The sequence below is a fragment of the Ixodes scapularis genome, unplaced genomic scaffold (genome assembly GCF_016920785.2).
Source record: "Ixodes scapularis isolate PalLabHiFi unplaced genomic scaffold, ASM1692078v2 PGA_scaffold8__174_contigs__length_109621045, whole genome shotgun sequence".
Lineage (NCBI taxonomy): Eukaryota > Metazoa > Arthropoda > Arachnida > Ixodida > Ixodidae > Ixodes > Ixodes scapularis.
In genome coordinates, this window is record NW_024609883.1 from 94,645,258 (window position 1) to 94,789,436 (window position 144,179).

At 46.8% G+C, this 144,179-nt stretch overlaps 2 protein-coding genes and 1 pseudogene across 2 annotated transcripts in view; 1 reads left to right on the plus strand and 2 right to left on the minus strand.

Annotated features, from left to right (window-relative positions):
• The window catches only part of LOC121833632, an 11,563-nt gene extending 10,452 nt beyond the window's left edge, over positions 1-1,111 (plus strand). The window contains exon 5 of the mRNA XM_042287065.1: positions 984-1,111. Coding sequence (XP_042142999.1) covers positions 984-1,111 — 128 coding nt within the window. The remainder of the gene's footprint in view (positions 1-983) is intronic.
• An 11,061-nt stretch (positions 1,112-12,172) lies between these two features.
• Positions 12,173-50,640, minus strand: LOC8026386 (annotated as a pseudogene).
• Positions 50,641-50,643: 3 nt separating this feature from the next.
• On the minus strand, positions 50,644-68,328 carry LOC115310094 (calcium-activated chloride channel regulator 2-like). The gene is made up of 7 exons (XM_042287066.1): positions 68,281-68,328; positions 67,219-67,395; positions 66,431-66,546; positions 64,548-64,662; positions 60,584-60,814; positions 53,167-53,466; positions 50,644-51,058 (listed from the first exon to the last, which is right to left on the minus strand). Exons 1-7 carry the CDS (start codon positions 68,326-68,328, stop codon positions 50,789-50,791), a joined length of 1,257 nt encoding a protein of 418 aa, XP_042143000.1. The 3' UTR covers positions 50,644-50,788.
• Between the last annotated feature and the right edge of the window lie 75,851 nt (positions 68,329-144,179).

Here is a 144,179-nt window from a genome sequence, read left to right on the forward strand (position 1 = left end):
GGCGTGCGGTCGTGTATCACTACTGCGTGGTGGACGTTAAAGACCCCAGGCTAGCGGTTGTACTGCACTGGCTGAATTGATCATCTGCGGCTAAGACAGCAGACGCCCGCTGAGGCAGGCTTCCGGCTGTGTAAACATACACACAACTTTGTTGTTGTTGCTGAAGCATCCTCATGTCAGAGACTTGGTTCAATGATTTTTGGTAGAAAAACAAAGGACTCCATGAGAAAGGGGAAGAAAATATAGTAACTGCTACGAGCATTGCTAGTAGTTCCAAAAGTAATCAGATTCCTCTTGTGATTACACCCTAATAAACGGATTCAAGGGATATAACACGATTGTTTAAAAAAAAGTAATGGATTATAAGTAATTTTAATACTTAAGAATTGCAATGAGTATAGTACAAGTTTGGTTACAAACAATTAAAGGATTGACCATAGCTTATATTAATAACTTTAGTTAGTTGCTCGCATAGTTGTGCACTAGGTTTGGCTCTTCTACCTACTGTTTTCCAGCACTGTTTCTTTTTCCCTCAGTGCGGCTTCAAATTAAACCACAGGACCCAGAAAATGCTGATCCGTTTAAGAAAATTTGTCACCTGTTTATTTCGCCGTGTCTTGTCAAACGTAAGAATCGAAAACCTGATATCCGAGGGCTGACGTCTTTCTCGACGAAGGAGTTATGTGGGTGGTATACAGCTACGTATGGTAGTCGGAAATGCCCGCGTCATGCTGCGGTCTTGGTTATTGACCAATATTGGCACCGGATGATATACCGAACTCTTCCAACTGTGTTCTGAGCCTGAATTCTATATCTTACCCTCGTGTCCGATAATGAGCGTTATGAACAATAAATAGCACGTAGGACAGATAAGAACAATCTTCCTGTCCTCTTTTGTCCTTCGCGCTAATAATTGTTTAAAAGTTCTAATACAAATAGCTCACCCTAATAATTTTGATTACGCGGTCTCCCTTGTGTTGCAGCAACCCTCACCGATCTCAGAGCGAGCCTGAACACTCGTGAGCTGATTTACAGGTTCGACAACGCGACGCCGATCTTAGGAGCGCACATCCTAGAGGGGTCCTTGACTCCTCTGAGCCCTTACGAGTAAGAAATCACTGAGGCAATTGTGTTCAGAATTAACGGATTTACGAGATCCTATTGAACCTTGACAGCTCATTTCACGCTCAAACGGATTTTTGTTGTTGTTCTTGTTGTAACGTGGCCGGGCAAAACATATTCAGCTTGAAAACCGCTGAGACACGTTCTTTAGAAAAGAATTTTCCGCTCATTTGGACAAGGATGGGAGCGATTACACGCAGTATTGTTTTTATATTAAATACTGATTTTTTTGGTTTCTTGTTAATAAAAGAGTGGTCTAGCAGCGAGTCCCCGATATACATAGCCACCGAAGGAGTGAGAACGGGAGGACGTGTCCTTGAAACGCCCGTCCTCCAGCACGCCCTCCATGCCTTCCGTCATAGCCATCTATATACTGACAAAGCCTGGCAGATCGGCACGAAAAGCGGCCGCCGAAATGGAAAAGGTGGAGCGGCAGACAACGGTTGTGAGAAGAGCCACGTGACTGGCGCCACGCTGCGGCGAGACGCCGAAACACACTTCTCCTGAGCGAACAAGTGTGTTTCGGGTCCTCGCCGTTAAAAATACTGTTCGCTGACGTCCAGATTCCCCGAGAAATGGCTCTTTGGTGCTCTGTCTTATCAGATCCTCACGCTCCAAATCTGCAACCGGGCGCTCTTTCGTCGTCGAAATGTCGGGCTTTGTGAGTATAGAGGAGGCAATGACTCCTAGTACGAGCGCTCAATCTCCGGAAGAACGCTTCGAAGCAGCGACTTCCAGCTCTCGTGCTGAAGTTGGCTACTGTTCTCACGTTGTAAAAGCGCTTTTTGTTGGCCTAGTTGGTGTTGACAGTATTAAACCATGGTTAAAAGCGGCCGTGTTTGTCTTCTATCTTGTGTTTGTCTTTTTAGCGCTTTTAACCATTAGTTAAACACGTTCTCACATTGTCAGGGACAATTAGCGGCGAGATGTTTTGGTGGCGCGCTCGCATAGGTTTCCTCTCGTGACGTCATTACCTTGCGAACAACAAGTTCGATATTGTTTGTAATTAGCAAGGTATAGCGAGTATTCACTGGACGCCATATTTGTGGGTGCAGTGTAGAGCGCACGCTGAGAACGAGCCCACATTAATAGGCTGCTAAGACCGGAAATCCTGATGGTGTGGAATGCACGTTGCAAAAGAACCGTGGAAGCTCGCTATCAGCAGGCGCTCAGCAGTCGCGCACACAACTATGGCCGCCAGTGAATACTTCCTATAGAAGCTTGAAATCGTTACACTCAGAAACCAACACTGCCAACACCGTCAAAAATAAAGTTCTTACATTACTCTTATTTAAGTTCATAAGAAAACCTTTGCTGACGTCATAGTCAGCATTCCGCCAATCGTGGTAGGCCGACCACAGCGACGCTTTCGATCGCGCATGTCGTCAATAGTTTGAGTTATTCGAGTGTAATGTTATGGGCCGAGAAAGTGAAGGGGGAGGAGGAGATCAGAACGCGCGGGGAAGTCCTAACATCGAGCTCTGGTTTAATTGAATAGTGGGAAGACCTAAAGCCAGATGCCTTTGTTTCCACTGCACTCCTGAAACGCGTTAGAACGCGGAGCGGCGGCTTCCGGCGTTTGGATTTCGCACCTGAACCCGTTCGACGAGTACAGTTGAGAAAAAGGTTTTAGGTCTACCCACTATTCATTCCAAGTACAGCTCGATGTCCTCAAGTCGCCGGGAACTCTTCGTCTGCCCCTATTCCTCACCTTGTCGGCCCGTAACCACTCTCAGTACCTGTAATTGTAACTCAACATTTCAGTTGCTGCTCTCCGCTGTGAGGAAATGAATTAAATTGCTTTACACAGGCAAGCTTTCGCCATGTTGCGTGCCGGAGCATCGGTGTAGTATCAATTAAAGCGGCTAAGTGTTTGTAGAGTACCGAAGCCCGCAAGCTTTGTTGTAAAACCGCATCGAGGCACTACAATCGGTAGCATAAAAAATGGCGGCTGCGTGTAATTCAGTCGAATCAAGGTGGCATAAGCTCGCTGAATCTGCTCGTCTGTGTGAAAATAAGTCGGCATTACTATTGCGCGCTATGTTCCGGATACATAATACAACATATCGTAGCAAACTTTAACAGAGCTATGACCTTCAGACAGATTGTAACTACGCAGGGGCTCTCGAGGAAACGTTGCACATACTTTTTTCTGTTTATAAAATCTGTCTGCATCCTAATGGTTGACATCAGTCAGTCAGAAAAGATAATCAGCACGAGCGGAAGTGAGCGCCAGTGAATGTGACACTATGGACGCATTCATTCGCGTTAGGGGCAGTATAAATTCATAAATATTTCCAGGTTATCGTATTGCCACATTATTCCCTAAGAATAAAAATAAACCTAGCTTTCTTTTTTTGCCATATAACACTCGACGCAGCATTTTCAGTTTGAGACTCGTGGAGATGTAAAACGAATGTCACCTCTTCTGTGAATGAAAGCAGCTGCATTATGTTAGCAAAAAACTAAGGTCAGGGAGTGGGCGAAGACACAGCGGAGTAGAAATCTTCGTGTTTCGCTAATAAAATTCAAGGTTTCGCATTCCCAGATGAAACAAGTAGCGTAACAAAAGCCCGTAACGAAGTCACTTCTCCCTTCATTACCAAATTGACGTTCTTTCTTGCATTGCGTCGCCTTCACCGAAAGGGTTCAAGCGGTCAGGATCCAGCTTCCCCAGGACTTGGTGTCCACGTCGGGCGGCAAGCAAGGCAGCATCCGACTCGGAATGCGCACTCAGAATGAGCGAGGTGTCTTTTCGCCCGTGTCCAACATTGTTCCGGTGGTTCGGAGCACCAGACTCAAGCCCTCACCTGTGACATCGACCACCGGCACCAACAGCCCACACACAATCCCCAGTAAAGGATCACCGGCAGGAAACATATCCGCTACGGTCTCCGGTGCAGGACCACAGACAGCCAGTAGAGCATCTGAAAACACCAGTGAAGGACTAACAGCTGTCAGTGAAGCAACTCCGATAGCCGATAGCACTGTCCCTACCGCGTCCGCAACGACGCCGTCCACGGAAACTACGTGGGTCGTACCCACGGATGACGATGACCCGGAGGTTGTTTACACGAAGTCGAAGAACCGAACGTCCTACGTGACGCTCTTGGCAGCCTCAGCGGCCGCAGCTGTAATAACAGCAATGGTCGTGATCGGCCTTTATGCGGTCCTGTGTCGAGAGGGAGGGAAGAGGAGTGAGTAGACCGACCGACAGAGACGACGACGACGAGCGCGTGAAGTGCGACAGGAAAGCGCGTAGTTATGTTGCGCTAACGGCTTTTTGGAGCGAATAAAGTTAGGCTCCAAAGGATAAAACCTTCGTGCAGTCTCTTGTTGTAATGTACACGTGAGAGTGTGTTAATAAGTGGTATCGAAGCTTCGCTTCTCTGCTTCAGGTCTCGTGTTGGTGGCGTCGCCACGTGTGGATTTGCGAGTAGCAAAAAGGAGCAAGCCGTAAGCTTATCTTATTCCATTCAAACAAAACTTTTACATGTACTCGTTTTATTAAATAACGTTTGAATCGAAAAGTGCGCGAATATTAGGAAACATAATTCAGAGTTCAAATATTCGGAGGGCGTTGGGCGAAATAGCCGAAGGACTTTGTTGATAGACCGATCTCATTAAGCGTTCGGTACATGCGTGACGCCACCATAGCGTTAGTTTACGGGAGGCAAATGGCCGTACATGTGAGGGCTGGCTGGTGAGATCGGTCTGTTCCCGGACGCCCTGATACAAAACGGGCATGCTCTAATCATTCGTTGCGATGTTGATTATGCAAGTAGGAAGGATCAATGCGTTGAACGGGGTTGAGGAATACTTATATGTATAGTTGTAGGAAATTATTTGTCGTAAAGTCGACGAAGCGCCCCTCCCTCCCCCCTTTACCCCACATACGCACGTCTAGGGAGGAGGGGAGCAATTACCCCCTCTGCCCCCTTCGAATCGAAAAGCAAAAGGCATATGTTAAAAAAAAAAATGAAAAAACGTTCAGCCTTTCCACTCTCGTGAAGAAGGAAGACCAGCGGAGCGTTACTCGACACACTGCCGCAACGCGCACGCGCCCGATTCCCGCTGCTGCTCGTCCGACGAACCAGAATCGGTCGCGCTAGAGCCACTGAATGAGCTGCGCTTAGAGTATCGTCACTCCGTTCCCCGGCATTCTTGTGGGCGCCGCCATTTTGGCTCGTATGCAGAGCAGACGCCACTGCCGATCGTCATGATTCAAAAGTGCGACTTTCTCAGCTTTAGATTCGGTGTTAGGAACCTCATGCAATATTGCTTTGCTCTGTCACGAACTGTTGAAACATTTGTAGACAGCGGAAAAGTGTTTCCTGTGATTTCAGATAAAGCTTCAGATAACTGGCAACCATGATTTTACGACACAAAATGGCCAAGTGTCGTTACTCTGAAGTGTAGCTTATTTAGTGACACTAGGTCGCGCTAGAGTAACTGCTTCATATAGAGTTATATATAGTCTAGTTCGCACCAGAGTCACTAAATAAGCTACGCTTTCAGAGTACCGCATTCCTTTTCTTTGGCATTTTGCCGACAATAGAGTCGCTCTATTCAATAATATTCAGGTTCGCTGCGGTATCATTGGACAGCGGCAGCCACGTGAGTCGTTATCATCATCATCGCGTTTTTTCAACGCCACCATCTTGGGTCCAGCGATCCTCTGCCTGCTGGTGTTTGTTTACTTCGTGCGCACGCTGAAGTTCGTCGCACAGCTGGCGCGTTTTCGGTGTTGCGTCGAGATACGAACAACGCGACTTTGATTCGCTGCCACAGTTGCGACCGCGGCAGCTGCAGCAGTCGACGGCTACAGCTCGGCTCGGCTCAGCTACAGTCACTCCTCCATCTGCGCGCGGACCCAAGATGGCGGCTCCTGTCGTGCTTCAGACGCATAGTTTGGGAGTTTCGGAACTCTGAAAGCGTAGCTTTATTTAGTGACTCTAGGTCGCACACGGCGCACGTGACGCCAAACGGGTTCTCCACGAACTCCCTCCGCAACCTCTCCGTCGCACCCGGGAACTGTTCAGCCAGCATGGAGTGCAGTCGTCGCCTGGCCTCGCGCTTGCGCTTGGCCTCCGTAGCACGATCGTCGTCCTTGGCGTTTGCCCGCCGGCGCCCTTTACATCGCTGGTTCTGTTCTCGGTGGCGCTTTTCCAGGCGAGCGATGTGCTTTCTGGCAAGGGAATCTGAAGCCCTGGATTCAGTGGAAGTCGAGGCGACAGCGGTTTCGCGGCGGTTGCGGACACATTCGCGCTGCTGCGTACGTCGCCGCTCCTTCCCCAACCGCGCGCGGCCGACCCATCGTGAGTCCAAACCGAAGCTGATAAGAGCGCAGGAGCGTAGGAAACAGCGCGCAAAACAGACGAGGACGAAGAAACAAACGTGACGAGCGCTGCGCTCGTTACCTGTGCTTCTTCATCGTCGTCGTCTGCTTTTCGCGCTGTTTCCTACGATGAATTCCCACCAACGAGCCCAACCATCAATTCTTCTATGATAGGTGGAAAGGTTTCCAACATCTATGAGCGACGGTGGAAACCAGACTGGTCGTGTGCATGTCGCCGTCGCCTATACACTCTAAGAAAAAGTGAGCACCCCCACTCGTCATCGTGCGTTTTGACGGCTGTAACTAACCCACAGGCTTACTTAACTACCCACTGGGCTCGAGCCATTGAGAGTTAGCACCCTGTTGGCAGGTGACAAGCATGGGGTAGTCACGTTTTATAAACTCTTGAATTGAACATTCATGTGCATGCAGTCGTTCAATAGTAAAAGTCACTTCAAAAATCTCAAAAAGTATACTTGAAACTTGTTTTCTTTGTGCGTTGGTTATCATTTATTCAAATTTGAACCGGTCGAAACAAGCGCGTGGCTCAGTTCGCCTAAACTGGCAGAAAACAAACAAGTACAGGCAACCTTGGTAGGCACCTGCTAAAACCCGAGGCAGATAAAAAGTATCGCCGTTGTCCTTTTTGGTTCCGTCGCGGGTTTTACCATGTACAGCAGTAAACAGCTGGCAGCTGGAGTCGTGCTCGAGGAACTTAACCAAATCTCTAGAAAAGCACAGGAAGCTACGCACAGGCATGAGTTGACTTGAATGTTCGCCGGACGAGATACTCTCGTCGTCTTTTATTGTGCGGTTCAGTAAAGAGCGTGCTTTCAATAAAGGTGTGATCGGTCAGTTCTGCGTGCAGATTAGTTGCAACTGGCCTCCTCGGTGCCGCCGAACTTGCGCGCCTGTCGTACCCAATTTTTTCGCTTTCAAGTGCAGTGAAGTATGAAGCATTCAACACCACGACTGAGGCCGGACAGGACGAACGTACACAGATATCTGGGATCATGTCCGTGTATTTCACTATTTCTCTGTCTCGAGGTACATGATTCGCCTTCTCTGTTTCATTTGGCACATTTCATCGAGCATACTCGATAAAAAAATGCTTTAAACAAGGCCGGTTCAGACACTAGCGTTTGACAGCGTTGCGTCGAGAACCGAAAGCCACTCACCGGTACGTCTGTGCCTCGTATCAAGCGTGGAATCCAATTCAAGGAATCATCTTGGCGCGCGATATAAGCAGCAGGGATGTCCCGATTTCTTGCTGCCGCAACACAGTCAGACGCACGCAGTCAAACACTACTGTCTCAACCAGGATTTAGATAATTTAGCATACGTATTTCGCGTTCGTTACAGGTGAAGGCACGGGCCCGAAAGCAGCAATTCTGCACTGTCCTCTTGGCGCGAGCGCGAGCGCATAGAACGGATATTTAGCGAAAACAAGAAAACTGAAATAACGCTTCGGGGAGGACCGGCAGACGGGCTTCGCTAAAGTCACCTGCGCGTGCTCAGTGTATTCAACGTGTACCCAACCGCCGCTAAAGTCAGTCTGGATATGTAAAAAGAGAAAAGAAAATGCATCAGTGTGTTCAGAAAGTTGTGATTGCAGAAATTGGTTTCGATAATTAATACAATTAATTAAATAGGCTTCTGTATACTTGAAGTGTAGGCAAGCGAGAAAACGAAACTGTTCAAAATGTGACGTGTAGCAACTATTCAAATTTATTTATAACCTGCAGTTCACTTTTGCAATGGCCCTACATTAGAGATACGAGCGCTTTCCTAAACCCTATAGACCGCCCTATTGGAAAAACCAGCATGAAAATCAAACTGGTCAAGCTGGTAATTAAGGTGGTCAAGCTGGTAATCAAGGTGGTCAAACTGGTCAATGTGGTAATTAAACTGGTTTAGCTGGCAATCAAGCTGGTTTAAGCTGGGCAAGCTGGAATTTAAGCTGGTCAGTCTGGTCTAAGTAAAAACCAGCATGGTCTCACTCGAATCTGGTTTTAGATTCAATCTGGTGTAGCTGGGAGCCAGTCTGGTCTTAACTGGTCAAACTGGTTTTCCATGGAGCCAATGTGGTCAAGCTGGGAGACGAGCTGGTCATGCTGGGAGACAAGCTGGTGAATCTGGTCGAAATAATAATCGTGGTGGTCAAGCTGGTCATGCTGGGAGCGCGCACGCCAAGGTCGGCTAGAGATAGCCGAACTGGCATTGCTGGGAGCGCGCGCGACAAGGTCGGCTGCTGGAACGAGGCCACGTCCTGTTCTTTGTCCTCTCGTTTTTGGTAGACCACCGGGCGCGTCAGGCGCGCTGCAAGCTACCTTTGTGTGCGAGAAAAGAGAGAGAGAGAGAGAGAGTGGTAGAAACGGAGAATCGAAGACGCGTTTGGATAGCTTGGGCAGAGGGCAGATCGAAGGGACGGCTGTGTGCGCGTTGTTTGGAGACTAGTTGAACGACGGTGCAAGCGAAGCGGGTTTTGAGAAGACAGCGAGCGGCAGTCCGTTCAGTGCGGGAAGATGTCAGACGTCCCGACTGCGGCGTCGCTTCGTGTCTTCGAACGTGTGTGTGCCCAAGAATGACGGCGGTGCCGAGGAGTATCGCCAATGCCATCCAAGCCACACGGATTTCCTCGCCTCTGCCGACCACGCAAGTTGCCGCTTCGCCCCCATCGCTGGCGGGACCCAGGTTCGCTTCTCTCGTCCGTGTAGTATTTTCGTCTGCTATTGCCTGTTTTTGGCCTGTGTCTAGTATTTTTTTCGTGTTGAGAGATAAGCAATCTGGTTTTATTAACATTGTAGACAATTTGCACCGAGAATCTGTGCGTCGGTTAGTACTGTGTCAGCGCCGAGGATGTGTAGCATTTGAGTTCATGTGAGGCTGCCGCAAGTACGAAAATAATAAATTGGATGCCGAGTTGGCTTTTCTGACGAGCTTGGCTTTTTTATTCTGTGTATTAATTTAAACAGGTTAAACTGGTTGGGAAGTTCACCAGCATGACCAGTTTAACAGCATGACCAGCATGCCAAACTGGGCATGCTGGGGCAATAACCCAGCTTGAAGCTGGGACCAGATCAACCATCATGACCAGTATGACCAGATCAACCAGCATGACCAGCATGCCAAGCTGGGCATGCTGGGGCAATAACCCAGCTTGAAGCTGGGACCAGCTTAAGCTGGTTTTTTCAATAGGGCGACACTCTGTTTACAAACAAGCCCGCGTTTGCCCACACCCGGTGTGGGCACTGCGCGTGCGCACAAACCGAACTCGGGAGGAGTGAAGCGTCTGCGCACGCGCAGTGCCGTCGACAGCGCCACCGCAGCTGCGTGACGTCAGGGCCGCGTGTTGGTCTATAGGAAAAACCAGCATGAAAATCAAACTGGCCAAGCTGGTAACTAAGCTGGTCAATCTGGTCAGTGTGGTAGTCAAACTGGTTTAACTCGCAATCAAGCTGGTTTAAGCTGGGCAAGCTAGAATTTAAGCTGGTCAGTCTGGTTTAAGTAAAAACCATCATGGTCTCACTAGAATCTGGTTTTAGATTCAATCTGGTGTAGCTGGGGGCCAGTCTGTTCTTAACTGGTCAAACTGGTTTTCCATGGAGCCAATGTGGTCAAGCTGGGAGGCAAGCTGGTCATGCTGGGAGACAAGCTGGTGAATCTGGTCGAACTAATAATCGCGGTGGTCAAGCTGGTCATGCCGGGAGCGCGGACGCCCAGGTCGGCTAGAGATAGCCTAACTGGCATTGCTGGGAGCGCGCGCGCCAAGTTCGGCTTAGGCTGGAACGAGTCCACGTCCTGTTCTTTGTCCTCTCGTTTTTGGTAGACGACCGGGCGCGTCAGGCGCGCTGCAAGCTACATTTGTGTGCGAAAAAAGAGAGAGAGAGTGGCAGGAACGGAGAATTTGCGACGCGTTTGGCTATCTTGAACAGATTTTCGAAGGGACGGCTGTGTACGCGTTGTTTGGAGACTAGTTGAACGACGGTGCAAGCGAAGCGGGTTTTGAGTAGACAGCGAGCGGGAGTCCGTTCAGTGCGGGAAGAGGTCGCACGTCCCGACTGAGGCGTCGCTTCGTGTCTTCGAACGTGTGTGTGCTCGTGAATGACGATGGTGCCAAGGAGTATTGCCAATGCCATCCAAGCCACACGGATTTCCTCGCCTCTGCCGACTACGCAAGTTGCCGCTTCGTCCCCATCACTGGCGGGACGCAGGTTCGCTTCTCTCATCCGAGTAGTATTTTCGTTGGCTATTGCCTGTTTTTGGTGTGTGTCTAGTATCTTTCGTGTTGAAAGATAAGCAATCGGGTTTTATTAACATTGTAGGCTTTGCACCGAGAACCACTGTCTGTGCGTCAATTAGTACTGTGTCAGCGCCGAGGATGTGTAGCATCTGAGTTCATGTGAGGCGGCCGCAAGTACGAAAATAATAAATTGGATGCCGAGTTGGCTTTTCTGAAGAGCTTGGCTTGTTTATCCTGTGTATTAATTTAAACAGGTTAAACTGGTTTGGAAGTTCACTAGCATGACCAGTATAACCATCATGACCAGCATGTCAAACTGGGCATGCTGGGACAATAACCCAGCTTGAAGCTGGGACCAGATCAACCATCATGACCAGTATGACCAGATCAACCACCATGACCAGCATGCCAAGCTGGGCATGCTGGGGCAATAACCCAGCTTGAAGCTGGGACCAGCTTAAGCTGGTTTTTTCAATAGGGCTAGGGCAGTAGAGGAAAAGAATATATACGGCTAAATCTTGCACAGCCTTTCCGTATTTATGCAAAACATGACAGTGGTCACCATCCAAATCAGTCACATAAAATACAGCAGTATATAAGCTGGTGTGTCGACTAGACGTGTGTATAGGAATGTAGAGTGTCAATATGTGATGTTGTATCTTGTGCTGTTTCTGAATGCGTTGATGTATAAAATGCTGTGATGTCTGTATGTCGCGTATGAGTGAAGTGTGGCGCGGGATATGTACAGGTCCCAACAAAGTAAAACGGAGCGCCGGAGCGGCGAGCGAACTGCATCGCCGCGCTGTCTAGCAGCGCCGGCTGCAACTGATAGGTGCCGTCTGCGCATGCGCGCGTGCCGTTCGCGGCGTTCGCGGTGTCCTCCGTCTTTCTTCTTTGATCCTCGCATTATTGGCGTCTCGAGCTCCCAAACGGTGTTCCGATAAACACCGCTAGGTGTTCGGCTCGGGTTCGCACGGGGAGATAACACTGAAGGCACGTGTGAGAGAGGGGCGACGCACTTGAGAATCGTATTTTAGCAAAAAGCAGTCCAGCTCGCTAGGCCTTACTCGTATTGCTCCACTGTCGCTTGCCAGCCGCCATGTTGCTTTTGGGAGTGCTCGCTGTGATTACCTGCTGATTGCGTGCCGTGTGACTGCCCATGGGGTTGTTACTATAACGAAGGGGGGGGGGGGGGGGAGGGGGGGGGAGGGGGGTAGCGATATCTGCGACGGCTTCTGACCACCCCAAGTGTAGTACCCTACGACATCCCTTTTGTTGAGAGTGTAGATGGCGGTAGCTATCCAGGCAGGTTTGTGTCGACATACCGGACACGATCCCGGGGAACCTAGCACTAACAGCTCCGCTGTAAAAGTAAACGTCCTCCCTTGATATATTTTAGATTGCATAGGCTACAGCGTTTCCGTCAACTCCCTTTCCGGTGTACGCATGGCAGGTATGCGAGGAAGGTTTTAATTTTTGATGGTAAGGTAAAGCTTACCGTTGACGATGAATCCAGCATTCTCAAGGCTTTCAGCGGTTTCGTCATTCAAAAAATAATGGATATTCGGAGCATGCACGGGCCTTTCAAAATATTTTTCGTGTGACCGCCTATCTGTATGTTTTGTTTTTGTAACTCTCTTCCAGCGATCTTTTGGGTGAACAACATGAAAATTGAGCACACCCCTGAAGGACAATTCATGTTTGTAATCGATAGGGCGAGAGTGCATCGTGACGAACAAAGTGAACCGTAGGACGTACGAAGCGTCGACCGCTATTTCTACAACCTGTGACACCGAGTAGCCTTGCACGCTTTGCAGAGGGCTTTCAGTTTCTGCAAGGGGACCCCGAAGCGCGCAAATAGTCGTGTTCCGTCAGCCCTCAAAAACCCAAGTATGGCTCCTAGAGTTGGACGTACCGCGGGAGCTTCTCTGTCACTAGGGGCAAACTCCCATTTAGCTCCGACACCTCCCTGCTCACGTGGGCTTTGCAGCTCACGATGCCTGCCTCAAGATCGCTCTTTAGACCGGTTTCAACTTCGCGAATCAGATCGACAACCCTGGCCACACTTGTCTCGTAGCTTTCGTGCTGCCGGGCGCTAACGATATTTGCCTGCTTTGAAGGTCGGTCGAAACTGGTCCGTAGGTGAAGGTGGTCGTCCCTGCTCTTCTCCAGCAGCTGCTTCGTTTCGAGGTAGGCTCGCTGGTCACTTCCGGTCGTGCTTGCGTATGTTGCTGCCTTCACCACCCGAATGACTCCAGCAGTGCATACGGACCTGAGGTGCTCGACAACGTCGTCTCTGAGGACTAGGGCGTCGCAGTTGGGGCACGAGGTGGTGTGCAACCCGCAGTCCTGCTCGAAGTGCTGCAGAACGTCCATGCAGGACCCGGAGAAGGCACAGCCGCTATGTGCATTCCAACAGGACACCTGTACGGCGTGAATCGTACACTCACGAATAGACTACTTCCAAAGATCCTGGCATGTAACACTGCACGCGTTGGAGTTTGGGACATCTTCGGCCATGGAGAGTGGCATGGTTTCGATTTCGATTGCCCCGTCGGCGAGGTACTGCACCTCAGGACTGCATGAAAATAGGGCGCTGAATCGATGTAACAGGATTACCGGCGCAGCACACTTCTTCCTGTGTTTAATTACGCACGAATTGCAATACATCAAGAGCTTAAAAAAAAGCGTGCCACAGCATTTTATTCATGTTGGTAGGCAACACATTCGGTATTCTAAGTTTAAGGAAAGTCCCATATTCGAAAATGCAAGCGCTGTATTTGGTTGCGACAGTATGTAGTGAAATTGAAACCGAAACCGTGACCAAAGGGCTCCCAAGATGCACTGCGCGGCACTACGCCGCTAGGATCACTTCGATCTTGCAAAATGTCTATTTTGGAGAGATCGGGTGCTAAAAAACTAAAAACCTTTGACTACCAAAAGAGGGAAAACGAAAACTCAAGTTGGAACTGTCGAAATCAGCTTGGTAAAACGATTGCTGTCTCGACAAAGTCAAACTGCAAGTAGCGCCCGCCCCCCCCCCCCCCCCCCCCCGCCCCCAACGTTACCTCCCCCCCCCCCCTCCCCCTATTCCGCATTTCTCTTTTCAACAACCCTCTGAGAGGCCCCGTCCCAGACTGAGTATGACACCTTCTTAAATTCCCTAGGAAAGTTTTGTATTGTCGTAGGCTCCGATTTCTTGGTATTCTTGGTAAAGGACTGTTATAACCGAACACAGTAACATGTCTTCATTTTGGAGTAAATCGGCTCGGATTGACCAAAAACAATGACAAGGCTTTGCACCAACCTAGAAACACATGTCTGATTCATAGAAGTGTAAATCCAACTTTACAAAAGTTTAACGTTTGTTTAATGTTTTGATAAAAAAAAAAGATGCGAACGTTCGCCTAAGTTGATGGCGGCCTGCTTTTGCATGTGGCGCATGGTATACCGTCGCTGGTGCCAAAGTTCCACAACGCCCCCCCCCCCCCCCCCCCCTAGCTTTCGCTTCACATTCCAATTTCCCTTTGCTTTGTTGAGTAGATAGTGTCAGAAAATAGGGTGGTTGCTCCCCCCCCCCCCCCCCCCGGGGCCTTCCTGGATGTTTGTGTGTGTTAGTGTGTGTGTGTGTGTGTGGGGGGGGGGGGGGAAGGGTGCGCATCGTCGACTTTACGGCAAAGTCTTTGACACCTTTCCAAGAAACACTCGACCCCAGGGGCAGCAAACCGTTTTCGAGCATAGTCACCGGGTTTGAGGCAAGACTCTCACTGGCGTCTCTTCTAACCCTAACCTACTGGAGTGTGATTTCAATAGGCGTAGCCTCCGTAGCCGCAGTTTCAAACGCTACTTCCGGCTAAATACTCGCCTTTTCCCGCTGTATTTTGCGCTTCATGGTGAGTGTATTTTTCAGAGGACATTGAAAAAGCATTGTATCAGTTTAAAAAAAATTCTAAAATATTTGTTAAGTACGCGCGCGACAGAACCAATGCGACAGGGATGTTGACTTGTTTCTACGATAAGTTTTGACGGCGCCACCCGATTAGCCGCGTGTCAAACGAGAAAGCGCTTAGCTGTCGAAAATAATTCACAACAGAAGATAGCCAAAAGGCATGCATTTTTCACGCTAACAAATAACGCGTTTAACGGTGGAGAGGACACGGACATACAATTTAGCGAGTGTTAACATTTGAACAATATATTATAACTACCAAACAATGCAGCGTTATCTAGAGAGAATTTATTTGAGAAAGATCTCGAATAACACAGTCACAGTCGGCGACAGTCAGATCTCGACGATCCGACGGAATGTAAGATGGCTTCGTTTTGGGGCACGTTTTGGGGAGAGCTTCCTTTTCTTACAACAGCACCAAGGCAAAGGAACGAACGCGACTGACCCGTGTCCCACCCCGACCCGGACAACAATTTTTGGAGATGACTGAGTGTTTTACGCGGATCATCCCTGGAAGAGGGGAGAACAATGTTTGGAAAATCGCTTCGAGGGTCGTTTGACGTCTTTCCGCTCTTTCGTTTCCCGTGAATGTCGAGCAGAAACGCTTGGATGGCAGGCACTTACCAGCCCTATTTCTCACAGTGGAAGATAACACAAAATGGGTATGCAGCACGCATAAAAAGAATAAAGCGGAAACGTTCAAGAGGGGCCAGAAAACGTTGAAAGCGAAACCGCAAAAACTTAGGTAGAAAATCGCGCTGAGCGGGTTTTCAGTCCAAGAGAGTATCCCAAACTTTCTAGCTTATAGAGGGCACGAGAGTCGCACCGGCCGCATCAGCATCAGCAACATGGCGACGGCCTAGGAGTTTTTTTTAGAAAGGTGTATACATACATATTTCTCAACCCTGCTGATCGCATTGATCCTTCTTCCTTGTATAATCGATATCGCAACGAAACAATTGAGCATGCCCGTTTCGTATTAGGACGTCGTGAACTAGACCGACCTCACCAGCCAGCCTTCCCATGTACGGCCATTTGCCTCCCGTGAACTAAAGCTATGGCGGCTTCACGCATGCTCCGAACGTTTCATGAGATCGGTCTATCAACAGTCCTTCAGCTATACACCTTTGCAAGTAGGATCCCGGCTTAACCACGAACCGCGCGCCAAGGTGAGGTGGACCTACTCTCCAGCCAGGACGTTTGCTGGTTGTCGTACAATGTTGTTAAGCGTCTCTCGCCGAAACGTACAATACTGAGCGCAGAAAAAAAAAATAATTATAAAACGTACACCTGTCGTCTTCGACCGCGAAAGAGCAAGGACAGTTAAAAAGAATGCCTAAACCGGTAACAAATAAAAAAAATTTCAAAAATATCTAAAGTCTCAAGGCGCTCTTCAGAATGCGCCACAAGTCGCATGGCCTTTGCATCAACGATGGCTGCGCTCGCGGCAGCTTTGTCTTTCACAACATGCAGGAACAGAGGCTGCGATCGTTATAAAGTCAGCTCCAACCCTTAAAGATGTCCCGTCCTACAATATGTGATGCTACGATACTGTGTAGATACCTCCTCCTGCGTTCCGAGACAGTAAGTGTGCCGCTAACTTTAGCCATCGGCGATGCAGCAAAGGGAACCATCTTGTCATCGCGCACCCCACTGACGTGCCCCTGGCGCACCCCAGCATAGCGGAAACGGTACGGGGCGATAATTATAATGCAATTAAATGCAAAGATGAGGCTAAAAATGGCAGCGCACAGGAGCCTTTCTTGCAAACGTGTATACCGTCCAACGCCCTCCGAATATTTGTACTCTGAATTTTTTTTATTTTCAATAATCTTCGCGCACTTTTTGATTCATACATGAATGAAACGAGTAGATGTGAAAATTTTGTTTGAATGGAATAGTACAAACTTACGCTTGCTCCTTTTTGCTACTCCCACCTCCACAAAAGGCGACGCCATCAACCCCGAGACCTGAAGCAAGGAGATGAAGCTTCGATACTACTTACTAACACACACTCACGTGTCCCTTAAAACAACAAACTGCACGAACGCTTCAGACTTCGGAGCCTAACTTTATTCGCTCCAAAAAGCCGTTAGCGCAACTTAACAGCGCGCTTTCCTGTCGCATTTCACGCGCTCGTCGTCGTCGTGTCAATCCACTCACTCTTCCCTCCACATTTACGCATGACCGCATAAAGGCCGATCACGGCCGCTGCCATTATTACAGCCACGACCGTTAAGACGACCAAGAGAGTCACGTTGGACGTTCGACTCTTCGACTTCGTGTGAACATCCTCCGGGTCATAGTCATCCATGGGTACGACCCGCGTAGTTTCTGGTGACGTAGTCGTTGCGGACGCGGAAAGGGCAGTGCTATCGGCTGTCGGAATCGCTTCATCGATTGCTGTTAGTTCTTTATTAGTGCCTTCATGTGTTTTACTGGCTGTTTGTGGTACTTTACTGGAGAGAGTAGTTGATATGTTTCCTGCCGGTGGTATTTTGCTGGGGATTGTGTGAGGTTTGTTGGTGGCGGTGGTCGATGTCACAGGAGAGGGCTTGGGCCTGGTGTTCCAAACCATCGGAACCACATTGGACACGGGAGAAAAGACACCCCGCTCGTTCTGAGTGCGCAATCCGAGTCGGATGCTTCCTGGCTTGCCGCCCGACGTGGACACCAAGTCCTGGGGAAGCTGGATCCTGACCGTTTGAACCCTTTCGGTGAGGACGACGCAATGCAAGAAAGAACATCGATTTGGTAATCAAGACAGAACGAACTTCGTTACGGGCGTTTGTTGAGCTAGTTATTTCTTCTGGGAATGTGGACAACTGATATTTTTTTCTTTTTTAACGACACACGAAGACTGCTAGTCAGCGGCGTCTTCGACCACTCCCTGACCTTAGTTTTTCGTTAAAATAGTGCAGCTGTTTCCCTTCACAGAAGACGTGACATTCCTTTTACATCTCCACGAGAATCAAACTGAATATACTGGGGCGAGTGTGGATATGGCGAAAAAAAAAAGTTGGGTCTATTTTTATTTTTAACGAATAATGTGCAATACGATAATCCCAAAAAATTAATAAATTTATACTGACCTAACGAAAATGAATGCGTCTATAGTGTCATATTCACTACATTCTAAGAAATGTCTGCACGTCGAGTTGCCCACAAAACACTCGAACAGCCAATCTCTGCGATCTACGAAATCATCTCAGCGAACGGTGAGGGGGAACATATGTTTAGACCTCAATATTAAGTTTGCGCTGTGGCATTACAAAATGCAGAGCGTCACGCTTGCATTGCGTAATCCTACATCACAGATCGCAGAGATTGGCTCTCTAAGCATTTTGTGGCTAAGTAGACGAAGACATTTTTGAGAGTGTAGCGCTCACTTCCGCTGGATCTAATTATCTTTTATGACTGATTCATGTCAACTATTATGATGCAGACAGAATATATAAACAGAAAAACGAATGCACAACGTTTCCTCGAGAGCGCCTACGCAGCTACGGTCTGTGTGAAGGGGATAGGCCTGTTGAATTTTGCTACGATATGTTTATACGTAACCTTGCGCGCAATAGTAGTGCCGACTCATTCTCACAGAGACGAGCAGGTTCAGCGAGCTTATGCCGCCTTGATTCTACTCGATTCCACGGAGCCGACATTTTTTATTGCACCGTTTGTAGCGCCCGGATGCGGTTTTTAAACAAAGCTTGGGGGCTTCGGGACTCTACAAACACACAGCCGGTTTAGTTGATACTACACCGATGCTCCGGCACGCTACTAGGCGAAAGCTTCCCTGTGTAAGGCAATTTCATTTATTTCCTCACAAGCGGAGTGCAGCAACTGAAAGGTTGAGTTACATTTGCAGGTACTGAGAGTGGTTACGCGCCGACAAGGTGAGGAACAGGTGGAGACGAGAGCGCCCGGTGACTTCAGAACGCCGAGTTCTAGTGGGAATGTACAGTGGGTAGACCTAAAGCTCCTTTCTTACCTGCATTCGTCGAATGCGTTCGAGAGCGAAATCCCACCGCCTGAAGCCGCCACTCCACGTTCTGACGCGTTTCAGGAGTGCAGGGGAAACAAAGGCAGCTGGCTTTAGGTCTACCCACTATTCATTCGAACCAGAGCTCGACCTTATGACTTCCCCGCGCCTTCTGGTCTCTTCCTCCCCCTCACTTTCTCAGTGCATGACATTACACTCGAATAACTCACACTATTGGCGCCGTACGCGATCGAAAGCGTCGCTGTGATTGGCCTTACACGATTGGCGGAATGTTGACTATGACGTCAGCAAAGATTTTCTTACCGACATAAAAATGAGTAATGTAAGAACTTCAGTTTTGACGGTTTTGGCAGTGTTGGTTTCTGAGCCGAATGATTTCAAGCTTCTACCTTGCTAATTACAAACACCATCGAACTCGTTGTTCGCAAGGTATTGACGTCACAAGAGGGAACCGTTCGTGGGTGCCACCAGAACATCTCGCCGCTAATAGACCCTGACAATGTGAGAACGGTATAGTCCATTCACCCTTAAGCTGAGACTGCAGCCAATGCTACTAGCACGAGAGATTGAAGTCGCTGCTTCGAAGCGTTCTTCAGGAGATCAAGCGCTCGAGCTAGAAATCATAGCCTGGCAGTTCGACGACGAGAGCCATAGACTGCCCGGTCGCAGATTTGGAGCGCGAAGATCTCGTAGGACAGAGCATCAAAGAGCCATTTTTCGGGGAACCTGAATGTCAGTGCATAGCTTTTGCCGCGGCGAAGACCCGAAAGACACTCGTTCTCTCGGGAGAAGCGTTCTTCGGCGTCTCGCCGCAGCGTGGCGCCAGTCACGTGGCTCCCCTCTCATCCGTTGTCTGCCGCTGCACCCTTTCCATTTCGGCGTGCCGATCTGCCAGGCTTTGTCAATATAGACGAGGCTATGGTACGGCGGAAGGCATGAAGTGCATGCTGGAGGACGGGAGTTTGAAGTACACGTCCTGCCGTTCTCACTCTGCCGGTGGATATATATCTCGGGGACTCGCTGCTAGACCATCCTTTTAATGACAAGAAACCAGAAAAATCCGTATTTAATATAAACAACAATACTGCGTGTAACTCGCTCTCATGCTTGTCCAAATGGGCGTAAAATCCCTTTCTAAAGAACGTATCTTGGCGGTTTTCAAGCTAAATATGTTTTGCCCGGCCACGTTACAAAAAAAAAAAAAAATCCATTTCAGCGTGAAATGATCTGTCAACGTTCAATAGGATCTCATCAATTCGTTTGTTTTGAATGCTAGTGTCTCAGTGATTTCTTACTCGTAAGGGCTCAGAGGAGTCAAGGACCCCTCTAGGATGTGCGCTGCTAAGATCGGCGTCGCGTTGTCGAACCTGTAAATCAGCTCACGAGTGTTCAGGCTCGCTCTGAGATCGGTGAGGGTTGCTGCAATACAAGGGAGACCGCGTTATTAAAATTAGTATGGTGGGTTAGTTGGTTAAGAAGTTTTGAACAATTATTAGCGCGGAGGACAGAAGAGGACACGAACATTGTTCTTTGTCTGTCCTTCGTGCTATTTATTTTTCATAACGCTCATTATCGGTCACGAGGGTAAGATATACAATTGAGGCTCAGAACACATTAGGCAGAGTTCAGTGCATGATCCCTTAAAAGCAAACATTAGACAGAAGTCTGTCTGGTTGGGGGAATAGTTCTTAAAATATGTCGACCAACCAATCCCCAAATAAGGGGCCCAACGTTTTGAAACCTGTTCGGCTTCTTGTTCAGGGGCGACTATGGAGGAGATGAGCCGCAATCTTCGTTTTCCTCTATGGCGGAGGCAAAGGCGCACGATCCATTCTTCCTCCCTGTCCCTTTTTTGATGACACATGGTGGAGCCCGTTCACATACACGAATGGCAGTGCGCCAAGAGACATATTAGTGTTTGTTGGCGTGGTGTGAATGTGCCAAGATTCATGGAAGAGCCTCCGGCGCGGGTTGGTTTCAATGTCTAGGATGCGCGTGTTTAAAAACTCAATGCGATGGTCATCGAGCCTGACATCCAATTCACCGTGGAACGGGGAAGAAAAAAAACGGTACCTTACCGTTTCTCGATCTGCTTGTAAAAAGGCAGGGAGATCATCTGCAGTTCCAGTTCACCGGAGGCACACCGAAATATACTTACAATTGGACTCCAAACACCCAACGACAACACCGCCAGTCGCAGGTTGATGCGAAAAGCCGGCCAACCACGCGCATCAGCGTCCCCTACTTCAAGGGAACAAGCGAAGCGCTGGCATGGGTGCTAGCGAAGAAGGGCATTCAGATGGCCCACAAGCCAATTTCAACCATTAGACGCTTTATGCCACAACCAAAAAATCGGCCCCCTAAAGAGAAAGCGCAAACTGCGGTATACGAGATTTCCTGCGCAGAGTGCCCGTCCTTGTACATCGGCGAAACAAAAAAGTATCACGAACGGATTCGTGCACAAGGCTGATGTGCGCAACTTCGATCAAGAGCGCAGCGCGGTTGCTGAACACTGTGAAAAAAATGACCACCGCATTGACTTTCTAAACACGCGCATCCTGGACATCGAAACTGAACCTCGCCGGAGGCTCTTCCTTGAATTTCGGCACATTCAGACCACGCCGACAAACATTAATGGGTCTTTTGGCGCACTGCCATCCGTGTATGTGAACGGGCTCCACCACGTGTCATCAATAAACGGACCGGGAGGAAAAAGGGATCGTGCGCCTTTACCTCCGCCATAGAAGAAAACGAAGATTGCGGCTCATCTCCTCCATAGTCGCCATTGAAAAAGAAGCCGAACGGGTTTTGAAACGTTGGGCCCCTGATTTGGTGATTGGTGTGTCGTCGTATTTTATTAATAAGTGTATGATTCCACGCCATTTCTGGTCAATAACCAAGACCGCCGCATGACGCGGGCATTTCAGACTTCAATGTGTAGCTGTATACCACCCACATAACTCCTTCGTCGAGAAAGACGTAAGGTCTCGGATATCTGGTTTTTGCTTCTAACTTTTGACAAGACATGGCGTAATAAAAAGGTGCCTTTTCTTAAACGGATCAGCATTTTTGGGGGCCGATGGCTTACTTTGCAGCGGCACAAAGGAGAAAAAAAAACGGGGCTGGAAAACAAGAGGTCGAAGAGTCAACCCTAGTGCACAAATATGCGAGCAAATCACAAAAGTTATGAATATAAGCTATGTTCCATCGTTTAGTTGTTTGTAACCAAACTTGTACTATACTCATTGCAATTTTCAAGAAAGTAAATGCTTATAATCGATTCTTTTTTCCAAACAATCGTGTTATCACTTGAATTAATTTATTAGGAAGTAATAACAAGGGGAATATGATTACTTTTGGAAATACTAGCAATACTCGTAGCTGTTACTATTTTCCCTCCCCTTTCTCGTAAAGTAATTTGTTTTCCTACCAAGAAATCATTGAACCAAGTCTCTGACAGGAGGATGCTTCACCACCAACAGCAAGGTTGTTGTGTGAATGTTTATACAGCCGGTGGTTAGTCTGCCTCAGTGGGCGTCTGGTGTCTCAGCTGTAGATGAGCAATTTAGCCAGTGCGGTACAACCGCTAGCCTAGGGTCTTTAACGTGCATCCGGCAGTAGTGATACCCGACCGCGCGCCGGTACGATGCTCATCCAGATTGAAACGGGCACGGGTAAGGATTGAGTCAAGGATCCCTCGGTTCTGCAGCGCGAGCCTTCGCACCATTTGCTCCGAGCTGGTGTGCGCTAGCCCACTCGGCCACCGCTCTCCCCACTTCACTAAAATTGGTGAATTAAGAAGAAAAGTACCTTATGATTCGCTGATTCCGATTCAATAATGGAGAGCACAAAATTCAAATTATTAAACTGACAAAAACAAATTTGTCTTTACTGAAAATTTGAAGTAATCGAAAGGTAGAGCTTATTTTTCAAGTAACGTCCGATTCCTTCTCATTTAAAGTAATCGAGTGATCTAAGTGAGCACTTGTAATTTACAGCACGCAAGAACCATTCACACTCGAAGCACGCACACCAGTAAAGAAATGAATGCCTCATTCAGCGCTATCAACTCAGTGTTTTATTTCGTCTTCTCTACACCTTCGCCCCATATCTACCACACTTCGTTATTTTCTTTTAGGGGCGAAGCTCCTTAGGGTCTAGCCTTGTCCGTCCGGCGTCCGTGCTCACATCGATTTTGCTGGTGCTCGTGCTAGTGCTCGTGAACGTACTCGTGAGCTCACGTGCTCATGTAGGGCAAAAAATTAAAAAAAAAAAATAAATAAAAAAAATAATGAAAATAAACGGAAAAACATGTTTGCGCAGTCGCAGGATTTAAAGCTGTGCGGGGAGACCCCAATGGATTTCTAGTCTATCGCCTTAACCACTCGGCCACGACTGCGAGACGAGTAGGGGGCTCTGAGATGTGGTAGTACCTCAAGAGCTAGGGATGTCATGGATGAAACGTTGCATGTAGTGGCTCAACGTCTATACAGGAGAGGGCGCTGAATGCTCAAATGCGTATATAATTACGTTCCATACCATACATTCTCTTTCTGACATGGATGAAAACGAACAAAAAGCTCGGCATGCTGCGGCTCAGCGTCGCAGACAAGCACCACCAGAGCTTCGCCCCAATCAACATCATTCACCACGTGGAGATGCGGTCAATTTTTTGTTGCTTGTTTAACCAAGAGTAATTGTAATGGATTACGTTTTTCGAGTAACATGTCCAAGACCAGCTGTGTATAGCGTTTTAAATGCGTATTATCACAAATCCGATAGTACTACCGTCGGAGAGTTTTAGAAAACCGTGTTTGCATATCCGATACGATATGATCGTATCGTATCGGATGTGCAAAAACGGTTCACTAAAACTTTCTGTTAATGGGGTAGCGTTAATGTACGACATGGCAGAGGACAGTTGGCGTCGTCCGTCTGCGGACGAAGCACTGGAAAGGGAAGCGGGCTCAACGAACCCGCTTCACCGAAAAAAAAACAATTGAAAGTAAGATTTGTTGGTGGATTTTCAGAGAATGCGTTGGCATGACCTTCGGGAAACGCCACACAAGTCTCCTTTTTAGAACACTCTAATACTAAGGGTCATGCTAGCGCACTTCCTAAGGATCCATCAACGGAGCTTACCTTATTTTTTTTCTAAGATTCGGGGACAGTGAAGGTAAATAGCTCGCAACACTCCAGAAAACGAAATCATACAAATGTCTATAATAAACTAATGAGGGCACGTAAGATAATATAAGAACTTGTACATGCCTCATGCATTTATTGTAAGTTCCGACATGTTTATTGGGGAAATCATTTACTGCATTATTCTCTTTTCAAATGGGGATCAAAAGCATATTGCAATGTTTGTTCTTCTCCCCGAATCGACGCTCGCTTACCGTTCTGACTGTCAAGGTGGGCGCCCATGCACGTCCACGACAGCTTCACTGACAACTTGCCGTCCTTCTTCTTTACACCCAAAACCTTCAAATCACGGACAGGTGCCGGCGGCAGGTCCTCTTTGGTGGCGTTCTCTTTCACCTGGAAGACACCGCCGAAGGACACCAGCCGTATCTCCGAGTCTCCCTTTGGCCACTGGTACTGTTGCCACGGAGAGGCGGCAAACAGAGACCAGTGAATGAACCAGGAGAGGCCGGAAACACTAAGCAATAGACCATTTTCAAAGCTCCATCGAGCAACGTTAGCGATCGCCATTTCTTAGACACATGACCCAACGTATTGCCCGCGGTAGAAAGTGATTCTATTATGATTTTATAGAGGACAAAGTTGGTGAAAGAGTTTGCACAAAAAGGGCATCGTTCCAAAACGGTCCTTCCCCTTTGCGCGGGGTAGCGATGCCTCTGGCTCATGTGAAGCGGCTCATGTGAAGTTGGTCTCGGCATCCTGTTTTGACACTTTCGTCTCTTTCGTTCACTACCTGGCTAGAGACATTGATGACTGCTATCTGAATGGGTGGATAAGTAATATGTTTGATTCCGTTGATATGAGGCGGTAGATTGCGTCAACTAGTCTGCCGTGACTAACTAGATATTTGAATTTAGGTACTAATCGATCGCTTAAATTCACGCGTAAATTCTAAATTCCAGAGCAGACCGTGCACAATATGCAATATTATCTAATAATATGCTCAATATGCGATATTACGTATAACTACCTGATAAAGGTAATCAAATTACTACAAGACTACACCAAAAAGTTATTGAATACAAGCAAGTTTACTTGTTGTGACGAGTGCCGTAATAGTCTGGTCATGCCTCGACAACTTGGGACAAATGTTGTCTATCAGAACCAACGTTTTAGTTTCGGTTTCAGTTGTTGCCTAAAAACAGCTAACACAAAAGCATATTTTACTTTAACTGAAACAAATACCGTAGGGCCGTTTATCAGTACTTAGAATTTTAAATCACCCATTATCCTTGATGTCTCGAAAGTGCAAGAATCGAGTTCTACCTGGCGCTTGAGTGATTTAATTTAATCAGAAACATGTTTATCTTACGACGGTAAGTGACACAGAAACTTTGGAAAGTGCACAGAATGCAAATGTTGCCACGTTCACGAGCCCCGCATCTTGTTTTTGTTGTTTTGTGCAACTAGTTGATTACTGGGTGTCGGAATTACCTTGAAATGACTCACAATTAAGGCACCAGGTAAACCGCGCCTCGACTCCGATTCCACGTGGCTCGCACTTCTGCACTTTTGGGAAGAACTGGAGGCTTTACACGTCTCATCGCCCTCCATGTCTGTTTTACATGCATAAAGAATTAAAAGGCCATGTTACGCAACCATTATAACCTACAAGAAATGGTTATATTGAGAGATGCTGCAATAAGCCATGTTTTTAATTTACGTTCTCCAATGGCTTTGAGTTGGTGTGGCACCTGTTCTGATTAAGCCCGGTTTATCAAAAGAGATTATCTACTTTTACTTAAATGTGAGAGACTGGACAAAATAGTTGCATCAACAATTCGTTCTTTTGTCGCGGCTTATTCTATAGGGATTCATACTGCAGAGTATGCGTACTCATAACTCCCTCAAGAAGTTATTTTTTTTTTGCGATAGATAGCAGATGCAATAATATTACTGATTCAGACTTTGTAACTTGATAAACTTTTAATCAGTACAGTGATTTTCAGAAGTGTCATTGCATTTAATAAGGATAAAAACTAACGAACGTTCGAAATCCTTGAATCAGACAATATATATATCTTAAAGTTATAAAGAAACACAAATAGAGCGTTCTTTTTTTACGATTGGAGAAGATCTCAAGAAATCGGTTAACATTTTCAGAAGTTATACTACCCCATGGAAACTTCCCTTATCTTTAGCTGCGCTCAGCTCCAGCCACCCATATACTATACTATCAAAAATCAATCTTTATGAGTATCGCATTCTTTATCAAGTTAACAAAACACTTACTAAAATCAGTATGTTCCTCGTGCTCTAGATCTGACCTCTACTTAAATCTCGGTTGCTGTACAAGCGCCGCTGAAGATGTCGCAAATGACCTCACCTGATTTCAGCTCGCTCGAAAGAAATCTCTCAGGACCGACGGCAGAATGCTCAGCAAAGCTCGAGTGACCTTTAAGTGTGGAAACTCCCGATGATTCGAACGCTGCAGAAGGTTAATAAACGGCAGTATCATCCAAAAGTTTCTTATAAAAAAGTGTTAGAAGTTCTGTTAGGCAGCTGTACTTACACGAAGATCCAGGAGCTCTTCCACCGGCACCATAAGTTCCAGGAAGCGTCAAGTCAGCAGAGACTTCATTCTCTGTAAAGCTTAAATTTTCGGAGGCGCTGAAAGTTGAGAAAGTTCTGTTGAACCCAATTCTTTCCGAAGTACTGGGAGTTGAAGTTTCGGTAGACCGGCGTTCATGCCCTGCAAAGGTTTCATTTTCTGCAGAGATCTCAGTACTACTGGAGGTTTCAGTCCACCCAAATTGTCCGGAACTTGTAGTTGGTCCAGTGCCTAAAGCAAATATGTTCAACCCTATAGTTTCAGAAGCATTCAAAGATACACGAGTTCCGGGAGGTGTTAAGTCAACCGAGGCTTCATTCTCTGCAGGTGTTTTCTTTTCATGAGTGCTGGAAGAGGAGAACATTCTTCTGGATCGAACAGGTTCCCATGCATCAGAAGTTTCACGGTGTGTTATGCTTGAACTGGGCTCATATTCTGCATAGGTTTTATTTTCCTTTGAGTTTTCGGTGCTACCAGTGACTTCAGTCGTTTGGGATTGCCTACAACCTGTATGTGAACCGGTGCCTAAAAAGGACGTGCTCCATCCTATACCTTCAGAAGCATTGAAATCCGTTCCAGCAGTTGTGAAGTCAACCGAGGCTTTGTGCTTTGCAGAGCTTTCATTTTCAAAAGCCCTGAAAGATGCGAAGGCTCTGCTGAACCTAAATATTTCAGACGCGTTGGAAGGTCCCTTTTCTGCTGTGTTGGATCTGGGTTCATAATCCGTAGATGTTTCATTTTCCGCAGATGTTCCAGTTGTACTGGGTTGTCCGGTATATCTAACTGGTGCAGTGGCACAGTATGATGTGTTTAGCTCCTTGGTTTCAGAAGCATTTAGAGATATATTTGTCAAATCAACCGAAGCTCTATTTTCTGTAGAGATATCGTTTTCTGGGGTGATGAACGATGACAAAGTTCTGTTGAACCCGAATTTTTTAGATGTCTTGGAAGGTTCAAGACCAGCTGTGTTTGACCTGGGCTCGTAACCTGTAGAAGTTTCATTTTCATCAGTGGGCATTCTGGAGATATTGGTGCTACCGGAGGTTCCAATCGTCGCTGGGTGTTCGGAACTTGCGAATGATTCAGTGCCTAAAAATGACCTATTCAATTCTACGCTTTTTGAATATATGAAAAATACATGAGTTCCGGAAGGCGTCAAATCAACCGATGCTTCATTATCTGTAGAGCTTTTATTTTCGGGGGCGCTGAAAGATGAGGAAGTATTGTTGGATCCAATTTTTTCTGAGGTATTAAAGTGTTCAAGTTGGGCTGTGTTTGAAGTAATTTTATAACCTGAAAATTTTTCATTTTCTTCTATATCGTAGCTACCGGAGGTCTCAGTCGTACCGAAAAATCTTGAGCCTGTAGGTGGTTCAGTACTGAACAAGAATGAGTTCAACGCCATGTTTTCAGAAAGTATCCGAGTTTCCAGTTGCGTTATGCTTATCGATGCTTCGCTCCCTGTAGAACTTTCATTGATGGAAGTGCCGAGAATTGACAGCGTGCTGTTGAATTCGACTCTTTCCGATGTGTTGGAAGGCGCAGGCAGTGTTGTGTATGAACTGGCTCCATTACCTGAAGTGGTCTTATTTTTCGCAAGACTATCGTAGCCACCGAAGGCTCCAGTCGTTTCTGAAATTCTTGAAGCTGAAGATGGTTCTGTGCCAAACGTGGATATGTGTAACATCATGTTTTCGGAAAAATTGGAAGGTATCACAGTTCCAAGTTCCGAAATATTTATCGGGGCTTCACTCTCTGTAGTGCCCATATTTGCGGGCATGCCAAGAGGTGGCAGCATTGTGTTAAACCCGATTTTTTCCGATGTGTTTGAAGGTACAGGTAGTGTTGCGTTGGAAGAGGGCTTATACCCGGTAAAGGTTTGAGTGAACTCCAGTGTTTTCAAGCTCTCAGAAGTGACAGGTATCCTTGAAGGCATTGAACCCGCACTGGCTTCGGAGACTACAGGGCTTGGTAACGATTCGTTCAACTGGATGACGTCAGGTGCATTTAAGGGTACTGGTGCTCCTCCAAGTGATGTTGCGTTTGGTACAGCTTCATAAACTAAGGTAGTGCTTAGCTCGTAGTGTCCAGTTTTCGTTGGAAACGTGGATAACACTGTTTTTGCGTAGGATCCACTTGGTATTGCTGCATCATTCAAGTATGGCTCTTTGACAGGATCTGCTGTTCCAAATGTAGTAGGAAAATCCAATTGTTGTGACTGTCCAGCTGCCGGTGAGGCTTCACTTAATGGGTTTCCAATGACCTCAAAGACTTCAGGGGATTCAAAGTTTCTATATGTCTTGGGTGCTGGGGGAGATGGCGTGGTTAAGGGTTGTCTCGACGACTCTGCGGTTCTTAATGTTTTTGAACTCCCAGTAGCCATAAACATTTTAGGTTCTCTAGTCTGCCCCGGAAGGCCAGGTGTCATTGAGGCACCCGGGGCTGTTGAGCTCAGCCAGGTTTCTCGGGTGATTGTGACATCGGTCCTCACGCTGTACCTTCCTTTACCCTGAAGTTCAGTGAAAAAGGCCGAATATTCGCCGTCGTTTTTAATTAGGTCAGGCCCTGCGTAAGAGAGCACGAACAAGCTTAGCTTTTTTTTTTGTAATACATGCGAAGAAAACTCTACAGAAAAATGAAAAATTAGATATATATGCATATATACATACAGACAAAGAAACAAGAAAAACGACCCACAAAGTTCAAAACAAGGCAAACGGCAGCCTCTTAAAGCAGTCTAGTGGAAGAGGATTTTACTGGTCTGACAGGCCCAGCATTGTGCAAATACAAACAGGTAACTCTGAAACCTAAAGCATAGCATAAACCATTTAGGTTTATGCTACGAAACGCGGGATAAACGTCCTAGTTCTTAAACCTATATTCAGATTAATCCAGTTTTTGACTTCTTGGCGCACAATAGAAGCTTTTACCGTTTCAATTCCCTGCACCTTCATATAAACAAAGTGCAGGAGTTTTCGCAGTTTTCGTAGGTCGTTCCGATACCTCTGGTAACAGTAGGGAGTTTTAGCGAGTCGTTTCCACACGAACGGCTCGTCCTCAAACGCGACGCCCACGCCAGCACGCATGAGCGCGCTAGTCGTTGGGGCTTTTGCAGGCTGTTCTCATTCGTTTCTTCCACTCCGGCCGAGGGAGTCGTCTCCGCAACGCAACCAGCTGACTTGACTACTCGGGTAAAAAAAATATGAGGTTGGTTTAGCGACTAATCTAGCCTACCTAGATGAGTGTTAAGCTGAGGACTGCGGTAGGCAATTTGCCATCCTGTGATTCTGCTTCATTTGAGAGATTGAACCAAATCATTTCGACGACTGCTCACAATGGTAAGCGATCGTGAATGCCCTAAACTGCACATGCTAGTCAATCTTTTCAAATTGCGGGCTGACTAGCTGCCGTGGCGGCCGCGAGCAGACGAAAAGGTATTGTTCGATGGCAGCCAAAGTTACCGACCGTTCACGTTCAAGATGATGGATACACTCCACCGACCTTTGCGGTCGTTCAGACACTTTTTACTGTATCTAGCTTCGCAGGTCTTGAAATTCTGACCTGTAAATGTTGCGTCTGCCATCTTGTTAGCGCCAGTCGTATTCCAGCAACACGAGCCGCCACGGTGGCCACGGATTTGCACGCTGCAAAATGTCTCACAAGTGTACTAGAAGATGGCGCTGCCGACCAAACGCAGTCATCATCATCGTTTACAGGGTTGCGCCAGTTTTACTATTCGCTAAAATGCGTTAAATTTTACGTGCTCTCTCACGGAACGGACAAGCTGCACCGTTCATAATTTTTGAACTGTGTGCTCCAAAAACAACTCCCTAAAACTCCCTAATATCCGATAACGATACTATGCACGCGCAAAGTACGACGATGGAGATTGGGTATCGTTATCGCAGTTCTCGGAGCGGTCTACTAAAATCACTTCCGCTTCGTTTTAGCCAACGTTACTAAAGCACTCAGTTAGTAAACTCACCCTTGAAATCCGTATACCGCTCGCGTCCACCGAGACCAAACTAAATACGATAACACCGCCACCGTTTAGCGACGAGTCAAAACATGAAAGTTCGCTTATACTGCTACTGCGAAATGGCACGGCAAAACAGCGCCACCGGCTCCTGCGCGACTCGGCCTGAACAGTCCGAGTCGCGCAGACGTGCAGACGTGCAGACGTGCAGTTCCCGGAGTGGCCGCTGAGTGATAAAGGGTGGCGCTGTAATCGCCTTTAGTTCGGTTCTCGAGCACTGATCGAAGCCACTTTTTCAAAGCAGGCTCAATGGCAGCTTCCCAACTGAGTTGTTCTATTGACGTTGGTTTCAGCTTAAGTCCAGACGCATCTGACGCTACGAGCTAATGGGACCAATCAAGCAGTGTCAAAAGCGCAAGTCACTGGTTCAGCGATGATAGAACACAGACATAAACATGACAAACACCATGATGGTGCGCTTTTGACGCTGAATGATCCGTTCCATCAGCAGCGTCGTCTGCGTCTAGAAACAATGCAATGAAAACGAGAAGCAATAGACCGATCTCACCAGTCAGTTTGACTACGCCACCGCTGCCGCAATGCATCAAGGGAACTTTAGTCTTTCTGCACGTGGGACAACCTCGCTGGAGCTCTGCGCGTGCTTCGCACGCGCAGAGCTCTATCGTGTGCAAAGCGCTCGCTCGCTAAAGCTAAAGCTAAAGCTAACGCTCGCTCTATCGCGTGCGAAGCACGCGATAGAGCGAGCACTATCGTGCACTGCTTTTTGACTCCTGTGAACTAAAGTTACGGCATCGTCACGCATGCGCCGGTCGCCTGGTGAAATCGGTCTATTGTCGCAATATTTACGCCGTTAGATGCAATTTAGGTGGAAGTCGCGGCCCGCTCTAACCCCCGCCTATAAATCAGTTTCTCCGCCCATTACTTCTGGATTAGCTTGGCTCCTCGGCCGAACACGCTAACAAGCCTTATGTCTCCCTTTCACGACATCCGGTGCGTCTAGTCTGGCGTCTGGCAACGCCTGCTATACGTCTCACTAAACCGTGCAGTACAGCCAAAGCTTCAGGAGAGAGAGAGAGCGTATGCTAACTTGTTCAAGAGGAGGGAAAGAAGGAATTGAAGAGAAGGGCTGTAATTCCTTCGTTCCTCTCTTCCCTCCTCCAGAATAGGACGGGTTTCACTCTCTCCCCTTAGGCTTGGCTATACTGCATGATTTTAGTGAGACGAAGTATAGTTTTAATTATAATGCAATTAAATGCAAAGGTGCAAGCGAGCTGGACAAGAATGACGAAAATAATCCCTGGAGAAGGGGAACAAGGGGACAAAGGACACACATAAATCTCCGAACACAGCTAGGTGACTGGTGAGCGGCCGAAAAAGTATGGTTGTGAGAGCAGACGCAAGGTAGCCTCCGGCATCATCTGCCTACTTCACCATCATCGTCTGCGTCTTCCCGAAGGACGCTGACATGAACGCTGCCCGTCGGCGTCCGTTTTCGCCTTCGTCCGTCTGCTACTCCGCCCTCGTCTAAATACTCTTACGACGCTCGCAAGACTCGACCATGAAAGCGGCGTTCCAGGGCTCAATCATGCACAAGCCTCGGTTCAATACAAGCCTCTGTCATCTGTCAGCGTCTATCAATACGTGGCAATAAGCGACCGAAAAAACGGAAAATTCGACAAAAAAAAAAAACAAACAATCTCACGTAAAAAAAGAAAAAAAAAAGAACATGTTTCTTTTTTTTTTACGTGAGATTTGCGAGCAAGGTGTGCGACCGTCATGAAGCACAAGTAAAACTCGACGTAAAAGTATTCGCTTTTCTAGGCCAGCTGCGCTGCAAAACTTGTGAGCTACTTACCTTTCGAAGCAACTTACCCGCGTACGTATCTTACCCGTGTAGTTATCTTACCGGCGTATAGGTATCTTCTCGGTATTGAAACCATGGTCGCAATCACGACGGTTGCACAATTCATAGAGCAGCGGGGCCACTTTTACGGCAACCAACACCTTTCTTCGGCATCAACACGCGCAACGAAAGATATCAAGCCAGATCGATCAAAATAGTTGATGTGGCACGCTAGCCTTAGGCCCTTTCCGCTACGAAAACAAGCATCCGCACAGCCCTTCCAAAGACGCGTACTTCCGACAGTTGTTTGATACAAACTATGTGGGTTAATGAGATCTTTTTATAAACACATCTGTAATCTCAAAACGACCCGCGCTTATAAAATTTGACGAGCTCCACGAGCTACGCTCGTTCAGCACTCCACAGACGTCGGCATCCATGTTTGTTATCGTTTGAAATCGAAGCGGGGAGGCAATCTCGGTATATATTTTTAAACAATAATGACTTTACCTAGATTATTTGTTTCTCAGACATAAAAAAGTAGATCAGTATACAATGACGGCACGGAAATACAAATTTAAAACCAACCTTTCACCCGTGAATCATCTCTCCAGCCAATGATATATGTAAGCAAGCACGGAGCAGGGCTTAGCGGGCTGCGACCTCTGCATTCTGCACCTAAATTGCGTCTACCGCCAAAAATATTTCTCGAAAAGAATTTACGTTTTGTGGCATTTCTTTTCTCAATATATGTTACTTTGTAAGAAAAAAAAAACATTCCTTGCAGTGTTCCTTTAAGCTGAAACGAAATTAAGGAACAACTGAGGGAAACGCACCGACGGTCAAATGTACCTTTGTTTGTTTTACGTTTTTTTTTAAATTTTTTTATAGATATTTTTTACAGTTTAATTTGATGTTTTCCTTACCTTTGCCGTGGTCGTAAAGTGGCACTAAAACCCTTCCCATAGTGCCGTTGAAGTCGACAGTAGCGACAGCTTTGGCATTCAGAACAGCGTACCCGTCTTTGGTGACTCTAGTGTATATCAGTGCCTGGTTGGTGACAGGATCGTACTTGACACACGTCTCGGCTCTGATGGGGGCCTTCAAAGGGTCCCGCTGCGTCGAGAGAACTGCGACCGTGACATTAGAAGCTTGGCCTTTGGGGGCTTTCAAGACCAGCTTCCAGGATTCGGTCTGAAACGGTCATTGGTAATCGCTGTAATTACTCGAACCGCTTCACATTGTATGTAGAATGCAAACAACAGAATTTAATCCTGTAGTCACTTCATTTATTAGTCGTTTCCTGCGTGAAAACAACTTGCCTATAATGGCGTTCCCAGTTTCTATGGTTAGTTCCCGGAAGGGGTTATAGGAGAATGGTGCAATCGCATAGGCTTTTTGTTGCTAATTTTGTTTTAATAACCACGAAACTTTTGTTAGATCTGCTCAGATTTAGCAATAATGGTTGCACCAATATAGGAGGTATTCACTGGACGACATACTTGAGTGCGCTCTTCCCTGAGCATGTGGAAAACGAGTTCACGTTTATAGGCTGCTAAAACAGCCAGTCCTGATGGTGTTTAGTGCACATTTCGACATATTTGCGGAAGCTCGCCCTCAGCACGCGCTGAGCAGCCACGGACTCAGCTGCGAGCATCTATGCATACTACTCACTGTAGTAGAACCATCGCGGCGCTTTTTCCGATTTAAAATTTCGAGAAAGACGCTCCTTAATTACTTATTTTTATGCGAGAAAGAAGGAAACTCTCATTCCATTTTTTGTTAAGAGTGGCTCATAGACCTGCTATGTTTGTGAGGAGAGGAGAAAAGATTAATAAAGAAAACCAAATGGAATCTTTCTTCTTCTTTTTTTGCGATAAGATAGGCAATTATAAGGAGGGGGTGAAGAAATCTGAGATGCAGTTGGTGGGTAGTAACATTAATGAAACAAGGCTATACTCGCACGGACCAAAGTACATAAATGTACACAAGAATTCCCAATCAGACTAATCATCGTGACATGTAACTCAACCTATGCACGAATATATTGAGCTATACACATTGAAATCCACTATGACGTTATACCATACCATAGGGATGTCATAGAGCCAATGGTGCAACATTTCTTGAATTAGGTACGCCGTCTACAGAGAGTATGTCAATATTGCGAGAACAGAGTATTTGGGAGAGGCTGTAATGTGCACTTACATCGTTGGAGGTCAAAATTCATTCTTAAGTACTTGGCAAGGTAAGAACGGCGGGGCGTTCTTTTTGAACGCCCGACCTCCAGCACGTGATTGTGGCCTTTTGTCATGTTCCTGCTGCGCGTGAGCCCTCGAGGTCCACGAGTCGTACCTCCGTCATCGAAGGTAGAAAGGTCGCGAGGCGGGAGTTCCAAGATGGCGGAAGACAGATACTACAGTGGCTTAAAGCGGGTTGTGTAACGAACGAAACCGGAGAAGCGACACAGCGTTGGAAGACGGCCGCGGGTGTCGCTGGCGCTTGCAGCACCGTCATTCCGGCCATGGCTCCAGCTTGGCCGCTTGGCCAGCTTGGCTCCGGCGAGCTCCGGCCGCTTCGCAGCTGTCGACTGTGTTGCAAGTTGCATGGGCGCTTTGTGTGCATGTCTTTCAACGGTGGGAGGCGTCATCTCGATTGCCTATGATCATCAGGGTGAGCCATGGTCACGGACGCAAAAATCTGTTTCAATGTAATAGCCTACTCCGACAGACGCTGGACCAGGCGAAACAGATCGGCCTGGATGTGCGATGTAGGGTGCCTCCATCTGCATGCCGATGGAGGCACCCTAACGGAGCTATGGATCGAAGCGCCACCTACACCGTCTTCCAAGGAGCGGCCGTTCCCGACGCATGGTGGAGGCCACGCGGTAACTACGCTACTGTGCAGATACCCCAGGATTTCCCAAGCGCCTGCTCGCTGACGCTGGTGCGCTAAAAATAATTTCTCTACAAAGGCGAAGCGGTCAGGGCAGGAGCATATTGCAGGTGACAGCGGTGTTGATGTGCGTTAGAAGAACGAGCATGCTGACGTTTAAAAGCCGCAGAAACCTCAACCTTAAGAGCTTTGGAGGGCGAGCGCGTTTTGGGCACCGGCCACGTCTTTGTGTCAAAATGTTGTGGAGAGTGCTGAAGACATCCTGGTGTTTGTGCATTGCCTGGTCATTGTTGCTCTAAAAAGTGAGCCGCGCACGGTGACCGACAGGCTCCTGAAGAGCAGAGTACACAGTAATGTCGTCTTCGTGTCATACGCTCACAACTTGCCGCTCACGTTCACGGCTTTAGTGTACTGCGCTATGGTAATTAGGGAGTCCTCGTAAACCGCGTTTCCCCCTCCACCAAGCCTTCCATGACGAAGAAGCCGCTACTGCACCTGCGCGTCGATGGCCTTGGCTGTAGAGTTCCGGGCATCATAGTGGGTAGCGGAGAGCGTTGCGGGACGGTGAAAACGATCTACGAAAAGTCCGTATTGCTAGGAAGTTTTAGAATAGCTTGACCGCAGGCTACCGTACGGTGAACCATCGCAGCCGGAAGTTCGCGCTGCGCCTTTGAAGCCTGATTCTCACCGCCTGCGCCAGGAGTATTGCCGTGCTCACGGTAGCCTACGGTAACGCTATGCTAAAACTGCCTAGTAAGGGCCATCGGCGTGTTTACGTGTTTTATTTATTGCTCTATGAACACGAGATAGTTTAATGTACCGTACATTTGTGTACAGTGTTATCTGCAACGATGCAATCCGCCTCGCCAAAACTGCTCATCAAAAGCTCTCGTCACGAAAGGCTGGCTAGCACAGGCGCGTTTAAAATGTTTCAAGCATTTCTTTATGTGCCTTTGTAATCACCTAAAGGCAAGTACGCATATTCTTTCTTTTGAAAGGTCTTGAAGCAAATGTTTATGTTCCCTGTAATGGCTTGAAAACAAAGAACCCATTTCCGATGTCTATTGCTCGACATACCCGTGGCGCGACCAGTTTTCTCCTACTTAGAGCAAAGAATAAACTGATCGCAGACCGTATACGCTATAGAGTTCCACACTACTAGAGGGAGCGTTTGCCGACACGTTGAGCACAAATTGGGCTAGCGACCACAAGACCAGAAATCCGCAGCGCATGCTTTTAATGTGCTCACTTTTTTCGTTAAAACTCTCACGCACGAACACGTCAACCAGAACCATGCGGTAGTATAGTAGCACCAAGGCCGACAGTCCCTGTCATCGTGTCCGCGCCACCGCCGCTGTCTTCGCTCTTCTGGTCCTTCGTTCGTCCGCGAGAGGGCGAGCGGCGGGCTGGAGTTGCAAATAGCTAAATTTACAGGAACATTTCTCCACCAAATCTAGCGGGAAGTTTTTCCCGGCTATATTAGGCGGACAAACTGGATTTGTCAACAATTCACGCAGGGTCGAGTCATGTGACTATGCGTCACATAAGATGTGTTGTCGCTTGATGTTAAATTGTCCCTGATGTCCAAGTGTCGTCGTCGCGTGCCCTTTTGACGATACAGTGTCATTTGACAGTGTCACATGACGTCAGTGTTTGTGGCGTCACGTGACGTTCCAGACGTTTGATGTCATGTCAGTATGTCGCGTGACGTCACAAAAAAGCTCCGATTTTATGTCGCATGACGCAAAGTACATCCAGTGCACACAGCGTAGTGCACAAGATGATCCCGTGACCTCCACCAAAGTTAAATATACGAACTACGAACCCATCATTGTACACATCAATGCACTCAGGACGCAAACGAATAGACAACTGAGAAGCCAGAGGAATCCCATGACTAGCGCATTACATGTTGTTCGGATTACGCCAGAAAGAAGCCGTAGTATATATTTTCTTTTTTATATTGCGCGCTCAGAAAATGTTTGAAGGTACTTTATACTTATCGTTTATGATTAATAATCAATCTATGGAAATAGACGCTTCATATAGGCCATTTTACTGAAAGAGTGCGAAAGAGAATAGGGGAAAGGGCTACCGGCGCTTTCCCCCTTGCTGGTGTGTTAGAAGGAGTGAAAGTCCCGGATGAGAGGCTTCGGTGGTGAGTGTATGTCCCGAACATCGTTCGCGCTTTCTTTTCTGTTTTAAACTCCCAAACTTAATTAGAGCCACGCGCTTGGATGACTATAGTCTACCGGTCATCGGGACACCATTGCTTCGTTATAGGGTCCACGAATGACAACAGAAAGCGTCGAATACTGTCCGAGGACCTATGTAGCTTGCACGGAATCCGGCAAGGTGAGTGCGCCTGCAGTATCTTTGAGCTCCATCACTTCCCACATGACCTCGATCTCCGGCGGCAGTGAGTAGTTTCCGTAAACCGAAAAGACTTTTCCCCAACGACATCCTTTCGACTGTGCTCAGAACATTTTGTGATTGGAGCGCGCACCGAACTTTACGCTGTACCGTCGATGAACATGGGGTACGCTGGCAAGGTGCGTGCAAGTTTTTTCATGATCATTGCTGTCTCAGCTTGTAACGCTTTGTGACTGAATTTATCTTAATATTGATATTTTAAGGAGGTGACAATTCCTCGATTTTATCATTTACAATGCTAAGTTAAAGGCTCATTTCCGTCGCCGGGTATGGCTGGAAATTGTCGAAAAGTTGGTTTTATTGGTTTTCCTGAATCGCGATCTGCTGCGCCGATATCAGAGCCGTGAACATATGTTTACCGTCACAACGTAGCTACATTTTTTTTTTCAGAATTAGTACATAGTAGCTAGAAAGAAACTTTCAATTTCTTTTGCTGAAAGTTGAGTCATGCTCATGCATCGATTTCGAATCGGTGAATTATTGACTGACTCGCTCCGGCAATAGGCCCATCTCGACTTGAAGGTGTTTATAAGCGTTTTATTTGAGGATAGCGTGTCGACGAGTGTGCCTTTTGTCGAGACTGAAAACAGCGAAGTCTAGATGGGCCTATCGCCAGAGCGAGCCGATCAATGATTCAACGATTCGAAATCAATGAATGAGGATGTTTCAACTTGCAGCAACATAAATTTAAAGTGTTTTTCCAGCTACATCATGTAATAATTTTGAAAATAAGAAGAGTCTAGTCACGTTGTGACGATCAACATAGTTTCACGGCTCCCTGGTATCGCTGAGGAGCTTGCGATTCAGGAAAACTAAAAGAACGAAATATTCGACAATTTCCAGCCACACCCGGCGGCGGAAATGAACCTTCAACTAAGTGCTGTAGGTGATAAAATAGAATCAGTGTCAGCACTTCAAGATATAAATGTCAAGATAAATTCAGTTTGTGGGCAACCTAGACATTCAAAGCGCTTGGCCCATATTGCCCCTCCGACAAATCGTCAGTGGTCATCTGCACCGCGAGGGGGCTAAGGGCAACTGGTCACGCGAATGGCTCTCCGCCGCTGTTAAAGGGCCGCCGCAGCGTATACGCGTTGGCTTTAGAAATCGCGGCGCGGGCGATAACGGTCATTAAATGTATCCTTGTTGTTGAACCGGTGTGCTGTGTCATTCTTCGAGACGGGTGGCAGCAAGTGAAGTCGCACACAAGCGCCCAACGTGAGGATTTTCTTGCTGCTACCCGTCTCGGGGAATAACACAGCACACCGGTTCAGCAACGGTCTTGAGACTCTCGGCGCGTCTCCTTTTGCATCGACACCCGGGCGCCCAACTCACACCGTCCTTGGTCTTGAGACTCCCTGTGTGTTTGCTTTTGCATCGACACCCGGGCGGCCACCTCACAACACTCGATCATGAGACTACCGGCGTGTCTGAATTTGTATTGACCTCCGGGTGCCCAGCTTACACCGTTCTCGGTATTGAGACTCCCGGCGTGTCAGCTTTTGCATTGACACCCCAACGGCCAGCTCGCAACACACTCGGTCATGGGACTCCCGGCATGTCTGCTTTTGCATCGACCCCCGGGCGTCCAGCTCACAACATTCTCGGCCATAAACTCCTGGCGCGTCTGCCTTTGCACTGATGCCCGGGCGGCCACCTTACACTGCCCTCGGTCGTAAGCTACCCGAAGCAACTGCATTTGAGTTGGACCCTAATGCAATACCCTTTCAGCCGAACGCCGGCCCGCCAGATTCCGGCCCGATCCCAAGCATCAGAGCCGGTTTGAAATGGACCTTTTGTAGAAACATCGGTTCGAGAGTAAATGGCTTTAGTACCCCTCTTCTTCCTTCTGGCCGAACAGAAAGGGAAGATGGTTTCTTTGTGTCGACTTCTGGCAGAAGATAATTCACGATGGGGACAATTGCGAGCTTCCTTGAATACCAGCTGAACGTAGGGGAAAAGCCAAGGAGAGAAGAAAACAAAGACTCACACTGCTAGACTGTCAACCTTTTAATGAAAAACTTTCTTTTCCTTGACACTATCCGTAGAGATCACTTCTTCTGTCGTATAGTCGATCAGTGCGAGTCTTTGTTTTTTTCCTTTCTTTCGCTTTTCCTCTACGTTCAGCTGGTATTCAAGGAAGCATGTCAAACCAACCATCTCAGCTCCAGGCCGTCACAACAAAGGCGAGTTTGGGGGAGCCGTATTTAAGTTACAGCGGCTCGATGGGCGAACAGGATGTGGCTGACGTTTTGGGTGTCGAAAGGGTGGCAGAGGCCTTGTGCGCACGTTGTTTTCTAGCCACCTGTATCAAACCCGTTAGCGTGTCTAGGTGGCAGCACACATACGCCAAAAAGCGGATTTTCGCCACCAAGGATGGTCTCTTTTGATGGCCGGGGGCCCATGTACACGCCCCAGCCGATGGAGGTGGGAACACCCTCTCTAACTGAGAAACCGGCAGTGTTAATCCCAGCTGTAAGTAAAAACGAAGCTACACCCAAGTCTCTTGAGCCTCGTATGACTGTGAATGTACTACTTACCCCAGTGTCCACTCTTTTAGATACTAGTGCAGACGTATCGCTTTTTGGGGATGCTATTTTTGCAGAACATAGCAAGAAAAAGATACATCTCCGGTCAGCAAACGTAAACTTGAAGGTAGCATCGAAGTCTGTACTGCCTGCTGCCGGCACAGTCAGGTTAAGAATTTTCTTTCATGACACAAAACGAAGACAACGTTTTGTGCACCTGCCTGGACTGCCAGTGTCCATGATCCTTGATCGGGATTTTATTGCGGTGGAGCGGTTTTCACTAGACGTCGCCCGCGCTGGATAATGGTTCGGAGGTGAAACGAAATTAACGCCGTTTACAAGACGGCACGATTTTATTCGCGCCCAAGCGTTTCCGTTACACTTTGCCGGGCAGGTGTCGCTACTTCCAGACAGCGTGCTCAAGGCCGTGCAAAAGTGTTCCAGTGAAAATAACCAGAAGAAGCAGCTCCAGCACCTGCTTGAACCCTTCTCGTTGATGTGCACGGAAAGACGTGGGAAAACCGATCGCCTACGTCACCGAATCAAAACCAAGGACGCCAACCCCTCCCACCACGGAGGTGCAATCCGATACCCATAAGTGCTCACAAGCGCGAACTCCTTAATGCGGAGCTATCGGAAATTATTGGCACAGGCGCAGTACGACAGTCAAAAAGCCCATGGGCTTTCCCGGTGGTCCTTGCTCCTAAAAAAGGACGGCACAGCAAGGCTTTGTGTTAATTACAGGCTCCTAAATGAAGTGCCGGTCCGAGACAGTTACCCGTTTCCCAGTATTTACTCAGTAATCCATGACCTTGGAAACGCGACTGTTTTCACAACCCTCGATTGCAGCCGCGGATTGCTTCAAATCGAAGTTCATCCTGCTGATGTAAAGACGACTGCATCAATTTGCCACGGGGGGGTTGTTCGAAATCATTCGCCTTCCCTTTGGTTTGTCCAAGTCTCCCTCCATCCTTCAACGCCTAATGGACGTTGTCTTCGGTGACGCAAAGTATGAGTTTGCTATGGCGTCCATGGATGACGTAATGTTGTTTTCACGAACATTCGAGGAGAATCTCGTGCACCTTCGCATCATATCTGAACGAATGCCTCTGGCCGGCCTTACGATTATTCCAGATAAAGTTCCGTTCGTTGCCTGTAATCAACCTTCTTGCTTTGTTGTAGATAACGGCACGCTGCGCCCGAATTAAGATACGTTGCGCGCAATAACGGAGTATACCACCAAATCATGACGTCAAAAGCCTACAGAGGTATCTCGGGATGATTGCGTTTTATAAAGATTTCATTCCGCAATGCGCTGAATAACAAAACGTCTGAACCAATTGCTCCGCAAAAAACAAAAAAACAAAAGAAAAAAACAAAGTGGTGTTAGGGGCAACAGCGCCAAACCGCATTTGCGTATCTTTCAAGGGCTGTGACTGAAAACGCGTGTCTAAATCTGCCCGATTTAAATCGTCCGTTCATCTTGCAGATTGACGGAAGCGATTACAGACTAGGAGCAGTTCTTCTGCAGGAACATGACAGCGTTCCTCGCCCGTAGCTTACGGCAGTCGTATGCCAACCGGAGAGGAGCGAAACTACTCAACAACCGGGAAGGGTGTCAGTGATTATTTTCGCGCTTAAAAGTTTAACATATACCTTGAAGGCGCTTCGTTTTGCATTCAAACCTGGGGGCTTCTATCTCCGATTCCCTCAGACCCCGTCCCCGGATGAATATGGCACAGCAATACTTCGCTTTCGGCAAAAGGGTTTATTCACTCACTTATTGCCTGGGGGGTTTCGGGATCGGGGAACGGTCATCAGCGAGGCCGGGGCAAAGCCCGCTGCAACTGCAGCTGCTCCAAGTCCCAACGGTGGTCGTCCACACCGCGTCATGGGGATGTCGTCGTCCAGGGTCGCCGTCCCGTCCGTTGAACGCCGCTCACACTCTTGCGACCGAGTAAGACGAAGAGAGACCATACCGGTTTTTAAGCATTTGCGAATTTTTAGGACCGGATGCACTGCAGCGGAGCTGGCGCTAAGAGATTGCAAGAGGCTTAAAAACCGGCCTGGTCTCTCTTGGTCTCACTCAGTCGCAAGAGTGTGAACGGGCCTTAAGCGCCGTTCACACTCTTGCGACCGAGTAAGACCGAGAGAGACCAGACCGGTTTTTAAGCCTTTTGCGACTTCTTAGGACCGAATGCGATGCAGCGGAGCTGGTCCTAAGAGATAGCAAGAGGCTTAAAAACGGTCTGGTCTCTCTCGGTCTTACTCGGTAGCAAGAGTGTGAACGGGCCTTTAAATCGAGTCCTCAACGTATTTCCCGCACTTTCCCCACGCCATCACCCGTCTCCCCACCGAATCCCGCGCCAGCGTCCTCGTGTCCTGTCACCGCTGCACCATATTTGCTGTCCGCCGTTCGAAAGAGCCGCCATCCAAGAGAGTCTTCCTTTGTTCGGCTTCCCCTTTTAAGTCTTTCCCAGCCTTGTCCCTCCAACCGTCCAGTCGGGCACCTTGCCGCAAGCCGGCCATCTGACGTCAGCGCTGGGTGAGAGGGTGCTTGCCACCTGGCCCCGAACATTCCCCGACAGGACGGCGGCGGGAGGCGGGAAGGTCACGGGAAACGGAGGAACGGGGAGAGGGTCTGTACAAACTAACCAAATGGCTCTCTCGTGGCCCAAAAGTCTTCAAAACCCTGCTGGACGACTCGCTCGATGGGCCACTTCGCTCCAGCGCTACAAGTACACAACCGAGTACAAGCGTGGAGTTGCTAACCACATTGCAGTTGCGTTGTCCCGCGCTCCACTTCTCGGGCAGAAAATGCAGGTGGATCCCGACTTGGTGGCACTAGCCAATGCGGCGCCCATCACACCAGATTCGCGGTGGAACCCTGTTGAGCAGAAAAGAGCTCCGGGCTGCCGAGGTGTCCGATGGACTTTGTCAGAAGGTGACGCATCAGCTGGCAGAAGAAAAAGGAGTCGATGCTGGGAATCCCAGAGGCTTAGACTTATACCTGCTGAAGAGCAACGGCATCTTACTGCGGTACATTCCCCAGGCTGACGATAGGTCCGGCGGCCCGCCTTTCCGGACTGTCATTTAAGATATATGCATGATCCTGCCTTGGCAGGCCACGGCAGGGGAGCAAAACTTACGAAAATTTATCCCAAATTGCAACGTGGCCAGGCATGAGGCAGGATGTAATGAGGTACACACGTGGCCGCTCGGTTTGTCAGAAGGTGAAACCCCGAAGAGGCCAACCACCAGGTTTAATGCAGTTGGTCGAAAGCAAGTACCCCTGGGAGCGTGTAGCCTGTGACGTCGTCGGTCCCTTTCCCCGCGGTCCACGCGACAATCAATAGTTGCTAGCAGTTTCCTTTGTGCAAACCGGATTCTAGGAGAATTTGGACTGTTTTCTCGAGACGTTCGCGCGCTTTGGCTTTGCCTCAACGCTTATTACAGACAACGCTTCTTATCTTGTTAACAAGGTGTTCGTAGATGCGGGTAATACTCTAGGGGTACGACACAAACGGACTTCGCCGTACCATCCACAGGCGAATATCACGGAAAGATTCAACCGTAACCCGAAGCTGATGCGTGTAGCACATTCAGAGGGACACAAAGACTGGGACGCAAAATTGGCAGAAATGGAGATCGCTACCCGCACAACAACCAACCGGTCCACGGGTTTTACTCACGCTCAACTTAACTTTGGGAAAGTGCTCGTGTTTCCACAGGGAAAAGGCCTTCTTTGCACAGATCCTGCAAGCATGCAGCGCACTACCACGTAGTTCGCAGAAGATCTCCGGAAGCGTTTCTCGGAGAACCTGCGTGAAGCTCGAGAGAGCCTCCACGTCTCGGGACTGCAGCAAGCAAACCAGTACAACAAGGGGAGGAGAAATCTGCAGTTCAAGGAAGGAGATCTGGTACTGAGGCAAACTCATCCGCCGAGTGATGCTGATGGAGTCTTCACGGCCTCCTTAGCAAAAAGATGGGAGGGCCCGTACCATGTTAGCAAGAAGCTCTCCAACCTGTCTTACGAGCTGGTGCATTACGAATCTGGTGAAGTGTGCGGGTCTATTCATGTCACCGACCTAAAAGCTTTCTATGAGCCTGAGGAGGTAGATGTGTCGCAAGTTCCAGATGACGACGATACAGACCACCTCTCGGAAGATCCCACAACGTCTCTGCCAGGATACAAGTAGAGACCACAGTGAAGACGACAAAAAGTATCACGAGCTCTAAGTGCATTATGTTCATGCCCTCTTTGGTTTTTGGGGGGAGAAGAGAAAGTAGCCGTAATCCCGTATGCGCACTTGGGCAGCCGCCGTTCGTGGGCGCGGTCACTTATTTCTGCCGAGCCATGGACTCGTGTTGTTTTTAATTTCTAGTTCCTCGTGCCAGACACGTAGCGGCGGCGACGCACCTCCCATCATCAGACCCATCACAACTGTATCGGTACTCTCCGGAAGAACTGACGTCGGCCCCATGCTCGCCCATCTGAGAAGATCCTTGCTGACCCAGAAGAAAGCCCCCCCCCCCCCCCCCCCCCGCCCCCAAGACCTTCTTAGACGTCCCCTATTTTTTTTTTTTTTTTTTTTGGGAAGGAGGGAGAAGTGTGGGCAACCTGGGGCGTCAAAGCTTTTGGCCCATGTTGTCCCTCCGACAAATCGTCAATGGTCATCTGCACCGCGAGGAGGTCAGGGTCAACTGGCCACGCGAGCGGCGCTCCGCCGCGGATTAAGGGCCGTCTTAGCGTATGCGCGGGGGCTTTTGGGGTCGCGACGCGGGCGATAACGGTCATTAAATGTCTACGTGTGGTTGAACCGGTGTGCTGAGTCATTCCCCGAGACGGTTAGCAGCAAGGGAAGTCCCACAAGTTACAATTTACAAGCTGAAACAGCAATTTTCACGAGAAAACTTGCACGCACCTTGCCAGTGTACCCCATGTTCATCGGCGGTACAGCGTTCGGTGCGCCATCTATTCACAAAATTGTCCGAGCGCAGACAATAGGATGGCGTTAAGGAAAAGTATTCGCGGTTTTCGGACGCAACCCACTTCCGCCGGTGGTCGGAGTCATGTGGAAAGCGATAGAGATTAAAGACTTTGCAGCCGCACTTTCCAAATGCCCTGCATACTACATAGGTCCTCGGACAGTATTAGACGCTTTTTGTCGTTATTCGTGCTCCCTATAACTGAGCGATGGTGTCCCGATGACAGGAAGACCACCGCCATCCAAGCCCGCGGCTCTAATTAAGTTTGGGAGTTTAAAACAAAGAAGAAAGCGGGAACGAAGTTTGGACAATGCACACCTAACATCGGTGTAGGCTCTCATCCTGGACTTTCACTCTTTCTAACGCACCAGCAAGAGGGTAAAGCGCCGGTAGCCGCCCTTCCTTCTTCCCTCTTCTTTCTTGCTCTCAATATGGCGCTACCTGCGATAAAACGGTGTATAGGCGTGAAGGTAAGTGTCCCAACGATTTGTTACCGCGTTGGTCTATTTTTCAGGGGCATCTATAACCGTTCAGTAGTCAGAGTAATCATTAAACAATTAATTTAAAACAAAAATAACCTTCATTTTGATGCAAATCGCCTAGTATATTGAGAGCGTCAATCAGCCTTCGAACTTTTAGCTGATTCAGAAACCATTACTTTCGGTTATCATCACCTAAAACAGAATTTTTTTTTACATCAGTATTTTTTTTGTAGTTTTACCTTAGCATTTGTGAAACTTCCACTAGATTGAGTAACAGTTACACATAGTCAGCTGTCTACCTGTAAAGCCTTGTAGTGATCAGCCGGCGCGAGAAGGGGAGGAAGAGGACAAGCAGCACGAGACAGCTTTGGAAACAACGTTCGTCCCAGCTTCGCCACTCGGCCGCTTAACGCTTTTTAGATGTATATATGTATATATTAAATATTTATGTAGCCCGCAAGCTACATATTGGTGACCCGATCTAAACGACATCAACCTCCTGCAAGCTGCCTAGAATCAGCTGTGTTCTTGGTGAGCTACTCAACACATTCATTTTTTTCACGATGGACGTTCGCAACGACGTGAATTCTTCTGAAACGCCCATCGCGGTACAGGCGACGGCAGCCCCTATCAAGTTTCCAGAATTTTAGTCTTCGGATTCAGAACTATGGTTCCTAACTGCCGAGTCGATATTTCGCCAACATCGCATCACATCCTCTCTTACCAAGTTTGACTACGTGGTTGCCGCTCTTTCCCAGTCAACCGCAGCCATCGTCCGCGACATCTTGCGCTCTCCGCCTGAAGAACACCCCTACGAGACGTTACGTACGGAACTCGTGCGGCGTACGACGGATTCTGAGCCTCGACGGATACGGCAGCTGCTTACAGCCGAAGAGTTGGGAGACAGAAAACCCACAGAACTTCTCCGACGAATGGAGCAACTTCTCGGTGATAAGGCAGGGACTATGGACACGTCAATCTTGCGAGAACTTTTTCTCCAACGTCTCTCACAGCAAATTAGGCTCGTCCTGACCACTACCACCACGGAGTCCGTCACGACACTGGCTCGCATGGCAGACCAGATGATGGACGTCTACTCACCTGGAATATCATCCGTCCATTCACAGACGATCAACCCGACGTCACCCCTATCTGTGGCTGATCACAACGCCCCGCCACAAGCCCCGGATCTTCTGGCAGCCTATGTGTGCATGGAACAGAAGATCGACGACCTCAGCAGACAGTTTCGAAACATTCAACAACGACCCTCAAGATCATCGCGCAGTACCGAAGTCACTACTGCCAACCGTCGAGTAAATGTCGACAACCGAACCACCACCTCGTCGAGCGCCTCTACTCAGCAACAGCAGTGCTGGTATCACCTCCGTTATAGGAACACTGCTCGCCAGTGCCGACAGCCATGCTCCTTTTCGGAAAACGGGATGGGCACTCGCTGAAGGCGGCAAACATCGAGAGCCCTACATCATCAAGCCGCCTGTTTTACGTGACCGATCGTTCAACCAAAGTTCGCTATTTAGTAGACACTGCAGCGCCGAAGTCAGTGTAGTCCCTCCTACATCAGATGATCGCCGATATCGACAAGAAACTCCCCCGCTTCAAGCGGTGAATGGATCCACAATAAAAGCCTACGGAGAAAAGTCACTGACTTTGAACATTGGTCTCCAACGGACATTTCGTTGGATCTTCATGATCGCTGACGTGAGGCAGGCCATCATCGGGGCGGACTTCTTAAGACGATTCGGTCTCACCGTCGATTTACGGCACAACCAACTCATCGATACCGAGACGCAACTTCGCGTCCAAGTGTTGGTATCCAAGACACCACCTCTGAGTCCTTTTCTTCCACGTGCGGAGACCGACTCAAAGTGGAAAAGCATCGCGGACGAGTTTCCCTCTGTGTTCGGGCCAAACACGGTTCAACGGTCGGTTCAACACAATATTACCCACCACATTAAGACCACAGGCCCTCCTGTCTTTGCACGCCCACGTCGCCTACCGCCAGAACGACTTCAGATTGCCAAACACGAGTTTGAGCATATGCTTGAAGTTTTGAACTCGGGTATGTGCGTCCATCTTCGAGTCCCTGGTCTTCAGCTCTACACATGGTGCCGAAGAAGGGGGGCGACTGGCGACCATGTGGGGATTATCGGGCCCTCAACCAAGCTACGGTTCCCGACCGTTACCCTATACCCCATCTTCAAGACTTTGGCGGATTACTTCAGGGTGCTACGATCTTCAGTAAAATAGACCTCGTCAAAGCATACCACCAGATTCCCATCGAACCCGAAGACATCCCAAAGACTGCAGTCACAACTCCGTTCGGATTGTACGAGTTCGTGCGAATGCCTTTCGGCCTTCGCAACGCAGCTCAAACCTTCCAGCGGTTCATAGACCAAGTGCTGCGTGGGATGTCCTTCTGCTTTGCATATCTTGACGACATCCTGATTTTCAGCACCACGCCTGAAGAGCATGCCAGCCACCTCCGGCAACTGTTCACACGACTGACAACATATGGCCTGGTTGTAAATGCGACGAAGTGTGAGCTCGGTGTCAAGGAGCTCGATTTTCTTGGACATCACGTAGATTCTCGGGGAATCCAACCGCTTCCTGACAAAGTGGCAGTAATTCGCAGTTTCCCCCAACCACCAACAGCAACAAAACTTCAAGAGTTCCTTGGACTCGTCAACTTTTATCGTCGGTTTATCCCTCACTGCGCCCATATGTCCCAACCGCTATACGACCTCATCCAAAACCCGAAGATGAAGGCAACACCGCTGCAATGGACGCAGAAAGCGGAGGACGCCTTTAGAGCAGTGAGAGAGGCCATCGCAAATGCAACCATGTTGATGCACCCCAGAAGTGACGCGCCCATTTCTCTTATCGTCGACGCCTCAGACACCGCCGTTGGGGCTGTCCTCCAACAACTCGTTGGGAATACCTGGCATCCTCTCGCATTTTTTTCGAAGGGTTTAAGCGCCACTGAAGCTCGCTACAGCACGTTTGGTCGAGAACTCCTTTCTATTTACCTCGCCATACGACATTTTCGACACTTCATCGAGGGCCGCCAATTTTATGTTCTCACTGATCATAAACCTCTCACGTACGCACTAACATCAAACAGCGCGGCACATACGCCTCGGGAAGTGCGACACCTTCTATATATATCAGAATTTACTACTGATATTCGATTCGTGAAAGGTTCTGACAACACCGCAGCCGATGCACTTTCCAGGCTAGGTGTCAACCTCTGCATCTCCGACTGTCCCGAGATATCCTACACGGAACTTACGGCAGCCCAACGAGAAGACACAGAACTCCAACACCTACGAACATCATCTAAAACACTCACATTCGAGGACATCCAGATGCATGGTTCTTCTGTCACTGTGGCCTGCGAAATGTCCACTGGCCGTCCCCGCCCGTTTATACCACTAGCATTCCGTCGCAAGGTTTTTGAGGCTGTCCACTCACTGTCTCATCCGGGAATTCGTGCTACACAACGACTCGTGGGATCTCGGTTCGTTTGGCCACGCATGAATACAGAAGTGCGAGAGTGGACAAGAACATGCATCCAGTGTCAACGAAGCAAGGTTCAACGCCATACTGTGACACCGCTAACCGCCTTCAACCCTCCTGACGCGCGATTCATCCACATTCATGTCGATATTGTCGGCCCGCTTCCCCCATCGCACGACTGCCGTTACCTGTTGACCTGCGTTGACAGGTTTACTCGATGGCCAGAAGTGGCCCCCATGAAAAACATAACAGCACAGACTGTCACCCGCACGCTCGTCGAAATGTGGATAAGCCGGTTCGGCGTACCCGAGACCATTACAACAGATCGCGGACGACAATTCAAATCGCTACTTTTTCACAATCTGTCTCAGCTCTTGGGCACACACCCCATACACACTACCGCCTACCATCCGATGTCCAACGGAATGGTCGAACGTTTCCACCGGCAATTGAAAGCGGCCATCAAAGCCCAAGATAAAACACTTTCGTGGACAGAGACCCTTCCCTTGGTCATGCTCGGCATCCGGACAGCGTTCAAGAGCGATCTGAACTGCACCGCAGCGGAGTTGGTGTACGGGACGTCCCTTCGCATCCCGGGAGAGTTCTTTCACAAAGCCAGCAATCCCGCAATTGCCAGCGCGGAAGATTATGTTCATCGGTTGCGGCTCCTGATGCAGGACTTGCGGCCTGTGCCTTCACGAGTTCCTCCCACACGGAGCACCTTTATCAGCACAGACCTCGCGAAGTGTAAACACGTTTTTCTTCGAAACGAAGGCGTCAAAACACCACTCCAACCTCCGTATGAAGGTCCGTTCCCCGTTATACACAGAGATACAAAGACGTTCGCGATCCTTGTTAAGAACAAAGCACAAGTGGTAGCTATCGACCGAGTCAAGCCCGCCCACCTGGACTCAACCGCAACACCGCCTTTCCCACCTCCTTCTCATCCGATTTGACCAGGGGTCCTCAGAAAAACTATGCGTGACACGGTTGCTCTTAGCGCTAAAAAGAAAACGCTTGGCCACTGCGCCTCCAAGCTAGGGGGGGAATATTGTAGTGATCAGCCGGCGCGAGAAGAGGCGGAAGGTGACAAGCAGCACGAGACAGCTTTGGAAACGACGTTCGTCACAGCTTCGCCACTCGGCCGCTTAACGCTTTTTAGATGTATATATGTATATATTAAATATTTATGTAGTCCGCACGCTACAGCCTAAACATAATTTAACGGAAATATTTTTTCTACCAACTTTTTTTTTTTCAACTTTACTGAACTTTACGTCTCTGACTGTTCTTAAAGGAAACAAGTTGGTTATTTTTTTCTTCAGGAAATAAACCATCCAAAATTCAAGTTGATTTGACAAGCAAGGGTAAGCTCATTGCACAGAAAAATATTTTTTCTTGAGTGTGTGTTTTTTGCAAAGCATTAGTTCCCCTTACCCATAGAGCACTTTTTGAATTCGTTGTTTGTCGATATCGGCTGAAAACATACCTTTACTTTCTTGAATATATATTTTATTTGGGTCATAATTAGTTCCTACACATTCATCTATAGTTTATGCTTTCCGCTTCTTTAAAACATCTTGCTTATAACCTTCAAATCATTGCGGTTGAGTCACCATTATTACCATCAGAACCTGACTATCCTCAGCGGCTTTTCAAGCGGCACTGATATTTTAAACACAAGGCGGAAGACCAATACGACTTGAATAAACAGTGATTAAACCTACGGCAGTGGTTGTCGGGAGGTTCACGCTGATGCTCAGATCGGTCGCGTTCACAGGGCACTCGGTAACGCAAGGTTTACCGCTACCGTCAAATAGCTCGGCGGAAATATTTTGCGGTTCCAAGTAGGAGATGAAGACGCTGGTGTTATTCCCCAGTTCCTCTTGTATGGTGAACGGAAATTCTTTCGTGCCGCTGAAAGACGTGGTTGTGTCCATCATCTGAAAGCCAAGAAGCCAGAAAGTCACAGTCCCTAAGCAAATGACGTGGAATCTACGAAAGCTTCATCGCGTAATCTAGAACGTTTATAGGTGAGGCTTCTTCATGGTAGTACGCGTATTTCCCTCACATCTCGGGGGTAAAATAAACAGATGATTTTAAACCGTCTGCAGTAAACTAATAGGCAGCCTCATACAAACGGCGTGTTGTTAATCAGCGGAGACATAAATTGACTTTACGTGGAGTTTACTTGAATCGCAGTCCGACATAAGCAATCAAGCGTGACGCTGTGGTTAACATTCTAAGATTGACAGAAATCACACTACGACGTGTGTAGAAGTCTTAGTTTTACCTGGTTATACTTTAATTGGTAGCATAAAGTTAAAACGTTGATTTCTACAATGCTGGTTTCACAACTCAATGGTTCCAGACTTTCACCTTGCTTTCTGCACGAACCTTCGAGGTTGTCATAATAACCTAATGACCTGTATCCACCATCACAAGCACTGAGGGACGTCCTGGCTCTGACGTCAAGAAAAACCAACCATAAGATGCCGTTGTAAAAATGTATCAACCCGTAAAGTGAAGCCTGGCCATACTGCGAAAATAAATCTCCCGCCCCCCCGCGCGCGCGCGCGCAAACACACACACACACACACACACACACACACACACGCACACGCACACGCACACGCACACGCACACGCACACACACACACACACACACACACACACACACACACACACACACACACACACGCACACACACACACATACCCGAAACAAAGAAGAAGAAAACACCGAACAAAGAGTAGACGTGGTAGCGACAATGATAGGTTACATTGTCTGGCGTATGACTTGGAGCCCTTCTCTAACATGTCCTCCTCCCTTCTGTTTTACAATGCGTCGGAGAGTGAAGGGGAAGGGAGTTTTCGCTCCGTGAAACTCCAGTGGAACTTTGAGTCGACAGCTTTTGCGTAGTGGGAACGGCTGGACGCGCTGAGCCTTGGGGTTTTCCCCTTCAAATTGGGACAGGTGGCTGCCCCTTATTTATCGCCCCGAACAGCAGACGGCGGAGACATGGGTCGTATCTGCTGTCTCGGTGACTCCAGTATCTCTGCGCGTCGGTGGCAGCCCCTTCCCTCGGCGCAGAGCGAAAGCTCGTTGACAGCGCAATGCGCAGCTGCGTTCTCTCGGAAGCGGGCTGTCCCCTTTGCTGTGGCAGGACTTGGTTCTGTGTATACGCACGCTGCCTAATTCGAACGAGCCGTGTAGAACGCGTTCCTTTAGTAAAGCGTTTTATTAAATTAGTTTCGATTGGGGGAGAGGGAAGAATTAGCGTTGAACCATGGGGGAGAGGAGCGAGAGTGAACTTTCAGCGCAAGAGATTAGTTCATGGAATTCCTTCTGAGTTGTTTGCTACTGCAGAGACCTACGACTTCAGAAGCGCAGGGCATGACTAATTACGTTCTCGCTTTGTGATTGGTTCCTCGCCGTTCTTATCGAATAATGCCGATACCTGATTAGCTGAGGAGCCATAGTTAGATGCACGTGACTCGCCGCGCCCTTCTCTTCTTAAGCTGTCGGCGACTATCGACACCAAATCAACTCTGACATCACGCCGCTGCGGCAGCGCTGCTGTTGGTACTGCGCATGCGCAGACGCTTCCTCTCGCGGGAATATGGTTTCTGCGCACGCGCAATGCCCACATCTGGTGTGGGCACAAGCGGGTTTGTTTGTAAACGGCGTGTTTGTTTATGCGGAGAGCAAGTTCGTCTGCTTCTTGGGCAGGCGTTGCTATGACATCAAAACGCCGAGCTCTTATTGGCTGATTGAAATTAAATAGAGTGTAGACCTCAAGGCGTCTAGCATCGATGTCTACCTCCTATCCCTCCAACCAAAGCCAATCAGAACTCGGTGTCGTTCTGACGTCACCGCAACTCCTGAGCAAGAAGCAGACGACTGGCTCTCCGCATAGCAACCCAGTCGTTCGTTGTTGTTGTTTGCTTTTTCCCACTTTTGTTTCTTCTACAGCGACATGGGCATTCTACTGACCTTGCGTGGTCACGCCAGGCTTTTACGATTGACTCGACGGAGAACGATAACTCACGATGACAGGTTGGAGTGCCTTGTCCAGATTCCACGTCGTGGACAGGACGAACGAGAGGGTCATCTCGGAAATGGTGTTGGTCTGGAGATCCCCGAAGGCGTAAGCGGTACCGCCCGTCTGAAGCGCCACGTCCTGCAGCTTCTGGTCGGCCTCGGTACCCAGAGCGAAGGTGTGAACAGTCACTCCTTTGCGAACCAGCTCCGGGAGCACGTCGACGATGTAAGGTCCATAGTTCTCTTCGCCATCGGACACGAGAAGTATGGTGCCGCCCGACGCGCTGGCGCCACTTTCTTCCAGGATCTGCGCCAAGTGCCCGTGCCATTGTAGAGAGTGTTCTCTGGCGCCGAAAGAAGCTTCTTCAAGACTTTTCAAACTTCTAACTTTTATAATAATAATAATAATAATAATAATAATAATAATAATAATAATAATAGTAATAACAATAATAATAATAACAAAAATAATGGCGAACGTCTTCATTAAAACTTATACAAAACGTTCTGCAAGAGCAAGGGCTGCTTATCTGCGGGGCCAGGCCAACAAACAGAACACCTTAAAATATGCGATAAACGCTCTCTTGAACTTTCCCAGATGCCTATCATGGGTTTAATCATATGAAGCTTGTTATTGGTTTCAGTGTCCCATTCTAGTTAAGTCTTTAAAAGAGATTTCTTTAGAAGTGGTTTAAAATCCTGGTAGGGCAGGTCAAAAGGTACTATTTAGTGTGTGGCAGATGCAGCCCGGCGATCTGCATTCTCATTTCCTGCGATTCCCACGTGACTTGGTGCCCAGCAAAATTTGATATTGCATCCAAGACGAAGAGCTGTTTACTTTAAAACGAACATGTTGTGTACGTACATTCTTTGTAGAAACTCTGGAAGAAATAGCAGATAAGACACTTTGCGAATCGGCAAAAATGACTGCGTTCAAAACACTGTTGTCCAGAATATGCTCAATGGCTAATAAAATACCACGGAACTTTGCGGTGAAGATGCTTGCCATTGAGTCAAGCTGCACAGCTCTTCCAAAGTTACTAGAATAAACTGCACAACCAACGTGACTTATTTCGACCCGTCAGTATAGTACTCGGCGCAAACTCTAGATATCCTTTTTTTGCAAAGATAGAAACTCTTTCTGAAGAAACTGTGAAGCAACGGTCTTCTTACTGTATTTGGTGAAAGACCAATCACAACATACGGGTAGCTCGTTCCAAGGGGCAATTCTCTCTATAGATTTTAGCAAGTTAACACCACTTGTGAAAGGGACAGGGAGGTTCGGAGAGCTACAAATACTTTGAACTCGAAAACCTAGGGGGTGTACAATTGTTGGCTTGTTTTCAAACAATTTACAGAACTGAGGGGTGTGTAAAATACTATAAATAGGATTTTTGAGATCCGACTGGACCTTGTAATAATAAAACAGGCTCAAGTACTGTCGGCGTTTTTCAAGAGACATTTGATGTGTGTCCACATACAAGCTTAATACGCGTGATGTGCGAAATGCCCCTATGGCAAGCCGGAGTCCGAGGTGATGAACCGGATCCAACATCCTTAGTGTGGAAGGTCGTGCTGAACCGTAAACGATCGCTCCATAATCAAGGCGCGACCGAACTAAAGCATTGTACAACCGTAGGAGGCATCGCCTGTCAGACCCCCAAGATACATGTGACAGTACCTTAAGGATGTTAGAGGATTGCAAGCACTTCTGCTTTATTTCTTTTAATGAGACTTAAATGTAAGCTTTTTATCAAAGATCATGCCTAAAAATATATGTTCGTGCTTCACTGATATTTCTTTGTTATTCAATTGTAAGATTGGATCCAAAGAGAGACCTCGTCGCAGGGAGGGGGCACACACACAGTTTTCTCTGGGTAAAATTTAAAACCATTTTCATTTGCCCATTTGCTCATCCTGTTTATTGTGAGCTGCAATTGCCGTTCAGAACTAGAAAGATTGCAAGACGAAAAAAATATTTGCACGTCGTCCACGTAAAGTAAGTAAGAAACGGATGGCGGTATAACTTGAGCCAGACTGTTTATCTTAACGGCAAATAAAGTGGCACTTAAAACTTCTCCTTGGGGGACACCATTTTCTTGTAAGAAGACACTGGATAAAGTCGAGCCTAATCGAACTTGAAATGTACGTTCACTTAAAGAGTTCTGCAAGCAACGGAGCATGCGGCCACGCACTCCACAGTTGTAGAGACCTCGAAGGATACCATACCTCCATGTAGTGTCATATGCTTTCTCTAAATCAAAAAACACGGACACACAATGCTGCCGGTGAACAAAGGGCTCACGTATGACGGTCTCAAGTTGGACCAGATGGTCCATAGTCGACCGTCCAGCCCGAAAGCCCCACTGGTTAGTGTCGAAAAAGTGTTTCTCTAAAAAAAATATAAGGTCGCGATTTATAAGCCTTTCATAAGTTTTCCCCAAACAGCTTGTAGGAGCTATGGGGCGGTAGCTTGTAGCCAGAGAGGGATCTTTTCCAGGCTTCAGCAAAGGTATAACGTGGGCACATCTCCAAGAATGCGGAAAAGCAGCAGCTTCCCAAAGGTAATTGAGAAAGGACAGCAGTTGGTACAGGGATTCATTAGACAGGTGTTTGAGCATCTTGTAGTGAACACTCTCTGGCCCAGGTGCATACTGCTTTTTTAACCTGAGAGCAACTTCGAGTTCACACTGTGTGAATGGTTTGTTGTGTGCAACAGAGTTAAAGCCTGACATAGTGATTTTCTGTTTTTCAGCGGTAGACCGGAAGTTTACAAACTCCGTACTGTAATTGGAAGAACTACTAACACCCTGAAATTGTTCTGCGAGGAAGTCTGCTTGCCCTGTTAAAGATGCTGAGATTGAAGGAAGAAGTGGAATTTTGAAAGCATGGTTCAGCCCGCTAACTTTTTTGAGACGATCCCATACTTCTTTAGCAATGACACAACTATTTAAGGATGAAACATACTTTGTCCATGAAGCCCACTTGGCCTGTTTTCGTGTCCACCCGAGCTTGTGCTCTTTTTTTCCTAAACTCGATCAAGTTACGGAAAGTTGGGTATCGCCGAAAAGTTCCCCACGCCTTGTTCTGGCTTCTTCGAGTGGAAGTACATTCCTCATTCCACTAGGGCTTGCACCTGCGGGGAAGATCTCCTGAAGTCTGTGGAATTGAAGCGGAAGCAGCATTTATAATGCATTCTGTGACGTAAAGCGTCGCATCCTCAGGAGTCGTATGAAGAAACAAGCCGGGATCAAGTGCTGCTTCTAAACCAAAAATAGACCAGTCGGCCTTTTCCAACTTCCATCGCGGAAGCCGAGTTGGTATCGATGAAACTGGTAAAACGCTCCCTAAAATTATGGGTAGATGGTCGCTGCCAAAGGATTGTCTAAAACCTTCCATGAAAAGCATGGAAGTAGAGATAGTGGTGATAGTGATAAGTTGATTGATGTAAAAGTGTTGTGGGCAGCACTAAAAAGTGTAGGTTCTTTCTTATTCAGCAAGCAGATTCCAGTTGATAATAAAAGTCGTTCAACAACTCAACCTCGAGAGTCTTGACAAGAGATTCCCCACAAACGATGGTGGGCGTTAAAATCACCAACGATTAAAAAAGGTTTGGGAAGTTGGTTGATGAGTGCTTGAAGTTCATGAAGATGCAGCAGAACATTAGGTGGTAAGTACAGTGACACTACAGGGTGAAACAAGGAGACGCCAGGCGCTTTAAATGGACTGGAAAATTCGGTTTCTTAACCTATCGCGCTATGAATTTGTGCAGCGTTGCCCACAAATGGTGCATTTTTTTTTTTTTGTAAAATTTGCGAAGAGCGAATTTACCTGAGGAAAAAGTGAAGAAAGAAAAAGGCTTAGCTCCTATGGAAACACAGCGAAGCCACCGGTCTTCAAACAACACGGCGCCGTTTCGCACGGGAGACGAGATGACGCAACAAACGCCGCCAACGAACGAGCATACGGCGCCGAAAGCAGGCCTTTTTAGCAGACGATATTTTCGACTCAAAAGCGGCGCGCGTTCCGCAGGCGGCGACAGTCGCAGAAACAAAAAAGACAGGCGCGGTAACAGCAAGGAACTGCAGTTCCTTGTCTGCAGAAGGGCCTTCTCTCGACGGCGTCTGCTCGTTCCTTGGCGACAGTTGGCGTCGCGACCGCTTGCGCCATCTCTTATCTCCCATGCGAAACGGCGCCGTGTTGTTTGCAAACCGGTGGCTTCGCTACCTTTCCATAGGAGCTAAGCCTTTTTCTTTCTTTGCTTTTTCCTCAGGTAAGTTCGCTCTTTGCAAATTTCACACAAAAAAAAATGCACCATCTGTGGGCAACGCTGCACAAAGTCGTAGCGCGATTGGGCAGGAGATTGAACAATACGGGTCGCCCTGACCCGTTTGTTTTCCCCACGCTCGGTGTTTACTCAACACAAGGCCTGTGCACATGCCGACAGGCCTTATGGGCATGTCCATGTTATCTTCTACAATAGAGAGCGGGGCACCAGTTTAATGTAAAAAATACTAACAATCGACGAAGCGACGTTAAGTGCCGGATCTATCCTCAGAGAATGCGAGCTTGACCCACTTCGGCTTTTGTGCTGAGCTGGGACCGTGCATACTGCATTGTTCATGCAGGCCGTAGTGGAAACAAAAGAGCCCCTCCTCCTCCTCACCGGAGAACACGAACTCCAGCCGAACGCTAACGTCGCGTTCGGTAATGTCGGCCGAGCGCTGCGTCATTGTATTTGTTGTCCCCATCTGTGTAGTTGTTAAGTTAACCGCTTGGGGCGTCACGGTCTGTCCTTCTCCCCAATAGGTTAAGACACCGAATTTTCCGGTCGATTTCAAGAGCCTGGCGTCTCCTTGTTTCACCCTGTAGAGTGATGAGGCGGTCAAAATTATGCGAACTGCAACTGCCTCAAGTGATGTTTGTAACGGAACTTTGGCACATGCCACTCCACTCTGAACCACTACTGCTACACCACCCGAAGGGCTTGAGGAATGGCGGTCCTTGCTAAAAACTTGGTGATGACGCAAAACCTGCGTGTGCGAGTCAGTCAGGTAAGTCTCCTGTAGGCAAATAGCAACAGGGCAGAGGTCATCCAAAAATGAATTGATGTCATCTTTGTTACGTAGAAAGCCGCGACAGTTCCACTGCATAATACCTATATGCTTAGCCAGTGCGAAGTGAATATAAAAACCGGTAGAAATTTGAATGAAATGACTATGGGTTAAAATCTATCTTTTTGCGCGGTGCATTTTTCTTTTTTACAGCCTCTTTTTGCTGGCCAGTGGAGTCACTGGTGGCAGAAAGGGAGGAGTCAGATCCCGCGAGACTTTCCTCACCGGGCTTGGGTCCACCCTTGTCCATAGGCTCCTCAGTGGGAGCCGTGGGGAGACCCGCTGGAGTCGGCAGCCTTAACGGCTCACTAGGTCTCTTCTGGGTCAAGACACGGGGGTGTCTCCGGCCTTTGGGAGGCAGGGGGGGCGGGTGGTGCCATCCGCCGCTTTAGGGTGGACGTTGAAGGAACAGCGTCCAGGTTGGGGCGCAGTGTAGCTGGCACCGCTCCCGTGGGTTTTAGAGGGGACACTGACGGGAGACACACTCCTTTTGTAGGAGTCTGGGTTCCCACCGATGCCATCACGGGCCGTGCGGGTCCCCTGCGCACGACCTCGGCATATCCTCCTTTCGACAGGAAGGAAAGACGTTTTTTTGCCTCATGGTACGAGATGTTTTCTGTGGTCTTCAGAGTCAATATCTTTCTCTTATTTCCACTTCGGACAAGAGCGCGAGTATGCTGGATGGCGACCATCACAGTTCACACATCTCGGTTCACTTTCGCAAGTGTCGGCAACAGCTCTTTACTGGAGCATTTCGCGCAAGTGTCACTTCCCCGGCAGCTCCGTGACGCATGGCCGAAACTTTGGCACTTAAAGCACCGCTGAGGGTTCGGCACATAGGGGCGAACACGGCACTGGAGGTAACCTGCCTTTATGGTCTCTGGAAGTGTGGTGGTGTCGAAGGTAAGAATAACATGTCTTGTTTTTCACTCGATCCACACACTCACGACGAAGGGTGATCCGTCGAGCAGCTACTACTCACTCCTTGGTCTGAAAGGCCTTCGACAAGTTCCTCGTCAGATGAGTCCATTAGGTCATCCTCTGAGATAACTCCTTAAACTGTATTAGGCCTTCGGTGTGGAGTAACATTTACTTTGTATCCAGAGGCAGCATTGAGAGAAAGAAGAGCATTGATCACTGCTTTTTGGTGTTGATTTCAACCAGAAAGTCACCGGACGGCATATTTTTTGCAGAGTAATCCTTCCCAACGATTCCTTCTAGTACCATGGCGACCAGGAAAGGGGACAGTTTAACAAGTGGTTTTTCTTCTTCAAAGTGCAAGACAAGGAATTTTGGAAATTTTTAGAGTACTATGGATGTTTCGGGAGTGACTTGAGCTTCGGTGCGGCCCCTTCCAGAGGCCGATCACGAAAGGTTTTGTTGCGCTGACCCATATGAGATGGGAGGGAATTTCAGTGCCCGGGTGCACCGCCCACCACGGAGCCCAACAAGGGGGTAGGTAACGCGCCATAGCAAGATGGGCTTGGCTGACAAAATTACTCTACCAGTGCTGCCCGGGCACTATACCCTTGGGTGGTTGCAGGGAAAGGACCTGTTTCCACTTAATGTTGGCCCTTGCCGCCTAAGAAGGTGAAAAAGGAAGGAAGAGAGTGTAAAAGAAAAGAGAAAGAGGTGGGAGGAAAAGTGAAAGAAGGAACAAGAGGGTAGAAGAGGCGACTGACTGAATCACCCTGGTCGGGCCAAGCCAGGACACCCGTCTACGTGAAGCTGGGGTCGAAGCGGTGTATTGCCTTGCCCGGGGGGCCCCGAAGGGTCCAAACATACCCCGGGCTCAGCTCAACCACCGGGGTCCCCTTTTCCCCGGACACGCGGGTACGCCACGCACAGCCAGACGTGGGTGGGTGAACCTACATGGCTTGGGGTTCGTAGTGACGCCACTCACCAAGCACCTACTAAAGTAGTTTCCCCCTGCGTGCGGGTATGGTGGCCCACGTGGCTGGGGTCCACGGTGACGCTACTCACCAAGCACCTAGCACCTATGATGCAGGCGCCCCCTGCGGGGCTCGGGGTCCGTGGAGACGCCACTCTTCAAACACCTGCTTTCACAAGTGCCCCCTGCGGGGAGAACGAGCACAAACCTCCAAACATAGTTAGATGACTGGTGCTCGGTCGCACAACAGTCAACTCGCTGTGTTTAGCCTTTATGTGGTGAACCAGCCTCTATGCTGGTAAGTTCAATACTGAAGGCAGTGCTAGCGATGCGTGCTCCATAACTCAATGTGTCATCCATACTTTGCGAAATAGTCTCGTCAGTACCTGGATGAATATTGGGCAGCCGTTGACTCTTACCCTAATACCGTCTCGAAGTCCGCATCCAATGCACGTTCCGCCCAATAGTAACATAGTAGCGACGATGGTCGCAAGCCGCTCCCGTGTGTCGCTGCCATTTACTTGTACCAGGGAATGGAAGAGCATGCCCCTTCCGGCGAATGTAACGATGCCTACGTGCTGTCCGACGGAGATGCTGTGTCGGATGAGGTGGCCCACCGAGAGCTTCAGAAAGGTACTTCTGTTGAAACACTGTTGAACAACAGAGGACACTGCGTCACATTGACGAGTCCAACGACTACGTCGGCAAGCTTTGCGAACGCAAGGCGGTAATTCCCTAGCCAGACTTAAAGGGGCCCTGCAAGGACTTTGGTGCCCGGGTAGCACCAAAGTCCTTGCTACTGGTTTTCAGTTTGCACCGAACCTGAGCGCACTGAACGTAGTAACTTAATGAAACCTTTCTTTTCTCGAATTTCGCTTTATTTTAGAAGTTACAAGCAAATTAAAATTACAAAAACAAGCAAAAAAATAAAGTTCATGATGTTCTTGGTTGCTTGAGTGGCCGTGAACAAGACGAGGGGTAGTGAGCGCAGCGAGCGGTCACGCCTGCCGCACTCCGTGTCGACGGCTCGAGAGGGCGCCACTAAAGCATGTTCTGCATAGGCTGTATAAAGCGAGCAGCCAGGGCGGCTCGCATTGCATTTGCCGCGCTATTAGACACTAAATCGGCATGACACTTCATTGGCCACAAACGACAGCAAACACGGGGTAAAGATCAGTTCAGAACGGGAGCCACTTCTCGCTGCCATACCATCAAAAGGCCAAACTGCAAGCCAAAGCTGCTCGCCGAAGGCCATGGGAACGCTCGGAACCGGTCGGATCCTCCAGTCCGTACGACCGCAACGCCGCGGCGTACATCCGGGACTTTTCTACGCTCGCCGCTCGTTGGCGCCTGATCCCACTACACCTTTCTAGTATGCGCCGCCTTTTCCACCGCTTGGTGGCGGGTATGTCGACGGGTCATTCCTTGTTTCCGTACCTTATAAACTGCATTTGTTTCTTTTCTGATCTAAAAAAGTGAACAAAAACTACTTTTACAAATAATTGAAACGGTTCGCGCTACTTATATTTTTTATTTCGACAAAAAATAAGCTTTCAACAGCTCTGACCAGGAGTAAGCCCAGAACGTAAGACGTCACATATCGCGCGCTTTCGGCACCGCGGGTCGCCCCCGTAGGTGGAGGAGGTTTCCGCGTCGTCCGGTTAAAATATGACGCACAGATATTTAGTAAGTCTCTCCGTGCCCGCTGGCTTGCCCGAACCCCGAGGGACGTGGCAACCTCAAGAAAAGGTAGACGCTTAAATATGATTGCAGGGCCCCTTTAAAGAGATACTGAATAGAAACTTAAGATATACCTCCCGTTCTCAACTAAGTTAAGCACTAAGTTTACACTATATCTCCTAATGACAATTGCACAGTTATATTTTGAACGGGTGGTTATATCTTTTGTTTGAAAGGACCAACCCTAGCGAGCGCTCGAAGATCAGCAATTGGGGAGCGATGCATCACGGTAGACGGGACGTCAAGTAGCCCAGCACGGGCAGAGCTCCTTGGGGTCTGGCGTGATAATGATCTCTGCCACCTGGCGTCGTCAACGCGCTACAACCCAGTGTTCAAACCTGTTCATTTTAGTAACATCTCGCCGCTCCCCGCAAGAGCTGAATAGGCCGGAAGAGAAGGGAACTCCGGTTCAACGAAGTTCGACGGGGCTCGTGCGCGCGCAGCTTGCAACCATATTTCCGCGGAGCGGCGCTGCTTTTAAGTTCAGAGTGACGTAACGACATTCAGTTTATTCCTTTTAAATATTATTTTAATGTCCTTTCAAGCAAAAAAAAAAAAATTGGTGTCTCCGTGGTGTGGCGACAACGTGACTGACACTTAAACAATGAAATATATGCACTAGAATTTCCTTGCAATATCCCTGTAACTAGAGTAATGTTGGCGGTAACGGCTCGTTCGCACAACCCCATATTTTCAACGTTACGTTACGTCACAAAAACTTACGTACAAGTCACTGGGGAATTAGTGCTTCATATTAAGGGCGCTTGTGGAAACATAGGTGAAGCAATAGTCCGTTTCAATGCGAAAGCGATAACTTTCCCATGGAGCGAACCGAAGACATCAGCTTTAAAACCATGTCAAACGTTGGCCAAACGGAGCCTAAAATCCCCCTTTCTAGTGGAGCGAAATGAAGCCGATTTCGGATAGATTATGCACCCACTGGCTGGCCCGCGTCGTCAAGGAACGAGGTTCCCATTGGCTCTTGAGCGGCGTAGTTCTAAAAATAGCCACCAGAGAAGCCCTCTTCATGTCAGCGCAGTGCACGCAGCGGCGCTGCCGCCGTTAAGAGCGGTGAGGCGGTGCGAGCCTGGCGACAGATCGCGCTCGGGCAAACGCCAGGGAGGGTGCACGGCCGAGCTCGGCGCTGCAAAACCCCTTCACGAGAGCGCGCGCGGCCGTCCGTCAGGGAAACGTGGCGTTTACGCTACTACGCCGAGGAGGAACTAAGGGAGCGGAAGGACGACATTAATGCTTTCGCATTCACAACTCATAAGAAGTGCTTAGGTGCCCTCGGACTTTTTTGTTTCTTTTTTCTTCAGGTGCACGCGAAAGGGCGTCTCCTTGCACGAACTCTTGGCATTGACAGGGCTACAAGGGTATCTTGTTATAGGGTATTTTTGTTTCTTTTTTTTTTCAGAGAGCGCTAGCAGTGGGCACCGGGTAGTACACATTCCAAACGATTTTTTTTATTTCCGAAATCGCACGGCGGCGAAGAAACATATCTCAGCGACATACGTTCGATACATTATACTTCTGCTGCACTTGAGTCAGGATGCTCGTATGAAGTGCCCGAACCCCAAACTCAATAACTAAACGCGACCAAGCACTAAAGAGCTCCGACCAGTCGTGGTCATAAAGAGATCTTTCGGCCGCCAGGCGCGTAGGTATGTTCCCCCCTATTGACAAAAGTCGGACGTCTTTTTCTGGCCTTTCTGAAAATAGCAAGTGTGCTCGTGCGTAACTTTGATAGGTGCCGAAGATAAGAAAAAGCGGAGATTGTGAGAATTCCTAACACGACAACAGGCTCCGGGACGGAGGGGCTTTAGCGGTACTTTGAAAATCATTTTCTGCAGCCTCCGTGCATCAAACTGGAATATAATATCGATATTGGTGATTCTGGAGGCCAAATGAAGACGATTTAAGTGTTTCTCCGCAAATACAGACTCTCTTCATTTTTCCTCTCCCTCAGTTCTCGATGAGAACAGGATATCGCGTGAACCGCGCTATATAAGGTCTTCGTGAAACTTGTGGTGCGATTTCTGTCACCCTACTTACGTGGACCCGAATGCCAACCCTAATATTCGCTGGCTAGTTGATTTTACTCGAGTGCTAACGAAACAATGACGCAGCGCGAGTGAGAGGCAATGGACTGTTGTGATGTTTTGACGTGAGAGTTTTGTGCACGAGCTGTGCTTAAGGGTATAATGCAATTGAATACAAGTTGCAAGCGGGCGTAAGAAGAATCAACGAAAGTAATCCCAGGAGAAGGAGAACAAGAGAGACAAAGGACAAACACAAATCTCCAGACACAGCTAGGTGACTAGTGCGCAATCGAAAGGATTCGCCTGGTCCGGGTATCGAACCCGGGACCTCTCCATTTTCAGGAGAGTGCTCTACCAACTGAGGTAACCAGCGGTTAGACGTCAGTAGAGCAAACAGGTTTTATCAGCTGCCAGCAGTCTTACACCAACAAAGGTGAAAGGCTTGCATTTTAAGGTTATGATTATAATGCAATTAAATGCAAGGTGCAAGCGACCTGGACAAGTATGAACAAAATTTTTTCAATCGCGCACCAGTCACCTTGCTGTGTTACTTACGATCACTAACGGCATCTGCCCTGAAGTACTTTTCTCTCGCTCTTACCGACATACTACGTGACATGTCCATTGCAAGTACCAGGCGTTTTCCCAATTTGTCGGCCTTTTGAACCACTCGAAAACTGGTGTGCACCGTTCTGTTGACCGTGAGTTTGGCCAACCTGAAAAAGCGCAAGAGAGAATAAATCAGAGTGGTCGATTTACGTCCGTAAAAGCACCACGCGATCCACTCCGTACCGGCAAGCCGAGAAACCCAGAAACCAAAGTGCCAGTAAGAGCGCCGAAGATAGGTACGTGACAATAAAAAGCGGGAAAACAAGACTACCACGAAGTAATGCCACATGGTTCGCTCCAACGCTCTTACTGGTTATCGAGGCCCGCCTAGCGCGGAGCTGGCGACGTGTAACCGAGATTGCGGTTGCATGTCGAAAGAACCCCAAGCGGTTGAAGCGAATCGTCAATTCTCCGCAGAGGCCTTCTAGATACTCTTTGTTGGTTCGGCACGTAAACCAGGAGAGGGCATGACGTCGGCCGCGTAGCCTTTACAAGCCACGCTCCCTTGGCGCCTCGCCTCCTTCTCATTTTTCTCCTTACTCTCCTCACTTATCAGCCGAACATGACCACATCACGTGACCGTAGCTAGGCTTCGTCTAGCCTTCGATCTGATAAAACCTACAGGACGGAGCGCGCGCAAGCCTGCAAGGAATCCTCCTACAATTAACCATCCATCTCCCACATGACATGTCACGCGCATCAATTGCCAGAGAGATCTCCGCTCACGCTGGGCACAATATCGTTTACACTTTTTATGACTATAGGCTTCACCAATATTGCAACGTGCCCTCTCCTAGTACTTCTAACCTCCTTGCGTAAAACTCCACAATTTGACTTTGTGGTTATGGACGCAGTGACTTCGGCTGCCTGGCAAGTTAAAGCCCGTTCACACACATGGTTTTGCCTACGACTGAGTTTTGACGCTTACGTCGAGAGAACACACAGGCACGCTGACGCCTTCTATGAGGTAGCCCTGGATTTCAGAACAGCGAAAGTTTTGTGGTATTTACGGGATGAAGTGCACGTACTATGAAAAATGGTCGTTCAAAACATTGGCATCAGTTTATTTTAAGCTCTACGAATTTGTTTGTTTGTTTTCTTTTATCCGTGAAAGCTACACTAATAAAGTCTAAGTAGTCAAGTTATACGGCCAGGTTCACACAATAGGGTGCAAATAGTCACGATAGCGTTAATAATGAACTAACATTTCTTTAATTAACGTTTTAGTTAGTGAAGATAGAAGTATGGTCCCAATGAGGAGCTTGCTAAGCTCCACCGAAAACACTAGATAAGAATGTTTTTAAAAATTATGAGTGCATGGGAATTAGCCGTAGTGCGTTAAAGGAACCCCTTGCGCAAAAGGCCCGAGACTGCTGGTGCAAAAACTCGCGTGATAAGAAACGGAAACACCTTGCGGGCACCTCATCGCACCCCTAGCCTTACGCCTGGACCAGGCGCAATACTAACGGTGTGCTTCTTCAATTATCGAAAGGATTGGACAAGGGGTAACTTTAGCAGCCCACCTCGCCTGCTACGTGCCTCCAAGTACTTCTAAAATGCATTGACTAAGGGGTTATCGATTACGCTCAGCACGTTTTTAATTGTAATTATGTTTGTCTCCACTAATTAGAAATAACAATTACCGTACTTTATTCAATCAACCACTTATCGTGACGACTAGCATCCTATATTATGTCCCCTCACCGTAAAGTCCCATCCACAAGCCGCATTAGTGTAGCTTTCACGTTGTTGTTGTTGCTGTCGTTGTCGTTGTCGATGTTGTTGTTGTTCTTTTTTTAAAAATTGAGTTATATATTTAAAATACACGCTGTATATCAATGCAAACCAAAACATGAAAACAAGAGGCTCGCTTACCCAATGAAATCTGAATGCTGCTTGATCACATCCCATGTGGATTTATGATTGTGACGACGGTTTTGGATGTTCTCTGCATCAGGGTTGTGGGTGTCCTGGTTACAGAAAAACTTCACCTGTGGAATGAAAATAATATATATGTATATTGAATATGAAAAAATTATGTCAGCAGCGAGCCCTAACAAGACATCTTTTTTTCTTTTTTTACTTTTTTTTTCGAGCGCTCGTTTAAACTGTTGCTCCTCGTTAAAAATAAATAGGTATCCTTTAGTGGTACTGGTCATAGCCACCGCGTTATGGCGAACCCAGGCTCCAAGGCGGACATGTATTTACAGCCGGAATGCCTTACGTAAACAAACGCGGGGCGCCACACGTCACTTCCGGGGTGTGGTTGAGTGACTCAGCCGCGCGGCGACTTTCCGAGCGGTTTGCGAAATTGGTCTGGAAGCGACTGCCCCGAACCGGTTACTTTGGTGACAGCGACTGTCGATTTTGTGACAAAAAGCTGTCGCGCGACCCTTGCGGCTTCCAAGTGTGAACTCGCCTTTAGTGCGACAACCGGAAAACAGGGGTCCTAGTCTACACGGCGGGACCGAGGGACCGAACATTGGCGGCTGTTGTGATTGGCCAGCTCCACACCGCTGACCAATCAAAGCAGGCGCCGATCTCCCTGTCTTGCCGTCCCGCTTTGTCCCGCCGTGCAGACTAGGGCCCCAGAAAGGCGAATCTCCGACAGCCCGACGGAAGCAGCTCAGAGGACAGAGAGCGGCGACAAAGGACCCGCGTACCCCGTCGAGGTACGGCAAAAACATGATGGATTCGGTGGCTGGGACGAGGGGATCTTGGTAGAAGGTCACGTCGCAGGTCGTCGGAGAAGGACCGCAAGTGTTCAACGATGGACACCTCCCCCTGACCGAGTCCTTCACTCCGGCAGTTATCATTTCGCTGCATCGTGTGACGTTCATCTGCAAAAAACGAGCCAAATTAAAGCGTGAATCCGCATTGAAGGGCTTTTTGTCTTTGCCGTTTTCATGGGCTTATAACGCCAGTAGACAGATAGATACTGTGCCCGGAACGAGTCTTTAACTGGTGCGTTTAACGTCTCATTCTGGCCGTACATACAAAGTGGTCCCGGAGCAGCAACAAATGGCGTTACAGGAGCTGGATCGTTGTGAAGTTAATGATAATGATGGTGATTTTTGGCTGTTTCCTTTGACATGTTTAATGTTTGGGACCTGTAGCCTTTGTGGTTTGCGCAGTGTTGGCGGTAACGCTTTACAGGTAGCGGCGTTACCGGTAACAAGTTACTTTTTGGTTAACGTAAAGTACTCGTTACACTTTCAACGCAGTAACGGGTAGCGTACTTACGTTACTTATTTCAAGTAACGGGTAACGTAGTTACGTTGATCGTTACACCTTCTTTCCAAGACTTAAAAAATTTCACTTCCATTTTTTTTTGTGTGTTTTTAGTTGCCAAGGCATGTGAACATTTGAGTTTTCTGTGGTGTTTTTTGCGTTTTTTTTTCTTGCACGTATGAAGGTGAAGACCGCAACAAAAAAAAGTAATTATGTTTAGTTTGTGCATGTACAAAATGTTTCTTGAAATACGGCGCTTATGCGTACTTGCGCCATCAAAACCGTAAAAGGTGTTATTCTAAAAATGAAAAAAGTAACGCAAAAATAAAGTGCGTTACTTTTTATCGCTAATGGTAATGCGTTCCTTCTATTTTGATGTAACGTGGGTCGGTAACGCGTTCCTTCTTTTTGCAAGTAACGAGTAACATATTTCCTTACTTTTTTCAGGTAATGCCTACAACACTGGGTTTGCACGACCCCTACTCATCACCCACGTCCACCAATGTTCTAACTTCTAATCTCCTCGTGGTAGTTTCCACCATCGTAGCCTCCTCTATACTCACAAATCCTGGCAGTTCGACGACGGAGCCATAGAGTGCCCGGTCGCAGATTTGGAGCGCGAGGGTCTGGTAGTATGGAGCATCAAAGAGCCATTTCTCGAAAAACCGGGACGTTAGCGCTCAGCTTTTGCAGCAGCGAGGACCCGAAACACACTTGTTCGCTCGGGAGTAGTGTGTTTCGGCGCCTCGCCGCAGCGGGGCGCCAGTCACACGGCTCTCCTCTCATCCGTTGTCTGCCGCTCCGCCTTTTCCATTTCGGCGGCCGCTTCTCATGGCGATCTGCCAGGCTTTGCCAGTATATAAGAGGCTATAGGTTTGCATGGCCCCTATTCTTCACCCACGTTCACCAATGTTCTAATCTGCGGGTGGTTGTTTCCAACATTCGTTTTCTGTCGGAAGTCGCGATCCTTGCGGTTGGTGCAACAAGTTCCGGCAAAAGGTACGAGCGAACGCGAGTGTCACTGTCGTCGCGGCGTCCCAGCCCCTGGCTGGCCAGGGCGTACGTTGACTTTCCAGTTCGAGAAATTGCTGTAGCAGGAACAGGCGTCTGTCACACGTGCAGCACTGCTGTTGTGACAACGTCAGGATCGCGGCCGGCAACAGCGTGGCACTTTGAGGACATCATCAGTCCTGACTGGATCTAATATTGTGCCTGAAGAAGATTCAACCAGTACTCTTAGCGACACAGGAAGGGCACCAATCATGCAGCAAGAAGACCACGATTACACGCACCACATTTACTCTCCTGAAAGCCTCTCCCCTTTTTGTCAGTTCTGTGGTGCCAAACAATGCGGACTTTGTTGTCCGCAATGTTTGTTCAACTACAACGTGCCAAGAGTGTATCGCAGCTCTGCATTCACAAAAGCTGGCACCTCTCATTAGGCAAAAAAAAAAAAAAAAGGCGTGGACTCGTTTCTCCATCACAAAACGTCGTCGGGCTGTGCGAAGCTATCGAGAAAGGGCTGCGGCGGTTGCAGGCCAAGTGGGAAACCGTCAAAGCGGTGCAGGATAGGACCAAGCAGCTGATCTTGGAAGTGTTGAGTGCGTTTCCAGAGAAGAAGTGGTTCTTCGAACTGGGGTCTCGAGGCCTGCGATCCTCTAGACAACCATATTTACAGCTTGTGTAAGAAGCTGGCTGGAGAGTATCTGAAGGTCAGGATTTACCACATGACAGGGAAAGGGAACAGAGAAATGATCAAGAACCAGGTGAGGCCGCTTCTGTCAAGGGTGCACTCTCAAGAAAAAAGGGTGTAAAAGGGTGTATCCTTTACACCCTTTGTCCCATATAATACCCCCCAAAACTTCAATTCGACGTACAGCGCCCTACAGTAGAACAGACGGCCAAAACTTTTACGAGGGGCTCGATAGCCTGTGGTAGAACTTATTAAAATAGGTAATGTACGTTTCCCTGACTACCAAAAAAATAATCGGGGTTTCTTGGTCTTACTGTAAAAACTCGCTGTTTTCTTTATGTGGTCTTTGATACGTACTTCAACTATTTAAAAAGTTATATGACACCGTTATCAAGCCCCCTGTAAACTTTGGGGATGTCTGTTCGACTATAGGGCTCAGTACGTCGAAATGAAGTTTTGGGGTGTATTATATGGGACAAAGGGTGTAACGATACACCCTTCTACACCCTTTTTTCTTGAGAGTGTGATTATTTTCAGCCATCAGCAAAATAAACCCAGCAATGTGACAGTTTTGACACATCAGTGTGATATTTTAGATAGATTTGTTTAGGTTTGTAATTGTCTCGCTGCTTATTATATGCCAACTGGTGCTAAGAAACGACAAATAAATTGTTGTCACACGAGCTGTTTGTTGTTTTCAATGTTACTGAATTATGTTACTGAAGTAACACATTACCGGAAAGGGTCATTAATTGCAAAGTGTTAACGCCAACGCTCTAAGAAAGGTCAAGAAAAAAAACGCCAAGAGGACACGTGTGCCGGCATCTGTGCTTTTACTCTAGAGTAGTGCGAAGCTATGAACTAATGATCCTGAGGTTTTTCGGACGCTTGAGCTTTATGAGAAATAATCCGGTCTTTGTCCTCGCAGTTTCTGTGTAGGTATTCGTCACTCGCTCAGCTGCAAGCCAGCGCATGACCTGCTCATTTCCTTCGACTTGTCTGTTGTCTGTTGGCGGTTTCCTTTCCGGTTTTTAGCTTACCGCTCCTCCGAAACAGTAGAATTGTGATCCAGGCGAGGTCGCGTATTCAGGCATAACGCCGTATCGATGATTGGCCCAGTGATGTACAAAATAGTATTCTGGAAGAGAGCAAAGATAAAACATCATTTGTAGATTACAAACTTGTTAGGAACCGTTATCTTCGAAGTCCTGTAACGCACTGTGGGCAACCTGGTGATCCGAAGGGTTGAACCAGGTTGCCCACGTGTTGAATCGTCTCTGGTCATATCCACCGCGAGGTGGCCAGGTGCAATCGGTCACGTGAGGGGCGTTTCACTGCCGATAAAAGGCCGACGCAGCGTACGCACAAGGTCTTTTGGGTCGCGGCGATTGGCGATAACAGTCAATAAAAAACAACGTGCTGCCGAACCAGTGCTTTGTGTCATTCTTCGAGAAAAGTAGCAGCAAGGAAAAGCCTACAGCGCGAAATGTTTACGGTCTCCTTGAGTTCGGAGCGTCAGAAACAGCGTGCCGTATCGCAAACCTGGTTTCTTATACGTTGCGGTCGTCGTTCCGTTTAGATCAATGAGGAAATCAGGCGGCAGTTGCACAGGGTTCGGGTCCTTGTCGGTGGTCCGGGTAGGGTCCAAGGTGGCCGGCTTCGTAACCGCGTCGGTCACCTGGACCTGCGCTCTGTCGTACTGATCCTCCCAGACCTTGTCGGACACGTCCGTGCTCGGCCACATCTTGGGTATCGAGATTTCCACGTCTTTGAAGTAGAAGTTTCCCAGTGTGGCCACCAGGAGGAACTGCGATGCCTGTCTGATCAAAGCCTGGGTGAAAAAAGAGAACGAACGACACCAAGTGAGTTCTCTGAAGTCACACCAATGCGGTGGCGCTGCTGTCGGCGCTGCGCATGCGCAGACGCTTCGAGCGAATCTGGTTTCTACTCACGCGCACTGGCCACATCTCACTCACGCGCACTGGCTACAGAAAGAAACACGGACTTCTTTGTGTTAGTGTATTGACCCGAAGAGCCCATCGACGAGCGGCAGCCTAATAACCGCGTCCAAAGTTTTGCCAAGAGGCGCGTAGCTTCTTCGATGACAAATACCATGTACAGTGATGCGATTCACGCGAGTCATTTTGCAGCACCATATGGAGTAGCTAAAATCCGTTATGGAGCAGCAAAAAGTACTTTTGGGGCACAAGCTCACACTTCATTTTTATTCGTACCACTGTGAATTATTATATGTTAAGATTCGTATGGTGGCCTCTCACAGTAAAAAAAAAAAAAATGTGCACGCTTTTGTGAATCAGCAGCTTTGATTTCCTCATACACATAACTGGCTGTTTAGCTGCACATAGAAGCACCAGGCATGGGAACAAGATGCCGATTGATGAAAGAGAGTATGAACCGCTGTAAATCGTTATTTTTGGTACGAAATAAAATGTAAACCAAATAATATATTTCAATGAAATAATGTTAGAATAATCTTGAGCACGCAAATTGATGTATCATTCAAGTTCTGAAGGTTGTGATAAAAAAACAATTCTTAATTCAGATTTAAAAAGTAAATGTTATGAAATTATAAAAATCATTGACATTTTGTATAAAGAACTTCAATATAACCGAGATCGGTATGTGGAAGAAAAGTATGTCTTCGTAAAACAACCCAGACAAAGTCGTTAAGGTATTTTCAAGCTTCCTTCTACTGCTTCACATATTTATTTTTATTTTTATTTTACCGAGTGTACCTCCAACGGATAAAACATATTTAAAGGTGACAAATAAACAGCCAAGTTTGAATAAAAATAAACCTATAGAGCATTTCATGTGAAATTTCTTGCGAGTACCTTCGTTAAATCCCGAATTTGGAAAAAATATCCCAAGAATACCGCGGTCTATCATAAATAATAGCCGTAGTTTACTTCAGAAATGTGTGCCGCAACTAAGAGTTGCTACATATCTTTTATATATATACTGTATATATATACCCGACGTTTGCGTGTTTAACGTCCCGCTTCAATACTCTGCAGCGAAACAAGATAAGCAAAACTGCGATGCTTATTTCGAGGTTGCCGCTTCACTGCAGTACAGAAGTTGGCGGGGAGAAGCGCACTCAACAATGCTAACTTACAATCAGACCAGAGCATGAGAGATATTTGCGAAAGTTCCGAATACTCTGTCAGTGTTTCACACTGACAGAGTGCCGATAATGTTCCGCTAACAGATCGACTCTACCCGTGTAAAACATGAATAGTTACGCGGCTCTTTTATTCAATTCCGGCGTCGCATTGTACTAATGTCTCGAATGTATCGTTTAGTTCAGTTCAGATTATTATACCTCAAAGCCATTTAAGATGTAATGCATTACATAAGCGGAGATCAGATGACATATACAGATAGCAGGAGGGTAACAAGGTAACTATTAGGAGAATGCAAAATAATTACAAACTAATGGGACAGATATCAAAACATAACATGTAGAAAAAGTAATTAACAGATAAGCATGCTAAAGATCAACAATTTTCAGGTGTTTCTTGCAGAGTTCAAAGAATGTCTTAAGGTTAGATTCACGTACTATGGTTTCAGGAAGGGAATTCCAGTTAGTAATAGCGAGAGAAAGTGGGGAATTTTGGAATTTATTAGTTCTGGCGAATAGAGCTTCAATTTTTAGGCTGTGGTCGTGGCGCAAGGAGATGTGAGGTGGTGGGTGACAGTTGGTGTTTCGAAAATCAGAAGAGGAATAGTAAGTTTTGTGAAAAAGGACAAGACGAGCAAGTTGAGTTCTTTGAGATAGAGGGCACAGGTCGAGGTTGAATTTTAGTGCAGTTACGCTTGACGTATAGGCCTCGCATCATTTGCTTCGGAGCATCTTCAACCCCTTCATCAGTAACCACAAAGCCACCATTAGTACGGTACATATGCCATTCCTCAGATGATGATTACCAAGGTGGCCAGACTAAATCTCGGAAAGGGTCTATTGAGCTGTTGACCAACGTGACTACCCAGGCAGCACGCCGACACTGGGCCAGCATCGGGGGGAATATTGCGCACAATATTGGCCCAGTTACATATTTTGCACCACGGCCCAGAATTGGGCTAATATCGGTTAATGGTCGTTCTAAAAGTGGGCTAGAATCGGTGATATCCTTCGAGTTCAGGGCAGAGATGGGCGAATAATGGTTAACAGGGCCGCGGCCGCTGCGGTGTCAGCGCTCAGCGGACTTGGGCCAAGCCAACATTACTACAAAATTAACCGATCGGTTGAGAAACTGCCATAGATCCTGCTCTGAAAAAGCGGCACCGATCCGTACTTGAGAACCAAGCTAATAGCGATCGCAACGCCGCCAATTTTTCCACACCGGCCACTCGAGGAACTACACGTGACTTCTATTTTGGCTTTAATCGGCCATTTTGGCTAAGATACAGATACGCTTCAAGGGTGCCTACCCCCACTCCCAAGCGGACGCGCCGCCGTTCACTGCCGAACTTAGGATGCGCCTAGGTCGGGACGCGCTACCTGAAATCACCGCTGAGATATGATTGAATAAAAACAATATTAACTGTGCCGCAAACCTTGTAGACTAAAGAGCTTAGAAAGCATCATGCGCCCCCCGTTTTGTGCTAATCTCCAATAGAAGTTACTACAAAAAGAGATTTTTTCTTCGTTTGTTTGTACATAAAAGCCCAGTTCCAGCCACTGATTCCCCGACGCGCCCTCGGCGCGGCCCGTGTAGGGTGCCTACATGTCTGTCTGTCTAAGGGTGAATACGTCCATTGTAGCCCTCAGTGTTCCAGCGCGTGACGCTCTTGCGCACTCGGTGCGTGATTTGGGCGGTAAAGCGACGGCTATTCTAAAAGCTACGCGCTCGAGCTGAGTGACACCAGATTGCGAACGCTTCAAAATGTATAAAAAAGTGATTGGGCGGAAAAATGGCTGGGATGTCAACACTCAAGCAAAAGCACGCGTTTGTATGAAGGCACTCTATAGGGCTATGGCGACAGCGGCGGCCGGCGCGATTGACCGCGATTCAGTATCGTCTTAGAAACGGTCAAGAATTCCGAATACCGGCCGATATAGCCGGTTCAGACACGGCAAATTACCGGAAAACGGCGCTCGATTCTGTATATCAGCGTGGCGCTGGCCGACCCAAGTGATGTTCCCACGACATCGGCCAAATCACGGTAATACTGGCCCGATCTTCACGATCCAGCGCCAATATCGGCAGTATCAAAGTGTTGTTGGCGCGATTTCTCTGATCCGACGCCAATATTGGCGCAATACTGTGTGCTGCCCGAGTAAAAGTGCTATTAAAACGTAGCAGTCAATGCAGCCGGGAAGATAAACAAAGGTTAAGGCGCAAATGAGCTGGTCGTGGTTAAATATTTGACTAAAACCCCGAGACTGGGACGAGGAGGGACGGACAAACACAAGACTTTGTGTTTGTCCGTCCCTTCTGGTCCCAGTCTTGGTGTTTTTAGTCAAGCAGGTAACAAGCTGTTTGGTGCTTTCCTGGCCTCAGAGTCTGACAGCGCGCATGTTTAACTATTCTTCTGCAAATAACGACAATATGCTTACCTTTAGATTAACCAGGAGGTTCGGATGATGTGGGATGTTCTCCGCAATGGCCACACGAAGGTTTTGATACCCACCGTCCGTCCGATTCAGATGAGCGGCGTTCGTGCTCAAGGTTGGCATGAGCACGAGCGCAGCCGTTGGGAGCAGCACGCTGAAGATCATCCTAGAACGAAACTCAAATTTTAACCGAATAGTTCAGTGCTTCAAACTCCAGACTGTACTATCGCGGACAACACGAGCTAAAACACTTGTTCGTGCTTGTTTAGCGTATCTGCTGGCTCCTAAGAAAGCTTTGGTCTTAAATTCTAATGAACCGCAAAGTCTAAGTCCCATCGTCTGACCTCTTTGACAAATCGAGACGTAAAGAATCTTCTGAAAACCATAGACGCTGAAAAAGGCCGGATTGGGAGGTTCAGTTCATATTGCCCGCGTGGTACAGGCATTGGCAAGCAGGGCATCTATAGTCTCCGCCTTGTTTCTGCTCAAGTCAGCAACCACGTGCGGAATCAATGCGCACAGAAAGAGGGGGAGAGGAGGAGAGGAGGAGGCGAGAACGCGTAACGACGTCAGAACGCCGAGCTCTGATTCAAATGATGAGTGGGTAGGCCTAAAGCTAGTTGTCTTTGTCTCCACTGCACTCGTCGAACGCGTTTCAATGCGAGAACCAAAAGCCAGACGCCAGCGTTCCGTGTTCTAACGCGTTCCACGAGTGCAGTGGAGACAAAGGCAGCTGGCTTTAGTTCCACCCACTAATCTTTCGACGTCGAAGCAGTGCTCGGCGTCCCCTCTCCGTCTCCTGCTCTCCCCCGCTTTCTCGGTGCATATAGGTCCGTATAGGAGCTACGCTTAGAGTATCAGTACTCCGTTCCCCGATCTGCTAGTGGGCGCCGCCATCTTGGTGCTCACAGCAGAGCAGGAGCGACTGTCGATCGTCAATTCAAAAATGCGACGTTCTCAGCTTTATAGACATGGTCCTAAAGCTCAGGTGATACAGTCTTGGTCTGTCGCGATCGCTTCTAACATTTCTGGAGGACGGAGAAACGTTTCCTGAGATTTCCGATAAAGCTGTAGGTCATCGGCAACCATGATTTCAAGCATCGAGATAGCTGAAGTGTCCTTACTCTGACGCATAGCTTATTTGGTAGCTCGAGGTCTGTAGCTCTCAAGTTTTCAGCATTTATTTAGGCGTGAAAAATAGAATATGTCTCCGGTCGCGTTTCGAACGCGTCATTATAACGCTACATAGTTTTCTATACTCTACTTCATTGTAAGAGCCAGTGTAGCGGAGCCTTCGATTTGCTATAGCTCACTAGCGCCGGTCGAACCCCAAGCGTACATTGTAATAACTCTATGCACGGTACACGACCATAAAATTGGCGCTGTGACGCCCGAACATACACGAACCACGTTCGAACAAGCGTCTGTCATCATCTGTCCATGCGCGCTAACAAAGTGTTAAAAAAAATAAAAATAAAAAACCTTCCGCCTTGCGGTTTCAGCGTCCCATCAAACATTCCTTTCAACTTTATCACGAAGCGTTCCACCATAGCCTCCTCTATACTAACAAAGCCTGGCAGTTCGACAACGAAGCCATATAGAGTGTCCGGTCGCAGATTTAGAGCGCGAGGATCTAATAGCACAGTGCATCAAAGAGGCATTTGTCGGGGAACCTGGACGTCAGCGCATAGCCTTTTGCAGCAGCGAATTTCCGAAACACACTTGTTCGCTCGGGAGAAGTGTGTTTCGACGTCTCGCCGCAGCGGGGCGCCAGTCACGTGGCTCTCCTCTCATGCGTTGTCTGCCACTCCACCTTTTTCATTTCGGCGGGCGCTTCTCATGGTGATCTGCAGGCGTTTTCAGTATATAGGAAGCTATGGTCCCACGCATGCGTGATCCGCGGAAACGGTAGTTATCGTGGAGAGCTAAACAGTCCACTGACAAGGTGAGAGCGTCAGGCAGAAGTTTCGGTTGTCCCGCCTTTAGCGGGAGCTTTCTATGCATGGCTTGCATGTGACGTCATTCGCGACCATGCCCGTATTTTATGTGCCGCGAGCGTTCGGTTTGCCGTGTTAGATTCATACCGGAGAAGTTGTAGTTCGAAGAAACCAGTGAGTAGAACGAATTAAAGGGAGATCCATTGGTGGATCCTTAGGGAAATGCGTTTGCATGGCCCTTAGGAAACGCCACGTACGTCCTCCCTTGGGGAAACGCTAACGCTGGCCCCTTCACTTTTTTGTTTTGGCCTTCTCTTTTTCTTCTTTTATTTTCGCTGCCTTTTTTTCGCTTCGTTACGAGGTCAGCGTTAGCGTTTCCCAAAGAAGGACGTATGTGGTGTTTCCCATGGGTCATGCTAACGCATTCCCTAAGGATCCACCAAAGGACGCTCCTTTTTTTATTCTTTTCCGGCGAAGCTGGCTCGGCAAAAGCCCGCTTCACCCCTCCCTGTGTGGCACACAGACCCGCGTCGGCTTGCAGCTTCTTGCGCCGCATTTCGGCCAAGCCAAGATAGACGCTGCTTCCGCTCCTCTGTCTCGTTTGCCCGCCTTGCATAGCGGCGGCATCCGCTGCCTGACGCTCCTTTCACCGTTCCCCAGTTTCGCGCGCGCTCATTGGCTTCCGCCCCGTGACGTCGACTCTCTCTCGCCCTTTTCATTCGCTACTCTCCTCCTCTCTACGCAGCGCGCTTACCTCTCCACTGTTTTGTCCGCAGGGGACGGCGTCAGCTTTTCACTGTCATCTACGTGCTAATGCTAACGCATTACATAACCGTCAGTACCCAGCAATGGTGACACTTACAAGCTATGTTTACTATGCAGATGTACTAGAATACGGGGCAGTGTTGGAACCGGAGCGGCTCGCGTTAGGCGTGTAGTGCAGTTCGCGATTGGTGTCGACAGCGGCGCTTCGGCAGTAGGATCAGTATGATGGTGGTTGTGCGCGTGCACCACGTGCACGCGCTCGCGCGGCGGCACGTGCGAACTGCAGCGACTTTCTGCTGCTGCCCTGTTGACTGCAGCGCCGCGATTGTTGTCTACACGCGCAGGCTCGTTCCCATTGTTGAGTCGCGCCGGTCCAAACACTACCCCGAGTGCACTGTACCTGTATACCTGCCTCCTATGAACTACAGCTATAGCGGCGTCGCGCACCCATGGAACGCTTAAAGCTCGGAATGATGTTCACCATTTTGTTATTAGGAGCTGCATGGTGCGTGTGAAACGCGAGCGCTTGAACGATTCCTCCGGCTCCATCGAACATGTAGTGAACTGGGGGGCCTACGCATTTCCTCGCGGGACATCCAACAACAAAATGGCGAACTGAGATCATGTGGAAGCACACGATACTCTGACGTCGAGCGTCGCAAACGCGCCGTAACGCAGCGCACACAGACGCTGATTGGTCGCACACATTAGAGTTCCTGCTCGCCGGCCGATCAAAGAGCCACCCTTTGCGCTATACACCACGTTCGCTGCACTCAACGTCGGAGTATAGCCTCCAGTGAGATCGGTCTATTGCCCCCGCCCCCCTTGTGTGCAGTGGAGCGCGTGCCTGTTTGTCTCGGCTGTCTTGTCTTGCGCCGTTGTTGTCGTAACGAAATTTGATCTAGCGACGCTGATCCAGGGAGTGAAGTCGGTTTGACCACAGCTTGTGCACTGTGTTCTCTGGGTCATTTGCGTAAACTGATTTTTTTGTTTGCTTTAGAAACCGCAGCTGGAACTACACATACGCATACCGCGCTGCACCGTGGTGCGTTTAGAATATTAATCCTGGTTCTTGTTTCATTTATTGAGCTAATCAGAAGGTTAACCAGTAGCACAAAGGGCGAACTAAATTCTTAATACCGAAACTGCATGCCAATCTCATTGGCAGAACTGGCCAAAGATAAAACTCTTCCGATTTCATCGAAAATCAGTTGGCTCGCAGAACCTACAAAGAACGTATATTGTCGATCGTAAACGAAGCCCACCAGCGTATATTCAACGTCAGACGGCAAGTTCATTTTTTTTTTCCCCTATTACCAACTATTGTGTTGACAGAACAAAATTCAACGAGGTGAGTTAAGATAGGACCGAGGTGTGTGTGTGTGTGTAGGGAGGGGGGGGGGGGGGGCAGACGGGAATATTCTGCTCGTAAGCATGTGAGTGGTCGACTTACCCGATAGTCTGATCGTAGAGAAGCGGAGGTGCACAGCTTGCGTCAGTTTGGAAATCCGATGTGTTCTGCAGCTCGAGGCAGCTCGCGACTGCCCGAGCACCCCGAAGGCGTGAGCTCGGGCGGCACGAAGATGGCGGGACGATGATGATGATACCATCTTCACTTTTACTTATACCTGTAGACAGCTTTGTGTTGTATTTCAGAAGTGAAGTGGTGCGCGTGCACACCCTTGGTGGGCGCTCAAGATGCACGACCTGAGGTGCGCCCATATCTTTGACAACCCATGGCCACCATTAGACCCACTCAATTAGCTGTAAACTTAGAGTATCGGCACTCAGTTCCTCGACATTATTGTGGGCGCCGCCATCTCGGTGTTTAGTACGGAGCAGGTGCAACTGCCGATCGTCATGATTCAAAAGTGCGGCTTCCTCAGCAGTAGATTCGGTGTTATAGGAATGCTCATGTAATAATGCTTTGATCTGTCGCCAACTGTTTGAACATTTGAGGAAGACGGAAAAGCGTTTCCTGTGATTTCAGATAAAGGTTCAGATAATTCTGACAACCATTATTTTAAGCCACAAGATGGGTAAAGCCTGGTTCAGACAGTTGCGGTTGACTGTGTTTGACTGCGTTGCGGCTGCGAGATAAATCCCTGCTGCTTATACACCAACTCATGTTTACAAACAAACCGTAGCGCCCCTAGCGGACGCCAGCGGCGCCGCGCATGCGCGATGGGGGTGTGGGCAAAAAGCTCGCCGTCGCCCATAAACAAACCATTGGAACGCGATGTTGTCGGCGTCCGTGTGAGTCCCCCTGCCCTTTTTTGCGTTCGAATCGGTGATTCTACGTCTTCTTGGCGATGTCTGACTACTTGAGCGGCGTCACCGAAATTACCGAGGCTCGTTACACCGCAAAACTTCGCGTGAATAATGTGACATGTGGCGATTCATTCCGCGTGGTCGCGGCAGTATGTACGCTAGAGCCCGATTCGCATGATGAGATTTCGTTCGCAATTTTCAGTCGCGACGCCGCTCGGGCTGCAAAAGCGTGAACCGTAGCTGAGATGGTCGACGTTGATACTGAAAATCGCAAGCAGAATCGGACCAAGTGAATTAGGCATAACAACTCGGTGATGGCCACTGGTAACAATGATCAACATCTCCTTGTATCTACTGTTTACATCCAGCCTGCTTACCAACCTTCAAACTTTAGTCTTTTGAGGCCTGCACTTACTTCTTATCGCAACTACCGGTTCAACAATTGGTTACGGGCCGGCGTCGTGAGAGCAGACGACAAGCGGAAACGTTTGAAAGAGCAGACGACAGTTCGAACGATCCGGCCGCCGTTTGAGATTGAAGACACACTGAACGTAGTCCGCACGTGGTTCGCACAACTTGACGGTTTTCCGGCGTTCATGTTGGAAGAAAACAAATAAATCTGATGACCACAAGCATCCGTGAATTCAATCCAAAGTGCTTCCCGTCTTAGCAATCGTAGTCCGACGGCGTCTGCTTTTCCCTTTTCACGGCACATATCCAGATTCTCGGACGAACCGAGCACGTGAAAACTGACCTTCAAACTTTTCTCCACACTTTTGGTACGGCCCCAGTTCCGGCGTTTTGACGAGAAGGCAGGTTTTTGTCTGGTTCCTTTCAAAACAACGCAGGAATACACGTCTGGCATGGGGACTTCTGCCCACAGCCCCAGACCGGAAGTGCGACCGACGCGCCACCACCGCGCCGTGACGTAACAGAGATGAGTTCGTGTATATCGCGTGCCAATATGATTCATTGAATTGGATTTTACGCTTCATACGAAGCACATGTCTGCCGGTGACTCAATTTCGGTTCTCGACGCACCGCAGTCAAACGCACTCAAACGCAAGTGTCCGAACCGGCCTTAAGGTGCAACCCCACCGTGCATGACGTTTTCGTGATCTTTTGACGGCTTATAACTTTCATTTTTTTGTATCCTACAGTTATAAAGTTAATGTCAGATTGAAGAGGTATTCTTTAACGATGCTTTAATGTCTCGATATTACGCTTATTTTTAGTAGTTAGTTAATTATTCAGCTTTTAATAGACCACCCTCTCTAACATACAAAAAAGTATTTCTCGAGTTATAACGTTTCATCGACCACGATATTTTACGTGAACGTTCGGTTAAATGTAATGAATTGGAAAAGTAAGCAATGATCTGTACAGATAATGTATATCTTGAAATAAAAAAATAAAGTTTAAATTGAAATTATTTTATGCTGCTATAAAAACGGAATCACGTCAACTAATCAAAATTACGAGACATTAAATTATGAAGCATCCTTTGATATCACATTTTCCAGAACTTCCATATTGATATATTACACGTTAAGAATGTTATTAGACCTCCCATTCAGTTACGGCAAATTGCAGTTTCTTAATATTAAATACAGATGGCGACACCTGTTCAAGTATAGCTTGATGTGCATTTTCCGTCGTGTGCCGCTTGGAACGCCTCGTGAAAGACAGAAAAAGCGCCAGCTGTCAGGGTGTCAGATGCCTGGATGTCCGCAGTGAGCGAGCCAGAGGTGTCAGAACAAGCGCCAGGCTGCGGGTGCACCACAGCTGCTTTTGCGCGCGTTCTACACTCCTTCCGTACACACGCCTAACGCTATCCAAATGAAACGGGTGCCATGAAAGGGATTCCGCCACATATTCAAAAACTTTTGAATGTTTTTATTACTTGCAAAAATCATATGCGCAATCAAACTACGTTTGTCGGAATAGTTCGACTATATTTTGTTTTAAAAACAACTTCGGTGGCAATCTTCCTTAAGTGGCAATGATATTAAAACAAAGCACAAAGCATTAAAACATTTTAGTGTCTCTGAGCCAACGGATTGGCCCATGAATTCATATTTATCCGGTTTAAATATGGGCCGAGGTAGTGGCACTAGGCCGAGGTGCCCGAAATCTGACGGAGGCCTGTCTGAGATTTTGGTTGCACGTCAAAAGATCTCCAGTTAGTCGAAATGAACCCGCTATATCTTTTTTATTGGGACGTGTTAAGTGATTATTGTTGGTTTGGCTTGTAAAACCCAAAGATCTTAATGTTTGCTTTGCTTTACCTTAGTTCGAAGCGAAGCCAACGCTACGGGCTGATGAAGCCTCTGAAGCAGCGCCAGGAACGCGAGGTGAAGCAGTTCGTTCTCTTTCTCGGCCTGTGCGGTCGGGCTAAACTAGAGCCACTAAATAAGCTACGTTTCTTACGTATCTTGGTGCTAAAAATGATGGTTGTTAGTTATATGAAGCTTTATCTGAAATCACGGGAAACGCTTTCCGTCCTCCAGGACTTTTAAACAGTTCACGACAAAGCAAAGCAATATTACGTAAGCTTCCTAACACTGAAACTAATGTTGATGACGTCACACTTTTGAATCATGAAGGTCGGCAGTTGCGTTTGATTTGTACTAACCATCAAGATCGCGGCGCCCACAACAATATCGGGGAAAAGAGTGCCGATACTCTGAGCGCAGCTCATCTGCTTTAGCTCACAGGCTGAACCAAGTACGGTGGGGGATCGTTTGTCGAGTGTGTTGTGGCACCGCAGATAAGAGCACGCGGATAAATTCGCCAGTGCGAGCTCCGTTCAAGAAACGGAGCTCACGCTGCAGAACCGGTAGGGACTAAAGCCCCTCGACGTGTTCGCGTTGGTTTTTCAAGTAACGTCAGAAGGTTGCCATTGCACGAGGCCCGTGTCTCGAACGGCCCTTGGAGGCAAATAGCGGCGCAGCACCAAAATGACTGGCCCTTGAAAGCGAACGGCGGAGCACCCGCTCGTGGCACGTGTCTTGCGCGTTTCCACAGCAATGGTTGGCGGTACTTGTAAAAAAAAAAAAACGCTTTTATCAAGGGGCTTTAGCAGGGACCCTGGGTTCTGTCGCCCGTCTGCATCCTACCGTCGTGCGATCCTGTATCACATATACTTCGCGATGCACGTTAAAGACCCCGAGCTAACAGTTGTACTGCACTTTTTATGATCTACAACGGGTAACAGTATCGCCCTACGAAACTCCTGCTCTCTAAAAAACAACGAGTAATTTTGAATGCGCCGTTACATTGCAATTTTTATGTGTTCGCGTGTTCGCGTTTGTTTTTTTTTGTTTCTTTTTTTTGGGGGGGGGGGGGGGGGGATAGGCGACATCTTTGATTATGTGGCTTTTACTTATGATGAAACAGACTGGCTGGACAGCAAAAGCTACTTTGATGAAGTGAAAAGGCCCGGGTAATAGTTGTATTTGCCTTGCCGGTGCTCGCGCGATGGCGGATCGTGGGAACGTGAAGCGTAGAAGGGACAACTTTTGCTTCGCCCCCGGTTGCAAGGCGGGCTACAAATCGAGCAAAGAAAAACTTAGCTTGTTTCAAGCCCCAAAAGATGACGAGCTATTCGAGAAGTGGAGGCGTACTGTGCCACGCGCGGACGAAGAGCTGCAAAAGCATTCGGCACTGTGTGAACTGCACTTCGATGAAGACAGCATTGTGCGCACATTCACGCATGTTATCAACAATGAGACTGTGACATTAGCCCGAGAGCGACTGATCTTGGCTCCGCACGCTGTACCGACAATGCTTGCCAACCTGCCCAACCTCTCCGAGTGAACAAAGGCAGAACAACAAATTTTCAAGAGGACTGCTGCAGCTGAAAAAGAGAAGGAAGGAAATCAACAATCCTGACCACACTATCCCTGAGGCAGACACAGTGCCAATCGAAAAACCAAGGGGGGAGATGCCACAGCTAGACCTCGGCTGTCTACAACTTCCAGCATCCTATTGGTCACGTCATGTCATCCAGAGCACTCCAAGCACAGTGGCCTACAGCCACTGCGAGCTCAGCAATACAAAGACGACACTGTCTGTTAAGAAACTTGTAACTTTCACCTACTCCGAGGAAGAAGGCGTGCTCTGCAAAGCATTCTTCAGGGAAAAGCAAGTTGAGTGCAAGCACATCAAAACAACGAGTGAGGCTCAAAGCATATTAGACGAGAGCGACAAAAGTCATGTTTGCCATGGTGCTGGCAATGCCAAGCTTTTTGGCTCACTGTTGTCAAACGCAGAAAATGCAGCGATTCTTGATGGGGAAGTGTTTAGTGAGCAGTGTGCAGGAAAAGCCGACAAAAAATGCCACAGTTGCGTATGCTGTAAGTATTTGCGCGAGCTGCTGCTCACACGCAAGTCAAAGCTGAAAAGGAAGGAACTTCGGACATCAGTGCCTTTGAGAAGCAAACTTCGAGCAAGCACAAAGACAATTAAGCGACTTCGGCGGAAGCTTGCTTCCTTGACGAAAACCATTTCTTCAATGAGAGAGGAGAACAGCAGTTGAGCGTCCTGCACTGCTTTAGAGCATCCCAACGGAAAACCACAAATGGCATGGCATATGATCAAGAGTGGATGCTCGAATGCATCATGATGCGCATGAAAAGCCCCAGGTTGTATGAGCACATTCGAAAGCACAAAATACTGATTCTTCCAAACAGGACATGCATTCAGAAGTACATGAAAGCATACAAAAGTGGCTTTGGGTTCAACCCAAAAACGTTTGAGGCCCTCAGTGCCAAGACGAAAGACATGGATCTTTTTCACCGCCATGGGGGTCTTGTCTTTGACGAAATTAAGCTGTCCGAACACTTTCATATTCACACATCTGGGAAGATTGAAGGCTTCGTAGACTTGGGAGCCTTCACTCCAGACACTGAAAAAGATCAACCCTGTGACCATGGACTTGTCTTCCTCTACCAGCCCTTCGCACAAAATTGGACTCAGGTTGTTGGCGTGTTGGCTTCGAGAGGCAATGTCAAAGCCGGGCGGCGGAGAAAAGCTCACCGGAGAAAAGCTCACCGGAGAAAAGCTCACCGGAGATAAGCTCACCGGAGAAAAGCTCACCGCAAAACCGGCAGACGCGGAGAAAAGCTCACCGGCCTTTGAGCAAATGCGTAGAAAAGCTCACCGACTTTTTATCTTAACTTAGAGGATTTTGCGTGAAACGTGGCGCATTCGTCACTTCATTAAAAATATATCCTCTTTTTCGTAATATTCTTGAAGTTCATTGGAAATGTTTACTAATTCCACAGAAATTAGTAATCACCCATTCTGTATATTAATGGAGCCGCAAGTACAAAATCAGAACATCGTACACCGGTGAAAAAATAGGCAACAATTTATTGATAGCTGACAGTGCGCCGTCGGTAGCGCTGTCAGATAAAGAGGTTTGTTTTTTGCGGGCTAATATGAATAGCGATGTGGTGACCAGTTTCTGCTCCAAATATTTTGTTGTGCCTAATATATAAGTAGGTATTTGTTGATGTAGTCAGTGTCGCCTACACTGTGTTCTTTTTGTTAATTTCACTAACAAAACTTTAGTTGCGAGAACAGCTTCGTCATGTCGCGTTTGTTGTCTTCACTCCGTCGTCGTCGCTTGAGCCGTTTTCATCATGTATAACGTTTACCAACTCGCTCTATTCGCTACCTTACAGAAGACTAGTTCCTATATAGGTCACGAGGAACAAAGGTGTCAGTGTGCAGCTCTGAAGGTTATGAGTGGCGCACCGTAGAAGGGCACTATCACAAAAAGGCAACGTGAGGAAACACCAGCACGAACGGCTGGAAAAAGTGCATGTCGCGTGGAAGAAAGAAGCCTCGATATCCTACTGATTGTTTTATCCTGTTTTCAAAGGTTAACAAAAGCTTCAAAGAGATTTTCAGGCACCGCGTTGTTGCGCATGCACTTGCGGATTTTCGGCATTTACAGTTTTGTTTTTTAGGTTTTAGGCAGACACTATTAAGTTTTCGAACTTTTTCCTGGTTTTGAAGTTCATAAAGTTTACAGTTGGGCTTTCGTTGGCGTACTCTCTGTGGCTTACTCTCTACAGAGAGTAAGCCACAGAAAACACTCGCCCGCAGTTATTAATTTGGGGGCCATATATACCCAATAAGCTGAACAAATAATACAAAAAATTACATTGTCTTTTTTACAAAGCTGACACATTTTGATGATAATAAATTGATATATGTTACGCATGATTCAACAGACTTTATGTTAAAAAAAGAAAAAGATCGGTGAGCTTTTCTCCGCATCCGCCGGTTTTGCGGTGAGCTTATCTCCGGTGAGCTTATCTCCGGTGAGCTTTTCTCCGGTGAGCTTTTCTCCGGTGAGCTTTTCTCCGGGATTCGTCAAAGCCCCCCTGCTCAGCAAAATTTTGCTTGAGGCATTCATATGCCGCGAAAATGCTGGTTTGTTTGTAGACTACGTCACCTGCGACGGGGCCACATGGAATCGACAAATGTGGAAGCTCTTCAACATCAAGGCTTCCGTTGAAAAGACAACCTGCTCAGTGCAGCACCCCATGGATGCGCAACGGAGGCTGCACTTCCTCTCAGACTTTCCTCACCTGGTCAAGTGTGTCAGGAACATGTTTGTCAAGACTGGTTTCGACACTCCAGAAGGAAGGGTAAGCAGGCATTGGCGAATGTTTGTTCCACAACTCATCACATCAAAAGCATTGTTATTTTAACGCCACTTGGTCGGTTTCCCATTACTCGTTACCTAACAAGCATGCACTCCCTTGCCAAGATTCTGAGCTGTTCGATAGGCCATTTTGCTTGCTTGAAACAAATGCTGATTCCTTGATAATGTAGTGATTGCGCAGGCGAGCTGGTGGATGTTAACCATTTTGTTCTTAGCCCGAGACTGAGGCAGGAAAAGAGGAAACTTTCGAAGTAGAAGAAAAATGAACAGTCGAAGACACGTCTCTAACACAGCTAAAGACAAGTTTATTTGGTCACCTTCTTATATACACTCCACAAACTTCACCACAGCACCTTCCCGATCTCGCAAGCCAAAAGATAACAAAGGTCTCACATCTTTCCACCATGATTGTCAAACGACCTTGACGTTTTCCACAAAGCAATGAACAATAGCTCCCCTCATCCGGAAGACACTTGTCTGAATCCTTCGCGTACACAGTACACTCTCTCCCTCTACTCTCCGACCCATAAACACAAAGCATCCCGGTAACAGAAGATATCAATCCACGTGATACACAAAGGAAGAAGCCACTTACACCTTCACATTCAACAAGCACTTCACAAAACTTTCAAATCCGCAAGAATGATTTTGCGCTGCTGCTAAGCTGTAACGACACCTGACTAATGCAGTTGCCCATTGATTTCATTCTTATTGTTTCTTTTACAACCCTTTTGATGTCGTTTAACTCCCTGTGTATTATCTCTGTTTCAGACCAGTGGGGTATACAATTATTACATTCTTGAACATGTTTCGCTATTTCCGAATTGGCAACGTTGTTTTTGACATTCCTTTTGTGTTCAGTCAATCTGTCATTTATACACCTTGACGTCTGCCCGACATATTTAAAGCCACATTCCAGGGGGATTTCATATACCACTCCATTACCACACGGAATAGACTTTTCTCGATGCGTTTTTGCGCATTACAAAAGTGTAAAGGAATGCGCAAAAACGCATCGAGAAAAGTCTATCCCGTGTGGTAATGGAGTGGTATATGAAATCCCCCTGGAATGTGGCTTTAAATATGTCGGGCAGACGTCAAGGTGTATAAATGACAGATTGACTGAACACAAAAGGAATGTCAAAAACAACGTTGCCAATTCGGAAATAGCGAAACATGTTCAAGAATGTAATAATTGTATACCCCACTGGTCTGAAACAGAGATAATACACAGGGAGTTAAACGATATCAAAAGGGTTGTAAAAGAAACAATAAGAATGAAATCAATGGGCAACTGCATTAGTCAGGTGTCGTTACAGCTTAGCAGCAGCGCAAAATCATTCTTGCGGATTTGAAAGTTTTGTGAAGTGCTTGTTGAATGTGAAGGTGTAAGTGGTTTCTTTCTTTGTGTATCACGTGGATTGATATCTTCTGTTACCGGGATGCTTTGTGTTTATGGGTCGGAGAGTAGAGGGAGAGAGTGTACTGTGTACGCGAAGGATTCAGACAAGTGTCTTCCGGATGAGGGGAGCTATTGTTCATTGCTTTGTGGAAAACGTCAAGGTCGTTTGACAATCATGGTGGAAAGATGTGAGACCTTTGTTATCTTTTGGCTTGCGAGATCGGGAAGGTGCTGTGGTGAAGTTTGTGGAGTGTATATAAGAAGGTGGCCAAATAAACTTGTCTTTAGCTGTGTTAGAGACGTGTCTTCGACTGTTCATTTTTCTTCTACTTCGAAAGTTTCCTCTTTTCCTGCCTCAGTCTCGGGCTAAGAACAAAATGGCTGATTCCTTAGCACTTCCAATAATGTCGGACACTTTTTTTTTGCAGGCCACCGTTGAGCATATTGAAACGGCTTGGAATCAAGACAGCAACGACATCACCCTCAAGGCTATGCCTCATGTCACCAAAGCGCACCTTCATCCCAACGCATTTGAAAAAATGCGTGTAAATCTGGCATTTCGTCTTTTTAGCGATGAAGTTCTCCGAGGGCTGCTCTTATACAAGGAACAAGTGGAGCGAAAATATGGAACAGGCTGCACCACACCCACAGAAACCTTTTTGAAGTTGATAAAGGAGCTAATTGCCTGCATGGCATCACGCACCGCTAGGGGTGCACTTCGACCAGGCTCTGCAAAACGACAGTTTCTTGAGAGATTTCTGCAGTACCTGTCACGTTGGAAAACCATGTCAAAACAAAGAAGAGATGGATTTTTCAGCAAAAGCACGGCTGAGGGGCTGCGCATCACTATTGCCAGCACGCTTTCGCTCCTGAACTATGTCACAGACAAGCTAGGATATCGCTACCTGAGGACCGCAACACTAAGTCAAGACCGCCTCGAGAACATCTTTGGTATCGTGAGACAGTCCTCAGGACGCAACACCCACCCCACACCAACGCAGTTTCTTCTAACTGTGAACTGCCTGAGCGACTACAACCTAGCCAAACCGCCCACAACAGGAAACATCTCTGCAGAGGTCATTAGCTCACACCTCCGCGTAGAAGATGCACCACAGAGAAGAACCCTCCAAGACGAGATTGACAATTCCATTGAACTTGGAGCCCTGTCCGAAGCAGAGACCGCACTCGACGCTTGTGCAGCTGATCACAACATGGCACAGCAATGGAGCGATGGAAGGCTGACCTACTACATGGCAGGTTACGCAGCTAGGAAATGTATCCTGGCTAATGGCTGCACATCCTGTCGTCAACAGCTCCTTATCTCCAAGGAACAAGCTGCAAGCAACAATGCCAGTGCCCTAACAGCAAACTCTGACCGAGGAGGCCTGTTGTATCCTGCGCCAGCCCTACACCAGCTTGTAGACGCCCTAGAAACATCTTTACAAAGTGCTTCAGCAAGCAAAAGCTCCACACCGACAGCATAATGGACATCCTAGCCCTCCTACAGAATAACACAATAACCAACGTTGGCTGCGATGAACACCAGGGACTGCTAACCAACCGCATCATGCAATTTTACCTGCACACAAGGTTGCACTTCTACACCAAGTCGGTGAACAAGGCCCGCGAAGAAAGGCGAGAACGAACGAGGCTAGCAAAACTTGGCCTTCTGTAGAGAGTGCTTGAGGCCTGAAAATTAGCGTTGTCATGTTTCAAAGAACATACCCTTGTACATATTATTCGTGAGATTTTTTTTTTATCAAAACTTGCAAAGAAAGCTCTATTGCCTCACCTTATTCTACAAGCTACTAGTAGTCAATATTAGCCATGTATGAGCCTCTCACATTATCAAAGCCAGCAGTTCGAGATTTGTGCATACTTTTTTTAATGTGCCGTCCTGTCATCTTTGTTTTACCTGTGCTCAAAAGTAGCAATTACGGCTGAATGATTTTTTTTTAATGTGTGTTTCATCATCCTGGACATCTCATCGCCATCTGCTCCCTCTCCCTTATCCTGCCTTCATTCTCATTGAACTGCACTAGCCCAAGCCCCATGACAGGCATATACCACCACCACCACCACCACGGCTTCATACCTACCTGTTGAATACGCAATTTTGTTTTTTGAACTAGTTAGTAATTTTATCAAGTAAAAAGCAGGCGTTCAGTTTGTTTGGTCATGCTTTCAGTCATTGTCAAACAATTACGCGTGTATTCTTTATATTGCATTACGTTATTAAGCACAGTTTGCCAAATAAACACAGTTTGCCAAATAAACAAACATGATATGCACGATTTCTGGCATTTTGCAAACACCCCCCACTCGCATTTCTGGGTCATGTAACCTGGCAAAGTTTGACAAGAATATTACTAACAATTAAACAATTTTATTTGCACTTTAAAGGACGCAGGCTGGACAGAGGCGAGAACGCCTACGCAGAGCGCCTGCCAGCGTACCACCACTGCAAAAAGAATAACGTCAGGGCCTCAGACTGCACAATGAGTGAACATGCAGGGCATCGTCCACAACACTGCACAGAGAAGCTTATCGGTGACATAAAAATAATAAATGCAATGAGTATCGTCGCACGAGCCGTAACTAAAACACTGCACAGAGAGGCTTGTCGATAGCATAACAAGAACAAAAACAACAAGTGATTGTCACACGAACGGTCACCAAGACACAACACCGGGAGGCTTAATGATGGCATACCGAGATTAAAGGAATATGGGTGGTATACCTTCCATGATCACGGTGACCTTTTGACCAGAGAGACATAACTAGCATTTTGATGACGCGCCCGACGACTTAACACGGATAACACATCCAGGCCGATCTGTTTCGTCTGGTCCAGCGTCTGTCGGAGTAGTTGGCTATCACGTTGAAACATATTTTCGCGTTACTGACCAAGGCTCTCCCTGATGATCACAGGCGATCGAGATAACGCCGCCCGCCGTTGAAAGACATGCACACAACGTGCCCACTCAACTTGCAACGCAGTCGACAGCTGCAAATCGGACGGAGCTGTCCGGAGCCAAGCTGGCCAAGCGGTCAAGCCGGAGCCATAGCCGGAACGACGGTGCAGCAAGCGCCAGCGCCACCCGCGGTCGTCTTCCAACGCTGTGCCGCTTCTCCGGTTTCGATCGTCACACTACCCCCTTTAAGCCACTGTAGTACCGCCGCGTGAAGCCAGCAACAGCTGACGCCATTTTACGAACGCCGTCTGCTAGCCAAAGCCGAAAGCGGTTTGGCAGATCAACCGCCTCCGCCGGTGCGCCGCTAGCAAAGACGACGAAGCTGAGACACGCCGACAGCGATCGAGCAAGCAACAACACCACGGGACGACTGCAACGGCGGCATTTAATGGGATCAAAGGCCGCCTTCGCCGGTGCGCCGCTAGCAAAGACAACGAAGCTGAGGCACGCCGACGGCGAATGGGCGAGCAACAGCACCGTGGGACGACTGCAACGGCGGCATTTATTGGGATCAATGGCGCGAAATAAGCAAGAACAATTTTTATTTGAATCATAACACGCGATATTCAAGTTGGGGACCACATACCTTTGCTGGGTCTTTCCTGTGAACTTTTTACAGAGACACGGGGTGCCACATTCAAAACACGGCTCCGTTTGCAAAATATGGGGGCCCTGAGAAGGGCCGTTTAGACCGCTACCAGAACCTATAACTGACGTAACGAGCACTTGACGTGCGGTTGGCGCATAAGTCGTCTTTATGCACGCAGGCGGGCGACGGGCTCAGCGCAGCGGATCACTCGAAGTCACCGGGGCCGTCAGAATCCTCGTCCTCCGCACTATAGGGAAGGTCCCTGTCTGCGTCGGAGCTGTAGATTTTGGCGGCCGCGGCGACGAACGACTGGAATCTATCAGTGTTTCCGCGCGCCTTCTTTCTCCTCCAAAACATGAACTTTGCAAGGTGACCAGTGAAATGGTGGCTCTCGCGCCGTCCAGATGGAAGAGAGCTTTTGACGTCGGCCCAGGTGCCCTCCACCGTATTGGTGTGCGGACCAGTGTTCGGGTCGACAAAGTGCAGCTTGTGGTTAACAGTGAGGTGCGTGAAGCGAGCGCCATCTGCAAGCTTGCGATAGCCAGCCCAAAAATCTGTGATATTCTTGTTCCAGGGCGGACCCACTTGGCTATTAGCCCCAGCAGGGTTTTAGCGTCACGGGTCTCCACGGTAACAAGAAAGCAGCACCCGCTGCCACGCTCCACACCGCCGAAAACCCACTGGCCAGGCCTTAAATACCCGCGGTGGTACTTTCGCCGCCCGAACATACTCTCGTCTAGTTCTACAGTCACGCCTTCGCCGCCAATCATCTCTGAATGCGTAAAGACGGCATATACCACAACCTCCCGACAAAGGCTCGTCCAATCACTCATTGTCTTACTTGCGACATCAGTCTCCCGCTGAATGACGGCGCACGGTAGGTTCTGGCACCAGAGGTAGATGATCTTCATGAGTTGGGGAAGCGTCAGGTGCGATCCCTCGAAAAAGGAACCGCTCCAAACCGAGACCTCACCCCGGCACTGAACCTTGACCGGCTTCCTCTTGGGTACCTCACGAGTCATCCACACACCACATTTTCACGAATACCCATCCGCAGATCTAGCGCGGAATTGCAGCGTCATCGCAGCTTCGCACTCTGGGCACGCACGAGAAGCCAGGAGCAGGCCCATGCCCTGAAGCAAATTAATTGCTTCAAGAGGGTCTTTCATGACGTACGCAGTACGCCATGAAGACCCTCTTGATTTTTTTACTTATTAACTTTTCCCGGTCCATTGTTTTTATATTTACCTTAGTTCACCTATATATATATATATATATATATATATATATATATATATATATATATATATATGTATGTATATGTATCATAAAAAAACAAGACGTAGTTATCCCACAACAGGCATAATTATTTTCCAAGGAGCTCTAAAAAAATAGACACCAGAATATTCCTGGGTCGACCAACTGGTGCGTGCTGGGAAAGAAAAGCAACATAAAAAGTACGTGAACAGGTGGACACATCACAAACATAAATACATGGAGATTTATGACTGGAATTCAGAATTAAAAACATTTTTCGCAAAGCTATGTAGAAAGAAGTAGCATTGAAGTCCTTTCACAGTGCATAGGTTCTACAAATATCGAGAATAACTGGGCCTAAGAAGAAAAAAATCCCCCAAGACAACTTATTTGTAGTCACAAGCAACCGTGTTCAAGATTGTTAGCTTAAGGTATCACGAAAGAAAATGCGACAGTATTGACGCCGTTTTAAACCGATCCGCGCTCACTCGTGTTACTCGTAACATTATGAGTGGGTATACGCACATCCCTTAACAGTTCTATTACTCTGATGGTAGCGGACGTGCGAAAACACAAAAAAGGTATCGCGGTGTGCAGTCAAAGTTCTCGACTTTTTATTTATTAGATTAGCTCATAGTGTTTTGAAAAAGATTAGCGGTGGTCATGTTCCCGCCGCACTTCGGGTATTCGGACGGCTTTACTTACAGTCGCGGTCTCGCTCTGGCTATACGTGTCTTGTCATTGATATGTCCGGATTTTAAGAGTAAAAAGAAAAAACAGCAAAAACATTGACGTCATTCGCATAAAAATATTAAAGAAAAAAAAAACGCAGCATGTTTATCACAGTCGGTAACTCGGACTTTGTAACACCACTTGCCTGAGTTCAAGAAGTGTGTGCGATTGCGCGACGTTACACGAAAACACAATTCAAACAATATAGAATTCTCCTCTTTGTTCATATAAATCTGGCTTCCAAGAGCGAGTGAAACCATGAAAAAATTAAGTTGCTTTTGACTTGAGGCAAATGTCGCAAAGCTTGATGACTAACCACTGCACATTGCATTGTTAACAACGCCAACAACGCAGTCGACGCAGTCTAGCACTTGTGAGACGCGCTTGGCCGTCGACAAATGTTATTTCCCCTGGATTATATCTTTTCTTATCCCGGAGGCCTTAAACGCAACCAACGTTTTTTTGCAAAAATTCACCTCTCAAAACAAAAACAAAAAAGAAACAAAACAACCGTTTTGAAAGTTTAAAACCAGAATAATATTGCTGCTCGCCATTGCAACCAATCACTTCGGGCCATAAGACTTTGCTTCTTAAACTATATGCACAAGGCGTGCGAGGTGTCGCCTCAACAATGATCGAAAATTTTCTCAATTATCGTTATCTATGTGCCGTAATAAATGGAAAGCGTTTAGCCTGAAGGCGCTTACGCCAGGGGTACCACAGGGAAGCATCATAGCACTTCTTCTTTTTGACTTGTACATAAATATTTTATGTAGGAAATATAGACGACCGCGCAGACTTTATAAACCCAGACGACACCAGTTTGCTTTTTCGAATTAAGTTGTTCATGAGGTTGTGTGCACGGCGAATAGCTTAATTGCTACAGAAGATAAACGCTAGAACGATTTCAAACTCTTTAGTAATTAATGCAGATGAGACGAAGTCGGTATTATTTCGTTCTAGAAATGCAATTTCTACAATTACTCATGTTATCTATGTCGGAGAACGCAATATTGATTTTGTGCGAAATGTAAAGGTTCTTAGTGTTATATTATACGGCTACATGAGCTGGGACGCGGAAGTGCTATCTGTAGACGGCAAACTCTCAAAGGCTTTGGGGCATTGCGTAGAAATGTCGACATATATTACTCCTCTGAGTCATAATCCTTCTTTATAACTCCCTGTTTTACTCGTGCTATAAATACCGTATTTTGTATGGCAAAGCACAACGGAAACAAATATGCACCACTTACATGTTTTGGAGAAAATTGTTTTTCGAATTAAGTGCAGTGCGGAATTTAATATTAACACGCTACAATTAAACGAAAATCTTGCTATAATGCCAATTAGAGTACATTTCAAGTATAAACTACTTACGTATCAGATGTTTGTAAGCCGAAATCCACTTGTTTTTTATCCATCGCTAGTTTGAAACAAAGTGTGTCAGCGTATTCCAGCTGCTGCGATGATATTTGGTCAACGCCTCGGTTAAAAACAGGTTACGGCTTCAAGGTGCTGCAGTTTTTGATACCAAGTGTATAAAACACACTATCCTCGTCACCTTTCTGCCGTGCACCCGCTGAAAAGGTGTAGTCCCAGTGGTTTCCTGAACCACTGTATTGTACACAAACGAGACGTGGGACATCTCATTCCACGTCTTGTGTGGACATCTCATTCCACGATTCTCATTCCATTGGGACATCTCATTCCACGTTCATGGAGATCATTTCGGCGATTGTCTTGTTTAGTCGCTCCGTCAACCCGTTCGTCTGCAAATGGTACGCCGTAGTTCGATGATGGCTGTTGTGGCTGCGCCGGAGGATCTCTTGAGTTAGCTGTGGCAAAAACGACAATCACCTCTCTGTAATCAGTCCTTCGGGAGCACTGTGCCTGAGGACGATGGCTTCGACGAAGAATTTGGCTATTTCCACAATGTTTCACCGACGGGAGTGCTTTTGTCTCGGCATACCTTGTGAGGTATGCCGAGACAGTGACGATGATCCACCGGTTTCTTTGCGTAGATGGTGGGAACAGACCAAGCAAGTCCATCCTGATCTGCTGAAACGGTGTAATCGAGAGAATAATTGGCTACAGGAGTCCTGCCGGCGTCGTCGGCGGTTTCTTGCATCGTTCGCATTCGCGGCACGATCGGACATAGAGGTGGACAGTCTCGATCGGGAGCTTGGTTCAGTAGTATTTTTCTCCAATACGTGCGTGTTCTGCAGTAACCTAGGTGACCAGAAATCGGGAGTCGTGAGAAGCATGGAAGATGTCGTCTCGAAGATTTTTAGGGATGACCAGCAACCCCATCGAGTTGCTGTCCTCAAAGTTCTATTTCTATAGAATACCCTGCCGGACGGCGAATGTTGGAAGGGCACGTGAGAAGGATCGGGGAATTGTACCGCCTCGTCCTTTCCCCTTGGTTTGGCTCAAGAGGGGACGACAGGTTTTTGATCACCAAAGAAGCTGATAAATTACAGGGTCCGTCCGCAAGTTGCGCAGGTGAAGTCTAATGCGTTATTAGGAATGCCGGGTAAACATGCTTTCTCTGCTAATTCCAGTGGCTGCACCTTTTTAAAGAACTGCAACGTGTGGGTTCCTATTATCAACGACTTCCCAACCGGTTTCATTTTTGAGAGTATCAACGGCGTAGGGAAGAAGGAATCCCCTTTGCAGTATAGAGGTAAACTGGTGGGTTAATTAAAAAAGAAAATCTCCAGCGATATTTGTGGCCGGAAATACTTCAACAAGGCATGATGCATTTGAGAATGTAGTTCGACATAAGAAATTACGCATAATTTAGCTGTATTATTAGCGTTTGTATCATCAAAAAAGTTGCTGGAAAGGTGTAGCTGAGAAAGTCTACAATCAATTAACGCTTTGCTAAGCTGAAGGATATCACACCCGAGTATTACCTAAGCTATTCACTTTGATAGAACGACAAACTGGACGGGGTAGAGGGCGTCTGCAACAGAAACGCAAGCAGTATACAGCGAAAAAGGGTGAATGATATCGGTGGCCGCTCCACGAAGGAGGCCCTGTGCTGGCGTGCGCCCTTTAATAAGTTGTTTGCAGACGTCTTCGCTAATGACGCTGACAGCTACGCCTATGTCAATGAGTCCGAACACTAAGTGACCGTCGATGAGAACGTTGATGTAGTTCCGTGCAACGGGAAGATTATTTGGATCATCGAATGCGTCAGTTTCACTTCCAGGAACTGCGCAATTCAGTTTTCCGCTGGTAGCCTTACTGGAAGGGTGGATGCAGGATGCGTCACTGAAGATGAACGACGACGATACGGTGAAAAAGATTGCCGTCGGTAGTATCGGGGCTCCACAACTCTGTCGCATCCGTGATGCTGGTTCGTGCGGCGATTGGAGGCATTAGAGGAACGGCGTAGGAGCACGTCGAAGTTGTATTTAGATGCCCGCGACCACTGTCGCTCCTCGTAGCTGCGACGTCGTCGGCAGTAGCGTGCGATGTGTCCTATTCGCGAGTGTAAAAGCGCTAAAAACAACGGACAACTAAAAGAAACGAACAGCACAGAGCGCTACTTCCAACTGAAGTTTGTTCTCGGAAAACATAGATATATATATATGCACCGTGAAATGACGACATGTGCGACAAAAATGCGACATCATTCAATGAGCGCTTGTCTGTCTACTATCTACTTTACAAAAGATTTTAAAAACGCCACCTCAGAGCCAAACAGGGCTATCGATGGAGCGGTGACACACGTTCCTTCAACGCGCTCAGATATGAAAAACGCTTCGGGGATATCCCCCGTGTCATTTTGTTTCGGGTTCGGGTTAAGATAACGGTGTTGTCAAACTTCGGGAACGCACAGATCTGTAACAGTGCACAGCCAGATTTTCCGAGAGTGACGATCCAACTGACAGTGCATGCTCCCTGAGGCTATCATTATTACAACGTCTTGATGCGCCTATGCATAATCTGCCACATGATAAATGAATCTTGTAAACCACGCCCTCGCTACACTCCACATACCTGGTCTTATGTTTCTTCTGACAGACACAGAAGCGTGGCTCCCCTCATCTCACTTTTTCACAAAATCTGCCCAATTTTTGAGGAGCTGAGAGCAATACAAGAACCCCATGCTTTGCCCCACTTTCTTTATATTGTGGCTCACCTTATGCACATAAAGTAGTTCAACTGGCCTACGCCTTGGCTTCTCTCTTACAGCATCACATCCTCCCCGAAGTTTCTTTATCAAGCCTTCTGCCACCCCCACAAGAAGTGTGGGTGGAAAGCCGCCTTCCTCTAGCTTACCAACCTGCAACCTAAAGCTGTCTTCTATCTTATGTTGGCAGGACTTCGTTAAGGAAGCCCACAGGCATGTAGAGGCAGTGCCCCTCTTTAATACTTTGGAACAATTAGAATCAAATGGTAGCACCCCCTTCTTAGCCCTAGGGAAATAAAACCAACAAACATGTGAATTCCGAAATTTCTAGCACGCCACAGTAATAGCAGGCCCGTCGTGCGTTGCACCACGAATTGTTCTCATGTTTCGGCTGACCGAAACATGAGTCAAGGATGCGTGCAGATGGAGTGTGCGAAGTAGTGGGCGGCAGTACAGTTGGAGGTCCGAGAACAACTGGTGTTAGGTTCCTGGAAAAGCCGCTCCAAAAGACCGTGCGCGGTGTTGGCGAGCCTCCGCGAGACGTGTACAGCTGCTGACGATGGCTGGAGGCGGCTGATTGAGGAGCATTACGAAACTTCCTCGGATGTTCCCTTAAAGAGGTTGCGGACGCGCTCACCTTCTCACATCTGCTCGTTCGCCCGGCGACAGAGACGGAGTATGTCCTCGATGTAATCTGTGTAGCTCTAGCCTGGTTGTTGAACAAAATATTTGAGGCGACAATCTGCTGTAGCGCGGCGAATTTCAGGACTACTGAATACTTCCTCAGCACGGGTTTCGAACAATTCCAATGTGTCCCACTCCATCTCGTGATTTAGATACCACGTTTTGGCCACATCGGTGAAGTAGAATATGAAGTTGGCCAATTTGCTTGCGTTGTCCCACCGGCTGTAGGTGCTAATCCGCCCGTAAAGGTCTAGCCACTCCTAGCTTTCTTAATCTTTTAGGCCGGAGAAGACCTTGGGATCCCGTTGCACGAGGATGGATGCTAAACTGGCCAGGGCTGTGGAAGTTAAAATGGGTTAAAACCTCTGGCTGTGGGTGGGGGGAGGGCAGATGAGGTGGGTCGCGAGTTGCCGGCGGGTGGTTACTTTGCGGCCGACGTGCTGGGCTGAGATAGAATGCCACTACGAAGCTCCATGGTCGTACCTAAGCGTCGAGGAAAAGCGTTAGGGTCCGCACCTCCACCAGGGTGTCAGGACGCTTATTGCGGTCCTCTGTTGGCACTCGACGCAAAGACAGGGAAAGCTGACGAAGTGACCACAGGGACGCTTGCTCTTACGAAGAAGTATCCCAAGCTATAGCTCTGGCTGGCGCGAGCTTCCTGCGCTCGACCGGCGTGCTGTGCATGCCGGCTCGAGTAGCCGGGCGCTTCTAACAATATTAGTATGCTACTTTTTAACCATGGAGAGTGGGAAGGTAGAAGGACAGGCAACACGAATCTTCTGTCTTCCTGTATTATTTCCCCACTCTCTATGGTTAAAACATATCAGTACTTGACCAGTTAACCTGCAACCTTGCATTATTATCAGTATGAATTGCTTGCTTTATTATTTTTTGCTGTCTTTTTTGTCCTATTTTTAGTTGCAGTAAAATATGTTTATTTAGCCTCAGTGCCGTGTTCTGTTATTATTCGGACAATAAAAAAAATAAAGCAGTTACTGTAGTTCCTGTGCTGTCCGCACCCCTCCACGCACATTCTCAGACACACACGCACACGCGCACACACGAATTTGTTAATTACCTTTAGATTAAAGAAGATAAAGATTATTCCAATTAAAACCTCACTGAGCGTCGTGGAAAAGTACCAAATAGGTAAATATTACGAAGCCTGAGCGCATTCGTGCTATCTTTGCGCAACAGCCTTGTGCCTGTTGCAGGAATGGTAACTTTAACGCACTATAACACGCTTCGCACAAACTCAAAGTCCTAATAAAATTTACTAATTTAGTATTTGCAATGACGCTGTGCAAGTTTCTAATTAAAAGCATATGCTTATTTCCACTATCTAAAAAGTTAATCTACCAAATTTAGCTTATCAACTGACTTATACTGACGATTAGCTACCAATGGCATGCCCCCTTTGCGGTATAACTCACCTGCACAGACCGGGTTTGTGTAGCTTTCACGATTGTCTTTACGACAAAACTGTAAATCCTGAAAGAAGACAACACTCCGAATATGTCAAAGGGACACTGAAATGGTATTTTGTGCTCGCCGAGGTTTTTAGTTGTACGTCACATATGAGAGCCCAACCACCCAGAACAGAATTTGCGGCTCAAAATTCGGTTTCTTTCCGCTCGAAAGCTGCCGATCGAAAACTGGCCGGTTTGAGTCGCGCTCACTCTCTTTTCCATGGTCACGGGCCGTTTTCTAAGGTTTATACGCGACCACCAAATTTAATCAAGGTCGTGTGTCATGGAAGGCACACAGTCGATGCTAAAAATAGAAAAAAAATTATGAAACCCATTTTTTATGGCTTCCAAAAAGCTGCAAATACGTTGGTTGAAAAGAAAAAGAAAGGTTGCGCAGACAACCGGAAGCAATCTGTGTTTTCCCTGCATAATTCTCAACATGGTGTCGTTTTGCGTTTCGTGGGTCTCGCGGGCGGCAGCGGGCGACGGGCGTGCGACCTCTACTTCAGAGCTGTCGTTCACGGTACCGGCGAATTCTGTCTGCCTTCGAAAGAGAAATTTTGGACCAATCAAAAGAATTGATATTCATCCCGTGCGACACGCCCGACCAGCAAGCCGATTGCACGAAAACGTCGCCGAGCCGTCATCCCTTCTCGTGTTTGAAGACGTCGCTCGCTCAAACGTCAAGCACAAGGTGCGTACATCGAGTTGAATACGCACGCTTACGGTTTCTTTACGGGGTGCGAATGTGGCGAATGCGTGGTGCTGCCCGACTTCAGGCAGGGAGTGCATGTAGTGGAGGGAAATCGGCAGCAAACTTTTCGACATACAGTCGACCGGCTGCATTAATACAAACGAAAGTGTAGCTCAGTAGAAAGACATTCGCTTCACACGCAGCTGGCACGGGTTCGATTCAAAGTGGGGGCTTACCACTCCATTTTTCAGGATGTTTACGTTTTTTTACAATCACCGCAAAAAAAAAAAAAAAAATTGTTGTGGACGATACGTCGCTGGAACTGAAGGTATGGAATTCCATGTTTGACACCTCTGCCGCACAATGCCACTTTCAGATGCCGGACATGTGAGGCAGCTTTTCACACACCATCTTTGGAGTAAAAAAAATCGTGAGGGTGCAGGCGAGCTGTTGAATATTAACCATGTTGATTTAACCTGAGACTGGGGTAGAGAAGAAACATCAAAACGTAGAAGGGACAGAAAATAGACAGGACGACGTCGTCCTGTGTATTTTCTGTCCCTTCTACGCTTTGATGCTTCTTCTCTACCCCAGTCTCAGGTTAATTCAACATGGTTATCTTGGGAGTATTTCTTTTGTTCGGAGCCGATCACGGGAATTCACTACAGGCACTCACTACGAATTGCCAACACTGAAATGTACAACACAACTCATCTTGAAGTACAAAACAGCGAGCGGAACAAACATAGCTGCACGGAGAACGGATACCGCAAAGCATTTCGTCTGCTGTACCCGAAAGAAAAAAAAAGAATCGCACGGTGGGGTGTTGCCACGTGACTTCCACCACTGACTCTCTCCTCTCCACTTCTCCGCGTGCGGTCCGGAGGTTTCGGTTTCAGTTTCGAGCCGTTGCGTTTTTTGGCTTTATTAAAAAAAATACGTGACTCTGTACAGAGTCACGTATTTATTGGGCAGTATTCAAACACCATAATAAATCGCCTGGCAAAGAAATGAAAAAAAAAATTGGGGGGTGTCAGTGTCCCTTTCAGTTAGTTCTATCTTCAAGCATGACCCAACTTGCTTAGTTCCAACCCGTCTTTAGAGTTTACCCAGAGTCGTCCCTCAAAATGCTGCTAGAGCTTTCTGAGCTTCCAGACATTGAAGAATAATTACTCTTCCGATTCAGTTACGTCAAGTTTTTATTTTGTATAAATAATTGCAAGTTTTTCTAATAATAATAAAATAAAATTATATACTTTTTGTTGTTGTTTTTTTTTTTTTGGGGGGGGGGGAGAGGGGGGAAGTTGAGTGAATATTCCATCGCCGGCAAGGGGTTGCCCGTCTAAGCGCCGATTCCCCCTCCCCTTCCCCCCCCCCCCCCCCCCGCAAAAAAAAAAACGATTACAGAACGATTAATTCAATCCAATAATGTGGAGAAACTTTATGAAGAAATTGATGCAGTCTTTGGTAGCAAAACGAGATGGAATATTTTACTCAAGATGAAAGAACCAAGTTTAAAGCAGTCTGTTTCCTGTAGAGAATTCTTTAGATTTGAACATTCGACGGTATTCATGCATTCTTTATTGTGGTCCCACTCGTAAGGCGGTGAACAATAGATGTCGCAAAAAGAAGGTTTAACAATAGCTCCTTTTGAATTTCAAAACAACCGATCCTTGGGGATATCAAAAACCTGGGACGGAAGCAAAAACCAAAAGAGAGAAAAAAAAAAACAAAAAAAAAAAACGTCCAAGTCTGTTGCAGTTTTACTTCTGTTTTGCCTTCGCCTCGGGCTGCGGTCTGTCGACTAACAAGTAACCGGCTGCACTGCCTAGCAACTGTCTTCAATAGCTCTTTGTTCATGAGCGGCGGACGCGGAGCTAACAGCGTCCAGTTACAGGCTCTGGAACCCGCATGTCTGCATTGTTCAGCGTCGACAGCTCTTTTTACTTTTCAAAAACTTGGAATTCAAGGTTTTTTAAATGCGTCTGTACTTCATTGTTAATTCATGCGCCCAAGAAAGCGCACTTTCCCAGGTGTGATTTAATAAGCACGCATCTGTAGAAACTGGCACTGAAGGGCGAAGACGAGAAAGGTCCAGGGTTGCCCTAGAGGCTGGAAGAAAACTCATTAGTGTTTACAGGAAAAATTATATTTGATTATACTTAAGAATAAACAACAAGTTTAAAGCAACATATCTGCAGATATTCCATAAATTATTTCACCTTCGAAATCACTAGCACATAAATATAAATAAATTGAAGTAGAAACGTCAAGGGATTCATCTTTCTGTGAAGGTTAGAGCTTTACTTAAACCAGGAACTCATGAAAAAAAGTGTTAAAAACGATGAGGAAGGGATACTTATCGAAACAATAACTCAACAGTGTGACTAAAGTTTTTCATAAGGGACACGATGGACTTCTTTTTCGCTTTGACGGAGGGTCCTTTAATAATTTTAAATACATTTAAGCCAACAAAAGATCAAGCATATATTTATCTGGTAAATTCTTTGTCGCGATTTAGAAAGGGCAATATATTGTTTATAAAAGTCACGCAATGCTACTGCGCTTCGACTTTGTCCGCACTGAAGAATTTCATTAGCAAAGCTTCGTTTTCTTCAATGTTCGGTAGAAGTTTCGTCATGCTTACGCAACGGCATCCTCCTCCTATCAAGGCCCGCCTATTACTACCGTACTACCGTTGACAAGTTTAGAACGGTGTGGAAGTTCCGCCCATGAGCAGCATAATCCGCCTGCTTTGAAGTGTCTCCTCAGTAAAAAAAGTGGTGACCCAGAAATGCCGCTTTTCGTTCTAAAAGAGAACGTATTTTAGTCTACTCTTTAGTCATTCAGGACACTGAAAGTAGTTCGACTCCATTGTTATCTAAAAGGGTTCATTATTACATGAAAAAAAAAAGAGTCTTGTTTAATGTCTTGCCTTCCACCGGAATTCCTGTTTAAAGTCCGGTTTGCCGCGTTCACACTTCCGGAAAACTTTTTTGCCGCCGACCGAATGTACTGGGTAGAAAAAGAAGGCGCTGTTGATATTTGTCGCCACACGCCGCGTTCGCTCAGCTCCGGTTTCCGGCGCATATCAGAGCAGAGTGCGCCTGTCTCCAGTGGTGTTCAAAAATATGTCCTCGCAGACTTGCTCCTGCAGTGAGCGCTTACCCGCAGTGCCGAGAGAACGCCTAACATCCTCTGGGCGATAGGAGAACCCAATAACATCTATCCGATGCCCCCATAGATGACGCTTTGGATACATTGGCCTGTTCTTCTTTTGTTTGTCTTTAGATCTGCGGCCTTCCTATTGGCAGATACCGGCGATCGAACAGGACAAACCAAAAACAGCTTTTACCACACCGGATGGTTGATATGAATTTAACGTAATGACTCGCGGGTTCTGCAGCGTACAGATCTTTGAGGGCACTGTCTTCGTTGCTTGGATTCCTCTTGTCGAAGAGGGTTGAACAATGTAGTATCGACCAGCACTTCTGCCGACACAACGATACCAGCGAAATAACGGCATTTGCACAACTTGGAAACTCTGACAAATCCGGCGGCAACATCATGCGACTTGGGCAACCCAGCTGCAGGTTGTGACGCCGGCAAGCGCCATTTTGTGCGTGCGTTCCGATTGGTGGTGGTGGCGTGGAAACTTCATCCGCGATCATCAGACCCGGACCGATTTCTCCCGCAGTCGAATATCTCGTCACCGGGCGAGGGGATTCCCCCTCCCGACGTTAATTTTCCCGCGGATTCGCCTGCCAGTCCGCAAGTGTGAACGAGCCATTAAAACGCTGTATTCCAGCTGAGGTAAAATGAAGCGTTAAAACCATCCTGTCTTCTAAAAACAAAAAAAAAACAAAAAAAAAACAACATAACAACAACAACTAAACAGGCTCTGAATAATGACCGTTTTATGGTTGTTCTTCGTTGAATAGGCCCCATGCATGAATTGTGACGGGTTATTGAATTTTTAAACACGGAAACCTCAGCGTTTCGGGCTTTGACTAATCTGCGATTCTGTCTTCTTCAAGGAGGTTAGAGGACATGGAGAGGGCAGGACGTCATTCGTTTGAAGCCTCGTCATAAAAAAACGTTAACAAGGATATGTAAACGTAAATAAGATATTATAAACACCAAAAATGCCTGACGCGACACGTGTCAACAATATATATATCTATTCTTTTGTTTCGGGGCGGCTGGGTGGCGAAACGAACGTTTTTGGCGTCGCGTGTTGCCATGATGAGGTTTTGCTGTGTGAGGGGCTGCAAAAATTGCACCGGTTGTTCTTTCGCGGGGATTTCTTTTCACCGGTAAGGCCCGCGTACATGACATTTCGGATTTTGCAGTGACGTGAAGTAAATAGTGATCCTCCGACGCTCACCGAACTAAGAAGGCGATGAGTTTCGTTCCTGAGTCACCGTCGTGGCAATGATGACCCCTTCAAAGAGGATCCGAGTGTGCTAACTCTGATGCTGGGCACTTCAAAGCAGATGACAAAAGCATGTGGGACGAAGTGAACAGTCCGATATCTCCAGTGAGAGTTCATACCTTGCTTCCTATTCCGGAACGCGCCCCTCCCACCCGAACTGCCGCTTGCATTGACCTATGGCTACGCAATATTGACCCCTACGCAATATTGAAAGTCATTAAAGACTAAGAGTATACATTCACGGTGCCCCTCCCTACCTAATGTCATTGGCAGGAGTTAACAGACCTACAGGGCAAGGATTATGACATTGGCATTTTGGCGCTGTTTTATTGGCCCATGCTTCATTTTTTTCCTTCACCACTGATACATTTGCGAGCTCATTACCATGAATTTTATTCAGGCAACGTGGAAACGGAGTATCCGACTGGGCACGGCACTCTTGCTTTCCTGGAAAATTACCTACGTCATGATCGAAGTTGGTGATACACTGTCCGGCCATTGGAGTTTTCTGGTGTCTGTGCTGCTCAGTTTAATAAATGATCAAATTGCGGGGTTCTGTTGTTTATATAATTTTAAACAAACACTTCCCTTCTAGACAAGCTTTGAATTGAAATCGTCTTCATTTTTCATAATTAGCGAGTTAGCAAACAAAACAATTTAGCTAACTATTCAAATTCTCTTTACCGTTTGCCGACTATACAGGGTATTGGCGCCCCTCCCATCCGCTACGACAAGGAGGGGGAAACACTCCCGGTTCTTGTCGAGGTGGATGGTTGAGCATGTTAGTGTCTAAATTACGACAGGTAAAGAGGGACAGGAAAGACAAACACATGACACAGGCTTTCGACTTGTGTTTGGGCGGCTGCACGACAACTTTCTGTTCACTGACGTGGGATTGCTTGAGAGCTATGCTCTAGAATTGCTGCTGTGTCATTTACAAATTGCAACCAATTTGACCGGCGCGTGACCAATGTGCACCGGCACGAAAAAAATGTCAAAAGGGACGTTCTTTCGAATATCTCGTGGTGATGGACGCTACCGACGCTGCTGAGCCTGGCGATCGCAAGACGGCGGCATCAGCAGATGGCGCCAGTGTTGCCCGTCTACTTCGATTTGTTGCCGACAAATTGCGCAACGCGACAAACGCGAGAATGCGGTCCCAGTGGCGCCTCAATCGGCCATCTCCGTATAAAAATTGGAGCCAACCGGGCCATAACGGCACGTACAAAGGCAAGGTGATACGGTGCTCTTAGAAGGAACCTTGAATACCAAGGAAATCACGTAAATATTAAGAAGTTGTGCTTTACAGACACCTGTATACTTTGGTGGAGTGCGTTTGTGATAAAGTCAACTACAGGAAAGCAGAAAACATGAAGGGCGGACCGTCCTTCATGTTTTGTTATTTGTCGGGATTACAGAAACTTGTTCGCGCTAAAAAAAGCGTGCTACTGTAAAAGCTTTTCGAAGATTGTCTGCTAAAACCAAAACCCCGCGGGCGGCCCCTGAGGGGAAGCTCGGCGCGTATCTGCGGTGCCTTGGAAGGTAAATACTCATCGCCGACGCGTTGCCGTTCACGAAATAGTTGAACCCCGCTTAAGGACCTGTAAGTTTTAAGTTGTTATTGGGTTTATTGACTAGGCCGCTTGAATAGGTAGTCTTGAAGAAGTGCCTACGATGCCTTCGGCATATTTGTCATTTTATTTAAGTGTTTCGAGGAACACGTGACAGTAGCAAATATGAGACCTACTCACACTAACTTCCCAGAAAAAAATAGGTTATTTATTATGAAACTCAAGAAACTTTTGGATCCTCAGGAAAAAAGCTTAACATTTGACATGAAATTAGCTAAAAATGAAAACCGCCCGCCCGACGAGCGGTCATTTCTTCAACTAGATGACTCAGGAAATCGCTAAATTTAGCCGAAAAGCCTATAAATTGGCAACACCGCTTCGAAGCAAGTGAGGGTGGGCCACTCGCTCGGGGTACGTGTGCCGTTCCTTCGCACAACAACAGTGTTGAATACCTGTACGAAACGTAAAGCGTGGATTTTATCAAGGAGCTTTATACTATTCATGTTCCACCACTTCATTTTTTTATTCAGTGTCGAACTCCTTAGCAGCTACGCAGTTTGACTTCACCTATTCAGCGCTCAGTTCGAAGGATGCCACGATTGTTCTTGGCATCTGAGCCGTCTCAGACGTACTTCTTCAATGGTTCCACTATCATTCCTTCACCTGTGGTAACGTTTTTACAACCAAAGCCAGGGGCGGTTTGCTGAGCACTCCAGAGTTAAGCTACGTTCGTAAAAAAAGGAAGTTTTCACCTATGTAGAAATGAAGCGAGACCTAAATGTTTGCCGTGAATGTGTGTTCACTTCAATCCTAAAAGATGTTCGATTTCTCCCCCAGAAAAAAAGCTAGAGGAGGCTTGAAAAGTAAGCGAAATGATTTTACGTCCCTGTGCTTTACGAGCAGCGTGTAAAGCGCCGTTTACACAGTCAAAATCGAGTACGACTGAGAGAAACAAGACCGGCTTTTAAGCCTCTTGCGACGGCGTATGACCAACTCCGCAGCAGTGCATCTGGACCCCCACCGGCGCAAGAGGCTTAAAAACCGGTCTTGTTTCTCTCGGTCATACTCGGTTGAAAGTGTGTGAGCGGGCCTCAACGTTCCTGACGGAAGCAAATAGTGTAAAACTAAGATTTCAGAAAAACAAAAAACAAAAAAAAAACGATTGGACGTTTGTTAATAATGAGGGAATTAACAGAGGGACTTGAGTCTGCCAATGTCATTTTCATGGTTAGTAATGTACAGAAGTAGCAGTAACCTAATTCCTGTAATTTCATTACTTATTGAAATAATTTTAATATTATGAACTACTCTTATATTTAGGTAAATATGCCGGTAATGGTCATGAAATTAGTGAAATACTTTTTCGGTTTCAAATGTATATTCCAGGAAATAAAACTCCACCGGCAATAGGTGTGCACAAAAAAAGAGAACAGCTTTGACAGCACTAGAGAAAAGGAAATAATAAAGAAAAGCACAGTATATGACTCATGGAGACGTCTTGAAGAATTGAAAGTACCTGTAGCTCGTTGGAAGCCTGCGATAGTGATAGCGGAAGTGCTCAGAAATACAACGCTATCGAAAACAAAAAGTAAAATGAAAACGTAAAAATGGTAGGAGGTATTCAAAAGGCTTCGTTCCCGACATACGACGCACCTTCCGTGATGTTGTACTTAGGTACCCGTATGTATCCCGGCTAAACCCATAGGAACAGTGAAGATGTGAATCATCTAGATTCGTTGAGGCATCCCAATATGGACTGCCAGACATCTGTCGCCTCTAAACCTCGCCTCTATATCCTACCGAAAAGCTTCACAATGCTTCGAGTCGGGTGTGGCAAAGTACAAACCGTGGCTTAGGCAAACAGATTGTCTGTAAAACAAATAAAAATATATGTAGCAAAAAAGTAAGAATTGATGTTTGTAGGAAATTAAAAAATATATATTTAGATAGTAATTCATTACTTTTGGTAGTAATTGTTTAATGTATTATGTACATTTTGTTATGGTAATCTTCAATGTATATTAATTACGTTAGTTGTATCGGGCAAAGTAATTTTGTAATGTTATTTGTAAGAAAGCAGAAGTAATTTGGGCACATCTGGCCTAGTGGTTTGATCTGAAAAGCCCGGCCCTGAAATCTCTAAGTTAAATTCACATAGAAACTGAGACTTTTTAAAATTTATTTTTCTTCTAGCTTTAGGTACTACCGGGTATTTAAACAAGTTCTGAGTTTAGCACTCATGGCTCCTCCACCGACAGAACGAACGCCAGTGGTTTGACTTGAGGAAAAGGATAATAATTTGGAGACATATCGTCATTCGCTAAATTCACGAATAAAAACACGTGTAAATGGCAGGTACAAAAAATAAACTTAACATCATTTAAATCTACAAACCAGAAAAAAAAAATTGAACTAAATCGCTTATGATTATACTGTAAAAAAGATGCAAAGGAAAAAAAGGATATTAACTGTTTCTTTAACTCAGTTACGATTGAACAACAAGGAATTCTATTAATCTGTGATTTTTAGATCATAACATAGTTGCACAGTAAAAATTAAAAAAATACAGAATGGAACTTTGGATGGCGATTTGCAACTCCGTCAGGATTAAATCAAAACATAGATTATATCTATTTTTTTTTTCTGGTTATTTTTTTTTTTTTGGGGGGGGGGGGGATGTTGCGGCACTTTTATGGGAATAAGTAACTTCTTTTACATGCAATTTGTTGACTTAATTGTTATTCGTGAATGAAGCGGAAGAGATATAGACCCCTACTATCCTTTGGCGCCTAGGCGTCGGCGCTATGTCGGTGAAGGAGCGACGAGGAACAAAAAAAAAAAAATAAAAAATAAAAAACAGTGTTTAATGATGCAATAGCGTAAAATTACGAGATTGCATCCTAAAAGTATGGTTACAAGCAAAATAAGAATTTATAACAGAACCTGGTTTCGATGGGAATCAATCCTTGAGCTCTCGAGGTTGGAGCCAAGGTTCTGCTCGTCTAATGAATCAGCAAACTCGTAAATGGTGTTAAGGAGTTTAGGACGTCTGATACATCACCTCCTGAGACGTAACCCTTCAATATTATTCTTCTTCAATTTTTGTTCCACACAATTTCTACCGGCAGTAACTTTATAATTGTTTCTAAACTACACTCTAAAAAAAGTTTGTGCGTCTACTTTCACGCACAGCACTCGGAGAGCCAATCGCCGCCACTTACGAAGGCAGCTCAGCGAATGACAATCCGAAACATATGTTTAGACCAAAAACGTAGTCTTAGTTGTGACATTAAGCAATGCCAAACGTCACCTTGCATTGCTTAATGTCACAACTCAGACTGCGTTTTTTGGTCTAAACATATGTTTCGGCATTGCCATTCGCTGAGCTGCCTCCGTAAGTTGCGATGATTGGCTCTCCGAGTGTTGTGTGGGAATGCAAACTCACCGGATTTTTTTAGAGTGTACACTGACACGGCATATTTCTCATGTATATCAAGAAACTGGGCATTATTTTCCCGAGCTAAGTCGAACTTTTAGAAGCGTAGCCAGCAGGCCTTCACGGAATTCATTCAGGCAAAGCGTAGGTGAAACCCATGATACTTAATACGAAAGCTTTAACTGACCGATGGAGCTAGCGGGCGTTGTCTGTAGCAGCGAAACGAGCAATAAATTCCCATTGGCTGCGACCCATCATGTCGGATGTTTCGCCACGGAAGCTGGCGGAGTTGCTCAAGGTCAAAGCGGATGCGCCTCAGAAAGAAAACGCATAGAGAAGCAAAGCGACCCAGATGCTTCGTCCCGGAAGCCGGAGCCGGTGGGGGTGCCGCGCGTGCGCAGTGGGGGAGCGTGATGCTACCGTCGGAGCGCCGTGTGGAAAAGGAAGACGTGGCGTGCTGCTTGTGGGAATACTTTTGCATTCTTACACGTAAACAGTCTTAAGTGTCTTTAACGAATCAGTTATCTGGCAGAGTGAACAGCCCCAGGGATCGTTTGTACCCTCTTCCTGGCAAACACAAACCGTTTCCTTTCCAGATCATGCTCACTGCTTGGGGCCTTGAGGTAGCAACACAAAACTTGTTGACAGTGTGTAGCTCACTACAGGGTGTTTTCACTGACCCAATTTCGTTCAACATTTTGTTGTTGTGAGCTGTCTGGCCTGTGCCGAAGGCGAGCATTCCGAGTGTTTTTTTGCATGACCCCTCATATGTATAGGCTCTATGCATATGAGGGGTCATGCAAAATCCTTTTACCCTCTACGCCATAGAGCATAGAAGCTTTTAAGTCTTCCCACGCTGGCATTTCTTCAACAGGGTGCGATGTAATCCTTGAAATTAGTGAAGTTTGAAAAAGGAAACTAACAACGAAATGGCGGATTGACGTCAAGTGAAAACACCCTATACTTCATTTCACTCTAAGTCCGACTGCACCCGATGTTAGGATTCCAGGGAGTCAATCAAGGAACGCCAAAACTGGACGATCACCACTCCCGTTGTTTTCGTGGGTTTGCTACCAGCGGGAAAATCAATCACGCACCGAAATAACTGCAAGATTGGGGCGGCATTTACTCTACGTGATTTGTTTCGCCGGTTGTAATAAACGCGTAAGAACAATAAGCGTCGTGACGATGCACTTTCGGCGCTGTTTGATGAACTACATAGTGTCGTGGCGTAGGCTGCAGTGGAACTCCAAGTGGAACACACTGCCCTGCGTTATCTTGAAGACTAGGCCTGGACCTCTCTGGCGTTACCTAACAGTTCTGTAAGACAAATCCCTGCATAGTCTTCGCCTCTAGGTGGTGTACTTAAGGTAGAATATTATCTTTTAGAGGTATACCGCACTCTTCTTCTGAAAAATATTCGAATAACTAAGCATGGTTTAAGAAATTTACACAAATGCAAACTGCGGTAAAAAAAAAAAATCTTTGACGTAAATTGCTTGGTGTATTTTTCTTTTTCAAGGGCGGCAAAATGCTCTTCGAATGGAGTGTAAGTGCCAAATTTCCAGGTGCAGTCTTTGTCTCCTCCCACCTGCTTCCAAAGCTACCATTGGCGGGAAAATTCTCATGGAACCGCCCGTTGCGAGGAACACGCCTACAACCTGGGATATAAATAAGCTAGCAAACTTTCCCACCTCAGGCTAGCAATCGCCACTTCAAGACTCTTGAAGCAAGAAAGCTTTGAGTAAGTTCTCCTCGATATTGCAACGCTTTTGTTTTAGTTTTCGTCCCAATGGCCGCACTGTTAGAGGCGCCTAGAGTTCAATGTGTGCTCATGAAATTGTATTTATAGCACCCTTTGTTTGAATAACGGATTGCTGTAGGTGAGGCTTTTCGAGCTACGTTGTTGTATTATTCCTAAGGGCTATTTTGGCCTTTCCAACGAGTAAAAAACCTAATTATGTCTTAAAATTAGCAATAACGATTGCGTACTCACGCGCTATATCTTTTTAGGGGGCTTTCTCAGATAGCTGAGGAAATAGAAAGGGAACCCATGTTAATGAACAGAATGAAAGTGCGTAAACGAGCTGTCATGATACAAAAACAAAAAGATACTGAATGTAAAAAAGCCGACACAAACTTCTGACATTTCAGTCTTTGTTTCGTTTTTTACCTGCTTTCTCGGGTAACGGCTTGCTTCTACCTAGTTACCTTTCTTTGCTAAGAAGTAACATATTTAGTTACTTTCTTTTAGAAAAAGGAAGGAGTAACGTACTTTGTTGCTTTTAAGGTCAAGTAACGAGTAACGGTATTTCCTTACTTTTGAGGAGTAACCTGTAGAGCACCGTTGAAACAGCTTCGTTTTAATTCTAACCTGATTATCCGTTTGTTGCGACAAGAGCAAGTGGGCAACCCGAAAAAGAACTTAACAGTATGAGGGTATAGCAACGTTTATCGCAGAACATATCAGTCGAACTCTACAGCAGGGAATGTCCTTCACCCTGAGAAAACAGTAAGGTTCGTTGGTTGAAGCTTCTAGAATCGTGTACATACCGTAAATAAACCCGGAGGTTTCCAACGCGGGAAGGCACAGAACCCATAGTCAACTTTGAACTTTACAAGCACAGAGAACAAAAGTGAAGAGAGATTCCCAGTTTCACCAGCTCTTCCTTAAGCACACCATTGGCGTTTCTCTTCAGCGTCGCCGGAAATCTATTGTGAAGGAAGCGGGGAACAATAACTGATGGAAGCTTCGAGACGCAACTACTTAAGTGCAACGACTACCGAAAATAAAACAATGAACCATTAGAGGAACCCTGATACAAAAGCAGTTGTGCATTTTGTTGTAAAAGTAACAAGAAAAGTAACTCGCGTCTTTGGAAGTAAACTAACGCGTTCCTTTTGAGAATCCGTAACGTGCAGCGTATTTAGTTACTTTTCGAGCGAGTAACGAGTAACTGAATTGATTTATTTTTGCGGGTAACCTGCACATGTCTGTAACCTACACATGCGGGTAACCTGCACATGCGGGCAACCTGCACATGCGGGTAACCTGCACATGATAGAGTGTACCACTTGAAAGATAAAACGAATATTACGAGAGTAGTATGTCAAAGCATTGGAAAATCCATGTTGCAACTGAGATTTTGTTCCCTGTTTATTTTGCTCGTCCCATCTGAATATTTCTTTGGTTTCTTTCTGGCTTAAAAAATATTAATTCAATATTATGGTTGTTATTCGAACAAAAATATACGTCGTCAATTATTACAAATATGCTTCGGTCTTTCTGGGCCTTGTTTCTTCTTTTAAACCGAGCTGTCCGAAAACAAATTTATAACGAAAAACAAAATATATTAGGGCTATTTTTACGGCGCGAAACGAATTTCTAGTTGGCCCCCGCGGGAGACCGAGAAAAAGTGGCTACTACAGTCACGTGACTGGTAACTATAGTCACGTGGTGCTTGCGCTCTTTCGAGAGCTTCTTCTGGGCTCTAAAAGTTGCTTATTAAACTTCGTTTTACATGCAAAAGAAAAAAAAATTGAGAAGTAACTGTTAAAGCCCATTAGAAGCTCCGGAAAAGGGCGCAAGCACCACGTGATAGACCTGTACGCCTGTATGAAATTGGCGGCGGCGGCGGCTCGTCGGTGTGTTGTCTTCCGGCGGCGGCGCGGCGAGACGCGTTCAGCCGGCGGCGCGCCATGCTCAGCATGCGGCGGCCGTTAAGGGGTGTCCAAACAGGACACTACAAACCCGCGACTCCGACAAATCGTGAAAATTGAAGCGGACGCTTCTATTTTTACGGTCTGTCGGAGTCGTGAAAATGTTTGCAGGAGTCGTGAAAATTTTTACGATCGCGACTGCTCTCCTCTTCAGATTGACGTCACACGCCACCTGCGTCTGTCTCACCTCGCCAACGTCCTCGCGTACCGCCGTCGCCTCGGCTCGAAGGCTTTGGGTGGATTTGGGACATTCCTGCGTCGAAGGGTGCGTTTCGCCCGCCTCGGATCTGCTTTCTTTGTCGAGATTCACTTTCGTCGTGATGGCGTCCGATGCGGTTCCGTATTGTGAGCGGAGGCCTTGAGCAATTGACCGACAGCCAACAGAGCGTGTGAGTGGCTCTCCGGACCCACGTGATAAGCAGAGCAAGGCCGCCGTGGAGGAAGCGAGGGGGAGATTTGACGGAGGGAAGTTTCCCCCCGGGAAGAATTGACGGAGGGAAATTTCCCTCCGACGGCCGGAAGCGGATCGCGGCAGAGCGCGGCACGATTTGCCGGAGTCGCGGGTTTTGTAGTGTCCTGTTTGGACACCCCTTTAGGGGCTTCTGGTTCTGGGGACTTCAGCGCAAGGAGGTTTCAGCGGCGGCCTGAACGGCTCCGGCGTAACTTGCGGCGGCGGCGGCGCAGCGTGGCGTCGTAAAGGTTTACCACGTGATTAGTGGCGGCCTCCCGCGGACCCTAACTACAAATTCGTTTCGCGCGGTAAATGTGGCTCTAGAATTCTTTTTTGTGTTTCTACTTTATGTTAAGACGTACTTAACCTGTTCAAGCTGTTTCATTTTTTTTTTTTTTTATTTGCATATGTTTTTTAAGGTCGCATTCGCGATTCGACGACATGTGGATCCAGGAGCCGCCTTGAGAGTCGAATTAGCGAAGGTTTTGTTCGCTAACCCGGTGCGAACTGTTTACGCGACCGCTGAGAACCGGCGTTCTCGTCGTACTGGCCATGCCCACTTCCATCGCAGACACTTGACGGTCGGAAACGGGTGATATCTCACTCTGCTGCATTTCTCTGCAGTGTTGTTGTGCCCTCCAGCAGAGTGTCAATGGGCCTCCTGCGTTGCTCAGGGGGTGCTGCGAAAAGGGACTTCTTAGGACTTGTTTTGGGTAGTACAAATTTTAGCGTCTCAAACTGTCACGCATGCAGAAGCGTGCCTGTTCTGGTGCGGAGCACCAAAATCACAATAAAAATAAAATAAAAAAAACTCGAACGCCGACAAAGCTAAGACGCTAAGAGCGTGAGCCAAGAGATACCATTTAACGCGTTCCAAAGTAGACATGAAAAAGAAAAACAAAATATGAAAGCGTGGCGACACAGGTGTTCTGACGTCACCACCCAGAGATAAGAGACGCGTGCCCTAGCTCTGATGTCATGAATTTGGCACTTTCGATTGTCTTGCAATGTTGAGTTTGGCAGATTTCTAACGTCCTAAGGTGCTTTTTCGTTCTTCAGCACCACACAGAATTAAAAAACCTCAACCAACGTGCCATGAGTAGCGCGAGGCTCAATCAGGCGAGCTTGTAATACCCAAAACGAGGGCACTACAGTTTGTTCAAAGCTTCAGCGCAGGAGGCCTATCCCTCCTCCCCCCCCCCCCCCCCCCCCCCCCCTTTTCCCCTTCAGTCCATCGCATACCAGACACAGCACGCAAAGCTAACAAGAGCTCATTATTGAGATCGTGCGACACGTAGACGGTGCGCGGGAGGCCACACGGGAAGCCAGTGGTTGGCAGCGCCACCGACGTCGGCGTCTGCATTTAAAAAGGCTGTACCCGCTCGGACTGCTCGGACCTCTTCCCGCAGCATCTTCGCGACGTCTGCGCCTTCCCGCGGCCGTGTTTCTTGATCTCGCCCTGGAGTTAAGGTGTGACACCCTGAAATTTGAAAACCTACCCTCGTCCAGCCTTCCCTGTGTGTATTTCCACTTCACTCAACCCGGAGGAGTTGCTCGGAGGTTGGTTTCGAGCGTGTGTCCTGCAGTTGTAAGCGGCGACGGCGGCAACACGACGCCACGTTTTTCTTGCATCTGCTCTGGAACATGCCTTTGCAAAGCGTTCGCGTTCGCGGCGGGCTGGAAGTCACTACGAGACGACGTTCATCAGAGCCAGTAATTGATAAATTTTATGTGAGAAGTATATTTCGTTCCTTTTGAGATCAAATTGCTCTTCGCTTGCCGGCGGATTGCGTAGACGTGCTGGAATTAAGATGATTACGACTGTTTTTGTCGGCTTATGGGGAGGATCTGTGTTCTCATGTTCGAGGTGTCGCGTAAAAAAAAGTCAGTGCCCAGTGCGATCCTGAACGTAGCGCTGTGCTAAGGTAAGCCAACCATAGAAACTAAGGTTGGCTGCTACACAGAAAGTCTAAGCCAGTTTGGTCGCGCTCAACACGAAATGCCTCTGCGAGGGGCTGCGATGTGGCGCCACTGTCTCGTCGCACATTTCCAACTGCTACAACGCACAACGAGGAGGAACGGTCTGCACTTGGATACATGTGACGTCAAAATCATTACCGTCGCAGCTCAGTGTTACCAGTAGAGCGGTAGTTTGTGATTCCGACGCGTAAATTTCAAGAGTTGCTTTCTCAAAAGAAAATAAATAATTTGATGAGATATTTCATAGATTTATTAAAGGGTAAATATTTAGTGGCACGGCGAATGTTTTAAAAAATATCGATGACCGCTAATGGTTCGCACGCGCTTTCCTTTGAACGCGTTGCCTCCTTCCGAGAAAAAAAGTGCGTTGTCGAGTTTCGCCGCTATATTTATGTTATTCTTTCTCTTTTAGGAGGACGTTCCCGTTAAACTGTGATTATGTATCGCAATATGAGCATCATGCTGCTTGTACTTTTCGCCTTAGTGCTTATTCTTCCGTCATTTCAAGGCCGTAAGTAATATTAAAGATGTAGATATTGAACAAACATAACATTACGTTTCTGATTTCTCTCGAAATATTTTTGCCAGCTTTACTTCTTTAAGAAGCACCTGTCATTGAACGCCACCGCTGCTTTCTGAACGTCGTTTGATATTACAACCAATGCTTTAGAACGTCAGGTGTCTGGCGAGTTTGTAACAAGTTGTGTTAATACATATGTGACCAGAAGGAAGACAGTGCATCACACAACCATTTAAAGGTGCCCGGCGCAGGTTTCTGAAATCGCCTAAATACGGCGATAACTCACTGTGCGGCTTCTAAGCATCCTAGAAATACATGTCATAACAATGCGCGACCGATTTCTCCATTAAAAGAACAATCAAAGATTGAACACACCGAAGCCATCTCCGGCACTGGGAGGATCGTTCCGGCAGCCAGGACGATATGTGACCACTGAAAACTTTACATTTCTTTGAGATTGCAAACGCTGTTTTACAAAATGTGCATGCATCTGTAGATGACAAAAACATATAAGAGTAGTCGAAAAAAACTTTCTCCGAGGAGAGGGAACGTAGTACTCTAATAATCGTATTAAACAATCGCACCCTGTCTTTTGTTTTTTTTTATCCGCGGGATGGATGCTTGTAACTCAATTTAATGGAAAGGTGCAGGTGAGCTGGACAAGAACGACGAAAATAAACCCTGGAGAAGGGGAGCAAGAGGGACAAAGGACGAACACAAATCTCCAAACACAGCTAGGTGACTGGTGCGCGACCGAAAAAATCCGCCAGGTACGGGTATCGAACCCGGGACCTCTCCATCACATGTGGAGCGCTCTACCAACTGAGCTAACAAGGAGTTAGAAGTCAATAGAGCAAACAGTTCTTATCAGCCGCCACCGGTCTAACACCAACAAGGGTGAAAGACTTGCTTTTTAAGGTTATGATTGTAATGCAGTTGAATGCAAAAGTGCAAGCGAGCTGGACAAGAATGACTTAAATAATCCCTGGAGAGGGGGAACAAGTCCTGTCGTCAGCCCTCAAGCGCGCGCTCGCCGGATTGAATCATAGTCCGGGCTGTTTATGCAACGAGCAGCGCGTATTCGAGATATCACTCCGCGGTTCCGCCGGTCCAAGGCGCCAGAATCCTTCGCTTGCCATTGGCTGACTGTGGTCCTGGTTTCGGAACATGATCCTTCCAACGCCGGAGATGACCTTGGTGTTGCGATCTTTAATTACGTTTTTAATAGCTAAATCGACCACGTATTGTAGTCATTTAGAAATTTCTGGGATACTTAGAGCCAGCAGAGTGAGTTATCCACCATATTGAGGCGATCTCGAGAACATCCTCAGGGCACCTTCGAGAGTCTCATACACGCTACACTGTTGAACTGCTCATCTTTTGTCTATTACATGCATTCAGGAAATTGGATTTTCTTGATGTCGTAAATGAAGTGGTCGCGACCCCCCGCAGTACTGCGGTCTTAGCAGTTGTAGAGAGGGTTAAGCAATCAGTTATTAAAAATTCAATTAATGTGTAGTGCTAAAAGAAACGGATGATCATGTTTATCGATATAATCGAATGTTTTGTGCAGATGGCCCAAATCGCAAATCTGCCATTAACATGTTTTGTTGGATAACCTGAAATGATTACTGTAATGAATAAAAATGATTAACAAAAGTAGAACTTAAAATTAATGTTTAATTAGGCCGATTTCTCTAAAAAAAGGGTGTAAAAAGGTGTATTCCTACATTCTTTGTCCCATATAATAAACCCCCAAAACTTCAATTCGACGTACAATGCCCTACAGTCGAACACACGGCCCAAACTTTACGAGGGGCTTGATAGCGGTGCGATATACCTTTTAAAATAGCTAAAGTACGTATCAAAGACCACATAAAGAAAACACCGAGTGTTTACAGTCGAGCAAGAAAACACCCGCCCCCCCCCTTTTTTTTTGTAGTCAATAAAACGTACGGCTATCAAGCCCCTCGCAACATGTGTGGCCGTCTGTTCGACTGTATAGACCATTCCATTAGGGTCATAGCAGAGAGGGTAAAAAGAGAAAAAAATGCCCTCCCCCTCTCGCCCGCATGTCGTCTGCTCCGCCGAGTGGGCCCTAACTAGCATCCGGCTGGCATACAAACTGTTTAAAATCGCGTCATTTTGGGAATTTCCATCGCAGATGCGCAGATTTTGGTATGCCAGTTATCGTGTACTATACTATGCTAGGTACGAAAGACTAACAGAGTCCAATTGTGCTGTTATGTGCGTGTAAATAAAAAAAAAAAATAGGAAAAACTGTGTCAGACTGGCCGGTCTTTCCGGCGAAAAGTGAATCCGGTGGCTGCATCGTTTTTACTATTCAAAGTTCGTACTGGAGTAGTCCTTTAGCGACCATGAGTGGAAGTCTGAAATAATAAATAAAAACGTGCTCTCCTGCCGCAATACACGCAGTAGCTGAGGGTAGTACTGTCGGCTGATTCAACTGCTACTTAAGTAACGGAAAAAAGATATGTCAGTTGATCATTTACCGAAGTAGAACAACAGAGAGCTCTAGGCTAATTTTGGAGTAGCCATAACTATTCTAAGAACGCGAACCACTTCACAACGGCAGCCACGAGCGAGAGTTCGATGTTCCGTACAGCCCGCCGATACAGTCCAAAGATGGAGAATGGCAACCTCCCGGTTTGTCGTCTGCTAGCGGAGTCGGGCGCGTGCCCTCTCTCTCGTTTTACCCCGCCGAACCCGCTGAATTTCCCAGATGTATGGAGAGGGCGCTGCTGTCGAATAAAATGGTGCCGCCCAGAGAGCGCTAAATGCAACGTTACTAGAACACTCAGTTGGGAAAGTCACCGTCGAAACGTGGGCCGCTGTCGTCCACCGAGACCGAGCTAAATACGATAACAGCGCTACTCTTTATCATTTGTCTGTACTGTGGTCACCTTGAGCTTTTAGAAAGCATGTTTTTGCGTAAAAACAAACGGAAAAAACTCTTTTTGTATGAACTTTTTTTTTTTTAGTGTAGTACAAAATAAAGGGCGCGTGTTGTTTTTATAATCTTTAGTTTGCAAGGTTTTGCGGAACAATTAGTATTGTTTTTATACAACCATACCTCAGCGGTCCTTTCAGGTAGGGCGTCCCGACCTAGGTGCATTTCAACTTCGGTAGTAATTCGCGGCGCGTCGGCTGGGGAGACGGGGGTGGCACCCCTGTAACCTTTTCCGCTGTATCTGTTTCGGCGCCAAAATGGCCGATTAAAGCCAAAAGAGAAGTAAAGTGCAGTTCCTCGAGTGGCCGCTACGGGAGAAATGGCGGCGTTGTGTTCGCCATTAGCTCGATTCTGGTGGACAGATTGGGGCCACTTTTTCAGAGCAGTCTCTACGGCAGTTTCCCAACTGAGTGGTTCTAGTAACGTTGGCTAAGTGGCATGGTCTATACGCTCCGTGCGGGAACTATAGACCGTTCCATTAGGGTCATAGCAGAGAGGGTAAAAGAGAAAAAAATGCACTCCCCCTCTCCCCCGCATGTCGTCCCCTCCTCCGAGTGGGCTGTAGCTAGCGTCCGACTGGCGTGCAAACTCTGTTTAAAATCGCGTCATTTTGGAACTTTCAAGTGCAGATGCGCAGATTTTGGTATGCCAGTTATCGTGTAATACTATGCTAGATAAAAAGTCTCACAGGGTCCAATTGCGCTGTTACCTGCGTGCAAATAAAAAAAAATAGGGAAAACTGTGTCAGACTGGCCGTTCTCTTTGGCGAAAAGAAAATCCGGTTGCTGTACCTTTTTTACTATACAAAAGTTCGTACTGGTGTAGGCCTTTAGCGACCATGAGTGGAAGTTTGAAATAATAAATAAAACGTGCGCTCCTGCCGCAATACAAGCAGTAGTTGAGGGTAGTACTGCCGGCTGACTCAACTGCTATTTAAGTAACGAAAAAATATATGCTAGCTGATCATTTTAGCAAAATAGAACAACAGAGAGCTATAGACTGATTTGGAGTAGCCACAACCATTCTAAGGACGCGAACCACTTCACAACGGAAGCCACGAGCGAGAGTTCGATGTTCAGTAGAGCCCGCCGATACAGCCCAAAGATGGAGAACGGCAACCTCCCGGTTTGTCGTCTGCTAGCGGAGTCCGGCGCGTGCCCTCTCTCTCGTTTTACCCCGCCGAACCCGCTGAACTTCCCGGATGTGTGGAGAGGGCGCTGCGGTCGAACAAAATGGTGCCGCCCAGAGAGCGCTAAATGGAATGGTCTATAGACCTTTTCATCCTCCTCCGCATGGGCGCTGCCATCTTGGAATCACGTGACGCGGCAGCCATTAGGTTGCTTCAACTTGCTGCTCGCTCTCCCCTCCGCGCCTTGGCGGATGCGTTGTATTCGTCTTTTTCGTCGCGTTTCGCCGCGCTTTCTTGCCTTACTTCGGAAACTGTAGCCCGATACGGCTACTCGACATCTAAGACATCATGAGGGTTCAAAGGTCCTTATGATAACTGAGGTTTGTTTCCTAATAGTGGCGGAACATTTTCAGTATGAAGCGCGTATATTCATATCACGCATTTAGGATCGGAAGGAGCGCAAGGAGACTATCTGTATTTCCTGAAAGTATCGTTCTTTGTATTCATAATATATTGAAAACAGTTTCTGTTGATTATGTCAGGAAACTCGCGGAGGAGATAGACAACGAGAGTTTAACTTGTATTTTATCTGAGGCTAGAAGTAATGGTACGTCAACGTCAGGCGATTTGTTTGTTCATAATATCACACCTACATGTGTATGAGGTTCCCATTCCTTTTTTGCGACGTAAATATTCGGTTCGTCGGTTCACTTATAAAGTATAAGAAATTGTATGCTGTGCTCGCTCCCATTTCGACAGTCATTTAAGTGATTTATTGATTATATTTAGATAACCAGTGCCATCCACATAATTTAATTTAACACGTAGGTTGGGACTTCCCGCTTAAGAAACTGCCACAGACACTTAACAATAGGAGGTTTTAGAATAGCGTGCACAAAAAAATAACCTTGTTTCTATTTGCAAATCGAAAACGCGATTTGGGTTCGGCGCATGCGCAATAATGACGTCGTTTTTTTTTTGTTTTTTTTTTTGGCGCATGCTGTTTTAATTTTTGCCAGTATCTGGAATCCGCAATATTTGACGCAAAAAACAACAAAAAAACAAACAAACAAGACGTCCGCATAGCAGTGACTTGAGTCCAGGATTGTCGATGGCGAATAGAGGTTCACTTTTCGTTGCTGCCGACGCCGAAATTTACAAAGCGAATCTGTTCAAACAAATAAATGTTTTTTCACACAGGTCCATGAAGTGGTGCCAAGCGCTTGAATTCAGCCAAACTTTCCGATGTATTTCTCCTCCTGCGCCATTTAATTTTAATTGGCCAATTTTACGGGAGACAAATGCCAGATTTAATTTGACGGGCCTGTCACTTATATTATATCTTGAGTAAGCAAATATTCATACAAAACTAATTTATTTTTAGTGCAAATATCGCGAAATGATGCTAATGAGTTCTTTAGCAGGGTTGATAATTTAACGAATTTCCTACTCGACCTGTCAAAACATGCTCGAGTACTCAATTAAAAAAGGGCCTGAGACGATACTACTTGTTTATATTAATTATCCGTGTCATTACACCATACGTTTTTAGTCTGCAAAGCTCACTAAAGGTTGGGTGTCCACGAAAACCAAAGAGTGAGTAGTAAATTCGCGAGTTCATCTGTTCTGGTCGATTCAGCACAATGCTAATCAAGCTGTCGATATGCTTCTTTACATTCCCATGTTAGTCTCTTCAATAGTTTGCTTCCCTAGAAGCTGGTGTCATCGGCTGCGGTCGTAGACGATGGTAATCTTCCCTGTACACCAGTCAGGCGTTTCGCAACCAACCATAATCAGATCATCAAAGGAGTTGGTAAAAAAAAAAGTCCGCAATTTAAGCTAAGATACACCTCGTAGTCCTCAAAGTGGTTCAATATCACTGTTTCATTGGTTTTGTGCTACAAGAAAAATAATCGCATCTCAAAATTCAGCAAAAACAACGTAAAACAGCAACATAGCCGCGTTCACGTTGAAACCGAAACCAACCAAATTGAAGCAACCTAATGGCGCCGAGTGCATCAGCGCCCTCTATCCACCGGTGAGGCAACTACAAAAATGAAAAGCGCAGCGCCGCTAGCGGAGGAGCTGGCGTTCGACAAAGAGGCGCGTTCAGCAGCCTGCGGCGCCTTTTCGCACGCCAAGCTGTGGCGGCGGAAGCGTGCACGGACGAAACTTCTGCTTTTTGAGCCGGTACGTTGAGGGTGACGTTGCATGAGTGCTGGGGCAGAAGGGCATTTAGCTGTTCTCTACTTCTTATATATTGAGTTTGAGTCGTTATCAGGGGTAATTTCTCTAGTTGCGGCCGAAAAAGGAGTTGGAGCAATTTCCGAACAGCAAGACGGCCGCCACCATAATTGCTCTGAGTGGGACATTTATTTCGCTCGTCGCTGTAAACGTAGGACTTCTGGAACGATGATATTTGAAGGCGAGTGAGATGTTCACCAAGTTTGTGCACAAGGTGCGCCAAGTTTCATTAAGACAGCAGGTGCGAAAGTTATGTTTCTAACAAATAAAGAAATAAAGCTGTGCAGGATATCCAATATTGGACCCAACATGTTGTGTTATAGCGGGCTGTGCGAAGTGCAGATTTGGGCACACAGGTGCTTGGACTTGACAGTAACATGACAGAGCACTTAATATACCAAAAAGAGGTGGCATAGGGAAACCAGGTGGAAATTTGGTTTGAGCGGCGTAACTCAATGGGAACCGGTTTTGACCATGAAAGGGTTGTGTCAAGAGAATACCACTGGTCGTGGGAGGTGGACACTTTACAGGTAGGAAGGGAGTCGGGACTACTGGACTGCACTTTCAATTGAAACAACTTTACGAAAGGTGTTTCCAAAGCCGATAAAACAAAATTGTCGGCCAACACATGATTGAGCCGTCAAGGGGTTTTGCGGTCCGCTGTTGTGTAATAACCTGTTGTGCGAGTGGCTGATTTTCGGCGCACATGTACTTTGACATGACCGTAACTTCTCCAGGGATTATTATCAGTGTTAGCGTTTGCTCATATACGCTATACTAAAACTCACAATAATCTCCTTGCTTCGCTGTACCTTCATAACATTTTTTTTTCCCCAGAGGGGCTTGGTTTGGATAACTGTTGGCTTGCCCTTCGTTACAAAGGAGGTCGATATTGCCAACGCTTCGGATATAATGTAAGTCTTGCGGACAATCAAAAACAAATATAGGTTTATATAATTCAAAGGGTCTTTCTATTTTTTTATAACGCGAAGACTCATAATTTAATAACCGTTTGTACTAATTTCCTGCCTTTAGCATAAAAGCTCGTAATATTTTAGGAAACACTCACAATGTTACCAAGTTAGTCACACATCGCGTAACTACAGGGGCACATAAGGGGCCAATACACGGCGATCTTTCTGTATCGTCATTCCTACAAGTGTAAGGGGGAGCAAGTAATTTGACTAGCTCGAAAGCAGTAGGTATTCAAGAAGGGAAAATTCCTGGACTTAAATGTTTTGAAGGGTTTTATTTCGGAAACTTTTCCTTACGTGAAAATATTTTAGAATTCTTAGCACGAAGAAAACCTGAGGTTTCTGATGCTCATTCGTTTCTTTCCGCTAAGGTGACGCTTGTTTCTTCACTGGCTTAATACCGCACATTCCAAGGTTATTTAAGACCTGGCGCAATCTCACAGAGCTCTACGGTGCGCTTGACGACCACCGCCGTCATTGATCAACCCACGCACTAATAGCCCTTTCCTATAGACCGACACGCTGTTAACAAACAAGCCCGCGTTTGCCCACACAAGCCGTGCGCAAAAAACCGAATTCGCGTCAAGTGAAGCGTCTGCGCATGCGCAGTGCCGTTAACAGCGCCACCGCAGCTGCGTGACGTCAGGGCCGCGTGTTGGTCTACTCACCAGCAGGTGGCTATGACGTCACGCAGCTGCGGTGGCGCTGCTGTCGTCTCGGCACATCCGTAGACACTGACGCGGATCTGGTTTTTTGCGCAGTGCCCACCCCTGGTGTGGGCAAATGCTAAGTTGTTTGTAAAGACACCTCACCAGCATATTGCTGACAAACAAGTCCGCGTGCCAGTGTATACACCTCTCCAAGAAACACCCGGCCACAAAACAAAACAAAAAAAAACTTTTTACGAGCCCATTTGAGCTATAATATCTCAAATGGCGTTCCTGTTGACCCTAAGCGAGTGGACTTGACTTCGATAGAAGCAGCCTGCGTAGGCCAAATATCAGATATGGCTGTCGGCTAGATTCCCGCGTTTCGCCGCTATTTTTTGTGTTTCATGGTGTGTGTATATTCCCGATTACATTTAAAAAACACTGTACCACATAAACAAAATGTCGGTGCATAGGTGTATAATGCTGCATAAATTTCCGTAGAACCACATGTGGGTGGTACAAGAAAGGAGTGTGTTTGTGTTTGTGTCTGGGGGGGGGGGGGGGGGGGGCGGTCACCCTTTAGATTTGCGTGAACTGCTCGTCCCGCCGAGGACGCGAGCTCGGCCGGAGCGGCGTCTATCGCCATTTCAATCAGACAGGAAGGAGCGCGTCGCGATGAAGCAAGCAAACGAGTAAACCAGCAGATAAGATATAGCTGAAGAAACTGTTACTGTTGGTTGTCTATAAATTGCGATAGCATTCGTCTAGGACAACTTCAAGGACGACGTTTTACAAGACAACATCACAGACGACCTCTGGGGCGATCTGAAGCACGACGTCTAGAGCAACCTCTAGGGCAATCTTAAGGATGACCTCAAGGACGACGTCCTAGAGAACGACGTCAAAGACGACGTCTAGGACGACCTTGAGGACGGCCTCTAGGATTACGTAGAGGACGATATCAAGATCGTGAGTTCCTTCGAAGAGGGTGCGGATGTGACGGAGTGAGAATGTGAGCTGAAATGGTCTACTGCGCATAGCTACTGCGCAACGCATTAGAAAACCGGTGTTTTCTGTGTGACGTCCCTCCCATGTCAAAGTTTTTGTGACATCGATATCCTAACTTTGCACTCCCTTCCAAGCTCGGAGAAAGACGTCGGTCTACGTGAAAAGCGTAAAATATTACGTGAGTGACAGCGAATGCTACTGGAATGTTTGTTTTATTTTACGATGAGGTTAAATGCCGCCACCCGCTCAGCCAGGTTAATCGACAAAGCTCTCAGCTGTCGAAAATATCTTTGCAAGGAAAGGTAGCCGAAAGGCATGCATATTTGCCGCCCGCAAATGACGTGATTGATGACCTCCACGACAGGACTAGTACATGGAATTTAGCAAGTGTGACCATTCGAACAATGCAAATCGCAAGTTCGTCTGCTTCTAGCACTGGGGTAGCGATGATGCCAGAACGTCAAGCTCTTTTTGGCTGATATTAGTGAACTTGAAGGCATCTAGCACTCTAAAAAGAAAGGTTATGACCTTATACCCTTTTGTCCTATATAATAATGCACCCCAAAACTTCAATTCGACGTACAGCGCACTATAGTCGAACAGACGGCCCCACATTTTGCGAAGGGCTTGATAACGGTGCGATGTAACTTATTAAATAGTTAAAGTACGTATCAAAGACCACAAAAAGAAAACACTGAATGAAGTTTGGCTGTAGTGCCAAGAAAACCCCGATTACTTTTTCTTTCTAGTCAGTAACACTTACATTAAATATTTTACTAAGTTCTACCACATACTTTCAAGACTCTCGAGAAAGTTAGTATACTGTCAAATCGACGTCAGTGCGCTGTACGTTGAACCTAAGTTTTGGGGTGTATTATATGGGACAAAGGGTGTAATAATACACACTTTTTGTAGAGTGCAATCCTTTAAATCAAAACCAATCATCGTCGTTTTTAAGTCACCGCTACTCAAACACGATACTAAGGCCCGCTTCAGACGGAGCAATTTCACCCAGCAACTTGACGTCGCAGCACCAGCAACACGCGCCGCCCGCGTTCACACGCAGCAACCGAATTGCTACGACTTGCCATCTTAACATGAAATTTGATTTTTCTTACACTATTTAGACGCACAGCTACGCGCTAAAAACGTGTTTTTAATATCTTTGAATAGTGTTGAGAATACTAACTCATCTTTCTGAAAAGGTTTATTTCCGAAAACGATCCATTCCAAACAAGAACCAAGTCTTTAGCTGTCATCGTCACCACCACAGGGGTGTCACGTGAAAATATCGCGTCCCTGATTGGCTGCAGCCGGTTCAAACGTCTTCGAATTGCTCCCAGTTGCTCGCTCGTTCGAGCCTGACCCGATCTCAACAATTCGTGTGGATCTAGGGAAAGCTAGGGAACAACCCGCCAGCAACCTCAAAATTGCTGGAAACGTTGCGCCGTCTGAAGCGGGCCTAAGAGGGGGGGGGGGGGGGGGGGGGGGGGGGGGGGGAGGGGAGGGCGAGAAATTGTCCCCTCTAAAACTTCTTCGGTCGTGTTTTTGTATTGTTCGAAGAATGCGGGAGCACTCTTATTCACTGGAAGTGGCAAGTTGGCTTCAAGGATGTGCACCAGCCACACCTCACAGATTATTTTAAGTTCTGTCATCTTTCTTTAGAGGAGAGTGTTAGCCGTCACTTTGAGGTCTTTATGGTGTAGACGGCACCTTGTGACATGGTGGCGACGTAATATCCTGGGCTCCGTCCGCCGCGGATTTTATGGTCGCCCCGGCTGCCGAAATGATTGACTCCCGCGCAAGATGCAGACAACTTCCTCCTTGGTCTCCACCCTGGACGGAGGCGAGTTTATTGAGGCACCCTACAATGGCCGGACACGTAGCGCTATGGGGTGGCTGGTTGTTGAAACACGCTGCGCGTCAGTTTCAACGACCGGCCACCCCATAGCGTTGCGTGTCCGTCGACGGTAGAGTGCCTTCATACCTTCATACACACCAACGAGGTTGATACACACACGCGCTTTTGCGTGAGTGGTGACCTCTCAGCAATTTTTTCGTCCAATCGTTTTTTTATCAATTTTGAAGTGCGCGCAATCCGGTGTCACTCAGCTCGAGCGCGCAGCTTTGGATAACGCATAGATGCCATTTTACCGACAAGTCACGCACCGAGTGCGCGAGAGCGTCACGCGCTGGCACATTTAGGGCAACAATGGATGTCTTCACCCTGAGACAGACAGACATGTAGGCACCCTAGTTGACGGGAGCCAGAGTTGCGCGTTCATCGCCGTAGCGCCGTCTTTACCGCACGGCATGTTGATCCCGCTCCTCACGTGACTGAATTCGGCGAATAGCGGCGCCGCGCGTTCGAGGCGCACGGCGCGCTCGCCAGTGACCAAGCGCCCGGTGCGCAACCACTATTGGCCCTCTCCTCCCCCCCCACCATCTTTCACAACGCTTAGAAGAAGAAGAAAAACAGGGGAACGTACGCCCAGGCACGCGCAACGTCTACTCTCTTGCACGGCACTTGATCCGGTTCCTCAAGTGATCGGATCTCGGCGAATAGCGGAGCGGCGCCGCGTGGAAAACAGACGCGCAACTCTGGCTCCCGTAGGGAGCCCATCCAGGAACTCTAGTCGACGCCGTCGACGCAAATACGCTGCAGAGGAAATAAGAGAGTGGAAGAATGATGTACATGCTTTCGCATTCACAACTCATAAGCGGTGCTTAGGTGTACCTCGAGCCTTTTCTGTGACATTATATGTCGATGCATTGCAGAATTATAATGGTTGGAATTTTGGCACGTGCGAGCTCGGATGCGGAGACAAGTACGTGCAGTTGCCAGAGGAAGCTTGCCCCAACGGTACTATGCACGTAAGTCACAAGAAATTGTTCCCGCTGCCTTCGCGCTTTTTTTTTTTTTTATTTTGCGTGATCTATACTTTGTTTCATACTTAGCGCGCAACGCTGTCAAAGCTACTGGCGCGAGCGCGTGGCTTCATCAATGGTTTTGTTTGCGCGAGAACGCGTGCAAATGATCAACGAGATCAAGCCCCATGCTCGCGCCAGCACCTTTGACAGCGTTCACACTAAGTATGAAACAGAGTCTAGTTATATGACAGATACCCTTTTTTATATATTTTTCAAAAAGTTTTTTTATCATTGAATTTTGCTTTACTAACGCCATTACACAATTCTGTTGTTTAGTAATAGCGCAAAAGGTACTTATTGACTCTCTATTTATTCTGTGCAGAGCTAGTACACGAACCATTTTTTTTTTACATTTGCAAAACCATACGTCCTTCCATCGAATCCCCTTGGAAAGACGTAGTCAGTCATCTTTTATATGTATATTCAGATGATCAGATATTTTCTTATATCCAGTCTACTGACGGGACATAGCACAAAATAAATTTAACGTCCAACAACTGCATAACGTTGTTGACAATTGCTTTATGAAATCGATAACACCTCTTATATTATACCCAACTCCAGATGATCACGTCGACTACTAAAGAGGCTGGTAGGAACAGAAAACTAACGATCCAGCTACAATTCCTGAAGCCTCCTAGTGTTCCGTTTAGGTAAACAACCATCTTGACCATGACTGGTGGACATATATGCGGAGGCAATGGCCACGTGCAATATTCTCCGTCGTTCAGCGTGGTGATGAGGCCAATTTCTGCTTAATATTTACGACCGGTCCCGCCAGTTGGTTTGCTGCAATAAATATTAGAATATCAAAATATAATTTCGTAAGCATTAACTGTTCCATGGAACGAAGCCGGTGTCATCTGATGTCTGTAGCAGCGAGAAACGGCACGTAAATTGCCATTGGCTGAGCGAAACGGCCAATAAATTCCTTTTAAATGAGCGAAACGCACATAAATTTCCATTGGCTACAAAGCGGACGCGCCTGAGAAAAAAAAATGAAATACAAAGCTGAGCACAGCAACGCAGATGCCTCGTCACGGAAGCCGTGGAGCCGGCGGAGGTTCCGCGCCTGCGCAGTGGGGGAGCGTGACATCACCGCCGGAGCGCCGTGTGACAAATGAAGATGTGGCGCGCTGCATGCAGAAATGCACTTCGTGTAGGAATGCTTTTGCATTCCTACACGCAAGAAGTCTGAAGTGTCTTCGTTCAATTTTATTACACAATAATATAAGTAGTAAAGGTGATTGTATATTTATCAGAAATAGGTGCAGGAATAAAAGCAAGAGTATTAGCAGTCGTGGCACCATTAGCGAAAGTAGCAAGTAGTAATATTAATATTTAAAATGCATTGGAACGATATGAAAGAAATTATATAGGGACAGAATACATAAAGTACAGTTTTTACGAATGTGCTGTTCATGTTCTGTTAGGTCTTTCATTCTTTCTCAATACTTTATACTAAACCAACGCGCTCACCCCTAAAGGAACAACATTAGGTTGTGACGTTTTTCTTTTCACACAAACATACCGGCACTTGTGCTATGTTGGTGTACTTAAACGCAATGCTAGTGATCATGAAGCGTCTTTGTCGCTGTGTAATTTCGGCGATACGTGTGGATTTTTTTTTCCAACTTCCCCCTCGCCAAACATAATGACGTGGTGACGGGTGTCTAATCGCTGTCGTAGTCGCGGGAATATATTTAATAACTATATTCGAATGCAGCTCCTAGATTGCACACGAGTACTGCGGGAGCACACAAATGTGTTCAGCAATCTCTGAGACGTTCTTTTCCCCTGTCTCTCTTCTTCGACCAAGTTTCTCTGCTTTTACCAGAGTCTCGGGTTTTCTACATCATGCCGTAGTTTTCCAGTTTTGCGAACAATTTGCACACACAGTGATACCATAACGTAATACACCATATTCCAAAGCATTGGCAACCATTCTTCATACCGAGAGAGGTAGAAACACTTTCGTGGAATATAAAAGGCAGGATACACCTCGCAGTTTATTAGCAATGTAGGTAAGATGGGAATCGCAGGATAGATCACTATCTAAAAATATATCTAAGTGTTTGATTACATTAATATACTCAATGGGTGTACAACGGAAATTATTACAATTCGACGAATGGAGCAAAAGTGGAATATTCAGACATTTATGTTTCAAAGGATTACTGAAACATAAAGCTTTGTTTTCTTTGTGATAAGTTCGATGAGATTGGCATACCACCAATTCATTACATTGGTAGCAGTAGAATGCAATGAAATAATTGCACTGTGCAGATTTATATGTGTGACACTAAAAAGGTATCATCAGCGTACTGATATAACTCACATGCAAAACATATTTTCACCATATCATCTACATACAGATTAAATAAAAGTGGCGACAACACAGAACCTTGAGGAACTCCTGCCTTCAAATTCACTGCCGAGCTCCGGATATTACAAATAGAAACATGCTGTGTACGATTTGATAGAAACTTTCAAATAACCGGAATAGTAATAATAATAATAATAAAAATAATAATAATTTTTATTGTCACAACGGACGTCAGTACATATAGAATAGCATGTTCGTCTAAGCCGATGGAGGCTTGAGCGACTGAATTCGGCGAGTCGGACGGGCAAAAAAAAAAAAAAAGGTGCACAAAAAAAGAAAAATACACGAAAAAATCTTAAAACTGAGCAGCTTTGGAAAAACAATTTGCAATGCAATAAGGAACATAGCTTTAAACAAAGGCCAAAGCGAACACCCGTAGCATTTGGAAAACGTACAAAGTGAACCCTCCCCCCCTCCCCCCCCCCCCCCCCCCCCCCAGTTAAAAAGAAGAAAATAAACATAATAATAGACAGAACAACAAGGCAAGGACGAAAACCAAAACATGTTAGGTCTCGGCGACGTACGAACAAAGCCATTTTTTTTTCTTTTTTTAAACTTTGCTTTACCTGTAACATCGTACACTTCATCTGGAAGAGCATTAAAAACCTCCGAGGCATATGGAGCTGCGCTTTTTTTTTTCCGTATCTAGTCATACATTTGACCATCTTAAAGCGAGGGGACACAAGAAGAAGGTGTGGAGGTTCATGAAGTGTTTTGAATTTGTCATATTCATAATAATAATAATATTAATAATATCATTATTAATATCTTGATTTGACTCTCGAGAGCCGGGGCACCACGGTAAGGCAACAGCCCGTACCATGGAGGCCCGCGGTGCCGCGTCTAATGAACGTGATAATGCGATGAGTATATACATGCAAGATGACGACACAATGGATTGTTCCTATTGCGGAGGACGTCGGTCCGATTTGAAGACGTCCATATTCCGTTGAGGGCGGGTCAGCAGGTGGCCAAGGGGATGTGCAGCCTGCCGTTCGATCGGTGCACGGACAAAGGAACCCAAGGAGCATGATGGTGCTGACGCTCGCTGGGGTCGAAGCATCAGGCTCCAAGGGGGCAGCCCAGTCAAAGCAGAAGGCTGCGGCCTTTGAAGTACCGAGGCCCAGGGCTTAGATTGAAACACCGCCGACACCCGGTGTGGCATCCTCTCAAAATCGTCATCTTCCTGATTTTTTTTTTTTTTCTTTTAGCCAGTTTTCGCTGATACGCTGTTCTAGCAAGCAGGCCAAGAGCAAACTGTCACCGAGACGCCGAGAAAAAACGCTTCTATTTCGCGCTTTAAATGTTGTTTCCAATATTGTGACGTCACGGTCAGCTGATTAGTCGAGGCTATGTCCCACATTTAGTTTACGCTTCAACCGCGGGATGAGTAGTCGGCGCTGGCGGCGGCCTTCGCTGCCGCCCATTGGCCAAACTCTTCCAATATACGGCTCTGATCGGCATGTGGCCGCTCATTCTGTCTGTGGCTTAAGAAAATAAACGGCGCTTTTTTTTCTTTTCTTTTTTTTTTTAGTTTTGCGGTGGCTGTCAAACGAGATATAATCTAGCCCATTCTTCGTAGGTTGTGAAAGTCAAAGATTAATGCTGCGCGTTATATAGTGAAAGCCCATAAATAGTGACACGCTGCCTCTATTACAATAGTAAAGAGGAAAAAAGTATCTGTTTTGGTGCAAGTACTGAAACGAGGTCTCCACGCAACTACCCCAATCTGATTTGAAAAAAAAAATGAAAGAGGTTTGTTAAAGTCTGCAATTCGAAACTAGAGCGCAGCTCTTGAGGAGGAGGAGCGGAGGGGAGGGTACGCCACTCCCCCCCGCTCCTCCTTTCCTCCTCCTCTCCTCCCGCCACTGAACTTGTTGATGGGTGACGTGACACATAGTCTTGACATTATTTTTGACCGCGAAATTTAGCGGGGAAACTGAATGGGTGTTGAGGTGACGTGACGTCAATTTGCCCGCTAAATCTGCCGGGTAAATATTCCCGCTATGTTTACCCGCGTAATTTTCTCGCTAAATTTAGCGGAAAAATTTCCCCACTAACTTTCGACAATTTCCCCGCTAAAGTAAAGGAAAACTTTACCGCTAAATTTAGCGGAAAAATTTAAACGTTAAATTTAGCGGGAAATTTTTCCCGTTCAGTAAAATGGGAAAATTTCCCCGCTAAGCAAAGCGCGAAACTTTCCCCGCTAACTTTAGCGGGGAAACGTCCCATAATGCAACGCGCGCGGTTAGGCCGACGCCGCTCAACCCGGAAACGGGCGCCTAAGAGCTCCGCTCTAAAAGTATATGTTGATGCCTCTTTTGGGGTTGATATTTTATCATGCTCGTTTCATTACACAAAAATTGCTGTGAAATTAAAAAAAAAAAAAAAAAAAAAAAAAAAAAAAAAACGACTACTTTCAAACGAGGTTGTTCGAACGCTGATAGTTGTGTTCTAATTGTTATAAAATGAGAATTGCATTCTCTTTCTCAGAATCCCTGCACCGAAGAAGAGCTCAGACACCTCCAACAGTGGACTAATCAGTTGTAAAACAAGAAAGAAAAAAAAATAAAGGCTAATTGTGCAATGCCTAACAAGGGAAGCAACTTTTTTTACGGCGACTGCGATAAAGCATTGTCATGTGCCTTCCATCCGAATCTATCATTTATAAAAATAAATAAATAAATAAAAAAAAACACATATCTTTGTTTTGTTTTTCACGTTGTGATGTTCAATAACTACAAGCTGGGCTGTAATGCGGCCTGCGCTACTTATGGACTGTATTGCCTATTGCGCTACATATCGGTTAAGAAATTAGCGTTCGTAATTCAAGGGAAACATCGAAGGCAATGGCGAGTTAAAAATGTCACAATGTCTACTTGAGAAATCTGGAACATGGCATCAAAAACCACAAACAAGCAAACTAACTTAAAAAAAGAAAATTACAAAAATATATTTAAAAAAAATATGGCTGGATAAATGGCTGCTCGGGAACTCGGGAGCTAGCTTTAAAGTAATTCGTCGACTTCAATTTTTATTAATTTACGTTTCATTATACAGAATAGTGTCTGGGATAACGTGTAACGAACTACGTGCTGTATTTCATTTCTGGCATGTTTGGAGTGGAAAGGTGTTCTAAATTCCCGAAAACGATTGTTTGTTGAAATATTCAATTTCTAAGAACTTAAACCTTCATTTGGCAACTTTAACACGTCAGTAGTATTCGTAAACCACGTTTCTGAAACCATGATTATATAAAAGAAAAATTTGAATTGATGAGGCTCGTCTACTTTGTTTCGCGTTGAACGACCGTTAATGTGGAAACACCTAAAAAAACTGCAATATTTATTTCCCGAAAAGGTTTTCAACTTTGATGGAAGAAAGTTGTCATCTTCTGACGGAAAATTTATAGCGTCAATTTTATTATTCAGCAATAAATTGGCGTGGTCATCCATTGCAAAAGAAAGAAAAAACTAAATAAGGCTGACATGAAACGCATCACACAAGTTTCTGTAAATCGTCTGAAGGCTTAATCACGCGCACAATTTCATGAGGTACTCCTCCAGAGCGAGACGTGGTGCAAGAAGGTACATATGGACTTTTTGTTTTGTCTTACTTTGTTTTACGCTTTGTTTTTTGTCTAATTTAAGAATGAAGTTTTGTTACAACCCCTCCAGAACTTGAAGGACACATAAATCTCGGTACGCAAAATGACGATATTTTAACATTTGTTCAGTGGGATTTCGTACCTAAAATAATCATTCACGGCAGTTTCCGCTGTCCTTCATCAGCAGTGTGTTACCGTGTCTGGTACTTTCACATGCAACGAAGCAGCTAGTGTTTGTTCTCCTCCTAATATTTGACGTCCCCACTCCTCACATTTGCAATGATATAAATGATAATGAAAGCTCTTCTTGTTTCTACAAGAGGAACTTTTCGCTGCTCCAATAGCTGCTCCAAAATGACCACGACCAATCACATCACTGCTCTTATCACCTGACCCCGCTCTTTGCACGTGGATATGGACATTGAACGGGAGCGTGATGACGTGGCGAAACAGAGACGTATAACTGGTTTAACGAGGACGTAGCTTTCACCGCAGTCTCAGCTTAGAGGTGAACGAAGTATGGTAGTTGCAGCACCAATTATCGAAGTGCGCCATTGTTTGGGCACACACTCTGGCCGATGTTGCTTGATGTTACAGAGAAAATTGCCTCATCTCAATACACCTGGTGCGAAATTGTTTGTTACTCTGACAACACTGAGAGCGTCGGTATTTTAAAGTTAGCAAGCGTTGTCGGTACTGAAGCGCAGTGGACGCATTGGATACAACCGTATGGACGTCGTGCGATGGCGCGGCAGTTGTGTTTTTTGCCTTCCGACCATGGAACGTGGACGAACAGTTTAAACAACTCACTGCAACTGTCTGACGAAACGTTCGAAGGCCTACGCACACGCTGGCGACAACCTGCAGTGTGTAAGCTTTCACAGTGAAAGCGTAGGACTTGCTGCACTGCTTCGAAAAGGTTGTTTCCAGCGTGCAGAAACCCCCTAGAGTTTCATCAGACAAGTGCGGTAGGTTCTTTAAACTGTTCGTCCGCATTTCATGGTCAGAAGGCGGAAAACACAGCTGCTGCGCGCACTGCCCGTATACGGCCCTCTCTGATGCCTCCACCGTGCTTTAGTACCGACGGCGCTTGCCAACATTAAAATGGCGACGCTTTCAGCGTTGTCAGATCACCAAGCAATTTTGCATAAGATCTATTGAGCCTATTATACTGGTTGCCATCTTTTTTTTTTTTTTTAAACATGGCATATATTAAAAGCTTTTGGCACAGTGACTCATACCAGGTTGATGAAAAAGTAACCGGAATGAATTTCTGAAAGGCGGGCCGTTTGTAGTACCAGCTTCCTTAGCTATACTTCGTCTCACCTTAGTATGAACTATTGTTAGCCGCGCGTGCTAAAAGCGCGAGCTAGTCGCTTTGAATGAAGCCGCGGCGGCTGCACGAGCATCCGTGCAGCAAGTGCTCTAGTCAAGGCAGTCAAGGCTGGCCGCTCGCGATAGAACAGCCTTCCCGGTTAGTCCATGCTAGGGTGAGACGAAGCATATATAGCAGCGTTTAGCAGCACCCCTTCCGAGTGAGTTTGCCGACTGGCATTTTCTGCTATGAATTTTTTTCCAACCGCTTCAAAATCGATTCTTTTTATTTTTTTTTTGCAATGTCTGATATCAAGAAACAGCATGCAGCCGTGAAACTTTGTTTTAGGACAAACTGCCGGAAACTCTTGTAATGTTTCAGAGAGCTTAGAACGAAGATGCTAATAAGAAATCTCAAGTCTAAAAATGCCTTTCTCGCTTTAAGACTAGCGACTTATTGATCGACGCCCAACCTCTTTCACAGCGACCCTCAACCTCCTCAACTGACGAAAACATCGACAAATTTAGGCATTGTTCACTCCGGGTTTGTTCCTGCTGGTGAAACGGTTAATCAGGTGTTTTACCTTGGAATTTCGCGACACTTGCGAAACTCAGGAAGGCAGAAATACCCCGATGTGAGGGAAAGGGGAAATGATAGTTCCATCACAACAATGCCCCAGCACACACTGCCCTTTCAGTGCAACAATTTTTTAGCAAAAACGGCCATGACACCGCTTCTCCACCTCCCGTATTCTCAGGACCTCGCTCGCCCTGTGTGACTTTCTTCTGTTCGCTGGTATGAAAAGTCTTTAAAGGAAATCGTTTTCTTAATGTGTAAAGTCCTTCAAGTCAGACATTGCAAGAAACAAAATTGATTTTGAAGCGCCTGGGGGAAAATTTCACAATGTGCCGCTAGATCCTTAGCAGACGACACCGGTCGGCAAACTGACTCGGGAAGGATGCCGCTTAGCGCTGCTAGAGGCGGATGCTGGTACTACGAACGCCTAGTCTCCTGAAATTTATTCCAGTTACTTTCGGGTACCCCCTCATATTTTTTTCTATTGTTAAACTTCGGTTTTACGGCCCAGTATCTGGCTTGGTGTAAATCATATCCCTTTTCGTGTTATACGTATTTCAGATTTGTTTTAGGATGGCGACATGACTGTGGTGTTGCATATTTTGATTATTTAATAGGTTTCTAATGCATACATAACATTGTTTTTTTGGTTAAATGTTCCCTGTTTTCATGTAAGCTTATTGGTTTGCTTCATATTCAAAGGTGCCAGCCAATAAGAAGGGTGGAAGGTTGTTTCTGGCTTCAGAAACTATCTTTACTATAATTATTATAGTTTGATAGAGCAGTGCTGGAAAAAGACTTCCTTTGAGATTTACATTTGATAAATGATTGAAAAGTCCCTACAAGGTTGTTTAAAACGTTTAATGATTCCTTAAAGGAAAATATTTTTTGCAATATAAAATTGTATGTCAGGTTTGGAAAATAAAAGAATTCACACAATTGCCATTTGAACACTTTCTCTCCATGATAGTCACTTTATATATATATATATATATATATATATATATATATATATATGACATCTTGGGGCTAAGTAGGCTGTAGGCGTATTTTTATAAAAGTAGATGCCACCGAAGGGTCAAACAAACTTGGACGATTTAATTGAACATGTATAATTCATACATAAACCGCGACGTTTCGAAGGGGGACCCTTCTTCCTCAAGCGGGACTTGAAAAGTGAGACATCAAGTGCCGAGTGAAATACAGCAGAAGCAAGAAAAACAAAAAAGGCCAAACATACATAGAATACAAAGATAAAAAGATAAAAATAAAAATAAAAATTCAAACAGCAAACGCAAAACATGGACAAGACCAGTGGCGGCCTCCTTTGTGAGCTCGGCCAAAGCACACTATCCTAACTCTCCGTGTATATATATATATATATATTAGTACAGTTTTGGTTGTGATTCCCTAATATTTTAAGCTTGATACATTGTTTATGTGAAGTGTCCCTGTGCATGGGAAATCCCAACCTTTTGTTGTCATCACAAAAATGAAAGATTTAAAATAATTTTGTAAGGCGTATATGTTCTCCAAATGCAGCACATAAAAATAATCTCGGCTATGCTACTTCTTATATATATATATATAATTGTACCCCAATAGTTTTTTTTTTTTTTTTACATAAGTTTAATTTTGGGGTTTCTAAAGTAGAGCGAGTAGAGCGACTCATCGGTCACTCGACCAACACGGGAAAATGTGCCGCCAGCGTTTGCCAGCTACAATAAGGGGAAAAAAGAACGAATTGAACAACACAAGACTACGAATTATGTTACCTTTAGCCGATTACTGTCCAGGAATGCGAATACTGTTGTAACTTTTGCTGCTGTTGCACGCGTGGAACGAGCGTGAGGCAACATGACTTAAGTAAGCTTATTACTGCATGAATCTGAAACCGAAACTGATCGGGAGCATGGCGTGTGGTGTTACTTTAGCCGATCGCTTCCACATCATGTTGCCCTTCGAAGCGCTAGATTAAGAGAGGTGTCTAGCCTCCCAATTTAAACACATAGACAACTTGTATACTAATAATACTTGCAAGCACTTTTTGTATTCATCTAGTAAACAGTGGCAGTCACTTGCCTAATCCTTGTCAGAATATGATGGTGCATATATACGAATCGGGTCGGTAGAGTCGCGGAGGTGTTTTATTGGAGTTGTTTGTGCCATGCCGCACTGTTGAAATATATGCGCCTGTAACAGTGTTCGGGTGTCGGTGTATTGGTGATGTATGAGTTGGTGCATGAGTATTTTTTAGTGCCATCAAGTGGTTACTGCTACACTTCCTAGCTGGCGCAAGCTGCCGCTTGATTCAATAAGCTAAGTGTCGAGCAGTCCTGTAGCTACTTAATTACAAACAGCTGGCCTGGCTGGCCTGCGATCCAGAGGCCTTCCTACGTCCTGCTTCTCAGTTCGGTAACAATCCTAAGAATTGTGCCACTCAGCCACCTATATAAATGCTCGTTTTGTGTCCAAGAGCTGCGAAGTGCAGGCACACACCCACACAAATGGATAGCCACGCCGATAAAGGTAAACCCAAACTAGAAAAGAAAAAAAAGAAAAAAAAAATAGCAGTAGCGTTGGTGAGAGTTGAACACCTCTCGTCGGTGTGGACGAAGGCGCCCCCAGTGATTCATCACCGCATACGACAGGCATACGTTCTGTTCAATAAAGTCAGCATGCCCATTCCTCGTGTAACGATTTCTTTTTTGAGCGTTCTCCGCCAGTGGTAAAAATAGTCAATCTAGTGAGATGACGACGGGGGAAATCGCAGCAATTCCGTTGCGCACACTGCCGTCCTTACAGGATATTAGGGAGTTTTAGAATAACGTACGCAATTTTAGCGCACTCTAGCGCTAAATTTAGCGCTTGTATTAGCGCACGCGACGCAAGAGAGTTTTAGAACAGCGTTTCTCTGTCGCAACGCAAAAGCCCAAGCAGCTCGCGCTTGCAACGCCACCAAGATACCGTCACAATTTTTATTTCACACACGAAATGCTTTAACTTTAGAAAAAAAAAACAAGTTTTTTTGGTTCAGAGTACTATTTAAGAATTGTTTAGACATGAAAATGCGACGCGAGCGGTTGACAAGTCGCGTCCGCTTGCGTCGCCTCGGCGAGAGAGGTATCGCGTACTGACCTTCGGACATCGTACCTTCGCCGAGAAATGTTCGCGCGTCGCAAGCATCAAGTTGCCGGGGGTCGTTGCCAAACCACGTACAATGTCGTCCCGCATTGAAAATCGCAGTCGCGAGGATGCCGCCGACGTCACACTCACGACGCCGCCAAAGCAGCCGCCGACATAATCCTAGAAGCCGCCATTTTTTTAACTGTGCTCGTCTTGGCTTTAGCCAACTTCTCATCACGAATCCTCCTTGGAGAAGCGCAAAGACTCTTTGCGTACGCACGCTATTTCCGAGAAATAGCGCACGCTAAAATTGCGCACGCCAAGCACAAAACCTGCACTCTAAAAAAAAAGGGAGAAGAAATGTAAGAAAAAGCGATGTTCCTCCCTGTCACCTACGGAAGGGAGGAAATCGCACCCGTTCCTCCATTTCACCGATTTAGATGCAGCGCAACCTGGTGGCGTCTGAAAAACGGACGAAAATTCCTCCCCCATGCTCCCGGCGGCAGCGTCGGTCGAACCGCCGCTACCGCCGCGAACATGTTCAATGGCGGTGACGGCAACTTGAGGAATTGTTTACCGTCACCTAGAGCAATCCCACTACTGCCCATGCGCGGTGCTAGGAGAGAAAAAGCGGAGCTGCGGGGACTAGCAATAATACACTAATTTAACAAAAAAAAAAAAAAAAAACGGCGCAAGAATTACGCCGTATATGCCCGCTTCGAGATGGCGCTTATTCATTGTGGATGAAACATTGCAGCTGCGATAAGTACAGGTGGCGACTTATCACTGGCATGGCAAGTACGACCGCTTTCACAAGTAGACATAGTGACCCCGGAGTGAGGGAACAAAAAAAGGACGGACAGACACGAAACTATCTATCCTTTACAGGCTCGCCTGCCTATTTGCTTTGACTTTAGTAACAAGTAGGGCGCACAAAAAATAATCGGCATAAGCGTTGATTTTTTTTTTTTTGCTTGATCCCGTAGTTGCTAAGATCACTGCTCTATTCGAGTCGACACGTCTATACGTTCCTAGCCGCGTCACCTCCGCGAGAAACATATACTCTTGAAATAAAGCGTACGTACGATACAGCGAAAGGTAATCCGTGCGGCGTTTATTTCAGTTCTGTGTAAAACAGAACCGCATATCCAGTCGATAGGAACGACGACTGCGTTGTGGCGAGCGACTTCGTCCGACACACGCTGCAGTCCTTCAACATCGGGATCACCACCGGCTTGCGGGGAAAGGCGATTTTTTTTTTTTTTTCAAAAACCTGAGTTCCGCACGAGAAATGACACTGAAATGGCGATTCGGCGAAGGAACGAAGCAGCCGATCCGGGAATCAAGGTCAACCGTTCATTCGGGAAGAGTCCACTTGGAAGAAAGGGTAGTACAGACATTCCATTCTCGTTGCGCGGAGAAGGGGGGGAAAGAGGCCGGATCCGAGGTCTTGAAGGAACGGATGATCCACCACAGCGGACTGTTCACCGCCGCTTTGTTAGTTTGTGCGGCATCTCCTGGTACTGTGTGCTACATATCAAATAACGCACTCGCAACAACAACAAAAAAAAAAAAAAGTAAAGCGAACAAATAATTCTGTCGCACTTTTGTTTTCTTTTATGCGGCAGACTTAGTCCCTTATCGCGCGGTTTCTCTCGTGTCGCGAAACAAGTGCTGGCTGGCTGCAGTACACGACCAAGCCGACCCGGTGTCAACAACGTGGATCTCAAGTCTACTCGTCGCAAATGTACTGGACGTACTTTTAAAAGAAGCAAGGATGAACATAAGCTTACTCGATAATAAATGAACGTTCTATTTAGATAGCGACATGAATAGAGTATTACTAACAATTGCTGTACAACCTTTTATTTAGCTTTAGTGTCGGCAATAGTTGCATTGCGTTAGCTCTCGTAACGCTATATTCTGCAACGGGTTGCAAACGTTCTTTAAAACATGAAAGTACGGCTCCGCTACAGTATCTATAGCAGAGGCCATACCCATAACGGATTGCTTATAGAGTTGCGGAAGTGACTGAACGATCTAAAACTCTCAATACGGGCTTTTTAACTTTCTGACGGACTTGGACAACGTGATGTTTTTAAGCGGTTGCGATACCAAAGTCAAGGTTCGTGGGTCCTTATCGCTCCCAGTACTTACTTTTTATGGTAAAAACGCTGCACGTTAGAGAATTAAAACAATATTAAATTTCTTTAATACGGGTGACAAAGCATGACCCAAGATATGTCTTCTGCTCTTGCAACCAGGGGGGATCGGTGGCCGAGTGGGCTAGCGCACACCAGCTCGGAGCACGTGGAGCGAAAGCTCGCGCTGCAGAACCCAGGGATCCTGGGTTCAATCCCCACCCCTGCCCGTTTCGATCTGGATGAGCATCGTACCGGCGTGCGGTCATGGATCACTAATGCGTGGTGCACGTTAAAGAGAGGTTGTACCGCACTGGCTAAATTGCTCATCTACAGCTGGGAGACTCGTCGCCCCTGTGAGGCAGACCAAGTTCTAGGCTGTATGAACACACACACAACCGAATTTTTTCGTGCAACCAGTCTTGTTAAAGCCAGTAATATTTTTGTTTTAAAAATTCCTTGAAATTCTTGTGCAAAAATATAAATATATATATTCCCCCGCCAAAACTTAAAATAGATTACACTGGCACTGAACACTCCAATCAAGCAATAGCTCGGTGGCAAGTTTCAGCACCAGTGTACTGCATTTCAAAACTGCATTGCCAACATGATCCCTCAAACTTATTAAAAAAATAATCATTAAATTTTAGTTAATTAGCCTAATGATCTACATTTGCTTTGATCAGGATGTTAAATTAAGAGATGGGAACTATTGCAAGAGATAATTGAAATAATGCATGAAGAACGAGCAATATTTGCTCCATCTCTCCGTGTTTATGCGACAAATGATGGCAGTCACCGGCCAAATCGAAATCAAAAATAAGACTGCCATATATAGAGAGAGTGCGAACTTAGCGTACGTGGAGCGGGTGGGGGTTCGGTGTCGCTGCGTTGTTGCTATTGTGGGGTGCTCTGCTTGTGTTTCGTGTGTTCAGTGTTGTATGTGTATTTACCATGCAGTGGTCGAGGGTGTGGGATATTGGAAAACAAATTGGCACTTCACCAACATTTTTTTTTTTCTGTTTTGAGCGCCATCTGGTGGAAGCTATATGAATTACACGAGAGGAGAAAGTTTCCTCCATTGGGCGAAAAAAGGTGGCGATTTTCCTACCTTCTTAGGGGAGGAACGTTTTGTCCACGAGCAAAAATTGGTGGCAACTTTCCTCCCTTCCTAGGGGAGGAAATTTCCTCCCGTTTTGTAGGAGGAAATTTCCTCCCTTTGTAGAGCAATATATGATACACGCGACTTCCTCCTTTAAGGGAGGAAGTACTACATCCCTAACCAATGAATAACAATGTATGTAGTTTTTGCTCACCTAGATTTCTGTAAGCACTTTTAGTTTTTTCTGTTATTATATGTTGCGCCAACGTCATCTCTTTGTCACTAAGTGCACGACCTTTTTCTATGATTCCCTCACCCCCCCCCCCCCCCCTAATGTAATGCCCGAAAGGTTTTTTTAGGGTAAATAAATAAATATTGACAAGCTTTGAAATAGAGTATAGACTACTCATCCTGTTTGCTGGTTAATGTTGATAACACTTGAGGCGTCCCAGCATGCCACCCAAAGCTTTCTCACGACGTCGTGAGTCATGACGTCGGGATCACCGCAGTCCGGTAGTTGGCCGCGAACTCCAAAAGAACCTGTTTGTCTCCTGAAGACGGAGCGAGAAGTAAATCTGTGTACACGTGAGTTCGGTGAAGGGGTATTAGTTAATGAAAAGACAGGCGGCCCTTTTAAAGAAAGTTGCGAACACCTGATATTATCGACAATAACGAGCGCAGATGTTTGTGTTGCTTGTAATGAACCCGGCGTTGTTTTTTTCTTCATCTTTTTTTTTAAACATTTTATTGGCCGAACGTAAAGGGAAACTCCGCTATATTCCGAATATTTCGAGATAATGAGTGATTTCGCATTAAAAAGCACACGTAAAAGACACTACGTCATTTGCTCCGCGAAAACTGGAATATATATTGTTAAAACTAATCTTCAAAACGAGCAAAAATTGAAACCGAAAATTCGGCTCCATCCGGCAACATTGGCCTCGGGCCGCCAAGAACACGGCTCTAACGTGGTACGAGTTGTCACGTGATCCTCTACGCAACGACGAGCGGTATGCGGGCGGACGCGTGCCAGGCACAAGTGTCATCTGCGCCGCATTTTTCACAGCGTTTTGGGGTGTGGGACATGCGACGACGCCTGCATAGCTGCGGCATACACTCTCAGAAAAAGAGGTGTATTATTACACCCCTTGTCCCATATAATACACCCCAAAACTTCAATTCGACGTACAGCGCCCCATAATCGAACAGGCGGCCCCAAAGTTTACGAGGGGCTTGATAGCCGTGTGG

What these genes read in the sequence shown, in the direction of transcription:
- LOC115310094 (XM_042287066.1), bottom strand. Translation starts at nt 68,328, where the DNA reads ATGGTGGAAACTACCACGAGGAGATTAGAAGTTAGAACATTGGTGGAC. An exon ending in AAGTTAGAACATTGGTGGAC is followed by an intron (nt 67,396 to 68,280) that starts GTGGGTGATGAG and finishes CGTTTTTTGCAG; the next exon opens with ATGAACGTCACACGATGCAG. An exon ending in GACTTCGAGACGGTATTAGG is followed by an intron (nt 53,467 to 60,583) that starts GTAAGAGTCAAC and finishes CACTTGGCGCAG; the next exon opens with ATCCTGGAAGAAAGTGGCGC.